The sequence below is a fragment of the Staurois parvus genome, unplaced genomic scaffold, assembly GCF_062004578.1.
Source record: "Staurois parvus isolate SC_StPar_1 unplaced genomic scaffold, SC_StPar_1.0 ptg000832l, whole genome shotgun sequence".
NCBI classification, from domain to species: domain Eukaryota; kingdom Metazoa; phylum Chordata; class Amphibia; order Anura; family Ranidae; genus Staurois; species Staurois parvus.
Genome location: NW_028318628.1, coordinates 280,598 through 403,673, shown reverse-complemented (window position 1 = coordinate 403,673; position 123,076 = coordinate 280,598). Strand labels below are relative to the sequence as shown.

Sequence of the window (123,076 nt, the reverse complement as noted above, 5' to 3'; positions counted from 1 at the left end):
ATAACTCTGTTACATTGGTGGTAAGGCCTCTTGTTGCATAACCTTTTACTTAGTTGGTCTATGTAATTACCTCTTGTTACAGGGAATTCTATGCGGAACACTAGGGTGCTGGGAAGCCATTACTATAGCCTCGTATACATGGGCTAAATATCAATCGAAATCAGCCGGTACAGTAGATACCTGCCAACATTCAGCCTGTGTGTGTAGGTCCTTGTTTGACAGAAGCCGATCTCATGGCCAGCTTCTGTCGAACGAGCTTGCTGAAAAACCAGCAACCAACTGGCATCCAATCAGCATTCTCAGCCAATGGCTGTGAGCTCTTACCGGAGTGTTCTGGCGGGGGGGGCGATCCCTTTGTCAGAACACAATAGCTCAGCAGGGAGATGGCTGTACCAGGGGTGGACTGACAACTCATTGGGCCCCCCAGGCAATAGGGGATCATGGGGCCCCTGTGACCTTGCCCGAACTCAAAAAAGCCTATGAAAAAGGTACCAGTAGCATCTCACGGGGCCCCCTACTGACCCTGGCCCTTGGGCAGTGCCCGAGTTTCCAAATGGTCAGTCCGCCCATGGGCTGTACTAACATTGTTTCCTTAGTACAGAGACCTCCCCGCAAGCTCCTCAGTTTTTTTGTTCAGCCCAGTGGGCTGAATGAATAAAAATCTACCATGTGTACCAGGCTTAAGGAAGGGGAGTGATGGTGGCTACACATGAATGGGCTTCACATTACAGGGGCTGGTGGTGGCTAAATATGATGGAGGCTCACATTAGAAAGGAAGGTGGTGGCTGAATATTTTTGTTGGTTAAAATATATCTAAACTCAAGAAGATGCATGTAATACTCTATATTGCAACTGGACAGTCCCTACATGAGGTAGCTGAATTGGCTTTCTTTTCTCACTCTTTTTTTCCCATGATGTGTTCCTTCTGATCCTGCCAGTAACATACTTCCTGTCGTAGGGTGACATTGCTCATTCACTGTACTGTAGTTATGGAGGTGCAGTGTTGTTATCCTAGTACAGGAAGTGTGTTAGGACTACAGGACACCTCCTCCTCTCTATTTAACATAGTTGGAGGTGTACTGTAGTTCACAGAAATGAACTGGGAAGTCTGTTAACATTGTTTCAGACTTCACTTCAGTACACTAAAAATTACAAAGATAGTGAATTTCTGACAGGATCAATGGGTACTTTCATACTTGAAGAAAATGTACTAAGTCCAAAAAAATATGTTACCTTCACAGCTAAGGACTGGAAAGCTGCAATGTATTACATTTTTGTTCTTGTGTTTAGATATATTTTAATATAAATTGTTTTTGCAGTACAATATGGTTTGCTGGGTTTTTGTAATCTATGTGCTTGCAGGTTGATACAATGTGCTGCTGTAGTCTATATTCCTGCTGGATGATATATTGTATAGTTGCTGACCGATGTAATTTACTAATACAATGCAATATGTTCTTAGCACAATTTTCTTGCATGAAGGCAAGGTGAAATCGGCTGCTTACAAGGAGAATGTAGCATGTTAGTGAGCCAGCTAGTCTGCCCAGGTTAGGGAAGGGTCAATGCTATCTGGCTCCCGGGCTTTTTGAAGGGCTCTGCCCTCCTCCCTGTATCATATAAAAAGGGGGAAGGCTCTGTCCAGACAAATCCTGCCACATGGGAAGCAGGAAAAGGCTTGCAGAAGAAGATGTAACCCTTTACAGCCTGCAATTACTTGTCTGGAGGGAGAGAGGCGCCTGCATGAGATGCTGCTGCAGGACTGCTGCATCTTGTCCCACATGAGTCCCACATGAGACTGGAGCACTGCCAAGGATGGACTTCCGCTAGTTAATGGACTTTTATGGAATTTTCTCTTCTCAAAGGTATGCCTGTGCAACCACAAAACAGACAGTCAGGGTTATGATGTTCTGGACTTTGTAAAGCTTATTAACTGTGTTGAGCCTGGTCTGAGGTTACTAAAGGGATGCATAGGTATCATATGGCAGATATGCCAAACCACTTTTGGCCTGTAATGGCACTAGAAGGGTATGAAGTACACTACACTACTGTGTCAAGTTAATGTACCAAGCAAGCACAAGGTTGTTACTAAGGGTAACTAAGTCCTCAATGAAGACACAAGGCAACCAATCGAGGCATTGTACCTTGGTGAGGTGGGGTATCCTCTGGTAGTGAGGGGGTCACTATTTTGGTTCCCTTCCTAGCAACTGACCCTCAGCCTAATTGTAAGCTATGGAAGAGGAAGAGTTAACATAGGACATGCATGGAATCTGTGTCCAGTGGGATCTCATTCTGTTCCTGGAAGTGAGGTAAGAGAGGTACAATGGCTGGTGGAGGTAGTGCAGTTCGGCCGCCTACTTCCAATGCAGCATAAACAAGTAACTGTGTGTAGAGCTATGGGACAACACCTAATAGAGAATCTCTGCTACATGCAGTGTCAGCTCATCTCTACGTTTGGAGACTGCCTTATAGACTGTTCACATGACTACAGTTCCTGCTTGCTCTCGAGCATTGGCAAGTTTGCCCTCGGGGAAAGGCCTCACCCACAATGCCTGGCCTAGCCCAAGAACCTTGTGGGCTTACAGTCAGAGGAACATTTACCGCATGCAGTGTAATGTAGTATGGTTATGTGGCAGTGACATATTAGGCTCAATTCACTAAGATAGGTATGTATTTATCTTTATTTTTAATTGAATTTTATATTTTATTTTATATCAAGATAAAATCTCCTAAAAAAGTTAATTTCACAAACCTACATATAATATTGGTGGTGATATTTTTTTTTTGAATGAAATGAGCATTTTCTCAAAGATCTTTTATTTATCTCACCATTCATTGATATAATGCATGTGTTACTTGCCATTGTGATTGTTATGTTAGGCACATTGTTAAACCTTATGCACACTGATGTTTATTAGCTCCAAAGTCCTCAAGCGTAAATCCCCAGAACTTTCCCAAACCCAAAGAGACAAAGGCACCGAGTAAAGCTGCCACTACAAATTACTTGATGTATGTGGCCGTGCGTTTATGACATTTATCACCAAACACGAATGTTGCACATTTTGGGAACTATGCACAAGCGCGGGTAATTGCCGATGCAGAAATTATGTTTATACAAGTAAACATTGTTTACTCCTGTAGCAGTATTTACACAAGTGTGGCTATTTATAGCCATTCACTTATACTGGCAACTGTGGCTCCCTGGGTGTGGGATAGTCATTGGCCCTCATTACTAAAAATAATGAGAATTATCCTTTAGTTAGGAAAGGTAAACATAAGTTCTGCACAAGGGTTTTTTTGTAGACTATGTCCACCATTGGTTTCCAAATATGATGGTAAATTAGTAATGCAGCTGCAGGAAGCCCACAATCAATACTGGTCACCCATTGTGTGCCCTTTGCTTGGCTTTTTTTGGCACAGCTTCCATGGTTCAAGTGAAAGGCTGCAAACCGATGGAAGTCATAAACAGAAGTAATTTATACTCAGGACTACCGCACTGTAAGAGCATTACATTCTTCTGTAGGGCAGGCTGTGTGTAGAAAAACATATGTAATGGAATTGTTTCATTTTATGAAAATGAGTGTGCTGAAGTTTACTCGTCTGTTACACACTCACATGTGGAACAGTCATAAAAGCGTATTTTGTGGGCAAAAAGAATGTGGTATATGTATGCTGAGTATAAGGGGAGTAGGCTTTGGTGTTATTCAACTATGCCCCTTCAAGCCCCCCACAATTTGATGACACCCACTATTTGCCACGGCGTGCTATGCATGCTGCTTTATTTCTTTCAGCCATTTCTTGTTTTATAGGGTGTAAACAAGATATCGTTGTCAGATGCGCTACGTATGCCATTGCCCCTAATACATCCAAAAAGTCAAAAATGTATACATTTACATAGAACATAAATACACAGAGGAGGAATGTTGTTTTATACATAAGTAGATGAAGTACTGTTTGCAGTGCATGCTTTTTGAGGGACTAGTCAGACTTAAACTTCACGGGCTTTCACAGATATCAGTCATCAAAGCTGGTAATTCCCAACGATAAACTGTGACGTGTGTTTGTCCATCAATAAAAAAGTCCACAATTCCGTGTAAAAAGCTACATCTGTTTATAAACCATCGCACACAATATTGTTGTAAATTCTGCAACATTGTCTCACTGCGAAATCAGCAATGTCTGAATTTGTCCATTCATCTGTAAATGTTAGTGTTCCATTTTCAATGTTAGAACTGTATTAAGAAAAGAACAAAAGAATGTAACATTAAAAAGTTCAACAAAAAAAGTAATGCTAATTGATATTGCTTGTCATACGTTATCAATATATTTTTTAAACAGTGCTCATAGGCAGATTATTAAAAATTGTTCCTCATCAGTGCATTTACTCTGATAAAGAATGTATTCATCACTATAAAATCCATTTTAGATAATAGGCACTATTCTAAAAGAAAAAGTGGCAACCATTCCAACCTATAATTGGCCTTTGCAGTAAGGTGCACATGGAAGTGCAATGCACATCACAAAGAAACAAATGATTTTCTAGCACACTTACCAGCCAACCTGCAAAAACAACCAAATTGGCCATGTCTAACAGTGTCTAACAGTGTACATTAAAAACAGTGGGTTTCGTTTGCACACATTTGCAAATATATGCATAAGCCACAGTGCCCACGCCAAGGGTCCAATGTATATACTGTGTTCCCAACTCTAAATATCCAGAGCCTCCATAGTGGGAGTACATATAAGAATGGATAGATTAAGGGCAGGTATGTCTGGAGGGAGCCTACCCCTCCTTAAAGGCAAAAGGATGCACATGATGCCCAGAAAAAGCACAATGGCAGCGAAGGCATCCAGTGCATCCCTGCACCCAATTCATCCAACTGTGCAAAAAAAGTGGCAAAACAACCAAATTGGCCCCGACAAACAGTTTGCATTAAAAACAGAGGGTTTTATTTGTACAAATTTGCAAATATATGCATAAACCACAGTGTCCACACCAAAGGACCAGTAGTAGGCACACTTACCCCGCATAAATATCTTTACAGCAAACATAGAGGTTATATGTTTTGTTTTGGAAAGACTCATTGGCGCCAAAGAAGTCCACACAGTTTACATTTCTTTCCGTATATAAAATTCCTGGAATTAAAAAATGGGTTTGTTATTTTTTCACTATTGGGCAAAAAGAAAAATAAGAGTGAAAGTAATTTTGTATGAGAACCTAACTCCAAGACTAACACCCATAGAGTGAATGCTTCAGGGTCAGGCGCTCAAAAGAAAAAAGGTCTAATTGTCTCAGGAATTATATCTGAGACTTATAAAGTAGCGGCACGCATAAATTACTAAATTCAATACCATCAATCATTTAAAAAATTATTTTAATAGGAGAACATTAGCCAGCCAATAACCATCTGACTCCTTTTCTAGTAAAATGGAGCCTTGGGAAAAAATGCACCCTACATGCTGGAATTCTGTTCTAGGTGGCAAGTATATCTCTTTAAATGCTTTTAAGCCTAGCTCTCCAAGGAATTTATTTAATTTTTAAAGTTTGGTAGGTTTTTTGCCTCTGTCAGGTATTCATTGCTACTGGTGTCCTTATTGAAATGTACCCCTATTTCCCGTCAGGGAAGGAATTGATAAAAATCTTTCCAACAGGGACACAGAAAAGAAAATACATACATTTTTAGTACTGTGGGTCAGGTTGGAATTTCTTACAATTTTTTTATTGTTGTCTGTGCCTTCCTGGTTCTGTGATGCCCAGTGTATGGGTATCAGTGACAGGAGGTGAGTGGGGTCACAGGAATAAAAAGCTAAACCTAAAAACAGAAAGTTTACATCTTTCCCACTCCATCCGAAACTAACCAAAAAAACCCCAAAACTGGACTAGAGTAAGGTGAGAAAATAAGCGATGGCAGCTCTCATATCATAGTCTCTCTTTCAAACTGTTCCTATATATCACAAAACCTTCCTCCATCATCAGAAGACCTACCTGCAATACAAGCATTGACAAATGAGACACAAGCTCCAGTCATCAGAGCCCTCACCACAACCTTGGATAGATCGCTTTTCCGTTGAGGTGCCATGGAAGCTGTGAGATGCCAAAAATATATAATACTTTTGATAGCATGCTAAGATACAACTCTTTTGAAAAATGTAGCAAATCAAAAAATAAATCTTTAGGATAATTGTTCAACACGACACAAATATAACCTTACATAATCCTCCTAGCATGATGCCAATGGAGCTAATATTAGCAAATCCACATAGGGCAAAGGTAGTGATGACCTCCGCTCTCTCCTGTAAAACAAAAATAGTTTTAGAACATGTTCCATTCAAAAAAACTCAAGATGATGATTATTAACCATTTCAGCTCCAGAAGATTTTACACCCTTCATGACCGGGGCATTTTTTTTTTTTGCTATTCAACACTGCACTACTTTAACTGGCAATTCATGCAACATTGCACCTGCATGAAATATATATCATTTTTTACACAAATAGAGCTTTCTTTTGGTGGTATTTGATCACTGCTGGGTTTTTTATTTTTTATTACATTAACAAAAAAAAGACGAACAATTTGGAAAAAAAAGGTGTTTTTTATTTTCTGTTATAAAACATATCCAATGAAAAAATTTCTTCATAAATTTAGGCCAAAATGTATTCAGCTGCATGTCTTTGGTAGAAAAAAAAAAGTGTTTATTGATTGGTTTGTGTGAAAGTTATAGTGTCTACACAATTATGGTATATACTGTATACTGAATTTTTGGGGTTTTTTTTATACTAATAATAGCGATGATCAATGATTATAGTGGGACTGTGATAGTGTGGTAGGAAATCTGACACTGACGCTGGTAGGGAATTGACTAAATGACACTGACATCTCCAGTGACACTAATACTGTGATCATTGCTGATACTGTCACTGTACTAATGACACTGTCTGGGAAGGGGTTAATATCTAGGGGAAATCAAAGGATTAACTGTGTGCCTAACAATGCTTAATGTGTGCTGCTTTTACTACTTGATGTGACTGTTTTAGCTCTCTACTTTGCAGGGAGAAAAAACAGCCTCACCTCTGTTCTCCATTCAGAGCCCTGTGTTGTTAGTAAACACAGGGCTCTGAGCTGTCATTCACTAAGCCAATCAGCAGGTCCTGGCCATAAATCATTGGTCGGGTCCTGCTGATCAGCTTGTGCTGTAGCTAATGAGAGCAAAAAAGGGGTGGCAGGTGCACGTGCGTGGGCACCCCCTACCCGGAAATGCTAGATTACATACATGTACATGATCTGGCGCAGCAGGGCCACTGTGCCAAGTAGGCAGTCTGCAAACGGTTAATAAATACAATTTCAATAAACAACTGTTTTTAATATATTTAAAAAAAACCTGCAGTGACATAAATATGGAGGTTGTCACTGATGACTGCTTCTAGTTGCTTAGCTGTTTTTAGAATTACTACTTTTGTAGTCACTCACTCAGGATAAACATGTAGATTGGAAAGTCATAGGGATGCATCAACTATGTGTGACGGGACTCAAATCATGCAAAGCAGAAATATCAAACTGGGTTTTAGGGCTTCATGAGACTCTGACTTTGTCTTTGTCTCCCCAGTTGTTTTCCAGCTGATAAAAATGTACTTCTTTACATTGTACATAGCTTTTCTTCTCAATACGGAAAAAATTTTGGGCCCCTTTATCTGGGATAAATGTTACTATAATGTTAACCAAAATGCTAAAAGCTACCAGGATTTAAAGGCTAAGTTCACCTTTTCACTAAATATACCATGCTGTACAGGGGCCCCAGAGTGTTAAAGTGTTACTAAACCCACAACAGTAAAATCAGTCTGTATATGCAGTAAAGAATGCTTGTTATACTCACTGTGGAACCTAAGGGGTTAATCCTCTGCATTGTATAAAAAGGCTGTTTGATCCTATCTTCTCTGCCCCTCCTCTTGTTGAAATGTCCAGCTGATACAGATTGAATCCATAGTCACATGCACATGCTCATTTTGGTGTGTATTGCTAGAGAGGTTTGTTGTTTTTTTTTTTGGGAGAGTGCATGTGATCAGCACAGTGCCAATCAGCACTGTCCAGACAGAGGTCAGGGGATTTCCATCCTCCTAGAGAAAACTCCTCCTACAAGCTTTAACCACTGCTTAGCTGAAGTCACATGACTGCTCTAACTGCTGATGAGAAAAGGTATTTTGCAGTTTATATTTACTAAGATAATAGCTAGAGATGAGCGAAGAAATGAAAAATTCGATTCGACTGATTCGGCGAATTCGTGGACAATATTCGATTCGAGTCGAATAAATTCGCTGTGAATTTAACTTAAAAAAGGGTGTTTCTAGGCTTCAGAGAGACTTAATATTAGTGCAGAACACTGTACCTTTAATTTAAATGCCCTTGGAGTCTGCTGGGGAAGAGAAATAATACTGTCTGTCAGTATGACATGCAGATGAGTGCCGTCGATCTTAGAATCACTGCACACTTCACTCCTTTGGCCAGTCACGGGGCCAAAACCAGTGTTTGGAGCCACAGTGTGGCGGTGGAGGCAGCAGCAATGGGAGGCCATACAGCAACCTATGACAAAATGGAAACCAGCAGGAGCGTGAGGAGACCTGAAAGTGGCACATGGCAGAGTGGGAGCAATGGGAGGCGGTACAGGGACCCAGGTCACACTATGGGCCCAGCAGCAGCGTGACCAGGCGGTACGGGGGCCCATGGCCGATATGGGGCTTGGTGGCACCTATGGAAGGCCTGTAATCTGCCAGCAACCTATGACAAAATGGACAACCGCAGGAGTGTGAGGAGATTTCAAAGTGGCACATGGCAGAGTGGAAGCAATGGAAGGCCGTACAGGGACCCAGGTCACACTGTGGGACCAGCATCAGCGTGAACAGGCGGTACGGGGGCCCATGGCCGATTTGACCTCATTCATCCCATAGTCCTGCCGACTCACGAATAGCGTGGCCTCCTCAAAGGGCCTGAGCAAGCGCAGGTGTCACACATGAGCTGCCAATGGCTGACATCTAAGTTACACAGGGAGTACCTTTATCCGCTTTTAACATCAGGAAATCTGTGATGGCCTTTAGCTGTTCGTAAAGGCGGTCTAACATATGTAGGGTTGAATTCCACCTTGTTGCAACGTCACAGCATGAGGAGTCGGTACGGGGGCCCATGGCAGATTACATGTCTGGCAGCAGCTATGTGAGGCCCGTAATCTGCCTGCACCCTATGTCAAAAAATTTAACACACCAGCAGTGTGAAGAGACCTGAAAGTGGCACATGGCAGCAGAGTGTGGCGATGGAGACAGCAGCAATGGGAGGCCGTACAGGGACCCATGAGAGACTCTGGACTTGGCAGCAGCATGAGGAGGCGGTATATAGGGGCCCATGGCAGATTAGGGGCCTGGCAGCAGCTATGTGAGGCCCGTAATCTGCCTGCACCCTATGTCAAAAAATTTAACACACCAGCAGTGTGAAGAGACCTGAAAGTGGCACATGGCAGCAGAGTGTGGCGATGGAGACAGCAGCAATGGGAGGCCATACAGGGACCCATGACAGACTCTGGACTTGGCAGCAGCATGAGGAGGCGGTATATAGGGGCCCATGGCAGATTAGGGGCCTGGCAGCAGCTATGTGAGGCCCGTAATCTGCCTGCACCCTATGTCAAAAAATGTAACACACCAGCAGTGTGTGAGGAGACCTGAAAGTGGCACATGGCAGAGTGGGAGCAATGGGAGGCGGTACAGGGACCCAGGTCACACTATGGGCCCAGCAGCAGCGTGACCAGGCGGTACGGGGGCCCATGGCCGATATGGGGCTTGGTGGCACCTATGGAAGGCCTGTAATCTGCCAGCAACCTATGACAAAATGGACAACCGCAGGAGTGTGAGGAGATTTCAAAGTGGCACATGGCAGAGTGGAAGCAATGGAAGGCCGTACAGGGACCCAGGTCACACTGTGGGACCAGCATCAGCGTGAACAGGCGGTACGGGGGCCCATGGCCGATTTGACCTCATTCATCCCATAGTCCTGCCGACTCACGAATAGCGTGGCCTCCTCAAAGGGCCTGAGCAAGCGCAGGTGTCACACATGAGCTGCCAATGGCTGACATCTAAGTTACACAGGGAGTACCTTTATCCGCTTTTAACATCAGGAAATCTGTGATGGCCTTTAGCTGTTCGTAAAGGCGGTCTAACATATGTAGGGTTGAATTCCACCTTGTTGCAACGTCACAGCATGAGGAGTCGGTACGGGGGCCCATGGCAGATTACATGTCTGGCAGCAGCTATGTGAGGCCCGTAATCTGCCTGCACCCTATGTCAAAAAATTTAACACACCAGCAGTGTGAAGAGACCTGAAAGTGGCACATGGCAGCAGAGTGTGGCGATGGAGACAGCAGCAATGGGAGGCCGTACAGGGACCCATGAGAGACTCTGGACTTGGCAGCAGCATGAGGAGGCGGTATATAGGGGCCCATGGCAGATTAGGGGCCTGGCAGCAGCTATGTGAGGCCCGTAATCTGCCTGCACCCTATGTCAAAAAATTTAACACACCAGCAGTGTGAAGAGACCTGAAAGTGGCACATGGCAGCAGAGTGTGGCGATGGAGACAGCAGCAATGGGAGGCCATACAGGGACCCATGACAGACTCTGGACTTGGCAGCAGCATGAGGAGGCGGTATATAGGGGCCCATGGCAGATTAGGGGCCTGGCAGCAGCTATGTGAGGCCCGTAATCTGCCTGCACCCTATGTCAAAAAATGTAACACACCAGCAGTGTGTGAGGAGACCTGAAAGTGGCACATGGCAGAGTGTGGCGATGGAGACAGCAGCAATGGGAGGCCGTACAGGGACCCATGAGAGACTCTGGACCTGGCAGCAGCATGAGGAAGCGGTATATAGGGGCCTATGGCAGATTAGGGGCCTGGCAGCAGCTATAGGAGGCCCATAATCTGCCAGCACCCTATGTCAAAAAATTCTACACACCAGCAGTGTGTGAGGAGACCTGAAAGTGGCACATGGCAGAGTGTGGCGATGGAGACAGCAGCAATGGGAGGCCGTACAGGGACCCATGAGAGACTCTGGACCTGGCAGCAGCATGAGGAGGCGGTATATAGGGGCCTATGGCAGATTAGGGGCCTGGCAGCAGCTATAGGAGGCCCATAATCTGCCAGCACCCTATGTCAAAAAATTCTACACACCAGCAGTGTGAGGAGACCTGAAAGTGGCACATGGCAGCAGAGTGTGGCGATGGAGACAGCAGCAATGGGAGGCCGTACAGGGACCCATGACAGACTCTAGACTTGGCAGCAGCATGAGGAGGCGGTATATAGGGGCCCATGGCAGATTAGGGGCCTGGCAGCAGCTATGTGAGGCCCGTAATCTGCCTGCACCCTATGTCAAAAAATTTAACACACCAGCAGTGTGAAGAGACCTGAAAGTGGCACATGGCAGCAGAGTGTGGCGATGGAGACAGCAGCAATGGGAGGCCATACAGGGACCCATGACAGACTCTGGACTTGGCAGCAGCATGAGGAGGCGGTATATAGGGGCCCATGGCAGATTAGGGGCCTGGCAGCAGCTATGTGAGGCCCGTAATCTGCCTGCACCCTATGTCAAAAAATTTAACACACCAGCAGTGTGAAGAGACCTGAAAGTGGCACATGGCAGCAGAGTGTGGCGATGGAGACAGCAGCAATGGGAGGCCGTACAGGGACCCATGAGAGACTCTGGACTTGGCAGCAGCATGAGGAGGCGGTATATAGGGGCCCATGGCAGATTAGGGGCCTGGCAGCAGCTATGTGAGGCCCGTAATCTGCCTGCACCCTATGTCAAAAAATTTAACACACCAGCAGTGTGAAGAGACCTGAAAGTGGCACATGGCAGCAGAGTGTGGCGATGGAGACAGCAGCAATGGGAGGCCATACAGGGACCCATGACAGACTCTGGACTTGGCAGCAGCATGAGGAGGCGGTATATAGGGGCCCATGGCAGATTAGGGGCCTGGCAGCAGCTATGTGAGGCCCGTAATCTGCCTGCACCCTATGTCAAAAAATGTAACACACCAGCAGTGTGTGAGGAGACCTGAAAGTGGCACATGGCAGAGTGTGGCGATGGAGACAGCAGCAATGGGAGGCCGTACAGGGACCCATGAGAGACTCTGGACCTGGCAGCAGCATGAGGAAGCGGTATATAGGGGCCTATGGCAGATTAGGGGCCTGGCAGCAGCTATAGGAGGCCCATAATCTGCCAGCACCCTATGTCAAAAAATTCTACACACCAGCAGTGTGTGAGGAGACCTGAAAGTGGCACATGGCAGAGTGTGGCGATGGAGACAGCAGCAATGGGAGGCCGTACAGGGACCCATGAGAGACTCTGGACCTGGCAGCAGCATGAGGAGGCGGTATATAGGGGCCTATGGCAGATTAGGGGCCTGGCAGCAGCTATAGGAGGCCCATAATCTGCCAGCACCCTATGTCAAAAAATTCTACACACCAGCAGTGTGAGGAGACCTGAAAGTGGCACATGGCAGCAGAGTGTGGCGATGGAGACAGCAGCAATGGGAGGCCGTACAGGGACCCATGACAGACTCTAGACTTGGCAGCAGCATGAGGAGGCGGTATATAGGGGCCCATGGCAGATTAGGGGCCTGGCAGCAGCTATGTGAGGCCCGTAATCTGCCTGCACCCTATGTCAAAAAATTTAACACACCAGCAGTGTGAAGAGACCTGAAAGTGGCACATGGCAGCAGAGTGTGGCGATGGAGACAGCAGCAATGGGAGGCCATACAGGGACCCATGACAGACTCTGGACTTGGCAGCAGCATGAGGAGGCGGTATATAGGGGCCCATGGCAGATTAGGGGCCTGGCAGCAGCTATGTGAGGCCCGTAATCTGCCTGCACCCTATGTCAAAAAATTTAACACACCAGCAGTGTGAAGAGACCTGAAAGTGGCACATGGCAGCAGAGTGTGGCGATGGAGACAGCAGCAATGGGAGGCCATACAGGGACCCATGACAGACTCTGGACTTGGCAGCAGCATGAGGAGGCGGTATATAGGGGCCCATGGCAGATTAGGGGCCTGGCAGCAGCTATGTGAGGCCCGTAATCTGCCTGCACCTTATGTCAAAAAATTTAACACACCAGCAGTGTGAAGAGACCTGAAAGTGGCACATGGCAGCAGAGTGTGGCGATGGAGACAGCAGCAATGGGAGGCCGTACAGGGACCCATGAGAGACTCTGGACTTGGCAGCAGCATGAGGAGGCGGTATATAGGGGCCCATGGCAGATTAGGGGCCTGGCAGCAGCTATGTGAGGCCCGTAATCTGCCTGCACCCTATGTCAAAAAATTTAACACACCAGCAGTGTGAAGAGACCTGAAAGTGGCACATGGCAGCAGAGTGTGGCGATGGAGACAGCAGCAATGGGAGGCCATACAGGGACCCATGACAGACTCTGGACTTGGCAGCAGCATGAGGAGGCGGTATATAGGGGCCCATGGCAGATTAGGGGCCTGGCAGCAGCTATGTGAGGCCCATAATCTGCCAGCACCCTATGTCAAAAAATTCTACACACCAGCAGTGTGTGAGGAGACCTGAAAGTGGCACATGGCAGAGTGTGGCGATGGAGACAGCAGCAATGGGAGGCCGTACAGGGACCCATGAGAGACTCTGGACCTGGCAGCAGCATGAGGAGGCGGTATATAGGGGCCTATGGCAGATTAGGGGCCTGGCAGCAGCTATAGGAGGCCCATAATCTGCCAGCACCCTATGTCAAAAAATTCTACACACCAGCAGTGTGAGGAGACCTGAAAGTGGCACATGGCAGCAGAGTGTGGCGATGGAGACAGCAGCAATGGGAGGCCGTACAGGGACCCATGACAGACTCTAGACTTGGCAGCAGCATGAGGAGGCGGTATATAGGGGCCCATGGCAGATTAGGGGCCTGGCAGCAGCTATGTGAGGCCCGTAATCTGCCTGCACCCTATGTCAAAAAATTTAACACACCAGCAGTGTGAAGAGACCTGAAAGTGGCACATGGCAGCAGAGTGTGGCGATGGAGACAGCAGCAATGGGAGGCCATACAGGGACCCATGACAGACTCTGGACTTGGCAGCAGCATGAGGAGGCGGTATATAGGGGCCTATGGCAGATTAGGGGCCTGGCAGCAGCTATAGGAGGCCCGTAATCTGCCAGCACCCTATGTCAAAAAATTAAACACACCAGCAGTGTGAGGAGACCTGAAAGTGGCACATGTTTGAGGCATGATTCATGGCGGATTTAGTCAGTTGTGTCAGGAACTGGTGGTTTGAAATCCAGACTAATCCACGCCTGATTCATTTTCACAAACGTGAGTCTCTCCACACTTTGGGTGGACAGTCGTGTCCTCCGCGGAGTTACAATACCTCCTGCCGCACTAAACACGCGCTCCGATGCCACGCTACTGGCCGGGCATGACAGCCTTTCAAGGGCAAATTCAGCTAGTTGGGGCCAAAGGTCAAGTTTCGTTGCCCAGTAGTCAAGGGGATTGTCTACCTCGGTTGGCAGGGTGCTGTCCAAGTAGGCCCAAGCCTGTTGTTTGAGCTCCTGCTCCAGGTCCACCTGATGCTGCTGCTGCTGCTGCGGCTGGTTAGTAGTTTCCTCACTGCGCTGGTGAAGAAAGCTACTCATCATCGACTGCAGACTGAGGCAGCCGCTGCTGGTGGAGCTGCCACTGCTCCTACCACCCCACCCCTCCCCTGCTGCCATGCCAGCGGAACGCGAGCGCACAGGGCCCACAGTGTCTGAGGATGGACGTTGGCGCACAAAGGCAGAGACCAACTGACTACATAGGTGGTTTTTATAGTACGTAATTTTGGCCTCCCTCTCAGCAGGTGTGAAAAAGGCCACCATTTTGGACCGGTAGCGAGGGTCCAACAAGGTGGACAGCCAAAAGTCATCCCTCTGTCTGATGGTTATTATTCGGCTGTCGCTACGCAAGCAACCGAGCATGCTATGGGCCATTTGTGCCAAGGAATGCGAGGGACTCCCTGCCTCCATCTCCACAGCATACTGCCACGGTGCGTCTGGGTCCTCTGTCTCCTCCTCCTCCTCCTCTACCAGATGCTCCTGCTCCTCCACTCCTGTCCGCTGAGTGGAAAAACCACCCATTTCACTCAATAATTCCTGAGCACAAATGTCCTCCTCTACCTCCTCCTCTTCTTCCTGTCCTGCCCCCACAGGGGTCATGTGGCGTTGAGATCTGTGCGCCACGTCTACCGCACCCTGACCAGCCATTGTTAACAGCATTTGTTCCAGGACGTGCAACAGAGGAATGACGTCGTTCATCCCATAGTCCTGCCGACTCACGAATAGCGTGGCCTCCTCAAAGGGCCTGAGCAAGCGGCAGGTGTCACGCATGAGCTGCCAATGGCTGACATCTAAGTTACACAGGGGAGTACCTTTATCCGCTTGTAACATCAGGAAATCGGTGATGGCCTTTCGCTGCTCGTAAAGGCGGTCTAACATGTGTAGGGTTGAATTCCACCTTGTTGCAACGTCGCAGATCAGGCGATGCTGTGGAATTCCGTTCTGACGCTGCAGCTCAATGAGGGTGTTCTTTGCGGTGTAGGAATGGCTGAAATGCATGCACAGTTTACGTGACATTTTAAGGATGTCTTGCAGTGGGATGGTGGATTTTAGGAACCGCTTGACAACCAGATTGAACACGTGAGCCATGCATGGCGCATGGCACAACCTTCCTTGACGCAGAGCAGACACCATGTTCTTTCCGTTGTCAGTCAACATGGTTCCGATTTTTAGTTTGCGCGGAGACAGCCATCTGTCGATTTCTCTGTTCATTACACTCAGCAGTTCCTCCCCTGTGTGACTACGTTCGCCAAGGCATACCAGGTGCAGCACAGCGTGACACCGTTGCGCCCTGCACATGTGATATGCCGGTCGGGTAATGGGACTTGGCACGGGGGTGGCGGCTGAGGACACGGCGGAAAAAGAGGTGGTAGAGGCGGACATGCTTGCTGGACCAAGGACGTGCAAACGTGGAGGCAAAAGCGTCGTGACCTGTCCAAGTTGCTGGTGCGGCTGTGCCGGCACCACGTTCACCCAGTGGGCCGTAAATGACATGTACTGTCCCTGACCGTAGTTACAGCTCCACACGTCGGCGCTGCCGTGCACTTTGGCAGAGACCGACATGCTCAAAGACTGGCCCACCATCTCTTCTACATGTGAATGCAGGGCTGGCACTGCCTTTTGGGCAAAGAAATGACGGCTTGGCACTCTCCACCGCGGCGCGGCACAAGCCATCATTTCTCGGAAAGGTGCTGAGTCCACCAGTTGGAAAGGGAGGGACTGCAGCACCAGCAACTTGGACAGGAGGACGTTCAGCTTTTGCACCGTCGGGTGCGTGCTCGCAAACTGTTGTCTCTTGGATACGGATTCCAAGAAAGACTGTTGACGGAATCCGAGAAGAGGAGTAGCAGGAGAAGGAGCATCTGAACGAGCGGAAGATGCCAATGAGCGACAACTCCCCTCAGCAGAGGTGTTGGAGCCTTGACTGGCTGATAGAGGGCGATTGACGACGTCGGGTGACGGAGCAAGTAACGGAGCGGGTGATGGAGCGGGGGCTGGGGCAGGCAGAACCGCCGTATGTTTATCACGGTTTTCCCAGGCCACCGAATGGTGACGCTGCATATGCTGACGCAACGCTGTAGTCCCAACATGGGCCCCCTGGCCACGCTTGCATTTCTGGCCACATAGTCGACATACGGCTACGTTTACTTCCTCGGGCGGCTTGAGGAAAAATTGCCACACCACCGAGTAGGAAACTTTGCCCCCGCTACTCTTCACTGGCTGACTGCTACTTCCTCCGTGCGCAACGGCACCACTACTGGCCGTGGTGGTAGGCTGCAGTGGAGCTGGTGCTCTACTCCGTGGACGTTTGGCTCCACTGACACTGATGCGACCCTGCTGCTGTCTCCTGGGCAACCCACCGACTGTTTTGCTCGCTGCCAAGCTGCCACCCTCTTCTCCTGATGATGCGGAAGAAATTGCCTGATGACGACGAGGCTGCCAAGTGCGATCAACCTCCTCATCATCAAGTAGGGTCTCCGCCTCACTACTAGCCCCCTCGGCTGCGTCTGGGTCAGGAGACAGACCTGTCTCTAGACCGGCTACCGAGCCACTCTCCTCGCCAGTACTTGTTCGCTTGGCTGCTGAAAAGGCCGATGTCTCCCCCCGTTCCTGACCGCCCTCTGTTAGCTCTTCCTCACTGTACAGTGGGGCTGAGCCCACAGCATGCGATACTTCGCTTGGTGAGGGAACAGCAAAGGACAGGGGCAGGTAGAGGACACGTGATTTCAGTGGGCTTGGTCCCGGGCCATGCCAACTAACGGTTGTGTCTGACGTACCCACCGACCGTTGGCTGTAGGTGTCAGAGGTGACCTGGGAAGAGGAAGACGACCGAGCCAACCAATCAATGACGGCAGGGTTGTCGGTGGAGACACGACCGCTGGATGACACCGGGAGCACTGGCCTCTGGCTGCGAATACTGCTGCCTCGACCCCTTCCTCTGCTGCCACGTCTGCTCGCTCCTAAAACATTGCCTCCTCTGCCACTCCTCTGCATGTTGTCTGACATACTATTTAATTCAACGATTAGGTGTCCCTGAGTAACAATTCTCTGGCACTCAGTAACAATTCTGTCTGTCCCTGAGTATGAATTCTGTGGCCCTGAGTAACAATTCTGTGTCTGTGCGAGTAACAATTCTGTGTCTGTGCAAGTAACAATTTTGTGTCTGTGCGAGTAACAAATCTCTGGCACTCAGTAACAATTCTGTCTGTCCCTGACTAACAATTCTCTGGCACTCAGTAACAATTCTGTCTGTCCCTGAGTAACAATTCTCTGGCACTCAGTAACAATTCTGTCTGTCCCTGAGTATGAATTCTGTGGCCCTGAGTAACAATTCTGTGTCTGTGCGAGTAACAATTCTGTGTCTGTGCAAGTAACAATTTTGTGTCTGTGCGAGTAACAATTCTCTGGCACTCAGTAACAATTCTGTCTGTCCCTGAGTAACAATTCTCTGGCACTCAGTAACAATTCTGTCTGTCCCTGAGTATGAATTCTGTGGCCCTGAGTAACAATTCTGTGTCTGTGCGAGTAACAATTCTGTGTCTGTGCAAGTAACAATTTTGTGTCTGTGCGAGTAACAAATCTCTGGCACTCAGTAACAATTCTGTCTGTCCCTGAGTAACAATTCTCTGGCACTCAGTAACAATTCTGTCTGTCCCTGAGTAACAATTCTCTGGCACTCAGTAACAATTCTGTCTGTCCCTGAGTATGAATTCTGTGGCCCTGAGTAACAATTCTGTGTCTGTGCGAGTAACAATTCTGTGTCTGTGCAAGTAACAATTTTGTGTCTGTGCGAGTAACAAATCTCTGGCACTCAGTAACAATTCTGTCTGTCCCTGAGTAACAATTCTCTGGCACTCAGTAACAATTCTGTCTGTCCCTGAGTAACAATTCTCTGGCACTCAGTAACAATTCTGTCTGTCCCTGAGTATGAATTCTGTGGCCCTGAGTAACAATTCTGTGTCTGTGCGAGTAACAATTCTGTGTCTGTGCAAGTAACAATTTTGTGTCTGTGCGAGTAACAATTCTCTGGCACTCAGTAACAATTCTGTCTGTCCCTGAGTAACAATTCTCTGGCACTCAGTAACAATTCTGTCTGTCCCTGAGTATGAATTCTGTGGCCCTGAGTAACAATTCTGTGTCTGTGCGAGTAACAATTCTGTGTCTGTGCAAGTAACAATTTTGTGTCTGTGCGAGTAACAATTCTCTGGCACTCAGTAACAATTCTGTCTGTCCCTGAGTAACAATTCTCTGGCACTCAGTAACAATTCTGTCTGTCCCTGAGTAACAATTCTCTGGCACTCAGTAACAATTCTGTCTATCCCTGAGTATGAATTCTGTGGCCCTGAGTAACAATTCTGTGTCTGTGCGAGTAACAATTCTGTGTCTGTGCAAGTAACAATTTTGTGTCTGTGCGAGTAACAATTCTCTGGCACTCAGTAACAATTCTGTCTGTCCCTGAGTAACAATTCTCTGGCACTCAGTAACAATTCTGTCTGTCCCTGAGTAACAATTCTCTGGCACTCAGTAACAATTCTGTCTGTCCCTGAGTATGAATTCTGTGGCCCTGAGTAACAATTCTGTGTCTGTGCGAGTAACAATTCTGTGTCTGTGCAAGTAACAATTTTGTGTCTGTGCGAGTAACAATTCTCTGGCACTCAGTAACAATTCTGTCTGTCCCTGAGTAACAATTCTCTGGCACTCAGTAACAATTCTGTCTGTCCCTGAGTAACAATTCTCTGGCACTCAGTAACAATTCTGTCTGTCCCTGAGTAACAATTCTCTGGCACTCAGTAACAATTCTGTCTGTCCCTGAGTAACAATTCTCTGGCACTCAGTAACAATTCTGTCTGTCCCTGAGTATGAATTCTGTGGCCCTGAGTAACAATTCTGTGTCTGTGCGAGTAACAATTCTGTGTCTGTGCAAGTAACAATTTTGTGTCTGTGCGAGTAACAAATCTCTGGCACTCAGTAACAATTCTGTCTGTCCCTGAGTAACAATTCTCTGGCACTCAGTAACAATTCTGTCTGTCCCTGAGTAACAATTCTCTGGCACTCAGTAACAATTCTGTCTGTCCCTGAGTATGAATTCTGTGGCCCTGAGTAACAATTCTGTGTCTGTGCGAGTAACAATTCTGTGTCTGTGCAAGTAACAATTTTGTGTCTGTGCGAGTAACAATTCTCTGGCACTCAGTAACAATTCTGTCTGTCCCTGAGTAACAATTCTCTGGCACTCAGTAACAATTCTGTCTGTCCCTGAGTAACAATTCTCTGGCACTCAGTAACAATTCTGTCTGTCCCTGAGTAACAATTCTCTGGCACTCAGTAACAATTCTGTCTGTCCCTGAGTAACAATTCTCTGGCACTCAGTAACAATTCTGTCTGTCCCTGAGTATGAATTCTGTGGCCCTGAGTAACAATTCTGTGTCTGTGCGAGTAACAATTCTGTGTCTGTGCAAGTAACAATTTTGTGTCTGTGCGAGTAACAATTCTCTGGCACTCAGTAACAATTCTGTCTGTCCCTGAGTAACAATTCTCTGGCACTCAGTAACAATTCTGTCTGTCCCTGAGTAACAATTCTCTGGCACTCAGTAACAATTCTGTCTGTCCCTGAGTATGAATTCTGTGGCCCTGAGTAACAATTCTGTGTCTGTGCGAGTAACAATTCTGTGTCTGTGCAAGTAACAATTTTGTGTCTGTGCGAGTAACAATTCTCTGGCACTCAGTAACAATTCTGTCTGTCCCTGAGTAACAATTCTCTGGCACTCAGTAACAATTCTGTCTGTCCCTGAGTAACAATTCTCTGGCACTCAGTAACAATTCTGTCTATCCCTGAGTATGAATTCTGTGGCCCTGAGTAACAATTCTGTGTCTGTGCGAGTAACAATTCTGTGTCTGTGCAAGTAACAATTTTGTGTCTGTGCGAGTAACAATTCTCTGGCACTCAGTAACAATTCTGTCTGTCCCTGAGTAACAATTCTCTGGCACTCAGTAACAATTCTGTCTGTCCCTGAGTAACAATTCTCTGGCACTCAGTAACAATTCTGTCTGTCCCTGAGTAACAATTCTCTGGCACTCAGTAACAATTCTGTCTGTCCCTGAGTAACAATTCTCTGGCACTCAGTAACAATTCTGTCTGTCCCTGAGTAACAATTCTGTCTGTCCCTGAGAATGAATTCTGTGGCCCTAAGAATTCTCTGGCACTCAGTAACAATTCTGTCTGTCCCTGAGTAACAATTCTCTGGCACTCAGTAACAATTCTGTCTGTCCCTGAGTAAAAATTCTGTGGCCCTAATAACGTTTCTGTGGCCCTAAGTAACAATTCTCTGGCACTGAGTAACAATTCTGTCTGTCCCTGAGTATGAATTCTGTGGCCCTAACTAGCGTTTCTTTGTCCCTAAATAACGATTCTGTGGCCCTCATTAACAAGTCTGTGTCCCTGAGTAATGGTTCTCTGTCCCTAAGTAACTTCTCTCTGTCCCCAATTCTCGTTTCTGTGGCCCTAACTCTGTCCCTGTCCCTAGTACAGAGCGGTCTGCCTCTGTTCAATGACTGCAGGCAAATGAAGATTTCCAAAATGGCCGCTATATATACCTCGACCATTACACAGTGCTGGCTGGCTGGCTGCTGATTGGCTGATGCGATCACATGTCGTTGAGGAATGCATTATGGGGCAGCGCGCCTTGTCTGCGCGCCTTCCCCGACATCCCCGCTCCGTCGCCGCACATGTCAGCCGCCATTTTCGGAAAAATTTCGATTCGCGCGTCCGAATTAGGCTGTTTTTCGGATTCGGCACGAATCGAAATTTTTCCGATATTCGACTCGAATTCCACTTCGGATGCTTCGATTCGCTCATCTCTAATAATAGCATTTCCATGTTCTGTGTACTGTGGGAGACCAGATATAATGAATACAAAGTCCTGGGTTTAGTAACGCTTTAACCATTTGTTGCTGGTCATAAGTATATGTGTAGCGGCAAAGCATATTGGTCTTAACACTGGACTGCTGCACATATGCATCCATAGGGCGTTTCCTCTGTGCTGACAGCATGGTCACTGTGCTTTCCCAGCACAATAACCAAGCTGTCATGGACCACTTCCAGTCATTGTTTATGAACAGGAGCTTCTGATCGTGTGACCACTGTGACAGCCAGTTACAGCATTTTCATGATTGGAAAGCCCGCCTCCATTCCTGGTATTAACCGCTTAAGGACCACCCTATAGCGGATATACTGCTACAGGTCGGCACCTGTGTACAGAATCATGTATATATACGTGATTTTGCATTTCTGGGTAGGGCTGCCACGGATGTCAATCTCCGGGTCCCAGCCGGTAATTACCCGCCGGCGCCCCGGTGATTACTGATCATCTCCGACGGGGAGGAAGATTGTTTTGTTTACAAACAATCTTCCTTCCTGTCAGCTCGGGCACACTGCTCAGGATGGCTGTGCACAGTACAGCGATCCTGATTAGTGTGCTTACAGTGAAGAACACACCCCCCGCCCCGTAGTAAAACACTCCCAGCACACAGTTAACCCTTTGATCGCCCCTCACATTAACCCCTTCCTGCACAGTGCCATTAGTACAGTGTCAGTGCTTTTTATAGCACTGATCACTGTATTGGTGTCACTGGGGTGTCAATGACACCAAGTTAGTGACAGAATGTCCACCGCAGTCCCGCTAAAAGTAACTGATCACCACCATTACTAGTAGAAAAAAAAATCCCATTACCTATACTGCCATTTGTAAACACAATAACTTTCACATAAACCAATTCATTTACACGTATTGGAATTTTTTTTAGCAAAGACATGTAGCAGAATACATTTTGGCCTAAATTTATGACGAAATTTGATTTTTTAAATTTATTTACTGGACAGGTTTAATAACAAACAGTCCAAAATATAGTTTTTTTTCTCAAAATTGTCGGTGTTTTTTTGCTTATAGCGTATAAAATAAAAAATGCACAGGCGATCAAATACCACCGAAAGAAAGCTCAATTCGTGGGCAAAATAGGATTTTTTGGGGTGCAGCGTTTCATGACCGCGCAATTGTCAGTTAAAGTAACGCACCGCCATAACGCATAAAATGGCCTGGTAATGAAGGGGGGTAAATCCTCAGGAGGGCAAGTGGTTAAGGACCACTAGAAGGTGATGGCAAAGGGTTACGCTGTGTTGTTTTCACAGTATCCTTAGTTTTACTGCCTTGCCAGTAGGGAATGACTGACATTCCCAAAGCCTACCACAAAATTTCCCGCTGCTACAAAAACATGAACACTCAGGTTCCAGGATGCTCCAAGAATTGGACACATGCTCCTGACATTAGCTTTCTTTTGGCTGTCCATGCCTGTTCAGCTGTGTTAATGAGGACTCACTGCAGTGTATAACGGAGAGCAGATAATGATATCTGATATCTATTATAAATCGGTTCCTAACAAATCTGTTTATAAAAGCATGGAGACCACATTTTTAACAACCTTTGCACACATATTCACTTTCTTTTACATCTCTATTTATGAAGATGATATTTTGTCTGTTTTTAATTATTTTGTATCAGCAGATTTACATATATATTTAAAGTATGGTTTCACCACAGCTGCTATACTTACTGTTATCCACTGTCTGGATCCATCTAACCATTCATCTGCACCTTCAAGCCGTTTAGCTTTGTAATCAGCCAGTTGTCTATATGCCACAAACTCATTCAGAATGATCTTTGTTCCCAGCATCTCACCAACTGGTCCAGCCTCATCCCACCGTACTCCCATCATGAAGGCCACAGGCATGAATATGTAGGACAGAATCAGCTGAGAAAGATACAAGTACATTTTAGAAGTAAAGTAATGTTTCATCTGCAGCAACAAAAACATTTAGGGGTGCAATCATATACTGTATATTAGTTAGTGCTTATTGTGAGTTATTATTCTATGGGTTAAATTCGTAAAAAGAACACCATTGTAGACTCTTAGACTCATAGTTACTGCCAGCAATGCTTATAATGCATCTAATTATGAGATCAGACACCCGGGTACATAATACATTTATGTCAAGTCTGATGCAACATTTATCACTACTATGGCAAAATTGGGTTCTAAATATGGCTTGAGTTGTGAATCATGTTGTATTGCAGTATGCAGATTAGGTTTGGGCACCAGTTCACAAAAAAGATATCGGAAAATTTGGAGAAAGTGAAGACCAGGGCAACCAAACTGATAATGGCATGGAGGAGTTCAGCTATGAGCAAAGATTAGAGGAACTAAATGTATTCTTTCTTGAGAGGAGGCGATAAGGCCCCGTACACACAATGAGAATATCGGACAAATGATCATCCTTTTTTTTTTTTAATGCTAGTCTCATATGCATAGTGAAGAAGTAACTAAAGTTATTAAAATTCTTGTATGACAAAATAAAAATCCAAAAGTGTTGTAATATATTTGTATTGTATTTTCGGATGAAAACAAATGAAAATCTTACAATCTGGTATCGTACGAGACAAATTTCCGTGCTTGTCTCTTCTAATTATTTTGGACGAAAGCTGTGTACTAAAGATCAGATTATCGTACGATCGCTTCGAAAGCACTATCTTTTGCACAATTTTCTGATCGTGTGTACTAGGCTTAAGGGGGATATGATCAACAGGTATAAATACATGAGTGGTCCATATAATGAACATGGTGTAGAGTTATTTACTTTCAGGCCATTCGAGGGGACAAAGGGCACTCTTTACGTGTGGAGGAAAAGAGATTTAATCTTCACATATGGAAAGGCTTCTTCACAGTAAGGAATGTAAAAATATGGAATAGACTCCCCCACGAACTAGTTCCACTGGAGTGAATTGGATTATGCTTTATTTGGGTTTTTTTTGCCTTACTCTGGATCAACAGTGTTTATGGAGGTTTTATTATTTGTGTTTGTGTTTTTTTTTAATTGGTTAAATTAGATAGACTAGTGTCTTTTTTCAATCTTACTAACCATGTAACTATGCATTAGACTTGTATATTATGTGTATTTTGTGCAGCATTCAGTTGCCCATTCTCTTCCTTGTATAGATTGTCTAAAGTAAAGCTGTTTGGTATGTACACAAGCTGGGACTCCATTGCCATTACTGCACCGCTCTGCAACTTTTTGAATACATCTGGGCAGCAGATTATAGACTGGGCTGGGTGGTTGTAAAAATAATTTAAAAAATCGAAATAACTTAAAAAAAAAGCACCCTCACCCCCCGCTGACCGTTCAGCATTGACCATGTGCCAGTACGTGAACAGCGATTACACCATGCATGTGAGGTATCGCCATGAACATCAGATCAAGGGCAGTAAATCTAGCACTAATCCTCCTCTGTAAATCTAAAATGGTAGCTTGTAAAGGGTTTTAAAGCATTGCCTATGGATATTAAAAATGCATGCAGTTGTTGTCATGGCACAAGGCATGCGCAGTTTAAAGCATGTCATGTTTGGTATCTATTTACTCGACATACCATCATCTTTTATATCTTACCAAATATTTGGCCAATATATTGTGTTTTTGTGCATTAAGAGTAAAAAAAGTGTATTTTTTTCAAAAAATTTGCGTTTGAAAAATCACTGCGTGAGTACTATGTGACATAAAAACTTTCAGCACCCACCATTTTATTCACTAGGGTGTCTGCTTTAAAAAGTAAATAATGTTTGGGGGTTCAAATTAATTTCCTAGCAAAAAATACAGATTTTTTTCATGTGAACAAAAAGGCTTGGTCTTCAGGTGGTTAGAAGAGTGAATGATGTGTGGCATAAAATTCTAATACTGAGCATAAAATGCCCCCACCCCACAAAACGACCCCTTTTTGGAAAGTAGACACTCCAAACTATTTGCTGAAAGGCATGTTGAGTCAATAGAAGAATGACAAAAAAAAATTTTTTTTTCTTTTTTTACACAAAATTGTCACTTAAATGATTTATTGCTCACACATGCCATGAGTATATGAGGAATTACTCCCCAAAATACATTCTGCTACTTCTCCCGAGTATGGGGAAACCACATGTGAGAGACTTTTTGGCAGTCTAGCCAAGTACAGGACCCCAAAATCCAATAAGCACCTTCAGGCTTTTAAAGGGCTTTAGTTCCTCATTACACTTCCTGACTACCTATCGCAGTTTCGGAGGCCCTGAAATGCCAGGATAGCACCTCCCCCCTAAATGGCCCCTTTTTGGAAAGTAAACACCCCAAGGAATTTGATAAGAAGCATGGTGAGTATTTTGCAGATCTCGTTTGTTGACACAAGTTTTTGGAAAATGAAGAAAGAAAACAAAAACATATTTTTTCTTTTCTTTTTTTCTATTTTAAAACCTTGTGAGAAAAAAATAGATCTGCAAATACCCACCATGCCTTTTTTAATTAATTGGGGTGTCTACTTTCCAAAAAGGGATCATTTGGGGGGTTTGGTGCTATCCTGGCATTTTAGGGCCTCCGAAACTGTGATAGGTAGTGAGGAAGTGAAATGAGGAAGTTACGCACCTTCAGGCTTTCAAAGTGGTCATTGGATTTCAGGCTCCTGTATGTGGCTAGGCTCTCAAAAAGTCTTATACATGTGGTATCCCCATACTCGGTAGAAGTAGCAGAATGTATTTTGGGGTGTAAATCCACATATACCCATGGCTTGTGTGAGCAATATATCATTTAAATGACAACTTTGTATAAAAAAAAAATGTCATTTTCCAGAAACTCATGGAAAAAAAAATAAATCTTCCATGGACTCAATATGCCTCTCAGCAGATAGCTTAGGGTGTCTACTTTCTGAAAAGGGGTCATTTGGGGGTGTTTGCACTGTGCTGGTATTTCAGCACCTCAAGGAATGTGAGTCAGAAAGTAAAAGCTGTGTAAATTCCATTATCTATACCATAGTTTGTAGACGCTATAACTTTCACACAAAACAATCAATATACACTTATTGGGATTTTTGTTACCAAGAACATGTAGCAGAATACATTTTGGCCTAAATTTATGACTAATTTTGAGTTTACTATGTATTTTTTATAGCCAAAAGTAAAAAATATTGTTTTTTTTATTTTTGGTCTTTTTTTATTTATAGCACAAAAAATAAAAAGCACACAGGTACTCAAATACCACCAAAAGAAAGCTCTATTTGTGTGAAAAAATGGCGTAAATTTTGTTTGGGTACAGTATTGGATGACTGTGTAATTACCAGTTGAATAGTGCATTGCCAAATAGCAAAAAAAGGCCTGGTCAGGAAGGGGGTAAATCCTCAGGAGGGCAAGTAGTTAAAATACATTCAGCTACCTTCAACGTGTAGCACTACTCCTGTAGGAGCCATGGCAATACAGGACAGGTCCTCCTCAAAAACTTTGCCTCGCAGCACAAGCACATAAGCTCACTCACATGTTTCTTCATTGACAAGTCTAGGGTGTTGGTTTTTTATTTTTATTGTTTTTGAGAACTTGGATAGGGATGAAGGAGATGAGTGGGATACTCCAAAATTAGGAACTATGTACACTTGAGAACTTTATCTAATCTTCAGGGTAAGCTATGTCAGAGTCCATGCTTAAATCAGTAAAATTCAGCTTTAAGGCAGTAGTAAAAAAGTAGTAGTAGTAACTGTAGTAGTAGTAGTAGTAGCAACTTCTTTAGAGCCCAAGAGCAGTGTCACTATAAAAGTAGGTCAGATGGACAAAGCTCTTCAGAACTCTGAACTCCAGCCAGTGTTCCCTTTGTTAGACCCTCAGCTGACTTCCTAGCACCATGCCTTCCTCCCTGGTACCAAACCAGATCTTCAGTAGATGGCTCCTCAGTCAGCATGGCAGAACCTGGGTCTCAGTCTTCAGACCCTCAGGTTGCCCACCTGAGGGGCAGTAGATGCCTGGGAGTGCAATGTGCCCTCTCCCATGCTGGACCAATCCTGGACGAAACATCACGAGTCCAGTGCACTCACTGAATATGTACAATTACCCAGCATGCCATCAGCCAGCCAGTCATTCTGGGATAGGCTGGGATTGTATCAATATTCATGTTGTAATCTGCATAGCTCCACACCTATGATCTAGAAACATCCCGTTTCCTAGATGCAGAGGGAGCTATCAGCCTACCAGCAGATGATCGTACATGATTGTATCTGCATTTTACACACAGTTTTCGGTGCATTTTCGTGAATTGACGTCTATTAGGCCTTGCATTTTCTGAAGATCTAGCATGTACGACTTTGATGTGAATTCATGAAAACTCATGGTCTGATAGAAGTCAATGGGAGTGCCCCTAAAACTGTGTGTAAAATGTGTATAAATCGCACTGTACCCAAACTGCAGTGCACTGGTGTGAACCCAGTCTAATTTAGTTTTTTTAATGCTTTTTAAAAACAATATAGAGCCATACTTCAAAAAGACTATAAATGTTTATTTGGTTGTTTTTTAACTGGTTCCAGATGGATGGCGGCCTGCAAAACCCCTCATCCCTCCAGGTGGACGCCATATGGCATCCTTTCAGGCATGCGCAGTTTCCATGCCCACAGAGCCGCGATCTGTCACCGCCGTGTACCTCGGACAAGGCCGATGACAGATCTGAGTACCAGCCCCGTTGCCAGTATCATATGACACAGGACAGTTGTAAACAATGGATGGCTTCCTTTCATGCCATCCATTGTATATTAGTGTGTCTAGCTGTGAATGGTCACAGCTATCACATGCACAAGCTGGAACAATCACAGCCCAGCTGTGTCATGTGATTAGTCGTGGCCAAATCACAGCTAAGCACAAAAAGTAACCCCTGAATGAATTGATGTCATTCAGGTAAATGCTTGCTTATAGCAAAGTAATTCTTTGCTATAAGCAAATTGTGTAAAAAAAAAAAAATACTGATCACTTCCCCAAAGTAGTACAATGTTACTATGGTAACATTGTACTACTTTGGTCATAGTGAAATATGAAAAAAAAATCTTTAAAAAAAATGTAATAAAATATTAAAATATTAAAACTAATAAAAAAATAAAAAATATTTTTTTAAAAAAATTATAATTTTTTTTTTCATACTGTCACCAGTCAGTGTCCCTGATCACCGCCATGACAGTTATATGATGACTCTGTACTACACTGGTGACAGTATGTAAAAACAAAATAGTGAAAGTAATTTTTTTAATTTTTTCATTTTCCGATAAATTATGACAAAAAAATTACAACTTCATAAAACTCACCATGCCTCTTATCAAATACGTCGGACTGTCTAATTTGCAAAAAGTGGTCATTTGGGGGATATCTGTACAATTCTGACATTCTTGGACCTCAAGAAATTAGATTGGCTGTCAGTACTTCAGGATTGATCAATATTCAGATATGCACCATAGTTTGTGAACTCTATAACCTTCCTACAAACTAAATAATACATCCTAATTTGGGTTATTTTCACCAAAGACATGTAGCAGAATACATCTTGGCCTAAATTTATGAAGAACAATTATTTATTTGCAAACGTTTATAACAGAAACAAAGAAAAACTTCAAAATTTTCGGTCTTTTTTTGTTAATTTATCAAAATAAAAAATCCCCAGTGTTGATTAAATGCCACCAAAAGAAAGCTCTAGTTGTGTGAAGAAAATGATAAAATTTTAGTTTGAGTACAATGTTGTATGACCGCGCAATTGTCATTCAAAGTGTGAGAGCGCTGAAACCTGAAAAATGGCCTGGGCAGGAAGGGAATAAAAGTGCCCGGTATGGAAGCGGTTAAGGACAAACAATTTACTGATATATGTGAAAATCTATCATCATGTTTTATTTAGCATGGATGGAGGAATTTCCAGCGTTGGCTATTGCATGCAGTTACTGTTTGGGTATTTATGCAGCGAGTGCTGCAGCTGCCTGAATACCTCAGCAGTAACTGTATCTGATAGGATACTTTTTATTTGGACTTTTATCAATTTTTACATTGACTTTTGACAAGCTGGCTGGTGCAAACAGGGCCTTCCATGGCTAAACTTTCTGCTGATTCGCCAGGAATCAGCAGAAATATGAGCCCATATGACTAGCTTTAAGCCGGCCATAGACAAAAAATCGCTTGCTTCCTCCATCAGCACAGTCAGTGTTGATGGGGGAATCCCTCCCACAGAGCTATTGTGTTGTTGCTATTGGGGGGTTGTTGGAGGGAGCCATTCCTGCCAGAAGAACACAGTGATTATTGGTAGCAGCCATAGCCACTGGCAATAATCACATGAAAAATCCTACAGACTGACTGTACCCAAGTCATACAACAATCAAATTTGGTACAATCAGCCTGCCCATGGATTAATTTGAATCTTGGCCTGTCCTTGCTAAACTCAGAGATATTTGAACCATCTATGGCTTAAGTTAAATTGGCCCTTTTACTGGTACTATCAACTGTATCTAAAATATACACTAAAAACAGCTGGATACCTTACTGCAAGTCAATTGTGTTAGACAATTCAGTGCTAGCTTACCTGTAGAGTAAGTTTAGGATAGTCCACCATTCCTCCAATCCAGGAGAAAGCAGCGTTGATAAATGAAAGCAAGGCCATAAATGCAATCAGATTAGCAGCAATATTGGCAACCAGTCCCACAGAGGCAGATGCCCCATTACTGGCAGCTTCTAGTATAGTTCTTTCTTCCCTATAGGAAGAGAGCAACATACAAAAAATGATGATGAATTCTGCTTAAGACACAAAAATGTGACAATGTGGGAAAAAAAGTACATTTGACCCCTGAAATCAGAATTTGAAAATGTGATTAATATTTAATAAGCACATCTTGAACTTTCTGCCTTTGCTATGTTTTTTGTTAGTAGTATTTGTGTTAACTTTATTTCCTTCAGAATATATAGGCATTATATACACAAATTATGACTTCTCATTAGATTGTACGACCTGAGAGGTACATCCTTTAGGGCTCATTGACGCTAGATATAACTGAAAAGGCAAGCAATATTGTGTGTGTTTTCATGTGAGTTGCTATACATTTTGAAATTAATTGAGGTGTGATTTTGGAGGTCTTCAGTCATTATTTTACTGAATTATTCTGTTTTGTTGTACCCTTTGAGGACCAAGGGACGCATTTGTCCCATGTTTTTAATTGCCTGTATCATCTGATTAAGAACTTAAAATACTTTTTTTTTTTGGTTTGAGTCAAAATATTAGTTCTTATCAACAAATGGATCTAGCTTTTTGCCAATTATTTCATGAAATGGCTTAGTTACAGCAACTGAAGTGTACGAACTTTAAAAACAAAAAATTGATTCTTTTGGCATTCCGTAATCTTATGGTCCTCAAAGGGTTAACAGGGTTTGAAAAATGACTGCCACTTTTTTTTAGGCAAAGGGGTTGATTTACTAAAGGAGTAGCAGTTGTTTACCTAGTTAACTGTACATTCAATGATTGAGGTGAAGCTGTGTTCATTTTGAACACCCAACTATTTGCTAACAAATATCTGTTGATTTCCTGAAAACATGCTTGGGTATTCAGAACGAATGTGAACATTTACTTTGGTAGGTGAACACCCTCTATTGTTTTAGTAAATCATCCCAAATGTCTGTGCTCAGTTCAAGTCTAGACCATGGATGGTTACAGTCTCTTCCATGTTCTCCTTACGTCTTTCTCAGCTCCCCTGCTTTGGTTCTCTCACATGTTGCCTTCCGAGTTGAACCAGACATCCTATTCATAAACGCAAATCACAGGAAGCACAGTGCTATAGCGTCCTGTCCATGTGGATGCTTAAGGAGCCATTTTGACTGTGAAAAAGTGGGAGTAGGCCCATGACCAGGCACATTCTCTGTAGTAAAATCTGGGATGGCTGGAATATCTGCCACCAAGGAAACTGTCTGCTTTTAATATGCATAAAAATGTATTTGTAAAATTCCCGGTTTGTCCTGAGGAAGTAGTTACTGACCCGAGAAACACATTGAGAATTTATATCCCGATACCTATTTAAACAAAATAATGTAAATGTGGTTTGCATCTGAATACCTACACTAAATTCCTCTGTATTTGGGAAAAATCTTGTACATTTTGCATATGTATGCATTGAGCAGCTTGCTCCTCTGGACCTTCATTAATGAGGTATGCATTATTGTAAATCATTTTGTGTAAGAATCTATACATGTGCCCATGTAACGTCCTAGGTATATACACTATATTGCCAAAAGCATTGGGACGCCTGCCTTTACGCGCACATGAACTTGGTCTGTAGGGTTCAATATTGAGTTGGCCCACCCTTTCCAGCTATAACTCTTCTGGGAAGGCTGTCCACAAGGTTTAGGAGTCTTTCTATGGGAATGTTTGACCATTCTTCCAGAAGCGCATTAGTGAGGTCAGGCACTGATATCGGACGAGAAGGGCTGGCTCGCAGTTTCCGCTCTGATTCATCCCCAAGGTGTTCTAATCAGGTTGAGGGTAGAACTCTGTGCAAGCCAGTCAATTTCTCTACCCCAAACTCACTCCTCCATGTCTTTATGGACCTTGCTTTGTGCACTGTTGTGCAGTCATATTGGAACAGGAAGGAGCCATCCCCAAACTGTTCCCACAAAGTTGGGAGCATGAAATTGTCCAAAATGTCTTGACATGCTGACACCTTAAGAGTTATCTTCACTGGAACTAAGGGGCCAAGCCCAACCCCTGAAAAAAAACCCACACCATTATCCCCATCCACCAAACTTTACACTTGGCACAATGCAGTCAGGCAAGTACTGTTCTCCTGGCAACCGCCAAACCCAGACATGTGCATTGGATTGCCAGACAGAGAAGCGTGATTTGCCACTCCAGAGAACACATCTCCATTGCTCTAGAGTCCAGTGGTGGCGTGCTTTACACCACTTCATCCTATGCTTTGCATTGCTCATGGTGATGTAAGGCTTGGATGCAGCTGCTCGGCCATGGAAACCCATTCCATAAAGTTCTCTATGCAATGTTGTTGTGCTAATCTGAAGATCACATGAAGTTTGGAGTTCTTTAGCTATTGACTCTGCAGACAGTTGGCAACGGCTGGGCACTGTAAACTTCAGCATGTGCTTACCCAGCTCTGTCATTTTACGTTGGCCTACACTTCGTGGCTGAGTTGCTGTTGTTCCCAGTTGCTTCCACTTTGTTATAATACCACTAACAGTTGATCATGGAATATTTAGTAGCAAGGAAATTTCACAGATCGATTTATTGCACAGGTGGCAACCTATCACGGTACCATGCTTGAATTCACTGAGCTCCTCAGAGGGACCCATTCTTTTCAAGTGTTTGTAGAAGCAGTCTGCATGCCTAGGTGTTTGATTTTATATACCTTTGGCCATGGAGGTCATTGGAACACCTGAATCCAATGATTTGGAGGGGTGTCCCAATACTTTTGGCAATATAGTGTATTTTATGGAATGTATTACTTTTTAATGTTATGAATATATATGGTTTTATTTATAAAGTGATGGTGCCTCAAAAGTCCTGTAGCTTCTGTAGGTAAGGTTGATATATGTCTCGACTATTTGGGGCTGTGGAACCTTCTAAAATATATAAAAAAATATAGCCTTACTTCCCAATAAACTTTATACCTGAAAGAAGCACACCTAAATTGCAGCAAGCAGGATATTTTCCAAATGCCCTACAACACCTCACTGGTGAGAATGAACTATATTGGCATGAATGGAATTTTTTAAGTGCCATGAAGTTTCCATGCGTTCCAAAAAACCATCAAACTGCATGAAATTGCATCTAATGAGATTACTCAATTTGTCTTCCACTATGCTTCTAAGTATGGGTTCTTACTGCATTTCCTGTTGTAAAGCACTAAGAAATTAAAGCACTCTACATTTTGTAGGCACTACAATGAAAATAGCAGTAGCAATACCAGTAATTTTCTAATGGAAGCATGTAATGTAATGAAGATTCATGATCCACATCTTTTGTATTATTTTTTCTTCCTTCATGGATTTGACTGTCTTTATTCTCACATAATATTTGTTACTTTACTAGCAAAATTATGCAACAAAATGTAACAATTATCGTGCTGTTGAAGAAGCTTGAAGAGACATGTTGATATCTGGGAATCATGCAGAAGTTTTTAGGAATATGAATAAAACAAGTAAAATGTACCCTTTTTCTATCTTGACACCTTCTTCATCTTTAAACTTGGATTCTTCAATTTCAGGATATACCAATTTGGCGAGAGCCAGAGCACAAGGTGCAGCCATGACAGAGGCAGCAATTAGTGAGGATGGGTCAATCTGAAACGGTAGTAATCGATTTGTTCAGGATTCATCACCATATTCCATCATCAGTGTTTGTTGTTTTTTGTGTCCCAGCTAGTCAATACATTTTTGTATGCTTATTAACAAGCGTTGTTCTGGACAGTATTATACGTTGTACAATGTGATATGAAAAGAATAAATATAAATGATAAATGACATTACACAAAATTAGGCCAGTGTTGAAAAACTGAGGAATGTCTGGGTGAATGATAACAAAGGGAAAAGAAGATGGCTGACTCTTCATGGTGGGGTACCAGCACATGTAAACTATAGTATGTGAACTATGTTCCTAACCAATACTGTTAAAGAGGGACACACAAGTCAAAATCCTCAAGATATTTAGATATATAGGCAACTAAAGTACAGTATATAAAAATTTTGAAATCCACAGTAAAAATCAAGCTTGGCTCTACCTCTTTCCACCCATAACATCTGAGCTTTGCATATGACTTCTGTTGTCTATACCTCTGAATCTACAGATCCCATTACAAATTGTTTTTACGAAATAACATCTTGTTATGCTTTTTTTTATCATATGTTTGAATGGTCTAGTTTTATGACATGTTTATCCACTTCATGACTGTCCACAGTATATATACTGCGGCAGCGTGGCCCCCTCAGCGCTGAATCACGTACATGGATGTGATCCAGCATTTCCAGATACTGTAGAGGGTACATGCAAGACCTCCGTCCAATCTGTGCTGTCATTCAGTACAGCACAAGCCAGTCAGCTGGTCCCGGCCAATGATTTATGGTTGGACCTACTGATCGGCTTAGCAAGTCAAAGTACAGAACCCTGTGTTTACTACCAACACAGGGCTCAGTACAGAGAATAACGATGTGTCTGTTTTTTCTCCCTGCAAAACAGGAAGAAAAAATGTACATCGATTAGTAAAAGCAACACATATTAGACACATTGTGAGGCGCACAGTTAACCCTTTGATTGTCCCTAGATGTTAACGCCTTTCAAGCCAGTGTCATTAGTACAGTAAGAGTGTACAGTATGAGCACTGATCACTGTATTAGTGTTACTATTGATGTCAGCATCAGTCAGTTAGTGTCCCTCCCAGCCAGTGTCAGCTAGTGCCAAATTGCCCGCCACACTTTCACAGTCACACTATAAGTCGCTGATCATCGTCATTACCAGTATAGCGCTGTAGCTGAGTAGAAACCAGTATATACTGTATACCATAGTTTGTAGACGCTATAACTTTTGCAAAAACCAACTATTCTACACCTATTGGGAATTTTTTTTTTTTTTTTACGAAAGACATGTAGTGGAATATGGTTTGGCCTAAATTTTTGAAGAAAGTGGAGTTTTTGATAATTTTTTGGAATATATTTTATAACAGAAAATATGGGGTGGTTTTTCAAAATGTTCAGTCTTTTTTTAATTTATGTAGTAAAAGATTAAAAACCCAGTGGTGAACAAATACCACCAAAAGAAAGCTCTATTCCTGTGAAAAAAAAATTATATAAATTTAATTTGGGTACAGTATTACTTGACCAAGCAATAGCCAGTTAAAGTAGCACAGTGTTGAAAAATGCCCTGGTCACAAAGAGGAAAAATGACTTCTGGAGCTTAAAGTGATACTAAAACTTTGTTTTAAATAAATAAATACCATGTCGTGCAATAGTTTTGCACACAGCTGCCCCGATCCTCTTCTGTTCAGGTCCCACACCAATGCTCTGGCTCCTCCATCTCGAGCAGTGCCCCCAGGGAAAGCTGCTTGCCATGGGGGCACCGCTATGTGCTCACTCCCGAGCTGCTGCTCTATGTGTCCATAAGACACATAAAGCTGCGGCTTGGCCTTGCCACGCTCTCTCCTTATTAGCTCACTGGCTGTGATTGACAGCAGCGGGAGCCAATGTGCTCCCACTGCTGTCCTAGCCAATGAAGAGGGAGAGTTCCTATACAGCCGAGGCTATTGTGAATGTTTCTGGATCTGAATGGGCTCAGGTAGGGATTAGGGAGGGGCTGGGGGGGGCACTGCACACCGAAGGTTTTTTACCTTCATGCATTTTTGATGCATTTCACAGAATAAATCTGCTCCTTCAGAAAATACAGGGGATCCCTGTAAATAGGTACAATACAAAATATTAATTTATAGTAATATATACATCTTACAGAATGATCGTTCCTCCTGAAAGTATCCAACAACTGATGGATGTTGTTTGACGATGGACCCCTGTACTTACTGAGAGCTACATGACGTATACTGGACATGGGGACTAAGGAAGTTAGCTGGACCCTAAGGAAGCTAGCTGGAGGGTAGTAAATGGCTATTTCTTACCCCTCTATATTATACTTTACAGAACTGGGATCTGTTGAATGTAAGTGGAGACACGTTTACACTGATGGGATTGGTTATGTGAACGATGGAGGATTGACCAAGGACACACTGATATGAAATGCGCTCAAGTCAAACCGGGATTTTTTAGTTTATATAATAAAAGAACAAATTTCAAGGAGTGTTAACTGCATTTATTTTTTAACATACCCCCCTGCTACATGTATACAATTATCCCAGCGTTTACTAATTCCTGGAAAGCTTCAGCATAGAAAGATTTGTCAGTATGCCTGAACCATCCTAGGACAGCCTGCTTCACTTTGTCAAGATTGAGTTCACCTTTCCCACAGAAAGATTAGTCTCTTCTGCTGTTGTGCAGTTTCATGATAGGTTGTGCGTTGATTATCCAGGGTCAAGAGTTCCACATTTCCACACACTGAATGTTCACAGTAATGATTGCTGTGGGCTGGGAACCACTACAGCCGGGATGGACATACGGCCATCTTTGAAACGTTTACACTTTTATATGTCTTTCTGTGGCTGAATGTCTACTCACTGTACTGTGCTTGAAGTCTTCTGTAAATATCCTCAGGTTTTATGCCTTCGATCACAAGAAACTTTATCATCACATTTTGTTTCATGCCTGCACTAACACTTTTGTCTGCCATCTTGATTGGGACACTCTTGTCACTTAGTACTGCCACGCTAGCATCCCTTTTTATACCTGTAAAATTAAAAGTCCCACTTTGACTTGAATACCCCTTGTATTATTATATCATTAATGAATGGATTGATTTGGGATATATTAAGTCAGAGAACACAGTGATATGAGAATTGGCTGGGTATCAAGTCAGAATAGGGCTTGCTGCTCTGGACCTTTGTTAATGAGGTATGCATTATAGTAAATCATTTTGTGTAAGAGTCTATACTTGTGCCCATGTAACATCCTAGATATATAAACTATATTGCCAAAAGTATTGGGACGCCTGCCTTTACACGCACGTGAACTTTAATGGCATCCCAGGCTTAGTCCGTAGGGTTCAATATTGAGTTAGCTCACCCTTTGCAGCTATAACAGCTTCAACTCTTCTGAGAAGGCTGTCCACAAGCTTTAGGAGTGTGTCTATGGGAATGTTTGCCCATTCTTCCAGAAGCGCATTTGTGAGGTCAGGCACTGATGTCAGACGAGAAGGCCTAATCTGAAGGCCACATAAAATTTGGAGGTCTTTAGCTATGGACTCTGCAGGCAGTTGACGACTTCTGCGCACTGTGCGCTTCAGCATGTGCTGACACCGCTCTATCATTTTATGTAGCCTACCACTCCATGGCTGAGTTGCTGTTGTTCCCAGTTGGTTCTACTTTGTTATAATATCACTAACAGTTGACTGTGGAATATTTAGTAGCAAGGAAGTTCACAGATGCAATTATTGCATGAGTGGCAAGCTATCACAGTACTACGCTTGAATTCACTGAGCTCCTGAGAGCAATCCATTCTTTCATAAATGTTTATAGAAGCAGTCTGCATGCCTAGGTGCTTGATGTTATACACCTTTGGCCATGGAGGTGATTGGAACACCTGAATCCAATGATTTGGAGAGGTGTCCCAATAGTTTTGGCAATATAGTGTATTTGTATACAGTGCCAGTGCAAGGATTTTTGTCTACCCAGGCGAAGCTGCATGTTACTGTTTTGACTTTAGTTATTATGCTTTAATTATTTATATATGAAAATAAAAAAGTAGGAAAGCATCTTACCCCAAAGGAAATATATGCACCCATTACACTTCCAGCAATGGTCCCAAAGCCCCCAGTCATTACAGCATGGATTTCAGACTTGGTCATATCTGGCAAATAGGGACGGATCAGCAATGGTGCCTCAGTCTAAAATTGCAAAACAATAATAATATACATGAAAGGTACAACCCTTACTAAATGTATAAGCTGAATAAATGCCTCCCAGAGAGACACAAGAAAATTAAAGAAAGAATATAAACTTTAGTTAGTGTGAGATCCTTCAATCATTTACATATCAGAACAGAACAGACTGATTGTACCTTACCTGCCCAACAAAGATATTGCCAGCTACACTCAGCGTTTCTGTGGCTGTTGTTCCCATTGTAACTTGCATGAGCCAAGAAATCTGCAAACATAGATGATTGTTAGTTTAAACAGAAAAAAGTCTCAATTACTTGATTAGACACTAGATATTAAACAAATGCTATTTATACAATTTTTCAGATATAAAATTAAAATCAGTTCTAATGCTAACAAATACTATTGAAATCTGGGAAGAAGATTTTGGTAGAGTAGTAAGTACTTGGAGAACCATATACTCAAAATGATCCCAATTATGCTTACAATTAACCCATTAACATGCTCCAAAGCATTTAGTTATTTTCAAACTACATACCTTAAGAATGACATACTGCATTATACCAGTATAGTATAGGATAGACATGACACAGCTAAAAAAGACCACAATAGGGAGGGCCTGTAAATGAAAAAACAACAGTGTTATTCAGTATAAAAAAATCATAACTAACAATAAGCTGTTATGACTAATTAAATATATGACCTCCTTATACCCTCAAAAAGTCAATACTTTCCACCCTAGAAAGTGTTAGATATATACAAAAAAACCTTTTTGGTGATGCAATAAATCCCACATTGAATTCAAAATCCTACATATACCAAATGATCTAATATAATATAAATACACCAACTCAAAATAGTCCAATGTGAACTCCAAAATTATGCCCAAAAATTGTCCAAAAATTGTCCAAAATAAATCCAATATAGTGTCCTAATTCCAATCTTTTCCTTCCAATCTGTGAAAATTACTCCTCCAAACACGTACCTCGAGAAATAAAAATAAACAATCTAGTGCAATACAATTAATTAGAAAAAATCACCCCGTGAAACTCCACACTTCACTGCAAAAATATATCTATTTGTGAGAAAAAAAAAAAAAAAAAAAATTCAATTAAACCAATCTTATTTTATAATAGTGCAAAAACCACATCAATCAAAAGTGTGCGCACTCTGTGATCACTGCTACACAGTGAATTCCTTCAACCACCACACAATAGTACAAAATACTATTACCCTCTATGTGTGTAATTAAGGCTCTACCAACATTATGGATCAGTAATCTTCCAAAAATCTTCTTTTGGGATATTTCCAGGTCCTTCTATCCCAATGAATCAGCTCCTGTCTTCTATCTCTGTATGTCCCAGTGAATCAGCTCCTGTCTTCTATCCCAATGTCCAGCCCACGTGGGCTGGACATTGGGATAGAAGACAGGAGCTGATTCACTGGGACATACAGAGATAGAAGACAGGAGCTGATTCATTGGGATAGAAGGACCTGGAAATATCCCAAAAGAAGATTTTTGGAAGATTACTGATCCATAATGTTGGTAGAGCCTTAATTACACACATAGAGGGTAATAGTATTTTGTACTATTGTGTGGTGGTTGAAGGAATTCACTGTGTAGCAGTGATCACAGAGTGCGCACACTTTTGATTGATGTGGTTTTTGCACTATTATAAAATAAGATTGGTTTAATTGAATTTTTTTTTTTTTTTTTTTTTCTCACAAATAGATATATTTTTGCAGTGAAGTGTGGAGTTTCACGGGGTGATTTTTTCTAATTAATTGTATTGCACTAGATTGTTTATTTTTATTTCTCGAGGTACGTGTTTGGAGGAATAATTTTCACAGATTGGAAGGAAAAGATTGGAATTAGGACACTATATTGGATTTATTTTGGACAATTTTTGGACAATTTTTGGGCATAATTTTGGAGTTCACATTGGACTATTTTGAGTTGGTGTATTTATATTATATTAGATCATTTGGTATATGTAGGATTTTGAATTCAATGTGGGATTTATTGCATCACCAAAAAGGTTTTTTTGTAAATAAGCTGTTATGGCCTTGAAAGGACACCATTAAAGTATTTTAACACATGCTGTCTGTGCCTTTCTTCGATGACATGGCAATGTTTCACGAAGTGCAGAATGTGAATCACTAGTGGTGCACAATCCACTCAGTGTATATTGTATCCTGTGTGTAGCCCGACATGCAGACAAATCCTCCTATTTTACAGTAAGCAAAACTGTGTATAATAGTCTGAAGGATTTATTTAATTAATAGTTTAAATGAAGCTGCATACGTCTAAAAACACAGGTTTTTTCGCTTCCAAATGCAGTTTGTGGCTCCTCTATGAATGAAGGAAATAATTTAATATTAAAGACAAGAAAGATACATTTTCTTTCTTAAAAGCTAACTCCACCTTTTGAACCATGTCTCATGTTACACCCACATCTAAGGTGCAACATGAATTGTCATTACCAGAGTTCACAGCTCCCACACACTCAAATGGTCAATCTGGCCAACAGCCACATCAACAATTTACAGAGAGTTGCCCCAGAGGGACTCATAGATCTCATTGGAACACAAGAGTGGTGGTGTCACCACTGCTGTAGTCTATTGATACTTCCTCTAGCCCCATAACTGAAGGTTCATCCTGTGGTAAGGACCTGAGCTGGAGGGAGTCTGCAGGAGCCAGAGCATTACACTCATGATCTTACGATTTTGATTGCAATACTTAAAGGCTCAACTGCAAATTAAAAAAGAAATGCACACTGGTGCATTTTTATTTTGCAAATGGTGGAGTTTTCCTTTGAATCAAAATGCCCTCTGCAAGACATGTTATGTTATGTCAATGTGTTCAGATGTATGGATCTAAAGGTGGCCTTAGCCATGGTATGGTTATATGGGCAAATCCAACCTATTTTTCATCCTCATCTAATCTTGAAAGAAATTGTAAGTGACTATTTAGGGTCATTTCAACCAACAACCATTGTTTTTCTCAGAGAGAAGTGGCTGTGTTGATGTCTGATTGTTCTTACCTTCCTGATTTCATATGCATACCCATGTATGCACAAATAATCCAAACATTTTTATGTGATGGCTTGTAAAGATAAATGTATTGTGTATTTGGATCATGCCTGCATGCTCCAAAAATTCAAGAACACCTAACACCTAGAATGGGGCTCTTATTTTGTCACTACGAACCTGAAAAGCGAAAACTTCTTTTATCAGTGTTTCTCCAAAAACGAATCCTGACCCAGCTGTTGTGTAATTCAGAAAAATCTGCAAAAGACAAATTGTACGTTACAGCCACTACTTATCATCTTATTCAGGAATGTACATAGTTAAAGAAAATATGCATTAAAAAAAATAGAAATGAAATATGATGACCATGGACTATACTGTAATAAAAATAATGTTACCTGAATTTGTTCACCAAGAAACTTGAAGGCCTGGTACCCTGGATCAGTGCGAATGATAAAGATACCCAAAACAAATTCAAGTCCCAGCCCCCAAGACACCGCTCGCCAACGCACCTAGGAAACACAGAACACTTAGGAATACGGTGCAGCAGACAGAATGCAAATTTTGGATACAGTTTTCCTTTGACAGTAAACCTTTCCTATATACTAGTAAATTATCTAGTTTATAGCAGTTTTATTGTAAACATGCCAAACAATATTAATCTGCTAAGATCCAGCAACAGGATAAACTAATACATGAAAGAAAATGGGGTCAGGGTAAAATTTTTGTTTGAAATGCGTCAGAGTTAATGTCACAATGCCAATTCCAATTTTGGAACTGCTGGCCATCTTATCAAGTGCACTGTAAATTGTTTTTACTATTTTGGCATCTGGATTAGAGATGAGCGAATTATTCAAAAATTCAATTCGGCTGATTCGCCGAATTTGCGGAATAAATTCGATTCGATGACGGCAGATGAGTGCCGTCGATCTTAGAATCACCGCACACTTCACTCATTTGGGCAGTCACAGGGCCAAAACCAGAGTGTGGAGCCACAGTGTGGCGGTGGAGGCAGCAGCAATGGGAGGCCATACAGCACCCTATGACAAAATGGAACCCACCAGCAGTGTGAGGAGACCTGAAAGTGGCACATGGCAGAGTGTGGCGATGGAGACAGCAGCAATGGGAGGCCGTACAGGGACCCATGAGAGACTCTGGACCTGGCAGCAGCATGAGGAGGCGGTACAGGGGCCCATGGCAGAGTGGCGAAGCGTAAGCAGCTTAAATTGAAGGCCAAACAGAGGCCTATGTTAAAAAGTCCCCCCAGCAGCAGTGTGGGGAGACGACTATCAAGAGTCCAATGGCAGAGTGGCGGAGCAGAAGCAGCTTCAATTGAAGAAGAAGAGGATGAGGATGAAGAAGAAGAAGAGGATGAGGATGAAGAAGAAGAAAAAGAAGAAGATGAGGATGAAGAAGAAGAAGAGGAAGAAGAGGATGAGGATGAGGATGAAGAAGAAGAAGAAGAAGAAGAGGATGAGGATGAGGAAGAAGAAGAGGATGAGGATGAAGAAGAAGAGGATGAGGATGATGAAGAAGAAGAAGATGAGGATGAAGAAGAAGAAGAGGATGAGGATGAAGAGGAAGAAGAAGAAGAGGAGGATGAGGATGAGGATGAAGAAGAAGAAGAAGAAGATGAGGATGAGGATGAGGATGAAGAAGAAGAAGAAGAGGATGAGGAAGAAGAAGAGGATGAGGATGAAGAAGAAGAAGAGGATGAGGATGAAGAAGAAGAGGATGAGGATGAAGACGAAGAAGAAGAAGAAGATGAGGATGAAGAAGAGGATGAGGATGAAGAAGAAGAAGAAGAGGATGAGGATGAGGAAGAAGAAGAGGATGAGGATGAAGAAGAAGAGGATGAGGATGAAGAAGAAGAAGAGGATGAAGAAGAAGAAGAAGAAGATGAGGATGAAGAAGAAGAAGAAGAAGAAGAAGAGGATGAGGATGATGAAGAAGAAGAAGAAGAAGAAGAAGAAGAAGAGGATGAGGAAGAAGAAGAAGAAGAGGATGAGGAAGAAGAAGAAGAAGAAGAAGAAGAAGAAGAAGAAGAGGATGAGGATGAAGAAAAAGAAGAAGAAGAAGATGAGGAAGAAGAAGAAGAAGAAGAAGAAGAGGATGAGGATGAAGAAGAAGAAGAAGAAGAAGAAGAGGATGACGATGAGGAAGAAGAAGAAGAGGATGAGGATGAAGAAGAAGAAGAGGATGAGGATGAAGAAGAAGATGAGGATGAAGAAGAAGAAGAAGAAGAGGATGAGGATGAAGAAGAAGAAGAAAAAGAAGAAGAAGAAGAGGATGAGGATGAAGAAGAAGAAGAGGATGAGGAAGAAGAAGAAGAGGATGAGGATGAAGAAGAAGAAGAAGAAGAAGAGGATGAGGATGAAGAAGAAGAAGAAGAAGAAGAAGAAGAAGATGAGGATGAAGAAGAAGAAGAAGAAGAAGAAGAGGATGAGGATGAGGATGAAGAAGAAGAAGAAGAAGAAGAAGAGGATGAGGAAGAAGAAGAAGAAGAAGAAGAAGAAGAAGAGGATGAGGATGAAGAAGAAGAAGAAGAAGATGAGGATGAAGAAGAAGATGAGGATGAAGAAGAAGAAGAAGAGGATGAGGATGAGGATGAAGAAGAATAAGAAGAAGAGGATGAGGAAGAAGAATAGGATGAGGATGAAGAAGAAGAAGAGGATGAGGATGAAGAAGAAGAGGATGAAGAAGAAGAGAATGAGGATGAAGAAGAGGATGAGGATGAAGAAGAAGAAGAAGAGGATGAGGATGAAGAAGAAGAAGAAGAAGAAGATGAGGATGAGGATGAAGAAGAAGAAGAAGTAGGATGAAAATAAGAAGAATTCCATTCCAGCAAAAAGTGTATCTGCAGAGAGCTCCGCTATTTCTGACAGTTCTCTGACAGTTCCTTCACATTTACAGCGGTTGAAACATTGTATCTATTTGTTTCCGAATAAAAACATCTGTATCCTAAATGGAAACAAATAGATACAATGTTTCAACCGCTGTAAATGTGAAGGAACTGTCAGAGAACTGTCAGAAATAGCGGAGCTCTCTGCAGGGACACTTTTTGCCGGTTGTAGAAGGGATGAAAATCGGCCGATCGGGGAAAATTCGATTCGTGCATCCGAAGTTTGCTAATTTTCGGATTCGGCGCGAATCAAATTTTTCCTAATATTCGAAACGAATTCCACTTCGCCAAGTTCGATTCGCTCATCTCTAATCTGGATGCATCTTCATTGTAATTTAAGTGATTTTTAAGCAATTTTAAAATAAAATTACTATACTATATACAACCCCTTTGGTGTCCGGCTCCTTGAAGTGAGCGCTCTTTTATACAGTGGCGGTGTAGATGGTTCAAAATCCTTTAGTGATGTTTGTTGCTACTACAAGGAGACTCAACAAGTGTGAATGGAGCTGGAGGACTGTACAGGTAGAGTTGTCATTGTGTGATACAAATGTGTTGTTGGCTGCATTAGCATCTGGGAATCTGTTGGGTGTGGAAGTGTTTCCATTCACAAGCAGTGATGGATAATTCAGACGGTGGAAGTCACAGATTTGTTTACTAGACTCTGAATGGACTTTTTAAATTTATTTTCTTTTTTTATATATTTTACTTTTGCTGCTTACTTTATTTCTTTACTATTTGGCTATCACATGTTGATATTTATTTATGTGATATAGTACCACTTTGAGATTATATTCACACTTAGGTACCGCACATCGGCTTTTACAGATTACAATTTTGTATAGATCAACCAATATCAACCTGGATCAACTGTGGGTATAGAATCATAACTTTTTTTTTCTATGTTTGAACTGGATGGACTTTTGTCTTTTTTCAGCCAGACTAACAATGTAATATTCAACAGAAATCATAAACATTTTATATAAACCCTGCTTCTTCAGGGGTTCAAAATTGTAATAAAAATAGCATATTTCTATAATTCATTCTCTAGTTAAAAACATTGTTTTATATCTGTGTGTGTGTATATATATATATATATTTGTTACTACAGGACCCTAACTATAATACGGCAAAATCAGACATTTCTCTCAGGTGGCACCATAACTTCTCTTCTCTCTTTTTTATGTGTCATTAATGCAGCAGGGCAGGAGAGAAATTGAATTGTAGAAAACAGAGTCAAATGTGTGGATGATGACGGGTATTCAGAAGCACAGTCACCAGGCCTTGTTGGCAAATTATGAACCCAGCTGGTGCTCCAATAAAAAGCCCAGTCAATGTCAGTATACCAGAAATGGACAGAAATTTCATGTACTTTTGGAAAAAAAAAATCCTTGCACAGATTTAACTATATTCACATTTCATGTATTGTTCTATAACATAGGAGCTTAATAAAGGGATTTAGTTTTTATAGCATTTAAACATTTAAAAATGAATCCACTTACGGCACGGTGGTGCTTGGACACAAGAAACAGAAAAACAACAAACATGCAGACACCACCGAATGATATAAGATGTGCTGGCTTTTTAGCTGTGTCCAGTGCTAACCAAAGAATGAGACCGATAAGAACCAATGCAGCAAATGCCCTAAAAAAATAAACTTCACATTAAAAGTGACACCAAAGTAATGAGAATTTATCTGGACATGTATATTTTTTTTAAATACTCTTTATTTAAAATACACAAAGGATGCATTTATTATGACTAATTAAAAATGCTATATATTTAATTTTCCTAAGAAGATATATCATTGAAATGATCTTTTGTACTGTACATGTTGGCACTTGGGATCCTATTGCCATAACAGCTAATTTTTCAGATTTTTTCACAAAAATTAGTTCATCTTCCTGATGCATATAGCTGTTATTTCATGAAGAAGCTGTCCATTGATCATGGGCCAAACAATAACTTCTATTTCCACCTTTGACTTTCCCTTCCCTTACTCAGTAAGCCCCATGTAATATGTAGGGTTAGATAATAGCACTATATTCACTATAAACATTAATGTCATAAACATAAAGTGTTACTAAACCACAATAGTAAAATCAGTCTGTATATGCAGTAAAGCATGCTTGTTATACTCACTGTGGAAGATAAGGGGTAATCCTCTGCATTGTGTAAAAAGGCTGTTTGATCCTGTCTTCTCTGATCTTCCTGTTCTTCCACAGTCCCCAATCCCTCTGCTGATAGTGCAGAGCCTTAGGAGGCACTCTACACATGCTCAGTTTGGTGTGTATTGCTAGAGAGTTTTGTTGTTGTTTTTTTAGGGGGGGGGGTGCATGTGATCATCACAGGGCCAATCAGCACTGTCCAGACAGAGGGTCAAGGATCATGTAGCCTCAATGGACAGTCAGAGGACAATGAAAACTCCTTGTACGAACTTTAACCAGCGCTTGGCCGGACATTGATAGTCACAAGACTGCTTATACTTCTGATGAGAAAAGGTATTTAGCAGTTTATATTTACTAAAATAATTGCATTTCCATCTTCTGTGTACTGTGGGTGAGCAGATATAGTGAATGCAGAGTCATGGATTTACAGTTGTGTCCAAAATTATTCAACCCCCAATGCTGTAAAGGGGTTTAGGGACTATAGTGTACATTTGGAATTGTATTCAGAATCAAATCCTACAAGGACGTTGTAACTACCCAAATGCAACTAAAATGACATCAATTGTTTATGTAATACAGTAGTAAATGGTTCTTATGTGGTTTCTTCATTGCCACAATTATTCAACCCCTTAAAGACTACCACTCTGAAGAACAGAGGTTCATACAGGTGCTTTCCATCAGGTATTGAAAACACCTGTGGATGTCACCGAGCAGCAATCAAGCATAATAAGCACCAATTAGGCAGCTTTAAAATGACTGTGATACTCAGCTCCTTCTAGACATTTACTGGTGTGGTTACAAACATGGTGAAGGCAAGAGAATGGTCCAGGAAGACAAGAGAAGAGGTGATTTCTCTTCACAGGAAGGGCAATGGCTATAAGAAGATTGCAAAGATGTTAAACATACCAAGAGACACCTTAGGAAGCATCATTCGCAAATTCAAGGCAAAGGGCACTGTTGAAACGCTACCTGGTCGTGGCAGAAAGAAGATGCTGACTTCGACTGCTGTGCGCTACCTGAAGCGTAGAGTGGAGAGAAGTCCCCGTGTGACTGCTGAGGAACTGAGAAAAGATTTGTCAGATGTGGGTACAGAAGTTTCAGCCCAGACAATAAGACGCACACTGCGTAATGAAGGCCTCCGTGCCAGAACTCCCAGGCGTACCCCCTTGCTGTCTCCAAAGAATAAGAAGAGTCGACTGCAGTATGCCAAAAGCCATGTGGACAAACCACAAAAGTTGTGGGATAGTGTTCTGTGGACTGATGAAACAAAATTAGAACTGTTTGGGCCCATGGATCAACGCTATGTTTGGAGGAGGAAGAACAAGGCCTATGATGAAAAGAACACCTTGCCTACTGTGAAGCATGGTGGAGGGTCAATCATGCTTTGGGGCTGTTTTGCTTCTGCAGGTACAGGGAAGCTTCAGCGTGTGCAAGGTACCATGAATTCTCTTCAGTACCAGGAGATATTGGATGGAAACGTGATGCAGTCCGTCACACACCTGAGGCTTGGGAGACGTTGGACCTTTCAACAGGACAATGATCCCAAGCATACCTCCAAGTCCACTAGAGCATGGTTGCAGAGGAAAGGCTGGAACATTTTGGAGTGGCCATCGCAGTCACCAGACTTAAATCCGATTGAGAACCTCTGGTGGGACTTAAAGAAAGCAGTTGCAGTGCGCAAGCCTAAGAATGTGACTGAACTGGAGGCCTTTGCCCATGAAGAATGGGCGAAGATACCCGTAGATCGCTGCAAGACACTTGTGTCAAGCTATGCTTCACGTTTAAAAGCTGTTATAACTGTAAAAGGATGCTGTACTAAGTACTAAGATTGAATGTCACTTGGGGGTTGAATAAAACTGATAATGCTGTGAGCACAGAAAAGACATTTGTGGTTATTTCATTATAACTGTTATGTTATATTTGTCTGACCTACAAGTGCCTCTTTAATGTAAATGTAAGCAAGATGACTGAATGATCAAAAGCAATGTCAAACTGGCCAAAACACTCAATTTCAGTGGGGGTTGAATAATTTTGGACACAACTGTAGTAACACCTAAGTTTTTTTTTGTGCCAAGAACTATTGCTAACATCACACTGAGTACAGTGCCTAATAGTGAAGTAATTTATTGCTTGGTCATGCATAGGTATCCTGAGCATGATGTACAGGTAAGTAAAACATCTAATTCTACTTTACATGGCAATATCCAAGTTCCACTTGCTACACAGTGGGGAGGATTCCTCTATCCACCAAGCTGGAAGAATCTGTTCAATTTTTTTCTTTCAGCACACTGGCTGATCAAAAAAAGAATCATCAATGCTCAGCTTGACTCTGGTTTATTTAAAGCAAAGTAAAAACTATGACAAACACTAGCTGTAGCATGCCTGACATATTCCGTCCATGGACTTCATCAGCTTATAAAGAACTACTTCCTTAAAACAGCTTAAAAATAATCCTTATCAGGGACGGACTGACCATTTGGAAACTCAGGCACTGCCCAAGGGCCCGGGGTCAGTAGGGGGCCCCATGAGATGCCCCTGGTACCTTTTTCATAGGCTTTTTTGAGTTTGGGCAAGGACACAGGGGTCCCATGATCCCCTATTGCCCGGGGACCCCATGAGTTGTCAGTCCACCCCTGATCCTTACTTTGCCCAATTCATATTAACCCTTTCAATGCCTAGTCCATGTTTACATTAGACCTCCACCATACCTAATATTTAAATCTAACACATATAACATCTCTAAAAAACATAAATTAAAATATACAATAGTCTCCTATTGCATGTCACTTCACTGTACACTATTATTCGTATTCAACATGGAATATGCTTTATTACATTGTTCTGGCATACAACTGTAGCATCCTCCTAGATAGGCGCCAGGATAAGTAGATAATATTTGGTTCCTCTACTTAGGAGAACTGTTAGGAAAATCTACTTTGGCTTTCTGCTTAACAGATAGCTGAAATTGTTAAATAGTGCTTTCTCAGTGTGTTCAAGTTCTGCAAGTTCTGCCTCTGACTTCCTATGTATCCAAGTAATCTAGGAAGGTTCTGAATGTATAGTTGGAACTCGTGCAAAACACAGTATGACTATTAATGCCATTCCAGCCAATCCCAGGGAGTGGAGCCCTGAAGAATGCTGGGAGAGGCTATTTATTCTTTAGGCACATAGAGGCCTGGGTGTTTCCTGGAGAGGAGTGCACCAGCTTGGGGGAAGGCATGCTGCCTCCCTAGGTACCTGCTGCCATGCGACCTCAGGTGGGCTACCTGAGGGCCTAAAGTAAGAGAGCGACAGTGACTCTGGTTCTTCAGTAAACTGACAAAGGGGAGCTGTCTACCAAAGATCTGTCTGGTATCACTGGAGGGTATGACTTGGAAGATTGGAAAGAGGCTTTCAAGGCTACCATTCTGTCTTTGGGCCTTGTGAGTACAGACACTGTTGGATCTTGTGTGACTCTGTGTGCTTTGCTCCCCCTCTGGTGCCATGAAGAGCACTGTCATTTTAACTTCTTCCTAACATTGGAACTTTGCTGAAGGCTGCTGCTTAAGGAAGTCCTGTCCTCAACTGTAATTAGTTATATTCCTGGAGTATCCTTCTAAATTCCCCATCCCTATCTAAGTTCTCCAGTAATAAAACTACAAAAACAAAATTCCTAGACTGATTGTTGGAGACAATGAGCAAAAGTTTGTGTGCACCTGGCTGTGAAACTACCATGTGCCTGGCTGCGGGTTGAAATTACTACAGTGACTCCCATGGGGGTAAGCGCTGCACAGCATAAACAAATAAAGGTTTTTCAGAAACACTGGACTGTATTAGGGAGATACCCTATTTAGGTACATGTATACTTGATTTCCCCAGTGTTAACCTATATAAAGGCCTCTAATTTGAGAGATCCTATTTCTCTTGGGGATATTGAACAACCTATTAACCTAAGGGTACTATTAAGGATATACAAGGTTTTGTTAAGATATGGCCAATGTTAGTGGGCAAAAAATAGAAGAAAGACCTCAATAGCAGATTTCAAAACTAGAAAAGAAATAAACGTTCACCAATTTATTACTTGTGTTGCCCCTCTACACTCCCCCATCCTATACCATCCTGGGGTATGCAGAGAGCTGATATTCAATTCTCAAGGGGAATCCTGGCCTGAAATTGTGGGTTTGTAAATAATTGGGCCAGAAGTGCCGGTGACACCTAATGGCAGAAGGGAGAATTGACAGTCAGACTGCACTTAAGGGTAATTGAGCGAAAGAAAACTACACGTAGCACTGGCTGGTTATAGCTATGCAGAATAAATTTAGGCGTCACTCCTGCATATGAAAGAGTGGCTACACTTGTGACGGCAGATATGTGATATATGTTTTAGAGTGCCCTTGCGGACACTTTTACATTGGCTGCACTACCCGTAGATTGAGAGATCGAACTGAGCTCATCTACTATATTGAAACAAAGAAAAAAACCCATAGTGTTCTGTATTGCAAAAAATTTAAGAATGCTGACCCTAAGGGGAGAAAAATCTCTAAATGGAAAAAACAGAAATGTAAATAGAGAGGAAAGTCCAAGAAGAGAAACGTTCTGGAATCATAACTGAAATATACTGAAACCAGTGGGATGAATATAGATAAAGAATTGAATTGTTTATTGAGAAAACAGATAGGTTTGGGAAATAAATGTGGGTACCATCTGATGTTGGAGGCTAAGCACAGTTGGGCCTTGTTAATTCTTGAATGTATGTAAGAGGATGTATTTGTTTTTTAATCATATTTTTAATACATGTGATTTTATGTATAATGCATATTGAATGATTTTAATAAAATTATGTTTATTATTGATGTTATACATATACTGTATGTGTTATGCTAAGACATTATGTAATAAGGATTTTTGATGCTGTAATCCTGTTTATCTGATATGAAGCTCGAAGGTGGCCAAAGAGCTAGGAGGAGGAACAGCAGCATGGGGCAATTACAATTGCTACTAGTGATTACCTGGAGAACCAGTGAATAAGAGGCGGCAGGTTTAAATACCTACATCAATACAGGTCTAACGTTTCTGGTGAGTGCTGAATCAGATGGGTATTTGTAATACAAAGCATGGCTATTTGAGTACTATATTTGTTATCTGAATACCCAGGAGTGGGAGAATGAGCTGCGACTGGACATCAATATATACAAGTTCTGTGTTGATATTTATGAACTGTATGAGAAGAAGTTCAGTCCGCAAGTGTGATAAATGGAAGTTTGCACTCTTTAGGTTTCATCAAGCAGGATTCTTCCCCCTCTTTGCAACTTACCACTTAATCCATTTTTTGTATTTTCCGAAGAATCTTCCAAGTGGTTTTAGAAAATTTTTGATTATGTTGCCATATAACTTCACCACAAGATCATAAGCGAGAAAGAAAAGAACAACGCATGTTATAACCACCAGTGCCACAGCACGATTAAAGTTCAGCACACAAGCTGCAATGAAATAGGCCGCATAACCTGGTAAACAAAGAAGAGTGAATGAGAAAACAAGCAAGCAATAAGAAAATACATTAATTTAATAATAAGAAAATACTGCACAATGCATTTTATAAGGTTCTTTCAAGAAAGATTTATATATGAACTGCGCTACTTTTTCAAACAACTTGCTGGAAAAGAGACCTGCACTCCCATGGTGTATTTAGACCTCTTGAAAACATATAACACATATGAATGGCAGCAAGGAGGGTAGACCTTAACATCCATAGTGTCCATGCTGGCTGAGGTTTCTGTGCTGTGAGCTACTGGTCTCTGTTTGTGACTAGTAACCACCAGAATGGGCTCCCGATCATGTGACCAATGTGACAGCCAATCAAAATAATCACATGAGTGGGAATTCTGCCCCACCTACTGCCATTAAGACCCAGTTAAAGGGCCGCCGGGGGGGGGGGTGCAGGAAAGGATAAGCAAGAAATTCATGTATTAGGGATGTTAAAAAGAGACAGTTTACAACTGTTAGAGTTCCTGCTCTCTCAGTGCTGCTTCCTTACACTTCCAGTCTTTACAGGAAACAGTTAACAATGGACAGTGCAATCTTGAGCCAGTCTGTTGGCTTGGAGAAGGGGGGGGAGAGATTGGGCTGTGTGTTTCTATTGATGAAACAATGTACGGAAAACACAACTCTAGTCCCTGCATACAAGGGCAACTCCAGAGGATTCTGGAATAGAAAGGAGGCAGGAAACCTGTTTAGTCCTGTTAGGTCACCATCGGCTTACATTGGCCTAGGATTTAAAGTGGTATTAAACCCAAAAGCAAACATTTATTATAATGCAGCTTACAATTTCTTAGATGTGATCAGGGTCGGGAGGGGCTGAGCAGGATCCTGTCCTGGGCAGAGTGTTAAGGGGGGTGTACTGGCGACTTAGCTGCTTGTGCCGCTCCTCACTGACAGAGTAATTCCCTCATCTTGCCACTACACTGGCATCTGCTCGGGAGATGATTCTGGTGTTTTCCTCTATCCAGCCTGTAGGTGGATATGAAGAGCCTGTACTGAGACTAGAAACTCAGGACAACACTGCTCTGCTGAGTAGTGAGGGCACACTGCTCTTCTCATTGGCTCTCCCCTTGTCATGTGACATGTCACATGACTAGAGATGAGAAGAAGACACTTCCAGCATGTTAACTGTGAGTACAACGGGAAGGGGAGGGCAAGTAAGCCTTAGACCTCCCCTCTCCTCCTCAGACCCCCCCCAACACACCCTCTCCTCCTCAGACCACCCCACACTCCCCTCTTTTCCTCAGACCACCCCACACTCCCCTCTCCTCCTCGGATCTCTCCACACCTCCCTTCTCCTCCTCAGATGCCCCCACACCCCCCTCTTTTCCTCAGAGCCCCCCTATATCTCCCCTCTCCTCAGACCACCCCACACCCCCTCTTTTCCTCTGACCAGGAAGGGCTGGGTAGTTCACTTTATACAGCAAGGTGATATTGATGCCTAAGTAAGATAAGGATGGGGACTAGAGATGTAAAATTTCCAGAAATTTTTAAGCCGTGGAAAAAAAAAGTTTTTTCCCTGTTTTTTTCCAGAAAAAAATGAAATTTTTAAAACATTGAAAAAGTGAGGAGTAGTTATACAAATTGAAAGTCATTTTGTTACACTGGGAAGGTGAAATGCAGTGTATATAAAAGTATTATGCTTTAAATAAAAGAACAGCTTATTCAGTAAATGAATCAAACTTGCTTTTTAAAATTGTATTTTTTATACAAATGGAATAACAAGGACTGTGTATGTTAAAACATTTTAACTATTCATGAGAACAGGTAACCACCCCCTTTTCCTCATAATAATGTATAACCTTCCTGCCAATATGCATTTTTAGTTATTGACAATGATGATCCACAAGCATATATTGCTCTTGCAAGAGCTTGATCAATGTTTTCCTGATTTTCAGGGATTGTGTATTTTTGGGAGGCCGTGGTTTGCAACACTTCTTTACTTGAAGATGCTGCTGGTGAAGGACCACTTTGTGATGATCCAGGAGCAGCAGAAAGTGTTTCTGTGTTTCTGGAGTGAGAACTCTGGAGGGAAAAGCTACTTGCACTTACTTAAATTACTTTTTTAGTGTTGTTGGGGCACTTTTGGCATGACAGGATGTGTTTTGTCATCCTTGTAGCATTTGGAAAAGACTATTTCTTCTCAAATATTTGCAAATTGCAGCTTTGCTCTCAGAAGAAATTGCACTGTGGAAATGTTTTGAAACTCTAGATTTCGGTCTCACCATTTTACTGGGAGGAGGAAAAGAAAAAACTATTTACTGACCAGACTATAGATAAACATTATGCTGTGATGGTGGAGAACATTAATAGGAATAATTTAAAGGTTATAAAGATAAACTAATTTGTCAGACAAATTTACCCTCGTACATGTCAATTAAGACCTGAGAGGACAAAAACTATTATCTACTGTATCCCAACAATCACCCAACTGTAGGAGGTGCAATATGGAGTCTGCATGCAAACTAAACTGGAGCCTTTCCTCTGCAGTGCCTCTAGTGGCAGAACTGCATATTTCTCTTGTCTGAGAACTGCATTGAGAAGTACAGTGTTACTTGAACTGTACTCCTGGTTTGATTGTCTTTGGCTGAGAGAACTTGCAATAATATAACACTTTACATAAAGTCTCAGAAAGGTTTCATTAAGGTCTTCATGTTATATAGTTTGATTACCATGTCATGGATATTATTTATCATTGTAAAAGAACATATTCCACACTTCTGGTTTTTTTTTCATTTTTTCTGAAAAAAAAAACAAAAAATGACTTTGAAAAATAATGGAAAAAAACTCTTTTTCCCAATTTGTAATTTTTTTTTCTTCTCGAGCCTTCCCATCTCTAATGGGGACCAAGTGATTTGGAGGCATAATCAGGAATTTAGAGTGATATTTAAAGCTGTGGATTCTGCTTTGTTGACTTTAAATCCTGAAATTATAGCAACGTCTAATAGAGTATTACAAAGATCTGGCAAAGTAATGTGTGGAGTGAGAATATTCAATAAGGTATCATCAGCAAATAACATGATTTTTTTGCTGGGTATCTGCAAACTCAAGATCAAGAATCAAGAAGAGGATCTTAGGCAAAGAGGATTGAGGATAAGGGACAACCCTGTTGAAACTAATGAAAGGGTTAGAGCTTAAACCCCCATATTTTAGAGATGCTGAGGGATTTGCATATAGAGCCACAGAATATTTACAAGGAGTAGCCAGCAATGGCATCTTACATATTTCTTTCACTACCAGTTACCACTAACACATCCATCAAGTCCCATTTTTTTTGTTTGTTTTTGGGTTTTTTTAATGACTGTTTTCTTTCATAGCAATGTGATGGAGGTGATTAAACTCCAAATAAAACCTTGGCAAATGTCTGGGCAAATCATGTATTCAGACTGTATGCCCCCCAGTTAGCATCTAGGCCTATAGCAATGGTGGGGCCCTGTAGCCAATGCATATAAAACCTACCCTTATATTAGCAATCGAAAGCAACAGATAAATATGATTTATCCTTCATGCAGCAACTAAAATTTCTAGTTCTCGAATCTCTTATCTCTTTTCTAAAACAAGACAATTAGTGCAGAGCTGCAGTTAGAAACCATGGGGTACCATACAGCCAACCTGACAGGGCCCCCTTAAAAAAAAACACAGTTTACTATGTTGCAGTTATGAATGAACACAGTGAGTGATCAGTACTGATAATTGTGTTTATTCAAGAAAAGAAGGGGCCGGTTAATAGAATATAATTAATGAATCCTTCCCCTACTCTCCATTGTGAAGGATCGTATTGTGTGCTTGCAGCTGCCGGTGGGAAGGAGAGAAGGGAAGCCGGCACAGTGGGGGCCCAGGCAACAGGGTGAATCAGATGTGCACAGGGAGGGTGATCGGCATTAGGGGTGGTGGAGAGGGGCAATTCCTGGAACTGATTCCTTGTATGGCTCTCTATGCTGCAGCTGAAAACCAGTGGGAGGGAGAGGAGAAGAATCCAGCTTTCAGATGCTGCAGCGAGAGCCATTCAGGGGACCAGTTCCAGTAATTGTTTCCCCACCATGCCAATCACCTCCCCTGCCCACATCCAATTCACCCAGCTGCCTGGGCCCCTCTGATGGCCTGGGCCCCCTACAGGTGGACTGGTGGTACCTCCTTATCCACGACCCTGAATTAATGCATGTGTCGCTGAACTTTGGGCTTGTGTGAATGTATAAATAAAGCTTGCTCTTGACATCGGTTTGAAACACATCCGAAATAATTTAAAATTCACCGACAATTGCATTTTTGCATTTCATATTTAAAATGCTTCAAGCTCCTTTTGAATTCCCATAGACTTGTAAGAGGTGAGAAGTAGTTCTGATCAAAACAAAAGTCATACCACTGGCAGGTTATGGTGAAGAGAACAAAAAAATGCCACAAAATAAAAATACTGTATTGATGTATTTTTAACTAAACATATTTAAATCTCATCTGTTCCACTCCAGTTTTTCATAAAATTTACTTTTTATGGACAACTACATAACTGATGTTATTAAACGCTTTGGCATTCACCCCAGAACTGTATCTTTATAGCACAATACAGCTTATGAAAGTATTAAACCTGCATACAGCTGTTTCCAACATGTTAGCACTTGTCATTGCAATATACTATGGGATTGATCTACTAAAGGCTAATAGACTGTGCACTTTGCAAGTGCAGTTGTACTCTGCAAGGACATTTACTCCAGAGCTTAGTGAATGATGTGAAGCTTCACATTGCAAAGAATATCCAATCATGTGCAAGGAGAATACAAAAAACTTTAGTTTTGTTTACATATGATTGGATGATAGAAGTCAGCAGAGCTTCCCTTTGTTTACTAAGCTCTAGAGAAAATGCCCTTGCAGAGTGCAACTGCACCTGATAACTGTACAGTTCTTGTCTTTAGTAAATCAACCACTATGACAATGGAAAGGGGTATGGGAAACAACTAAATTAAAGGAAGGAGGTCAAAAAGCAAACAATAAGTGCTACACTAAAATGCTCAGAAGAATATGTACTGGAAAGCCTAGGGCACGGGTGTCAAACTGGCAGCCCTCCAGCTGTTGCTAAACTACAAGCCCCATGAGGCATTGCAAGATTGACAGTTACAAAAATGACTCCCAAAGGCAGAGGCATGATGGGACTTGTAGTTTCACAATAGCTGGAGGGCCGCCAGTTTGACACCACTGGCCTAAGGTTTGCAAAGATTTGAAAATGTGTTTGTTTTCAGATGCTGAAGAGGAATGGATACACCGTAAATAGGCCAGTAACTATGGCTTGATTATCCAAGAAGGAAGACTTTCAAGAGATGTTTGTAGGCAATGGTTACCTGCACAGAGGATGGCAATTATAATGTATTTTATAATACGGGAATGATTCTTGGCATATTCTGCAGCTCTGTCATATGGCTCAGCTATTTTGCTACAAAAGGATCAAAATAACAATGTTAGACTTTCAAACAGTAACTATAATTTAAGGGAAAAAAATTAATATAAAAATAAGCTTAGACTGAAAAAACATATTGAATTTACTGTGTTTAACTACTCCACCGGGAAATTTTCATACAGATTTAGCCCCAGTACACCTCAATGCGGATTTAAAGTCACGCAACTTTGACAGCTGACTAATCTGTGTGACTTTATTGCTTGCTGACACTCAGTGTGACTTCATTAACCACTTGCCCTCTAAATATACTCCCCTTCCTGACCAGGCATTGCATTATTTTAACTGACAATTGCACGGTCATGCAACACTGCACCCAAATAAAATTTATGTCCTTTTTTTTCCTACAAATGGAGCTTTCTTTTGGTTGTATTTGATTGTCTCTGCATTTTTATTTTTTGTGCTATAAACAAAAAAAGACCGACAATTTTGAGAAAAAAAAACAATATTTTTGACTTTTTTCTATTAAACATGTCCAGTAAAAAAATTTAAAAAATCTAATTTTGTCATAAATTTAGGTCAAAATGTATTCTGCGACATGTTTTTGCTAAAAACAAATCTCAATACATGTAAATTAATTGGTTAACATGAAAGTTATAGCATCTACAAATGGCGGTATATATACTGGAATTTTTTTGGTTTTATACTAGTAATGACGGCGATCAGCGACTTATAACAGGACTGCAATGGGCATTCTGACACTGGGGGGAACTGACTAACTGTCACTGACATCCCCAGTGACACTAATACTGTGATCAATGCTGATAAAAAGCACTGACACTGTACTAATGACACTGGGCAGGAAGGGGTTAACATCTAGGGCTATCAAAGGGTTAACTGTGTGTGTTTTGCTGTGTGTGGGTTTTACAGTGTAAGTACATTGCTTTTTATTGCTCTGCTATGCAGAGCAATACAAAGCTGTGTGCTGGAGCTGACAGGGGAGAGATTTGTATTGTTACATACAGACCTCTCCCCCGTCAGTGATACTCAGCGATCTCCAGGTGCCAGCGGGGAATCACTGATCGACAGCTTAAGCCGCCAACGGCAGCTCGGGTAGGGCTCGCGTTCGCCCCCTACCTGGAAATACAAAGTCATGTATATATACGTGAATTTACGCAGCCCTGCCACCCTGTAGCAGAATGTCTACTATAGGGCAGTGGGCAAACGGCTCACAGATGCCAATGCAAGTCACAATGAAGTCGCACAAAAACAGTGCAGGAACCTTTTTTAAAGTTGCTGTGACTTGAGTCACACTGATTAGAATGGGCCATTGCCAGTAATGGGATGCAAATTTCGAGTCACATGACAAGTCACACTGATGTGAACCAGGGCTTAGTCCACACAGAGCCTTATGCACACAGACCACCTACCTTTAGTAGGAGAAATCGATCTGCAAGGAATAAACAAACTTAATACTTGCCAGATTTATTTCTTCTGCTTGTTTTTACATGCATCTAGGTGTAAAAAAACTGGCTAAAAGGTCCCAGAATGCAGACACTTCTTGTGAAATTGTATTTTGTAAACACAGATTGAATGCAAATAGATGCATCTGAATGTCAAGATATGAATTCCATCATTGCAAAACATAATATGCTTCCAGATGCATTTAGAAATTGGCTCTAAAGACATCTAAATGCACATATATTGATGCCTGTGCACATAGGGCCTAAGGATCAATATGATACTCTAAAGGACTCAAACCCCAAAAGGCCTTTATTTTTACTTTTTGATCATCTAGCCCACAGGTGTCAAACTGGCGGCCCTCCAGCTGTTGCCAAACTACAAGTCCCATGAGGCATTGCAAGATTGACAATTACAAGCATGAATTGCAAAAGGTAGAGGTATGATGGGACTTGTAGTTTTGAAGCAGCTGGAGGGCTGCCAGTTTGACAGCCCTGATAAAGAGTAGGAATGAGTGAACCAGGCATTGTTGGGTTCACAGGAGCTTCTGAAGACCCAGGAAAAAACTGCTAAACCCAAACATAGCACCAAACGCCACAGAAGTCTATAGCAGCTGAATCTGTTATTTTACAGCCTTTTTCATAGTCAATTTGCAAGCCTTAGTTACTGAAATGACATCTATAGCTGGGCTCTGACGTGGGGACATGTACGAATGCAAAAAAAAAAAGTTGATTTTATATTTTACCATTCAGCAGAAGGCCTTTAATTGCAGCTTAGAGGGCAACATTGAAAATATACAAATCCTTTAAATACTATGTGTGGGGAATGACTTAAAGCTGCATGTGAAGTTGTGGATACAGTGCAATGTCCTCCTTTTAACCATTTGCCGATTTGCCTGCAGTAAATTTACTGTGGGCAGGCAAATGTGTATAGGCACTGTCATGTACCTATACGTCGGCACCTTCTTTCAGGTTCAGGGCACACGCGCCATCCACCCCCCTCAGCCGACTCCCTCTGTGACTGGACAAAGCAGGATTTTGTCAGCCGGTTTTAGCCAATGATTCATGGCTGAGACCTGCTGATCGGTTGTGTGCAATCACAGCCCAGAGCCCTGTGTTGGCAAACACACAGGGCTCTGCGCTGAGGGAATGATCTTTATGCTTCTTCTTGCTGCAAAGTAGCTACAAGGATCAAACATATTTTTAGTAAAAAGCAACACACATTAACAGTTGTTAGGCACACACTTATCCCCTTGATTACCCTGAGATGTTAACCCCTTCCCAGCCAGTGTTAGTAGTACGTTGATAGTGTATAGTATTATCACTGATCACTGTATTAGTATCACTGGTGATATCAGTGTCAGTCAGTTAGTCTACCTACCACCGAGTGTCAGTTAGTGTCAGATTGCCACAGGAAGAAGGGTCAGCCACACACTGGAGGATTGATGAATATAGTGTATATTTATTGATCCATAGGACACACAAAACACCAGGACATGAATAAAGGAGCTGTTAACGCGTTTCACATGATCTCGTGCTTAATCATAATCAGAGTGTCAGATTGCCCACCGCACAATTACAGTCCCACTATAAGTTGCTGATCACAACCGTTATTAGTATAAAAAAAAAAAATTCAGGTATACTGTATATACTATAGTTTGTAGACACTATAACTGTTAAACAAATCAATATGTACTTATTGGGATTCTTTTTTTTACCAAAGACATGTTGCAGAATACATATTGTCATGTTGAAACAGGAAGGGGCCATTCCAAAATGTTTCCACAAAGTTGGGAGCATGAAATTGTCCAAAATGTCTTGGTATGCAGACGCCTTAAGAGTTTCCTTCACTGGAATTAAGAGGCCAAGCGCAACCCCTGGAAAAACAACCCCACACCATAATCCCCCCTCCACCAAACTTTACACTTCGCACAATGCAGTCAGGCAAGTACCATTCTCATGGCAACCGCCAGACCCAGACACTTCCATTGGATTGCCGGACAGAGAAGCGGGATTCATCACTCCAGAGAGCATGTCTCCACTGCTCTAGAGTCCAGTTGTGGCGTGCTTTACACCACTGCATCCGATGCTTTGCATTGCACTTGGTGATGTAAAGCTTGGATGCAGCTGCTCGGCCATGGAAACCCATTCCAAAAAGCTCTCTATGCATGGTTGTTGTGCTAATCTGCAGACCACATGAAGTTTGGAGGTCTTTAGCTATTGACTCTGCAGACAGTTGGCAACTTCTGCGCACTCTGTGCTTCAACATGCGCTGACCCCACTCTGTCATTTTACATGGCCTACCACTTTGTGACTGAGTTGTTGTTGTTCCCAGTTGCTTCCACTTTGTTAGAATACCACTAACAGTTGATTGTGAAATATTTAGTATCAGGGAAATTTCATGGATGCACATACTGCACAGGTGGCAACCCATCACGGTACCATGTTTGAAAGAACTGAGCTCCTGAGAGCAACCCATTCTTACACAAATGTTTGTAGAAGCAGTCTGCATGTCTAGATGCTTGATGTTATACACCTGTGGCCATGGAGGCGATTGGATCACCTGAATCCAATGATTTGGAGGGGTGTCCCAATACTTTTGGCAATATAGTGTATTTAGTGTCACTTTAGGCGTGGACAATGCAAACTCCAGATATTTTTGTTAGCTTGGAGAAAAAGGATGAGGTGGGAATAGGAGAGTGCCTTGCCATTGTAGGCTGTAGGTTTGTTTGTTTCTGTTATTGTACATGAAACAGGAAACCTGGGGCAGCGGTTGTAACTGCAGTTTAAAGCGCTAAACAAAAAGAAGCTGCATACTTTGTAATTGATTAATCAGCTGCTTTGGGTGCTTAACTGAAGGATTAATATCACATGTGATATAATGTGCCGCTACAGTGCAATGTAGTATTGCTAAGTGACAGTAACATATTTGGCCTCTTTCACGTGGGGTGGACTCCGTCAAGCTGAACCGCCTGCACAGCGGGGGATCTGTCCACTGATCCCCGCTGAGCAAGCCGATGACAGATCCATGCCCACTCTGCAGAGTGGACACAGCCTGCTGTTCTCCATGGGGTGGCCAGATGTAAATAGACAAGACTGTCATCCGATCCAATCCACTAGACAGAGGGGGAACATATCCCCATCTGTATGTTTTTGGCGGACTGGATTGGATCTGATGCAAGTGGGTGTAAAAAGACACATGGCCGTTTACATCCACTTCCCCAAAGAGAACAATAGGTGGTCCGAACAGGTCCAACTGAAAAATGGACAGGCAGACCCCATTGGGGCGTTAGGGTCAAGATGATTATTTTTACTTTGCTATTTTATCATCTAATGATAGTTTTTCCCTAAAAAACTAACAGATTACAAACATAAATATAATTTTGGTGTGGATTGGTGTACTAAATTATATTATTTTATCTCACAATTCAATGGTTATAATATATATGTTGGTTGCCATTATGACAGCAATAATTGGGCAATTCAAATCTAATTTCTGCCTAGGTGACCCTTGCTGACTTTGTCAGCCAGTGCCTAGAAGTACCATATCTTTGCTCTTGGCTGCTGAACAGATTGGCAGACAAATAAAGGAAAGAAGGTAAGTATGTGCTGTTTGAGCAAGGGCATTACAGTGTTTCGGACAACGTGCAAGTTTAGTTTAATGATAGACCCAGAAAAAGCATGCAGGCCAGGAGTTTTTACTTCACTGGTTGCATATTTGTTCTGTGTCGATGATATCCAAAGCAATGAAGAAATGGGGGGGGGGGGGGACTTGCCCCTTCAGAACTTATTAACAGTGCTTATAATTTTTTTCCTGGAAAAGTCCTAAACAATAGTCAATTTACCTGTGAGATCCTACATTTGAGATCAACTGTCTATAGTTCTATGCCACAATTCTAATCAGCATGCTTGGTCATAGTCTGAATGAGACAGCCAAATTTCACCTCTAAGTTTCTCAAAGGGTTGATGAGGATTTGGGATGCTTATAATGCCTGTGTTGCTTTGTCATGCACAAACGTTGTATATTTATATATAAAGCTCAACTTTGCCAATTTCACTCACCTTAAAAAATTTCTCTGGTTTACATTGCTTGATTTGCTGATACCTATGTCATCATAAAAATTATTTGGTGTTTGACTCTCTTGCTCCTTAAAAAATACATTTAGAAAGGCATGATTCATTGACACCACAGCTGACACAGAACATATCTTGACAATTATATTATAGCATATACTGTATACTGTATAAAAGAAAAAATCAGACGCACGCTGCACATTTAAGTTTATGAAGTAGACATTTCCTAACTGGTTCACCTATAGCTATCAATTAATATAAATGTTTTTGTTTTGATAATCTTGCCTTTAAATATACAGTCAACATACATTGGTTAGGGAAAATCTGGTTTTATTACAGAAAAGATCACAGAAAATATTGACCAATTATTTAACACCTGTAGATATAACCAAATGATTTAGTCTTTAGTCTTATTAGCAACTCATAGAAAATCATAAATCATAATTCTTACATCATCATAAATATGAGATGAACATTTGAGCTTGTTTCATAAAAATACAATTAGCATGTATTATATTAAGGAAGGAAGAATTTAACTCCATGCGAACAAAACTCTCAAAAAACCATTTATGCTTGATAAAGAATACAAATACATACCCAAATGAACTGGTCAGAAAACCAGTTGATTACATTGTAAATACAAACTGAACAAATGCAGAGTAATTACACACCTATTTGTGCAATTTAAGTTTACAAAGTCCATAACCCCATATCTAATCATAAAAAGACATAGATGGTATTTATTCTTTTTTCAATAATTACTTTTGTATTTCATTAATTACCTAAAAATATTTATAAAGAAAAGCTTTCATTGCTTCTTTTTTTCTAGCATATCATGGGAGGGACAGTTTTGACTAATGTTAATTATTTGCCACTCTTCTTTAGTACCTCTTCCTATGGTGATCATTAATGTGCCTCTTACTTCCTTGCTTCCTTTATATATGTTAATAGATGAGGATTTATTTATGTTACTCAGTTAAAGAGTGCTGACACGTTTGTTCTTTGAACAGTTTCTTCCAGAGAGCACTGAACCAATGACATCAGTCCCAGTCCCATGAAGGGGCTCAAATATTAATGTTCCTATGGCTGTCATGCACACACACACAGGGGGACATTTACCATTTACACTATGTTGCACAGTAAGGCAATTCATAGGATAACACAAAAGCAATGAAACCAATTTACTGTAGCGCTACCCCCTTGAGGGCTACTGTGTTTCTAGGCCCTCCTAAGCTCTGCACAGCCAGGCAACACGCATTTTCCACACTTGCACCCACAGTCAACGAACAGTCCTTGCACTTGGTTTTTGTTATTTTATTAAGGGAAATAACTTGGATAGGGTAAATGGGACTATGAGATGCCCAACTTAATTGAATCAAAGCATAGGAACAGCTTCCTTCCTGCAGTATTTATAGAAACAGATACTGGACTGTTCTTTTGCTTGAAAGATGTTAGTCTTTGCAGATCAATAGCAACATTCCCTTACGGGTGAAGAACTTGCAGCCACTTTGAAAAAAATCAGCTCAACTTGTCAACTACATGCAGAGATGTTTCCTCCACCCTGTTGAACTGCTCTCAACTCCACAGCCTGCAGACACTACCAGCCCTCTTGGCTGCTCTGAAGATCTTCCAGGACAAGGATAAAGAAAGCTTGCTACATGTGGCAGTATCTCCCCTTGTGAATCCCTGGAAATGCTGATGCACGCACTCTGTCCTCCTTGCTCCCACTGCTCCCAGGTCTGGATCCTGTTCATGCCATAGTGCTGAATGGATGCTTCTGAGCCAGCCTGAGCCCAGCCTGGAGGCCAGCCCCCCTAGACATACAGGACCCCTCCCCGACCACCAACAGTCTCCTCAGCACTCCCATCTTCCACCCGACTCCCCCAGCCGGCCTGACTATCCCATATTTAAAAGCTGGTCACCAAATGAAAACCCAGCCCTAAAACAAAAAACTTTTTTTTCAAAGGAAAGTCTTGCAGAAAATAAAGCAGTTTAATCTAAAAAAGACCCTATCAATATACAATAAACCCTAATATACCAACAGAATAAATGGAAACCAAAAATATCACCCCCTGAAATAAAAGCCCATCTTTTTTAAGGGAAGCCTAGGTGCAAAAAAAAAAACGGTTTTACCTAAAATAAAGCCCCCATCATCATAAAAGAATGAACAATATACCCCCCAAAATACAGTAAAATTCCAAAGTACTCCCTCATCTTAAAACAAAAGCCCCATTTATTTTTAAAGGGAAGCCTTGCAGTAATAAAAATTGCAATTGAAGGAACAGTAGCTAAAAGTAACCTCAAATTAACCTCAAATAAATTGAAGACAAATAAGCCCCCAATAATATGAAAAAAGCAGCAAAGGGGTTGATTGCCCAAAGAGCCAGCAATCAGAATTAAAGCAACCTTTTTTAACTGATCCTATTCTTTCCCTGTGTAGTTCATCAGCTTTCCTTTTCCTTTCCCTACAGCATATTCTAAACATTGACACTATGGCTGCTCTGTGCCCCCCACCCCCACCCTTTTGTAGTAAGCAGGCTAGTTTATGCCTCCTTATTGGCCTTTCTAAGCTTCTAAGTGGGATCTGGGAGGCACCAAACAACAGGTTAAATCTATGAATTGGAGGAAGTTACTTAAGGATAAAGTAAAAATAGAGGGGAACTTTGGTTTGGCAGAAAGAATAATTAGGAAACATTGGCCTATCCTTTGAAATCAGGTCAGTACAAGATGGATGCTTATAGGTTCCTATGGGCTACTGCACTTAGCACTAAAGAATACGAGTTACTGTTAAATAATTAACATTTAATTACATACAATGATAAAATGTATTTTACACCAGCCATGTGGATACATGGACTTGTGTAACATGTTGAATATTACAGAAAAAGTGGCCTAAATCCCTTAGAAATTTTGACCTGACTAAAAGAAAAGAAAGTTGTAAAGGTGCATGTTTATTAAATTACATGTTCCTTCTAGGAAACTTTTTTTTTTTTTTTTACCATACTATATACTCTTTGAAGAGAATTAGTTCCAAGACTATACACATGACTTTCAATGTTTTGCAAAACATGAATATACAGTAAGCCTACAAGTACAATGCACATTACCTTACCTCATCATTAAAAGCCTCATTTTGAATCCCTGGATTTTGTGACATTTCCATCTCTGTTCAGGATAAAAAAGCATGATTTAACAACATTCATATTGGTTACTTTAAAATTCTCTGTGTGGATTTTACAAAATGAACAATAACAGTGTAACAATGAAAAATAATTAAAAAAGATGAGTAATGTGCTACCTACAAGAGTTTACTATTAGGCCCAGTTCACCCAGGGGGTATTAGCTTTGTGCCCCATGCAGGGCCATTTTTTCCCAGCACAGGGATGCACAGGTGTTGCATACATCCCTATGCTAGTGTCCCCTTGTTTTCTATTGGGACAGGCGGCTACATGGACACAGCTGCTAAGTCCCAATATGACATGTAGGTAAATGCCGGGGCGGGTCCCTGAACTCTACTCTGTGTGCAAAAATGCAATAATGTAGAGCAAATAAACAGTGCATATGTATAGCTAAAATGAAAGCTATAATAGAGAGTTTGACAAATACTCTTCTCTTTAAAAACAGAGGAGTCTATTCAAAACAAATGACTTTATTGCTTTTAGCAAACAAAGTCACTTTACTTCCTGGTGGCCAAATCATAGACAGATGAAAAGATATCACAATTGCATAAAACTGCACTCTGCTGTTCTGCTTCCCCCAAACTATCTAAGAGATCTTCCAGATCACTAAAGTCCCATCTACAGTGATCGTTGCTATCATCCTGATTACAGGGATCCTCACTGATAAGGACCGGTGCTGAAACAGAAGAAGCTAAAGTGGAAGTTTACTGCTTCAAGAGGAAAGAAGACCTCAAAGCACCAACTGCACAGGCTTGTGCATAGGCAAAAGCAGCTTAGGTGTGTAGCATTTGCAGGAGCCCCCTGCAGAAGCTAATGGTAATGATGGGTTCTCTATTTTGCCATGACTCAGTTCCCACTGAAATATTTGTCATTAGTATGCTACAACTCTATGACAGTACACAGAAAGTAGGCCAAGCAACTGGTTGTAGGTCAAATTAATGCAGTTAATGCATAAACCAATGAACACATAAACAGACAGGTTTATAGATGCTGTAACCAAATTATAACTGGTGAAAACACGATTAAAGTATTGGCATGAACTGAACCAAGAATGTCCTTATGTTCACACCATGCATACAGCCCCAATAATGTGTGGTTCTATGCATTCCTGACAAAAGGGGTACCACTGGAGGTGCCTATAAAGTACTGGTGCCTAATTATCAGTGTTGGCCAACTTTTGTTGGGGCCCTTCTGGAAGTGGTGCACATGTATCTGTACCTTCAAGAGTGTGCAGTGGACTGCTAAACAAAGAGCAGTCTCTGTTGCCATGTTGTCAGGAATGGGTTCACCTCTGGGTGGCTCCCAGAAATATAGGCTGCACCAGTAGGTCCACCAGTAGGTGTCTCTCAGCAATCAGAAGCTCATCATCCCCTGATGCTCATTGCATAAAGAGTATTTAAGCAGGAGGAGCCATTAGCAAGTGTGACTTCCTGACCACTGAGACCACAAGGAGGTCCAGTGCTCTGATCTTTACCACTGCCGGGTTAGTACAAGTTTTTTTGTTCTCATACTTACCTGTCCGCTTACTGGCTAATAGTGTATGTATGCACATGTGACCCTGGCTGTATGAGTGTTGCTCCAATAAAGTTTTTTGTACCTACCACACTATTGGCGTTCCCCTTTTTTTCCTTGACTCTCCTGTTGGAGGGTTGCAGATCTACACCTTCCATTTTTGGGGTACCTGGAACCAGAAGGGGGATCCCGGTCTACCTATCATTGGGGGCGAGAGGGTCTCTGGATCTGGAGGCATTGCTACACCCAAGGTTGATGTCAGCGCTTAAGAGGGGGATCCATGTGTTTTCTGGAGCTGCATGACTGGCTGGTCTTCTGGATAATATTACACACAGGCGCATTTAAAATGTGCGGTCGGTGAGTGCGCATTTTTACTATCTGATTCCAGTCACCTAATGAGGAGAAGGCCTGCACATATTTGTTATTATTGTGACAAAGACTTTATGAACTATTTTATTAATTTTAAAAATATATCACAGTGCTGCACTATATATATATATATAGTATTTAAGCTTTACCTGTGCTACTCCTCTTTGCCTTGGTGTTTGTCAATATGCCTCTGATCTGTGTCCCTGCATTCTGATTCTGCATCTCAATCCTGGTCCTGACCCTGCAGCCTGATCCCTTAAATTCCTGCTTGGTCCTTCTCCCGTTTACCCTATCCCTGTCCTGGCCTCCTCCCTGCTCCTTCTGCTTTATCTCCCATGTATAACCCTGGCTCTAACACTGACTATGCTTCTCATATCCTGCTATCTTTATATATTGGTTTGGGGCAGTTGTTCATTGTTTGTTCACTCACTTATAAAATTATTTTGTTTGATTTATGCAGTTCTGATATATTGGAGTTGTGTTTATATTTTCATTATTCTCTTACTCTAAAGGATACTAGCACTCAGTATCTTTGACATGTTAACTGTGTCAATGCTGGGATAAAACTCGGATGGTCAGCTCACACCTCCTGGTACACAGAAATCCGGTCCAGATAACTTATTGATCTGCAAGCCTCTGAAGTCAAGTTCCGGCGGATTAGTCTCTCAGCTCTGGTGTAGACACTCACATGGCAGCAGGTCTTTCCAGTCTTGGATTCCAACACGGCAGGAGAACTCTCAGTGTCTCAGTCCTTTGGTCCCTGGTGTGGGCACAGACACCTCAGCAATGGGTTTGCACTTCTCCAGCTCAAACAAAAGACTTATGGTGGCTCAGTCCCTTAGCACTCTGGTGTGAAAAGGTATAAACACCCCACACAACAAGGTCCTTACTCTCTCAATCCTGCCTCTGGACTGCCCATGATCTCTCTCAATTTTCCCAGGAAAATGCTGAAAATATCCTCTGAATGCAGGAAATCTTGGGTATTAAGGTCCTGTAGCCAATAGCCTCCATTCACTTGTACTGAGCAGTGACCCTTTAAGTGCTACATCTCCCAGAATCCATGGTGGCTGCATCATAAATCCTCCTTGCCATGGATTGGTTGTAAGCTGCTGTTGCAAGGACGGATGGGGGCAGGAGCAAGTGGAGGACACACAGAGCCAGCTCTGATCACAGTGAGGCTTCTATGAGAGTATAAGAGTCAGCAGCTGTGCCAATCTTTCAATGTTGATAGTGGCAGGGAGGGATGAGCAAGGACTTCACAAACCAGCGGGCACAGAAGTACAAGCCCACTCCTGTCACAGCTAACAATTCCAGTAGTGGAGGGGGCAGAGGATCTCACAGCCTCTCCAACCGCCGCCACTACAGGTGGAAGAAGAAGCAGCTTTAGCCACGTACAGAGCCTAGAAACAAGCTGCTAAAGAAGTAGATGGTTATTGCCCATTTTGAGAGCCTCTGATGACCCTGCAAGACAGACCTTGCAATTCATCCTAAGCCAGAATGATGTCAACACAATTGCACAGAACACTTCAAATCCTGTACACCGGCCAGTACATTCAACAGCAGGGTAAGCTGCAGCAGTAAACTATACAGGACACCTTAGCACAGCCTTTCACAATTGTTTCAATGCAGAGGAACCCTTGAAATAACTTTTGAGTCTCAGGGAACCCCTGGTAAAAATTGCTATATCTTCAACTCATGGTACATCAGTGTGATGGTCAATGGGAATAAAGCTCCTTACACTTGTGGTCATTGAGAAGAATTACCCACTTTCATATAGCTTAAAAAAATCAATGGTGTTAGTGAGAACTTATCTGAGAGGCAGAAACTGCTCATTGCTCAAGGAAACCTTAGCAGCCTCTGGAGGAAGCCAAGGATTCCATAGAACTTTGGTTGAGAAACCCTGCCCTACCACTTCAGGCACTTCTGTACCTCCCAAGTTACTAATGTCATATGTGATATCTCAAGTCATCAGAGACCATCCTGAATCTAGCTCATCAAATCACCTTAAAACCTCCTAAGACTGGTCACAACACAATTTCCAGATCCCAAATCTTCACCTAGACTGAACCTTTCTGCTACTTTATTCTACCGCCATCTCGAACAATGGTGAAGGAGTACCGGTTGTGACAAGGCCTGAAAGAACTGATATGCCAGACCTTGCTAAGTACAGGAGTCACAGAGAACCAATTAATGCAGGACTTATAAGGTTTGATGATCACCCAGAGAACTGCAAAAGCTGAGGCTTCACACTTAAGTCAATAGTCCAGGACCTTAGCCTCCCACATTTGCATGAATGTGATCTACTCAGATGGCTAGGTCTTCATTTCTAATATTGTATTAGGAAACTTAAACTAAGACTGTCCATATCCATGAACCAGACAAGGGCCCCAATCTAACATGGGAGAGATTTGAACAAACCTACAACAGCCCTGAAGCAATTGCCTTAAAGTGTAATTCCACTTTTATGGAAAGAAATAGCAAATAAAAAAAAAAATAACATAGCATATACAATTGCAACACAAATCATATTGTAATTGAATGTTATTAAAAAATACCTATCCTTTTCAATCTGCAGGGCTGTCATTTTCTGTAAAATGCAATGCAATTTGGCTACATGGAGGTGTTTTATACACAGAAGGTGTTCAGAACACCTCCCAGAAACATAAATTCCTTCTTGTGTGATTGGCTTACTGATTTTACCAGACATCTGCACTAAAATACAAGTCAGATTTCAGGCAGCCCCTGCAACAAAATTACATTTTTCGTGAGATAGTCTTAAAGGGAAATCACGTCTAAAGCCGACCACTCACGGATCGAATTCCGAAAGAATTTTCTTCTGAAAATCTTTTCTAAGAATATTCGTACTGTAAGTGGGTCACAGAAATGGCCAATTTTTGTGTGACTATTGAACTTGAGTGATCGGGCATGTTGGAAATTTTTTGAAAAACAAACAAATTTCGAATCAATGATGGGAAAATCATGCGAGAAATATAAAGCTGTGACCTGGAAAGAAACGAAAATTCTTGGCCACGAAAATTCTTTTCTGTAGCAACATGAGGAGAAATGAAAGGTTTGGTTGGTTGAATTTTGAAATCTATGGTGGCACCATCAAATTACAAAACGCATGAAATTTCTGTTTTTCTAAAGAAAATGAGTTCAGAATTCGACCCATGTATGGCCTGCATTAAGAAATGCAGACCTTGCAATTTTCCTCATTAGAGCCCTGCAAGTTCAGCAGCTGATTTATAATTATAAAACCAACCCATACAGATTCATTTTGATTAGACACAGACAGACAAACAGCTCTTTCTTCAGAATAGCAAATGGTAGGTATCTGTAGCAAAATTCTTGCAATGTACATAAAGCACCCACAGGGGAATGTTTTTTTCTCAACGGAAGTGGAGTTACTCTTAAACTTATCAGTTTTTTTTTCTTTTTTCTGTTTAACCAGGGAGTTGAATGAAAAAAAAAAACATATACTGTAGATTGTTGCATCAACACAAGCTATACTGATGCAGCATCTCTCTGTGTCTTTGTATTCTGACAGGGGGACTTTCCCCTCCAGAATATATTGATCTGTCCTTGCAGCTATTGGCTTTATTCAAAATATTATAAGACTTTATAAAACTATCCAGCAGAGATGATCAGAAATTTTCAGGAAAAAAAAGTGATCTTCTTCTTGAGCTTGAAATCACCAAGGAAAGAACATATACAGGTGAAACTCGAAAAATTTGAATATTGTGCAAAAGTTCATTTATTTCAGTAATGCAACTTAAAAAGTGAAACTAATATATGAGATAGACTCATTACATGCAAAGCAAGATAGTTCAAGCCGTGATTTGTCATAATTGTGATGATTATGGCTTACAGCTCATGAAAACCCCAAATCCACAATCTCAGAAAATGAGAATATTGTGAAAAGGTGCAATATTCTCGGCTCAAAGTGTCCCACTCTAATCAGCTAATTAAGCCATAACACCTGCAAAGGGTTCCTGAGCCTTTAAATGATCTCTCAGTTTGGTTCAGTAGGAATCACAATCATGGGAAAGACTGCTGACCTGACAGTTGTGCAGAAAACCATCATTGACACCCTCCATAAGGAGGGAAAGCCTCAAAAGGTAATTGCAAAAGAAGTTGGATGTTCCCAAAGTGCTGTATCAAAGCACATTAATAGAAAATTATGTGGAAGGGAAAAGTATGGAAGAAAAAGGTGCACAAGCAGCAGGGATGACCGCAGCCTGGAGAGGATTGTCAGGAAAAGGCCATTCAAAAGTGTTGGGGACTTTCACAAGGAGTGGACTGAGGCTGGAGTCAGTGCATCAAGAGCCACCACAAACAGACGGATCCTGGACATGAGCTTCAAATGTCATATTCCTCTTGTCAAGCCGCTCCTGAACAACAAACAATTGTCAGAATTGTCTTACCTGGGCTAAAGAAAAACAGACCTGGTCTGTTGCTCAGTGGTCCAAAGTCCTCTTTTCTGATGAGAGCAACTTTTGCATCTCATTTGGAAACCAAGGACCCAGAGTATGGAGGAAGAATGGAGAGGCACACACTGCAAGATGCTTGAAGTCCAGTGTGAAGTTTCCACAGTCTGTGTTGATTTGGGGAGCCATGTCATCTGCTGGTGTTGGTCCACTGTGCTTCATTAAGTCCAGGGTCAACGCAGCCGTCTACCAGGAGATTTTGAGCACTTCATGCTTCCTTCCGCAGACGAGCTTTATAGGGATGCTGACTTCATTTTCCAGCAGGACTTGGCACCTGCCCACACTGCCAAAAGCACCAAAACCTGATCCAATGACCGTGGGATTACTGTGCTTGATTGGCCAGCAAACTTGCCTGACCTGAACCCCCATAGAGAATCTATGGGGCATTGCCAAGAGAAAGATGAGAGACATGAAACCGAACAATGTAGAAGAGCTGAAGGCCGCTATTGAAGCATCCTGGTCTTCCATAACACCTCAGCAGTGCCACAGGCTGATAGCTTCCATGCCACGCCGCACTGAGGCAGTAATTGCTGCAAAAGGGGCCAAAACCAACTACTGAGTGCTTGTACTTTTCAGAGGTCCGATATTGTTCTGTGTGCAATCCTTGTTTTATTGATTGCATGTCATATTCTAATTTTCTGAGATTGTGGATTTGGGGTTTTCATGAGCTGTAAGCCATAATCATCACAATTATGACAAATCACGGCTTGAACTATCTTCCTTTGCATGTATTGAGTCTATCTCATATATTAGTTTCACCTTTTAAGTTGCATTACTGAAATAAATGAACTTTTGCACAATATTCTAATTTTTCGAGTTTCACCTGTATATCAGATCTTAGCTACCTGGACATTGCGGGGTTGTAAAGCTGGAGAGTGCAAAATCTGGAGCAGCTGTGCTTGGTAGCCAATCAGCTTCTAACTTCAACTTGTTTGATTAAGCTTTGACAGAAAAACCTGGAAGCTGATTGGTTTCTATACACAGCTGTACCAGATATTGCACTCTCCAGCTTTAGTAAATCAACCCTTATGTATAATGTTAACCTAGTTGTAGCTAAGAGAAATGGGCAAGAGAGGATTACAAGGTCAAGGACCAGCAATGTCAAGTGTCCTTTTTATCCTTTTGTCAGGGCTCCAAGGTATGACCAGAGGTATGTGACTGACGCAGGGAAATGCAGGCTTCAGATAAGTTATAAACAATATAATTTATTCAAGACTAACAATACAAACATAAACGCAGTGCAATACTAAAACATAACACAGTGCAAACGAACCAAACCACCCACAGATAACAATTAGAGATGAGCGAATTATTCAAAAATTCGATACGGCCGATTCGCTGAATTTGCGGAATAAATTCGATTCGAGGCGAATATATTCGCTGCGAATTTAACTTATAAAAAGGGTGTTTCTAGGCTTCAGAGAGCCTTTATATTAGTGCAGAACACTGTACCTTTAATTTAAATGCCCTTGGAGTCTGCTGGGGAAGAGAACTAATACTGTCAGTCAGTATGACATGCAGATGAGTGCCGTCGATCTTAGAATCACCGCACACTTCACTCATTTGGGCAGTCACGGGGCCAAAACCAGAGTGTGGAGCCACAGTGTGGCGGTGGAGGCAGCAGCAATGGGAGGCCATACAGCACCCTATGACAAAATGGAACCCACCAGCAGTGTGAGGAGACCTGAAAGTGGCACATGGCAGAGTGTGGCGATGGAGACAGCAGCAATGGGAGGCCGTACAGGGACCCATGACACACTCTGGACCTGGCAGCAGCATGAGGAGGCGGTACAGGGGCCCATGACAGATTACGGGCCTGGCAGCAGCAGTGGGCGGGCGGTGGATGCAGCAGTATTCGGAAGCCAAACACCGGCCTCGGTTAAAAAGCAGAAGCCGTCAGCACGTGAGCAGACGACAGAGGCACATGGCGCAGGGTGGCGGTGGAGGCAGCAGTATTCGGAAGCCATACACAGGCCTAGGTTAAAAAGCGGAAGCCGTCAGCAGCGTGAGCAGACGACAGAGACACATGGCGCAGGGTGGCGGTGGATGCAGCAGTATTCGGAAGCCAAACACAGGCCTCTGTTAAAAAGCGGAAGCCGTCAGCAGCGTGAGCAGACGACAGAGGCACATGGCGCAGGGTGGCGGTGGAGGCAGCAGCAATGGAAGGCCATACAGCACCCTATCACAAAATGGAACCCACCAACAGTGTAAGGAGACCTGAAAGTGGCACATGGCGCAGGGTGGCGGTGGAGGCAGCAGTATTCGGAAGACATACACAGGACTAGTTTAAAAAGCGGAAGCCGTCAGCAGCGTGAGCAGACGACAGAGGCACATGGCGCAGGGTGGCGGTGGAGGCAGCAGTATTCGGAAGCCATACACAGGCCTAGGTTAAAAAGCGGAAGCCGTCAGCAGCGTGAGCAGACGACAGAGACACATGGCGCAGGGTGGCGGTGGATGCAGCAGTATTCGGAAGCCAAACACAGGCCTCGGTAAAAAAGCGGAAGCCGTCAGCAGCGTGAGCAGACGACAGAGGCACATGGCGCAGGGTGGCGGTGGAGGCAGCAGCAATGGAAGGCCATACAGCACCCTATCACAAAATGGAACCCACCAACAGTGTAAGGAGACCTGAAAGTGGCACATGGCGCAGGGTGGCGGTGGAGGCAGCAGTATTCGGAAGCCATACACAGGCCTAGGTTAAAAAGCGGAAGCCGTCAGCAGCGTGAGCAGATGACAGAGACACATGGCGCAGGGTGGCGGTGGAGGCAGCAGTATTCGGAAGCCATACACAGGCCTAGGTTAAAAAGCGGAAGCCGTCAGCAGCGTGAGCAGACGACAGAGACACATGGCGCAGGGTGGCGGTGGATGCAGCAGTATTCGGAAGCCAAACACAGGCCTCGGTTAAAAAGCGGAAGCCGTCAGCAGCGTGAGCAGACGACAGAGGCACATGGCGCAGGGTGGCGGTGGAGGCAGCAGCAATGGAAGGCCATACAGCACCCTATCACAAAATGGAACCCACCAACAGTGTAAGGAGACCTGAAAGTGGCACATGGCGCAGGGTGGCGGTGGAGGCAGCAGTATTCGGAAGACATACACAGGACTAGTTTAAAAAGCGGAAGCCGTCAGCAGCGTGAGCAGACGACAGAGACACATGGCGCAGGGTAGCGGTGGATGCAGCAGTATTCGGAAGCCAAACACAGGCCTCGGTTAAAAAGCGGAAGCCGTCAGCAGCGTGAGCAGACGACAGAGGCACATGGCGCAGGGTGGCGGTGGAGGCAGCAGTATTCGGAAGCCATACACAGGCCTAGGTTAAAAAGCGGAAGCCGTCAGCAGCGTGAGCAGACGACAGAGACACATGGCGCAAGGTGGCGGTGGATGCAGCAGTATTCGGAAGCCAAACACTGGCCTCGGTTAAAAAGCGGAAGCCATCAGCAGCGTGAGCAGACGACAGAGGCACATGGCGCAGGGTGGCGGTGGAGGCAGCAGTATTCGGAAGCCATACACAGGCCTAGGTTAAAAAGCGGAAGCCGTCAGCAGCATGAGCAGACGACAGAGACACATGGCGCAGGGTGGCGGTGGATGCAGCAGTATTCGGAAGCCAAACACAGGCCTCGGTTAAAAAGCGGAAGCCGTCAGCAGCGTTAGCAGACGACAGAGGCACATGGCGCAGGGTGGCGGTGGAGGCAGCAGCAATGGAAGGCCATACAGCACCCTATCACAAAATGGAACCCACCAACAGTGTAAGGAGACCTGAAAGTGGCACATGGCGCAGGGTGGCGGTGGAGGCAGCAGTATTCGGAAGACATACACAGGACTAGGTTAAAAAGCGGAAGCCGTGAGCAGACGACAGAGGCACATGGCGCAGGGTGGCGGTGGATGCAGCAGTATTCGGAAGCCAAACACAGGCCTCGGTTAAAAAGCGGAAGCCGTCAGCAGCGTGAGCAGACGACAGAGGCACATGGCGCAGGGTGGCGGTGGAGGCAGCAGTATTCGGAAGCCATACACAGGCCTAGGTTAAAAAGCGGAAGCCGTCAGCAGCGTGAGCAGACGACAGAGACACATGGCGCAGGGTGGCGGTGGATGCAGCAGTATTCGGAAGCCAAACACAGGCCTCGGTTAAAAAGCGGAAGCCGTCAGCAGCGTGAGCAGGCGACAGAGGCACATGGCGCAGGGTGGCGGTGGAGGCAGCAGCAATGGAAGGCCATACAGCACCCTATCACAAAATGGAACCCACCAACAGTGTAAGGAGACCTGAAAGTGGCACATGGCGCAGGGTGGCGGTGGAGGCAGCAGTATTCGGAAGACATACACAGGACTAGTTTAAAAAGCGGAAGCCGTCAGCAGCGTGAGCAGACGACAGAGGCACATGGCGCAGGGTGGCGGTGGATGCAGCAGTATTCGGAAGCCAAACACAGGCCTCGGTTAAAAAGCGGAAGCCGTCAGCAGCGTGAGCAGACGACAGGCACATGGCGCAGGGTGGCGGTGGAGGCAGCAGCAATGGGAGGCCATACAGCACCCTATGACAAAATGGAACCCACCAGCAGTGTGAGGAGACCTGAAAGTGGCACATGGCAGAGTGTGGCGGTGGAGACAGCAGCAATGGGAGGCCGTACAGGGACCCATGACACACTCTGGACCGGGCAGCAGCATGAGGAGGCGGTACAGGGGCCCATGACAGATTACGGGCCTGGCAGCAGCATGAGGAGTCGGTACGGGGGCCCATGGCAGATTACGGGCCTGGCAGCAGCATGAGGAGGCGGTACAGGGGCCCATGGCAGAGTGGCGGAGCGTAAGCAGCTAAAATTGAAGGCCATACAGAGGCCTATGTTAAAAAGTCCCCCCAGCAGCAGCGTGGGGAGACGACTAATAGTCGTCTCCCCACGCTGCTGCTGGGGGGACTTTTTAACATAGGCCTCTGTATGGCCTTCAATTTAAGCTGCTTTCGCTTCGCCACTCTGCCATGGGCCCCTGTACCGCCTCCTCTTGCTGCTGCCAGGTCCAGAGTGTGTCATGGGTCCCTGTACGGCCTCCCATTGCTGCTGACTTCATCGCCAGACTCTGCCATGTGCCACTTTCAGGTCTCCTTACACTGTTGGTGGGTTCCATTTTGTGATAGGGTGCTGTATGGCCTTCCATTGCTGCTGCCTCCACCGCCACCCTGCGCCATGTGCCTCTGTCATCTGCTCATGCTGCTGACGGCTTCCGCTTTTTAACCGAGGCCTGTGTTTGGCTTCCGAATACTTTCCTACTCGGCGGTGTGGCAATTTTTCGTCAAGCCGCCCGAGGAAGTAAACGTAGCCGTATGTTGACTATGTGGCCAGAAAGTCAAGCGTGGCCAGGGGGCCCATGTTGGGACTACAGCGTTGCGTCAGCATATACAGCGTCGCCATTTGGTGGCCTGGGAAAACCGTGATAAAGATACGGCGGTTCTGCCTGCCCCAGCCCCCGCTCCATCACCCGCTCCATTACTTGCTCCGTCACCCGATGTCAATCGCCCTCTATCAGCCAGTCAAGGCTCCAACACCTCTGCTGAGGGGAGTTGTCGCTCGTTGGCATCTTCCGCTCGTTCAGATACTCCTCTTCACGGATTCCGTCAGCAGTCTTTCTTGGAATCCGTTTCCAAGAGACAACAGTTTGCGAGCACGCACCCGGCGGTGCAAAAGCTGAACGTCCTCCTGTCCAAGTTGCTGGTGCTGCAGTCCCTCCCTTTCCAAGTGGTGGACTCAGCACCTTTCCGAGAAATGATGGCTTGTGCCGCGCCGCGGTGGAGAGTGCCAAGCCGGCATTTCTTCGCCAAAAAGGCAGTGCCAGTGGCTGCGACTAGTGCTGCCTCGACCCCTTCCTCTGCTGCCACGTCTGCTCGCTCCTGAAACATTGCCTCCTCTGCCACTCCTCTGCGTGTTGTCTGACATACTCTTTAATTCAATAAGCACCCCAAACATAAAACAGGATTTAACTCTTTGAACGTACAATAGTGGTTGTGAAGCAGAAAGTAACGATTCTGTGTCCCTGAGTAACAATTCTGTGTCCCTGAGTAACGATTCTGTGTCCCTGAGTAACGATTCTGTGTCCCTGAGTAACAATTCTGTGTCCCTGAATAACGATTCTGTGTCCCTCAGTAACGATTCTGTGTCCCTGAGTAACAATTCTGTGTCCCTGAGTAACAATTCTGTGTCCCTGAGTAACGATTCTGTGTCCCTGAGTAACGATTCTGTGTCCCTGAGTAACAATTCTGTGTCCCTGAGTAACAATTCTGTGTCTGTCTCTGAGTAACGATTCTGTGTCCCTGAGTAACAATTCTGTGTCCCTGAGTAACAATTCTGTGTCCCTGAGTAACGATTCTGTGTCCCTCAGTAACAATTCTGTGTCCCTGAGTAACAATTCTGTGTCCCTGAGTAACAATTCTGTGTCCCTGAGTAACGATTCTGTGTCCCTGAGTAACAATTCTGTGTCCCTGAGTAACGATTCTGTGTCCCTGAGTAACAATTCTGTGTCTGTCCCTGAGTAACAATTCTGTGTCCCTGAGTAACAATTCTGTGTCCCTGAGTAACGATTCTGTGTCCCTGAGTAACAATTCTGTGTCCCTGAGTAACGATTCTGTGTCCCTGAGTAACAATTCTGTGTCCCTGAGTAACAATTCTGTGTCCCTGAGTAACAATGTGTCCCTCAGTAACGATTCTGTGTCCCTGAGTAACAATTCTGTGTCCCTGAGTAACAATTCTGTGTCCCTGAGTAACAATTCTGTGTCCCTCAGTAACGATTCTGTGTCCCTGAGTAACAATTCTGTGTCTGTCCCTGAGTAACGATTCTGTGTCCCTGAGTAACAATTCTGTGTCCCTGAGTAACGATTCTGTGTCCCTGAGTAACGATTCTGTGTCCCTGAGTAACAATTCTGTGTCCCTGAGTAACGATTCTGTGTCCCTGAGTAACAATTCTGTGTCTGTCCCTGAGTAACGATTCTGTGTCCCTGAGTAACAATTCTGTGTCCCTGAGTAACAATTCTGTGTCCCTGAGTAACGATTCTGTGTCCCTGAGTAACGATTCTGTGTCCCTGAGTAACGATTCTGTGGCCCTAAAGTCTCTGTGGCCCTAACTCTGTCCCTAATACAGACAGGTCTGTCTCTCTTGAATGACCGGAGGCTAATGGAGAATTCTAAGATGGCCGCGATTTATAGCTCCACCTTTACACAGTGCTGGCTGGCTGGCTGCTGATTGGCTAATGCGATCACATGTCATGAATGAATGCATTATGGGTCAGCGCGCCTTGTCTGCGCGCCTTCCCAGAGATCCCCGCTCCGTCGCCACACATGTCGCCGCCATTTTTGGGAAAATTCGATTCGTGCATCCGAAGTTTGCTAATTTTCGGATTCGGCGCGAATCGAATTTTTCCTAATCTTCGAAACGAATTCCACTTCGTCATGTTCGATTCGCTCATCTCTAATAACAATACATACAATGCAAGCGTCGTCAGGCAGGCCGGGTCAATAACAAACGGGCAGGTAGGAACAGGAGGAGAAGGCAGAGAGTAGTCAGGTCACGAGCCGGGTACAGCAACTAACAGGCAGGTAGGTACAGGGGGGTCAGGCAGAGAATGGTCGGGGTCACAAGCCAGGGATCAGAACAGGAGAAGTCAGCAGAGGTCCAGATCAAGCAGAGTCAGCAACAAGACAGGAACAGGAACAGGATGCAGGATGCAGGAACAAGATACAGGGCCCAGGAAAAACACACACACCAAGGCAGAGTCTGCAGGTCTGGCCATCCCTTAGGCTACGTTCACACTAGCCTTGTGTGCAGGCGGCAGAGAGGCGTTTGAGAAGCGTTTTTACCGCTTCCCAAACGCCTCTGCCAATTCTGCACATTACAGCACATGGTGCTGTTCTAACGGGAGCGTTTGCGTCGCGTCGCGGCAAAACGGACGCCTCTGGTCGAGTCAGGAGGCTTTGAAGCCTCCTATTCTCGTCTATGGTGCCGCTCCACAAACGCCCGGCCGGCGTTTGCGGTGCGATTGCGACGCGGTCGCGGGGCGTTTGCGGAGCGGTAACACCACTCAAACTGCATTAAAGGCGTTTGTGGGGCGTTATTAACGCTCGGCAAACGCTCCGCAAACGCCGGACCAACGCTTGCCAAATGCTATAGGGGAGTTTGGCAAGCGTTGGCAAAACAGCCTAGTGTGAACGAGCCCTTAAATACACCTGCATAAGCAGTTTCAGGTGTTTGGCTGGCTGCAGGGTTGAGTCTCTGATTGCTGGGAGCACCCGCTGGCCAGATCTGGTACTGCAGCCCATAAGGCAGGTGAGTCCCACCATTGCTGGCCAGTCCATTCCTGACAGTACCCCCCCCTCAAGGAGCGGCCTCAGGACGCTCCAAACAGTCCTAGCTGGGCAAAATGTTCCACCGCCCGGGTCTGGTAACTGTCGGGATATCAAAGACTGGCACACCGGGCAGGACTCCGGGCAGCGGCACATCGGGCAGGACTCCGGGCAGCGGCACATCGGGCAGGACTCCGGGCAGAGGCACATCGGGCAGGACTCCGGGCAGAGGCACATCGGGCTGGACTCCGGGCAGAGGCACATCGGGCAGAGGCACATCGGGCAGCGGCACATCGGGCAGAGGCACATCGAGCAGCGGCACATCGGGCAGCAGCACATCGGGCTGGACTCCGGACAGAGGCACATCGGGCTGGACTCGGGGCAGAGGCACATCGGGCCGGACTCCGGGCAGAGGCACATCGGGCTGGACTCCGAATCACCAGGTGGAGCAGCGGGCCCTGGGCCACCAGGCAGAGCGGCGGGCGCCGGGCCCCCAGGCGGAGCGGCGGGCGCCGGGCCCCCAGGCGGGGCGGCGGGCGCCGGGCCCCCAGGCGGGGCAACGGGCGCCGGGCCCCCAGGAGGGGCGACAGGCATCGGGCCCCCAGGCGGGGCGACAGGCATCGGGCCCCCAGGTGGGGCGGCGGGCGCCGGACTCCCAGGCGGAGCACCAGGTCTCGGGCCCCCAGGCGGAGTGACAGGTCTCGGGCCCCCAGGCGGAGCGGCGGGCGCCGGACCCCCAGGCGGAGCGACAGGTCTCGGGCGCCCAGGCGGAGCGGCGGGTGCCGGACCCCCAGGCGGAGCGACAGGTCTCGGGCCCCCAGTCGGAGCGGCGGGCGCCGGACCCCCAGGCAGAGCGACAGGTCTTGGGCCCCCAGGCGAAGCGGCGGGCGCCGGACCTCCAGACGGAGCGACATGTCTCGGGCCCCCAGGCGGAGCGACAGGCACCGAGTCACCAGGCACGATAGTGGGCTCCGAGTCAACTGGCATGACCGCGGGCACTGGGTCAGACATTGGATCGTCTGGCAGGACAGCGGGCATTGGGTCACCAGGCATCAGGTCATTTGGCTCGACAGCGGGCACCGAGTCATCTGGCAAGGCAGTGGGCACCGAGTCACCAGGCACGACAGTGGGCTCTGAGTCAATTGGCATGACCGCGGGAACTGGGTCAGACATTGGATCGTCTGGCCCGACAGCGGGCATCGGGTCACCAGGCATGACAGCGGGCACTGGGTCATCAGGCATGGGGTTGTCTGGCTCGACAGCGGGCATCGGGTCACCAGGTATGACAGTGGGCACTGGGTCACCAGGCATCAGGTCATTTGGCTCACCAGCGGGCACCGCGTCATCTGGCATCGAGTCACCAGGCACGACAGTGGGCTCCGAGTCGTCTGGCAAGACTGCGGGTCAACTGGCGGAACAGCGGGCATCGAGTCACCTGGTAAGACTGCGGGTACCGAGTCGTCTGGCAAGATCGCGGGCTCCGAGTCGTCTGGCAAGACTGCGGGCTCCGAGTCGTCTGGCAAGACTGCGGGCACTGAGTGGTCTGGCAAGACTGCGGGCACCGAGTCGCCTGGCAAGACTGCGGGCACTGAGTCAACTGGCGGAATAGCGGGCATCGAGTCACCTGGCAAGACTGCGGGCTCCGAGTCGTCTGGCAAGACTGCGGGCTCCGAGTCAACTGGTGGAACAGCGGGCTTCGAGTCGTCTGGCAAGACTGCGGGCACCGAGTCGCCTGGCAAGACTGCGGGCACCGAGTCAACTGGCGGAATAGCGGGCATCAAGTCACCTGGTAAGACTGCGGGCACCGAGTCGTCTGGCAAGATCGCGGGCTCCGAGTCGTCTGGCAAGACTGCGGGCTCCGAGTCGTCTGGCAAGACTGCGGGCACCGAGTCGTCTGGCAAGACTGCGGGCACCAAGTCAACTGGCAGAACAGCGGGCATCGAGTCACCTGGCATGATAGGATCATCAGGCTGCATCAGTTCATCAGGCCGGATCAGTTCATCAGGCTGGGTACAGACATCAGGCTGGATCAGTTCATCAGGCCGGATCAGTTCATCAGGCTGGGTACAGACATCAGGCTGGATCAGTTCATCGGGCTGGGTACAGACATCAGGCTGGATCAGTTCATCAGGCTGGGTACAGACATCAGGCTGGGTACAGACATCAGGCTGAATTGTGGGCGCCGAGGCACCAGGCTGAACCACGGAAGGCAGGTTCTCAGACGGCAGGCTCACCGGTTTGGATACTGGCAGGATGGTACTGGTTGGAAAGAATTTTCGCTTTTTTCTGGTTTTAACTACTGGAGCACTGCAAGTAAACGCAGGTCTGCAAACTAATGGAGCAGCTGGAGACAGAGAAGAGCTGGAGGATGGAACAGGGGAGGGAGCAGTTGCTACAGAGGACTTCTTTACAGGGCTAAAGGCAGGATAGGTGCAGCGAGTGGGAACAGGGTACTGACATGCGGTAGATAGCCAAGTATACTGGGCTGTAACTGGAGGTGCTGTTGGGAATGCAGGAATAGAGCTTTGAGGAAATAGATTAGAAGCAGGACTGGGTTTTTGTAAGCTGACTGAGGCTGGGTGCAACAAGTCTGACCATGTCTGCAGTATGGGTTGAACAAAGCTGAGCTTACACAAAGCCTGTCTGACCAAAGACTGCACTGCGTTTATACAATCCCTTAATACCTGTGGTGAACATGCAGAATAACGCTCCAGAAAGTAATCCACATCATCCTCTAATAACCATACCAGGGACTCTACCTGGTCTGCACTAAATGGTGGCAAAATTTCATCCCTGCATTCGGGGGTACCAGATGAAACCAACTCAGCACAAACCTGAATCAATGGCTGCACCTCAGAGAATTCTGTGCCCTGATCTACTAGAACATGAGCGATCCGTATACATTCTAGCAGTTCATCCCGGGGATACTCCTTCAGAGTTTGATAAGCATACTCTCTGTCATCAAACACTAGCAGAGATAAATACACAACCTCATCAAGATCCATCCTTCCCAGCAACAAGCCAAGATGGCTTCCCTGTGCAGCCACTTCTGGTCAGGATTGGCCTTGGTGTAATGTCAGGGCTCCAGGGTATGACCAGAGGTATGTGACTGACGCAGGGAAATGCAGGCTTCAGATAAGTTATAAACAATATAATTTATTCAAGACTAACAATACAAACATAAACGCAGTGCAATACTAAAACATAACACAGTGCAAACGAACCAAACCACCCACAGACAACAATGCATACAATGCAAGCGTCGTCAGGCAGGCCGGGTCAATAACAAACGGGCAGGTAGGAACAGGAGGAGCAGGCAGAGAGTAGTTAGGTCACGAGCCGGGTACAGCAACTAACAGGCAGGTAGGTACAGGTGGGTCAGGCAGAGAATGGTCGGGGTCACAAGCCAGGGATCAGAACAGGAGAAGTCAGCAGAGGTCCAGATCAAGCAGGGTCAGCAACAAGACAGGAACAGGAACAGGATGCAGGAACAAGATACAGGGCCCAGGAAAAACCCACACACCAAGGCAGAGTCTGCAGGTCTGGCCATCCCTTAAATACACCTGCATAAGCAGTTTCAGGGGTTTGGCTGGCTGCAGGGTTGAGTCTCTGATTGCTGGGAGCACCCGCTGGCCAGCCCTGGTACTGCAGCCCATAAGGCAGGTGAGTCCCACCATTGCTGGCCAGTCCATTCCTGACAACTTTTCTTTTTTTCTCAAAGTTCGTCAAAGACATGAAAGTCTAAGAAAGATTCGAGCTTCTAAATAAATGAACATTCCTAGCCCTCAACAGCAAGAAAAGAAAACCTGATCACTAATTGCAGAGACTCTTCAGTAGAAACTTTGTCTCCATTAGAAAGACAGGACTTATATGCAATATCAGCAGCAACAGTGAAAAAAGGAAAAAAGATCCAAACTCCTACTGTCTCATTTTCCACGTCCACTGAAAAAGTCTTGTACTTTCAAGGGAAGAAGTTTCTAAAGACCCAGCCATGCCATTTCTATTCAGATGTTGTGCATCTATAGAGAACTTTTCCAGAGGTTGCAAAGCTACAGTTAATTGAATGTGATAGTGACAGGCTTGTATCGAGAACCATTTAAATAGGACTCCACATCCACTGATTTTACAAACATGTAACCTCCACAAATTAAATCTAAAAATAGCAATCTACATCACAAAAGACATGCAGAGAAAACCAGTGCTAAAATATGTCTGGTTAAAGTTTTTCCTGAAAAAATATAAAATGAAACAAAAAGAACTTATAAAAAAGTGTTTTCTCTAGGTCTAATGAACTGCACTCCTGTGATCCACAGGAGAAATACAGACAAAAGAGCTTTGGCTGTACTTCTCCTTTAATGACTGTATTGACTGTGCCTACTCCCAGGACCGATCTAGTTTGGGTGATTGTTGGTGCTCCTTGTTCCAGTAATAAGCAAAGTCAGCAGCAAGACTGAACCTTCAATAGGTGACCAAGAATCTAGTAACACTAAGATCCTGCACAACTTTCAAATTCATTAGTTCATGCACTGTGCATCTATTGAATTTAAATCTCCATCTATTCCAGGAGATGCTACAGAGATGTTCACAGAGGACCAGCTACAATCTCAGGTTCATTCTGTCATCAGTGAAACTATACCTGACAGCTGCAGAACAGTAATGACCCTTCACGTAAAAAATCTTGATAAGAAATTCAGACTTTGATTCTACATTCCTGCAACAGTCTTGACCTAAGATAGACATTTGTCCATCAAGACTCAAGATGACACAGATGACAGCTCAAGCAACACACCAAGAATTCTGCTATCAGCAAAAGGCCTAAGATGCTCATCAGAGACATCTGCACCTGCCATCATGTAGGTATATTCCCTTATTTGTGGGTGAGAAACAGTGTCTCCTATACTTGTGAAGAAGTTTCTTCAATCATTCAGTGAGACTATTCAACTAACACAAGTGCAGTAGTAAATAGAAGTAAGCAAATAGAAAATATAGACAACACCGTTGCCTAATAAAGGCGCAGTGTTGTTTTAACTGCATCACTGGTGTACCTCGGATAGCTGGTACCCAGGGTAGATACATTTTTATCAAACCCCCACCCACACTTCTTTATAGTGCATATCACAATTGTCTTCAGCAGTAATCTTTAAATTAGGTGAATACTAACGATGGGCAAAGTAAAATTAATAACAACATAGACTGTCTTTATTAGGGGTGCATATAGAATGCAGCAACAACAAAAATAAAATAGAAATTGTCTACACACTGATTAAAATACAATCCAAAGGTTCAAATAGCAGAGCATGTAGAACACCACTGACAAACCTGAGGATAATAATGGCATGCTAAATAAACTTTTAAAACATTGAAGGTTCTAATAGAGGTGTGTGTGTGTGGTGAAACACAAGGATAATTGCATTGTGTTTTGCAAGCAACAGGCCTACAGGGGACTGAATTATATTTCCATGGTCTTCTAAACAGCTTTGACTTTAAAAAAATGGCTATTCTGACAATATACAGGCCACAAATGGGCAATTGTATACAATACATATTCAATGAAATCATTAACATCCACAATGGAATCATTAACATGGGTGTCAAAATAATAAATGGGAAACAGATTTCATATATGACATATATTTCAAGCAGCTTGACTAGATAGGAAGGTATCATAAGGCACACATTCAGGTACCAAGCAAGTATTATGATGAGAAGAACCTAAATCAGAAGCCCTTACAATCTCCTTCATAGTGCTTACTCAGCTTAGCTACAGCATTTGCGCCCATGTCTTAATTTTTTATTTGTGCCACTGCCTCATTCTGTATAGAATTTACTTGTGTATGAGCTGCTTCCCTCTTTGTAAACTACAGGTCACAGCTAGTGATATGCCTACACATTGGTCAGAATTGTATCCTTTCCAATGCTGCATAATCAAAGCAGAGACCATGGTAGCAAAACTATACAAACACACTGTTGGAAATAGACACAAATTATTTCGCCTGATGAGCAGCACAGTACATGTTTGGCAGTGGCCACCGCAGCACCCACTAAGTTTTGGCAGACTGGGCTGACACCCCACCCTTTCCTTTTGAGGTTTGCTACGTAACTGCTTCAGATTTAAACCTAGCAGCATCTGGCATAGTTAGTGAAACCCAAATCACAATTTGCTTTATGTAAAGCGATATAATAACATGAATGTGTCACTTGTTTAGATGGGATATATGCAGGAGGAAGACAGGCCATGTGGTCTCTTCTAACCAGTAGGAAGTTAGGTGTGAGACCATATATGGAATATGTGCTCACGATACGAAGTTTGGGGCTACCCCAAAGTGGAACCTTGGTGTGGGACTATGGACTGATACTCTATTAACCAATCTTTGGGAGGATGACTAACTTAAGGTATGGCACACTACAGCACAGTCCAAGCACTGCAGTTAACAATTAGGAAATTGGAAAATGTTATGTTTGCCAGAACCTGCACCATTCTTGGAATTGTACTGATAATGTTGAAGCTGTGCTAAGTGAACTAGGTCTTTGGTAAAAGAAGTTACTGGTTAAAGAAGTAAAGCCAAAACTTCTGTGGATCACAGGAGTGCAGTTTGTGACCTGTTGCCAGCTGACAGCGGGCCGAAGTCCATTGTCGGCTGATGTTACTCAGCCGGTCAAGGCTGAGGAAAGATCCCGCTTTATCCACCCCAGAGTCTGGAGCAGCACCTAGCCAGCCTCTCAGCGATCCGCTGAGAGACTGATACAGCTACTCCCTCCCCCTCCACAGCCTAGTGCTCCAGTGAGCGTGGGGGGCAGAGCAGACAGCAGTGACAGTCACTGCTGTCTGCTCAGAACAGCGGTCATGTGATCTCTGAGTTCTTACCCTTAGAGCCAAAGGGGGACAGATGCATCATCAGACCAATGCTGCATACACCTAGGTAGGTATGAATGGAGAAAACAAATTCCTACTTCTCTTTTAAGTGAATCGTCTCATCTGTTTTACTTGCAAAGAGAGTAAGAATGTACACTTACAGTGAATGGGAATGGGGAACAAAGTGGAAATCATCATTTTAACATTCTAGGTAATGAAGAATAAGGAATAAAAGAAAGGAGGATCAGCCAGAATTGAAAAGCAGTGGGTGGTGGCCAGGAGGCAGAGGTTCTGTAGAAAGGGTGGACTGGTGACTTTATGGATTGCCCTTCTGAGCTGCAGGATCCCTATATTAGGGCTTGCAGTAGAACCGAACCATCCTAAGCACTTGGCCTGGACCATGGTGTGTGAGACCTCATGAGGTATACAACAGCCTCCATCCATGCCTTTGGCATCCCGTAACGTGTGTAAAAGAGCTGGTGGAGAGAATCTGCATTCAACACAGTATCTCCCAAAATGTTTCTTTAGTCAGTGCTGGAACAGGTGTCACTGGCATATGATAAGACATTGTCCTTCAGGTTTGAAGCCCGGAGAAGTAATTTCCTCTAGCCATCACACATGAAATCACACATGAAAGCAATATCATCACGTTAATACTTGAAAAAAGAAAATTATAAATTAATTCATAGCATGCAGTTCCCCCATGCTAACATGTTGCTTTTAGGGACAATGCAGGATCTGAATTACTTAAGACCCATTGGCTTCAGCTCTGCAAGTGTTACAGCCCAAAAGTCATAGGCTTTTCATGCCTCCTTCTTAGTTTGTCATTATGCTCTTATATTTGCATAAGGGAAGAGACTAGATCAGTGTGGCTCCTCCCATTCCTGCCCTGGTTTCTCCATTCTCATTTGTTGTCTGCAAGGCTTTTTAATCCTATTACACATCTGGTTCCTGGCAAAGGAACCACCCACCTCCCTCACAGATTAGCAAAGATGGCATATGGCTAATATGAATAATGGATAATGCAAAAGGTAAACATGGTAAAAGTAAAAAATGGAGGTTTTATTTCTGTTTTAAAGGGCTATATGAGATCGCTTTAACAGAATGGCACACATAGTGCAAGTTGTGTAAAGAGGGTTTACAACTTGACTTCATGAAAGTAAGCCTTTGGATGATATTGTTTGTTGCCTATTTGAGCCAATGACACATTATTTAGCCACAGATAAATTGCAAAATCTCTTTTCATGTTTTACATGGGTTTACTTTGGATGCACTGTAACAGTACATATATATACATTATTTGGCTTTGTTCTACATTAACCCTAGACCTACACAGTATGCATGTGTGTTGTGCAGTAAGCAAGTACTGATGTAATTCAGGGATACAGGAAAAGGGGTCACAATAGTTGTATCAGCAATTGGTCCATCACTCCAGGTGATCATTAGGGCCCTGCATTTTCCCACACCACTGTTAGTTTGTAATGCAACAAAGCAGAGATATCTAGCCAAGCCAACCTGTCACTTCAAGCAGCAGGCAATGCACTTTTATACAGTTGCAAGAAAAAGTATGTGAACCCCTTGGGATTACGTGGAGTTTTGCATGAATTGGGCATAAAATGTGCTCTGAACGTCATCTAAGTCACAACAAAAGAAGAGCACAGTCTGCTGAACATAATACTACACAAACATTAGATGTTGCCATGGTTTAATTGCACATAACATGTAAACATTCACAGTGCAGGGAGGAAAAAGTATGTGAACCTTTGGACTTAATAACTGGTTGACCCTCCTTTGGCAGCAATAACCTCAACCAAACGTTTCCTGTAGTTGCAGATCAGACCTGCACAACGATCTGGAGTCATTTTGGACCACTCCTCTTCACAAAACTGTTTCAGTGTAGCAATATTCTTGGGATATCTGGTGTGAATTGCTCTCTTAAGGTCATGCCACAGCATTTCAATCGGGTTGAGGTCAGGACTCTGACTGGGCCACTCCAAAAGGCGTATTCTGTGCTGTTGCAGCCATTGTTTTGTTGAATTACTTGTATGCTTTGTGTCATTGTCCTGTTGCATCACCCATCCTCTGCGGAGCTTCAGTTGGCGGACAGATGGTCGTACGTTTTCCTGCAAAATGTCTTGATAAACTCTGGAATTCATTTTCCCATCAATGACAACAATCCGTTCAGGCCCTGAGGCAGCAAAGCAGCCCCAAACCATGATGCTCCCTCCGCCATGTTTCACAGTGGGGATGAGGTTTTGATGTTGGTGTGCTGTGCCTTTTTTTCTCCACACATAGTGTTGTGTGTTCTTCCCAAACAACTCAATCTTGGTTTCATCTGTCCACAGTATATTTTGCCAGTAGTGCTGTGGAACATCCAGGTGCTCTTTTGCAAACTTCAAATGTGCTGCAATCTTCTTTTTGGACAGCAATGGCTTCCTCCGTGGTGTCCTCCCATGTACTCCATTCTTGTTTAATGTTTTCCTTATTGTAGATGTGTCAACAAAAATGTTAGCATGTGCCAGAGATTTCTGTAGGTCTTTAGCTGACACTCTGGGATTCTTCTTTACCTCATGCAGCATTCTGCGCTGTGCTCTTGCAGTCATTTTTACAGGACGACCACGCCTAGGGAGAGTAGCAACAGTGCTAAACTTTCTCCATTTGTAGACAGTCTGTCTTACCGTGGACACATGAACATCAAGGCTTTTGGAGATACTTTTGTAACCCTTTCCAGCTTCATGCAAGTCAACAATTCTTGATCGTAGGTCTTCTGAGAGCTCTTTTCTGCGAGGCATGGTTCACATCAGACAGTGCTTCTTGAAACCAGTAAACCCAAAACAGGTGTGTGTTTTTTAAGGGCAGGACAGCTGTCAGCAACACGTCCAATATCATCACACTGATTGGAGTCAAGGTTGGCTCACTCCTGGCTCCAATGAGCTCTGGGAGAAGTCATTAAGCTAGGGCCTCACATACTTTTTCCTCCCTGCACTGTGAATGTTTACATGTTATGTGCAATAAACCATGGCAACATCTAATGTTTGTGTAGTATTATGTTCAGCAGACTGTGTTCTTCTATTGTTGTGACTTAGATGACGTTCAGAGCACATTTTATGCCCAATTCATGCAAAACTCCACGTAATCCCAAGGGGTTCACATACTTTTTCTTGCAACTGTAACATAGGGACTAGCATCCTCTTCAGTAGCAAAAGGGCAATTATGCGCACATCATGCCACCTTCCTCAGTCCCTCAGCCTATGTGAGCTAGCAGAAAGGGATGAGAGAGAGCAGCATGTGTTTTACCTGATGAAGAGTTACAGCATTTACTTTTTAGGGTGCAGAGAATGAAGTATATGCATTCCAACATTCTAAGAATGACTGCAGCTGTTCTGAAAGCAGATGGTTGCTTTATTATTATTATTATTATTATTCAGGATTTATATAGTGCCAACAGTTTGCTCAGCGCTTTACAATAAAACGGGAAACAATACAGCTGCAATACAGTTCAATACAACAGGGTTAGGAGGGCCCTGCTCCTTGAAGCTTACAATCTAGGAAGGAGGAGCTAGTGGTACAAAAGGTAGTAACTGTAGGGGATGGACTGGTAGGAGGAGTAGAAGATTCCATTATTAGCTAAGGGCAGGATAGGCTTCCCTGAAAGGATAGGTTTTCAGAGATCGCCTAAAAGTGAACAGAGTAGACGATAGTCTGATAAATTGGGGTAGAGAGTAACAGAGAGTAACCAGTGAGCTAGAGAGCAGGAGGTCATGTGAGGAGCGGAGAGTACGGTTTGGGTGATATTTGGAGACAAAATTGGAGATGTAATTTGGGGCAGAGTTATACATGGCTTTTTATGTTATTGTTAATGTTTTGAATTTTATCCATTGGGCAATGGGAAGCCAGTGGAGGGATTGGCAGAGCGGGGTGGCAGATATGGAACGGTTAGTAAGGTGGATGAGTCTGGCAGCAGCATTCATGATAGACTGAAGAGGGGATAGCCTGCAATGAGGTAGGCCTATGAGGAGGGAGTTACATTAGTCAAGGCGAGATATAACAAGGGAGTGAATAAGTTCCTTAGTATTTTCCAGGGTTAAAAACGACCATATCTTGGAGATGTTGTGGAGGTAAAATCTACATGATTTGGACAGTGATTGGATTTGGGGCTGAAAGGACAGATGGGAGTCTAGGATTACACTTAGTACCCTGACACAAGGTGAGGGACTGTTGGTTGTATTATTGGTCTTGATGGAGAAGTCAGGGGAAGGGGCACGGGCTGGAGGGAATACTAAAAGTTAATTTTTTGAAACATTGAGTTTGAGGAAGTGGAGTGACATCCATGCTGATATGTTGCTTAGTAGGTTAGTAATGCAAGTGGAGACTGAAGGGGTGAGGTGAGGAGCAGAAAGATAGATTTGTGTGTCATCAGCATAGAGATGGTACTTGAAGCCATGGGAGTTTATCAAATGACCAAGGGAGGAGGTGTAGATGGAGAAGAGAAGGGGTCCAAGGACAGAACCTTGAAGGACCCATACAGAAAGAGGAAATGGAGAGGAGGAGACAGAGTTATAGGTAACGCTGAAGGAGTGCTGAGATAGGTAGGAGCAGAACCAGGAGAGAGCAGAGTCTTGCAGGCCAAGAGAGTGGAGTTTTTTGAGGAGTAGGGGATGGTCAACAGTATCAAATGCTGCAGAGAAGTGAAGTAGTATGAGTACGGAGCAGTGCCCATTGGTTTTAGCAGTTAGTAGATCATTCGTGAGTTTTAGTAGGGCAGTTTCAGTGGAGTGTTGTGAGCGAAAGCCAGACTGTAAAGGGTCAAGAAGGTTGTTGTTAGTGAGGTAGGAGCGTAGTAGTTGTGAGGGGACAGGATCTAGGGGGCAGGTAGTGAAACGGGCTTCTGAGAAAACTTTAGTGACCTCTTCAGTAGTAGCAAGGTCAAAAGAGGAAAGTGTTGAGGGAGGTTTAGTATAAGGTATGCTAAGTGGGATGGATGTCTGTGCAGTAGAGATACCCTTATGAATTACATCAATCTTGTTTTTGAAATGATTTGCAATCTCGTAAGCAGTGAGTGAGGTGCTGGGTGAAGGTGAAGGTGGAGAAAGTAGAGAGTTAAAAGCTATTGATGAGAGTGACAAAGTAGGCTTGTTTGGCAGCATGGAGGGAGGAATTGTATGTTAATAAAGCAGATTTATATAGGGTGAAAGCTTGGTGTGATTTGGTTTTACGCCACATCCGCTCCAGCGCACGACTATGTCTTTACTCCCTATTAGGCGCTTGATATGGATATATAAATGTATAAAATATTCCACTGGATATTATACTGTATATTTAAAGTTAGTAATAATTTAAAGTGCGTGCCCATTTGTAGACAAGCCACGTTTTTAAAACAGAAGTGATCAAACCAAATGTCTAACTTAGCAAGCCAGGAACTTAAGAGTTTAGAGTTTCATTAATGAAAATGAAAGTAAGTTCTATTCATTTCAAGAAATAAATATTTAAACCACAGAGCTAATGAGAAAAAAAAGAGTTGTTTCAATGGCATAGTTTTTACTTTAAAAGGCCACCCAGATAATAATTTTCCTATAGCATTCATGCATACATTTTAAGCCATTTAAGGAAAATAATATTTTAAAAAAAATATGTAACATCAAAGTGGCAGCAATATTTAACAAACAGATGATTAACTGTCCAGCAGTTGGAATACGACCAACAATTTTCATTTTGTTCCTCTCTTAACCTTTCAATGGTAGTTAATGTTTGTGCTACAAAACTGTAAATTGCCCAAACTCCTTTTTAGAACAGTCTCTAACACATAATCTACTGTATGTATTGAAATATATTTGTCATAGTGGTATAGTGGAAGCTAAGAGAGTGAGAATGAACCTTAAAAAAATCTCCTGCACTCAAGCCACAAGCTCAAAAATCTTGCAATGTTGTTGTATACCTTTGCTGTAATGTGAAGGCACCATGCAAAAAAGGCACCTTTGTATAGTTTGGTCCCTACTCCTATCTATCTGAGCACCCAAAAAGATACATATACAGTATATTGCAGTAAATAACTTGAGAGCAATCTTATGTTAAAGGTACCCTTATGCCTCCCTCCTTCCCCCGCTCCTTAGATTGATTTGATTGGCTGCAACATTTTACATTTACATGTGAGATCTTTGCTACAGTCCCAGATTTGTTTATGTAACCTACACATGTCTTGCCGATTTTATCCATATCAAAGAACAATGCAGTTTAAGTATCCCATACATCTACAGTGGGGATCGAAAGTTTCGGCACCCCAGCTAAAAATGTGTATTAATGTGCATAAAGAAGCCAAGGAAAGATGGAAAAATCTCCAAAAGGCATCAAATTACAGATTAGACATTCTTATAATATGTCAACAAAAGTTAGATTTTTTTTCCATCATTTACACTCGTGAGATGTTCCCTGTGCCACTGGCTGCAACACAACCCCAAAGCATGATTGATCCAACCCCATGCTTAACAGTTGGACAGAGGTTCTTTTCATTAAATTCTGTGCCCCTTCTTCTCCAAACGTACCTTTGCTCATTCCGGCCAAAAAGTTCAATTTTAACCTCATCGGTCCACAGAACTTGTTTCCAAAATGCATCAGGCTTGTCTATATGTTAATTTGCAAAGTTCAAACGATGATTTTTGTGGTTAGGACGTAGAAGAGGTTTTCTTCTGATGACTCTTCCATGAAGACCATATTTGTACAAGTATCTCTTTATAGTGGAATAGTGTACCACAACTCGAGTGTCTGCCAGATCTTTCTGGAGGGATCGTGCAGTCAAACGTGGGTTTTGAATTGTTTTTCTCACAATCCTGCGAGCTGTTCTGTCTGATATTTTTCTTGGTCTTCCAGATCTTGCTTTAACTTCCACTGTTCCTGATGACTGCCATTTCTTAATTACATTCCGAACAGAGGATATTGACATCTGAAAACGCTTTGCTATCTTCTTATAGCCTTCTCCAGCTTTGTGAGCGTCAACTATTTTCAGTTTCAGTTTTCTAGACAACTGCTTAGAAGAACCCATGGTGCTGATTGTTGGGGCAAGGTCAGATGAGTCTGGGCATTTAAAACCTTTGAGATTGACATCACCTGGTCTTCCCAGACGATGACTGAGAACAATCCATGACACTGGCAGGTCTCAGCTTGGCAAAGGGGGCAGTGCATGCTATAAATTCTGCAGGGTGACCAAACTTTTGCAGACGCCATTTTTTTGTTTTCTGTTATTTTGAAAGTGTAAATGATGGAAAAAAAAACTTTCTTTTGTTGACATATTATAAGAATGTCTAATCTGTAATTTGATGCCTTTTGGAGATTTTTCCATCTTTCCTTGGCTTCTTTATGCACATTAATACAAATTTTTAGCTGGGGTGCCCAAACTTTCGATCCCCACTGTATAGGTAAAATAGCTTTTAGTTTGTTATGCAACTGTCTTCGAACATAATAATACACTCAGATTTCAAACTTTATAAAAAAGGTAAAATTTGTGATGCACTGTAATTTGTGGGCGAGTCTAAAACAACATAACAAATACATATAATTATAGAAGAAGCAGCATTACTTTTGACCTTTGCATAATCATTTGATGTGTACTTTCAAATGTCAAAATTATATAAAGTAAACCTGTAAAGAGAGAATCATGGTGCCTGCCATTGCTAATCTTGTTAGTTACCTAGCTGTCATGCTGACCCATTTGCTTCAATATTTTAAATTACTGACCTAGAAAAAACACGCAAACAAAATAGTTATAGTATATCTAACTTTCCTGATCTGCATACTTGTCTCATGTGAGTGACATATAAACTGTAAAAGCTAGTGGGTTAGGATAACAGCCAGTCAATTATCATTTGCAGAAAGAAGTGAACAATGGCAGCCTCCCCTTCCTAAAATTCCTACAAAGCATAAGAGCACAGTGTCACTAGAGAGTACACTAGTATGTAATCTACTCATGTTAAAATAAGGACCTTACTTGTATTGCTGTTTGTTCCTCTGTTAGTTCTCCAAGTTTTGAGAAGATATGAAGAGTTTTCAGTTGCTCATAGACTTATTCTTGGAGAATTATATCAGCCGTATAGAATGATCATACAACAGCAAAGTCCAAAGCTACGTCAGCTGATTAGTGATTCCCACTACCATGTAATGGTTTACTGCTTAAAAGTAGCATAACTCATTCTTAAGTAAGTGATGAGCACACCCACACTTGTGCTGTTACCTGCTGATGAAATTTATTATATCTCGAGAAGCTTTCAATCTTTTAAATGTCTATAAATTGTTGACTACAATGGTTTATCAATGATTCCATTGGAGTTTAACACATAATACATACATTGGACATTATTACATTGGTACTATTTATGATAAAACTTTCTTGACTATCTTAATCTATCCATTCCTTGGTATTGTAAAAATGCACACCCCTTTTGAACATTGAACTTATTTTTTAGTCAAAGTAATTGCTACCAATAAAATTAAAGATAAAGTCATGTTTAATAACATATGCAAATCATAACTGTGTAGTTACTTTCTGCTGCTAGGTATTGTCATCATTTTCTTAAGATCTGGTGTATCTACTGATTTCCAATTAGTGCTACAAACAACAGTAGTTGTGGCATAAAACTAAAGCAAGCTTACAGTATACTGTTTCCATTGCTTGGATTTGCTTGTTTGTAAGCAGCCTGTGTTTGCTGCCAAATCTCGTCAAGATGGCCAGGGACCCTGTCCCCACATTTTCATATATAGGGTACGCACATACCTGTCTTTAGAAGAAACTATGTCATATTGTGTTCCATTTATTCCAGGTCTGAGGCTCACCTCTCACACAGTATTCACATTGTCCTGACCTGATGCCCACCTTCGTGAATAAAGAAAGTCCACACAAGATGCTTTTCAAAGGTATACTGAATAACGACATGGTCAAGAACTTGTCACAAACAGCTACTTAACTTTTCCCATTCATAGTGTAGAATACGTCAGTGCCACCAACCCAAACCCTTAAAGTCCAGCCAACTGAAAGAGATGGAAAGAGATGGATTTTGAAAATGTTGTGGAGGTTGAGGCAACAGGATTTAGCCAGTGATTGGATGTGGGGCCCAAAGGAGAGGTCAATGTCTAGGATTATACCTAGCACCCTGGCATGAGGGGAAGGACCAATAGTTGCGCTGTTGATCCGAATGGTAAAATCATGAGTGGGGGGATTGTGGAGGAGGAAATATTACAAGCTCAGTTTTGGAAAGATTGAGTTTAAGGGAGTGGTGTGACATTCATACTGATATGCCGCTTAGTAGATTTGTGATATGTGAGGAGATTGAGGGTTTGAGCTGGGAGTGGAGAGATAGATCTGGGCGTTGTCAGCATGGAGGTGGTATTGGAAGCCATGGGAGGATTTCAATTGGGCCAGGGAGAGGTGTAGAGAGAGAACAGGAGGGGCCCAGGGACGGAGCCTTGAGGTACCCCAACTGAAAGAGGGAGTGGAGGAGTTGTTGTTGTATGTGATGCTGAAAGTGCACTGAGAAAGGTAAGAGGAGAACCAGGAGAGAACAGAGTCACGGAGGCCAATGGAGTGGAGTTTACTGAGGAGGAGCAGGTGGTCGACTGTGTCAAAGGCAGCGGAAAGGTCTAGGAGTATGAGTATGGAGTAGTGGCCATTGGTTTTAGCAGTTAGTAGGTCATTAGTGAGTTTTAGTAGGGCAGTTTCAGTGGAATGTTGTGGGCGGAAGCCAGACTGTAGGGGATCAAGAAGATTGTTGTTGTTGGTGAGGTAGCAATTCATACGGTTCTGAACAAGTTGCTCGAGAAGCTTGGAGGCAAACGAGAGAAGGGAGATTGGTCTTAGGTTATTAAAACAGATGAGGTCTAGCAAGGGTTTTTAAGTATGGGGGTAACCAGTGCATGTTTGAGCGTGGAGGGAAAGGTGCCCATGGAGAGTGAGAGGTTGAAGATGTGGGTTAGAGAGTTTAGGATAGAGAAGGAAGGAGGCTGCAATAATCGTGAGGGGACAGGTAGTGAAGTGAGCCTTGGAAAGGAGTTCGGTAACTTCCTCGGTGGTAACAGGGTTGAAGGATGAGAATATTGAGTGTGGTGTTGAGCCTTGAATGTGGGTTGGAGGAGGAAGCTTGACACTGGAGATCTTATCATGTATTGTGTCGATCTTGTTCTTGAAATGACTGGCAATCTCCTGTGCAGTAAGTTGGTGGGTAGAGGCAGTGGGGGGTGGAGTAAAGAATTAAGGGTAGAAAAGAGTTGATGAGGAATGGCTGAGAGGGTTTTGATAAGAGTGTTGAAGTAGGTTTGTTTAGCAGCATGGAGGCCAGAGTTGTATTTGAGAAGGGCGAATTTGTGGAGGGTAAAGTCTTTCAGGGATTTAGTTTTACGTTATGCTCACTCAAGAGCATGGCTGCGTCTCTTGAGACTTCTGGTGCCATCTGTTTGCCAGGGTTGTGACAAGCGAACCCTGGTTCTGTGTGCAGAGAGGGGAGCAAAAGCATCCAGGGTGGGTGATAGTAAGTTGTTGTAGGCAGATGTGGCCAGGTCTGGGCAGAACTGGGGCACAATTTTATCATAAAGGCACTTAGTAGCGGAGTGAAGTAGGGAAGGGATGAGGTGGTGGAGGTTTCTACAGGTAACTGTTTGCTGGTTGGAGGCATGGGAGGCAGGAGACATGGAGAGTGTGAAGCTGATAAAGTTGTGATCAGAGAGAGGAAAATGGGTGTTAGAGAGGTTACAAGGAGAGTGCATAGGTGGGAGAATACAAGGTTGAGGGTCTTTCTCTCTCTCCTTCTTTCTTTCTTTCTTTCTTTCTTTCTTTCTTTCTTTCTTTCTTTCTTTCCTTTCCTTTCCTTTCCCTTTCCTTCTTTCTTTCTTTCTTTCTTTCTTTCTTTCTTTCCTTCCTTTTTTCCTTCTTTCCTTTCTTCTTTCCTTCTATCCTTTCTTCTTTCCTTCTTTCCTTCCTTTCTTCTTTCCTTCTTTCCTTCCTTTCTCTCTTTCTGTCTCCTCTTTCCCTCTTTCCTTGCTTCTTTCCCTCCTTCCTTTTTTCCTTCTTTTCCTCCTTCCTCTTTTCCCTCCTTCCACCTTTCCCTCTTTCTTTCTTTCCCTCCCTCTTTCCCTCCTTCCTTCTTTCTCCCCTTCTTTCTTTCCTTCCCTCTTTTTTTCCCTCCTTCTTTCCCTCCTTTCTTCTTTCCCTCCTTCCTTGTTTTCCTCCTTCTTTCCCTCCTTCCTTCTTCCCTCCTTCCTTTGTTCCCTGCTTCCTTCTTTGCCTCCGTCTGACTTTCCCTCCTTCTTTCTTTCCGTTTTTTCTTTCCCTCCTTCCTTATTTCCCTCCTTCCTTCTTTCCCTCCTTTCCCTCCTTCCTTCCTTCCTTCCTTCCTTCCTTCCTTCCTTCCTTCCTTCCTTCCTTCCTTCTTTCCCTCCTTCCTTCCTTCTTTTCCTCCCTTCCTTCCTTGCTTCCTTCCTTTCTTTCTTATATAAAATTGTAAAAAATTAAGTAAAAATAATAACCCACAGACACTAGTGGTGGAACTACCAGGGTAGCAAAGGTCGTTCTTGCAATAGGGCCCTGGCGTTATGCCACCAGGCTCAGAGGAAAGGGTCACTGGGCTTGGGGCTGCTCAGTCCAAAATGCCCTGGCCTATTTTTAGTCCTTATTCGGGTCTGGCGCTATGTCTACTTGCCCATTGCTTGCCATGGCATGCTAAGCAGTTTTTCTCTTTGTGTGTGCTATTGATTGCCCACGATCTTTCACAATCCTAGCAATACCTTTGCACCATAGTGAGAGTCTGTATTCAACTTTTCTTAGCAAATAAGCAACGACCGAGGGGTGTCAGGGACCTATCTGTGGTTTTGTAGGCTGCTGTGGCTGTCAGGACTGCCACTGTTGGCAGATTGATATGAGAAGAGGGCTGGCTTGTGGTGTAAAGGGGATGTGGTCTGGAAGAGTTTGTGTGGTTGGCATGAGACAGAGTGCTTGACTGGGACACATTATTAAGAGCAGCTGGGGGAATATAAAATATAATATAATATAAAGTATTATAGATTGGGCTAAACACAGATCAGTGGCTGCCTACAAAAAAATTCTGAATCGATGTATTGGTCCTGCAATGATGGAAAGCAAGGGGTCACATAGTTCTAAATAATGTTATAGCCACTTTCTGTCCGCCAGTTTTACTGCTACGGGGCGGCCGCTCTGTGCAAAGTCAAGATCTGGGAGTGTCAGCGGGGACATGCTGTTTTTTCTCTCTCTGCAAAGCAAGGAGATAAAAACTGTCAAGTCCCCTAGTAAAACACTACACAGTACACAGTTTAATCACCCCCTAACACACAGTTAACCCTTTTATTGCCCCAGATATTAACCCCTTTCTGCCCAGTGTCATTAGTACAGTGTCAGTGCTTTTTATTGGCATTGAGTACTGTATTTATTAGTGTCACTGGAGATGTCAGAGGCAGTTAGTCATTTCCCATCCAATGTCAGAATGCCCACCGTACTATCGCAGTCCTGCTATAAGTCGCAGATTGTTGACATTACTAGGTTTAAAAAATAAATACAAATTCCAGTATATATACCGCCATTTGTAGGTGCTATAACTTTCACACAACCCAAAGAATATACACTTATTGGGATTTTTTTTTACTAAAGACATGTAGAAGAATACTTTCTGGCCTAAATTTATGAAGAAATTGTATTTTTAAAATTTTTTTTATTGGATATGTTTTATAGCAAAAAGTAAAAAATATTGGGGTCTTTTTTGTTTGCTTTCTTTTAATGTAAAAAACCCAGTGATGATCAAATACCACCAAAAGAAAGCTCTTTTTGTGTGAAAAACATGACTGCATGACTGCGCAATTCTCAGTTAAAAATAGCAAAGCGTTGAATATCAAAAAATGGCCTGGTCAGGAAGGGGGGTAAATCTTCCGGAGGGCAAGTGGATATCCAAGACTCTCAGCGGACAAAATTTTGGCAAAGTCTTTGCTCAATATCAGAAGACACCATCACTGGGAGTAGCTGAAAAGAAAAAGTGGGGAATATAATCCACTGTTATATACAATTAGACAACACTTGTACCCTATATTACCAGGTACTATGTGTGTATGTACAATATTCTGCCTAAAACTGAGGGAGTAAGCAAGTATGATATGTATAGGTGGCTTAGGTTGATGTCCATAAAAAAATCATAGAGTTATTATATAAAAAATAAATGCCTAACCACTTAAAGTAAATTACCCAACAAACATTTCAATGCACAGTTAAAATATATTCATGTGTACTGTTTTACTTGTCTTATAGCTTACACGCATTTTCCAAATTTCATAGCCAATGAATGACACACGTAGTTTCAAAGTAATTCACTTCTCTCAACCTTCAGTTTCCTCATTGTTCAATGAATAATCATCACAACCTTTGTCCATTGAGCGGTACACTGACCTAGGAAGCTGTGATGCTTAGGGATAGGCTGAGTTAGATTAATGAGGTTCATCGAATCCATCGAAACCTATCATAGTCCTCTGTTATTTATATTGAGATATATATATATATATATATATTAATATAAAGAGAGAGAGATATTACTTAAGAATTATTTATGATTGATTTAGTTTTTATTTCCAGCAAACTGAGTTGATGGTCTACTGCAAACTATTTCTGGTGGAAATAAATTTATGTTGTCATTGTATATAATAGTTGGTGTTGCTTTTGAGTTTTCTTTTATTCCTGATGAGAAGTTACTGCTCAGAAACGCATTGAAATAAAGTATATTACCAGCCCTTTAGGACTTTTCTATTTGACCTCAGAGTGTCCTTTTTATCTGGAACTAGCATGTACATCCAAGAGAATTTTGAACCAGCAATTAGCCATTTTGAGCTTGGCAGCAGTCACAGACACAACTCCTCTGGTGGGCTATACATTGAGGAGAGCTGCACTGGATGTTTTGATTCACAACCCTGTGCTGACACTAATGCTTACACTGCCTTTGCTTTGAATGCTGTGCACTGAGGAGAGCCACACTGGATATCTGGGTTCACAACCCACCCGGACACTGATGCTTACACTGTTCTTGCCCTAAATGCTTTTCCACAGATTGTGTTGCAACAGCCATGCAGATAGGTGAAAAGATTTCTCTCTGTCCTCATTTCATTTATTTTAACAGCTACTCTGAAAGACGCTCCTCTCTTTTTATTTTAAAGGCTAAAAGAGGAGTAAAGAGAGAGAAAATAAAACAAAAACCCTCAATGTCATACAAATTGGCTAGTAGCAAAACAATGTAATAATATAGTTTATGAACTTCGTTTTCACAGTACCACACTGCATTCTTTTACAGTGGAATAAAATGAAAAACAAAGTGCACAAAAACACTTGAAAACCACAACTCCACATTCCCTGAACTCTCTTCCATCCATGGATTCCAGAAATATTCAAATTATAGACTTCAGGTTTGTTGTTTGTATAAATTATCTAGCATCAGCACATGAATAGTCAGCAAATAGAAAGAGACAAGGCAGGTGTTATGTTGCAATAAAAATTATGATCTGGGAGACAATAGCCAAAAAGATTGTTCAGTGGCTAGACAACATGTAAGCAGCTTGCTAAGATTACAATATATAAACAAAAATTAGACAGGTTTTATCTTGAAAAATACACTAGAGTATATTATTTAAGACGCAATAGCTACAGATATTGTTCAGTGGCTGAACAGTATGTAAGCAACTTGATAAGGCTGCAATATAAGAGGGAGAGAAGAGGCTGGTTTTATCTTGCAATAAAAATTAGAGTGTACTAGAGGTTATTTACTAAAACTAGAGAGTGCAAAATCTGGTGACAGAAACCAATCAGCTTCTAGGTTTAATTGTCAAAGCCTAATTGAGCAAGCTGAAATTAGAAGATGGTTAGCTACTATGCACAGCTACACAAGATTCTGAGTGTGCACCAGTTTTAATAAATACCCCACTGTCTGTAAACTGAAAAACTGAGTTTCATAATATTTCATAACTGTAACTACCAATAATGAAAAAGTTTAGTTGCCTCAGAAGGGGCAAATGTCACATGCATACTAGTCTTACAATTTTTTTTATGTTAAAGTGGACCTCAAAGTGGCATTCTAACTAGCTAAGCTTAAAATGCCTCCCCCCCAACTCCTATACCAGATACCCTGTAGAAGGAAGATGTGTATGCTTACCTATTCTCAGGCCACTTCAGTTTGGTCACATGAACGGCTCCTAGTGTTGGCTTCAGCGGACAGGAGGAACAGCCAGCAGATGCCCCATAGTAAGCCTCTGGGTGAGGCCTCCACTTCTATCCGTTGTCAGTATTTTCTAATCTTCCCTAAAGCCTGCTGCTGGGGAGATCACATGACCAGACTGAAATGCCCTGAGAATAGGTAAATATAAGCACCTTCTTTCAACAGTGTAGTTAGTATAGCAGTTAGAAGGGGGTGGGAGCAGTTTTAGGCTTAGTTAGTTAGAGACTGGAATTCTACTTTACATCGTAAAATGCCACACTGTTATTTTATATCAGTCTAGAATGCTGTCTAATGTTCTCTTCAGGATGACATAAACAGAAGGCGTTGAGAGGATTAATTGTTTGATGAACTCAAAAGGGGACAACAGATATGGATTACCAGTGAAATTTCAGGCTTTATATCATTCCCAGTTTTCACAGGAGTTTTCAGATTTGTTGGTCAAATCATAAGGAGTAGTTTGATGGTAGCAGGGAGAATCAGATGTGTCTATTCTGTCATTCTAGAAGGTTGGAATTCATTACATTATACCTTTCAAATAGCCTGAATTTAGGAACTTACCTTGTCTAGAACTCTTCCATTGTCTCTTACCCAAAACTCCCCAAAAAAATGGAATATATTTTAGCTTATAAGTCCTTAGATGTAGTAGCTGCATTTATTTTCTTATTGAAGTTTTTGTCCTGTATTTTCACATGATGATCTTGTGACTAACACACTTCTCGTCCCTTCATGCCTATTCTTTTCCCCCCACTGTATCTATGGAGGCAGCCACGGTCACATAGACTGGACATCAAACATGTCTGCCTTTGTTCATCTCCATTAAATGGTGGTTATATGGAACTAGCAGTTCAAACAATAAAGCTAGGATTATTGTGCATTCTCTTAAGCTCACAGCAAGTGACAAGGACCCTGAATTCTGGAATGATCATTAGGTATTTTCTGTACCTTTTCACGATGTTATTAGGTTAAGACTAATGCTGATTCCACATCTGTATACTGGTAATCTACAATATATTACATTTTGTGATTGGGTTTAAATATGCTTTAACATGCTGATAAACATATATGAGTACACTTTAGAACTGTTAAAAGCACTCCAAAAAGAATTAAAAACCTAAGACATTAGGCTCAATTCACAAAGCTAATGCATTAGGATAAGGATTTATGTTTTCAAAATAATAGCGGTTAGTTTCATCTGAGATCCAATGATATTCTAAAATTACAAATAGGTCATTTGTCAGTGGGCTTTGTTTACTTCTAGTGGGTTCATTTGTGTGAATGCAAAATCTGCCTAAACCAGGCAATAGACAGGTCAGAAGGAGAGCCACTATAGGTCAAATGCATCTGCAATGAATTTTAAATGATCTCAGAAGAGTTTCAAACTGATGACATACTGATGCAAACAACACAAGTTCATAATCTGTTGACACTGGCCCTTACTTGTCTGAAAATAATGATCCTAATCCTCGCGTTGGAGCTTTGTGGATTTTGCCTATTGCATGATTGTTGTCTATGTCACCAGTCGTAGGTACAGGCTGCCCTGGGGTTAATTTTTTTTTTTTTTTTTACCAGGACCTCCTCTAGGAGGTAAGTTTTTTTTCTGCTTGAGTTTCCCTAGTCACACATCTTAGGTTTACCCTAAAAAAGATAGTTGACATGCACACAGGAGACTGATTAACAAAATTCAACAAGCAGAAGCAAAGTCTACAGAACAAGCAGTATTGAGAGTAGACAGCATTCAAGCAGAGTTATAGCAGCAGAGGTGTTGGTAATAAACAATTAGCAACAAGTAAATGGCAATCATCAAGACTGCAATTAGATCAGTGGTGTCCAACACCCTTGGCTGGGCTGCCACCTGTTGTTTTGCAGAGCAGCAGCAGGGTGTCAGGTGCTAAAACTTTCTCTGTTTCAGTACCCGGCACTAAAATGGGCACTATTATAATACAAGATTTATTGTAGTAACAATAGTTTATCCATCAAAAAGGAGAAACAGTACAGTTACAATACAATTCAAGACAAGAGAGTTATATTGACCTTGCTTGTGAGAGCTTGCAATGTAAAGGGAAGGGGAAGTGATATAAGAGATACTAACTGTAGGGGGATAAATTGTTTGTGGTGCCCTACTAGTTTAGGTGCTAGAAATGAGGCAAATGTAGTTTTTTGGCTCTGCTGTTAGAAGTAGAGACATAATTGTGTTTTGCCTACTCTGAGTTCTGCAGTTGCAGGCTGGCCAGTCTCCCCGTCTTCCCAGAATCTTCTAGAAACATAGTGAGTAGGAGAGAGAAGAGTCTGAGTTGTCTCTGTATACAGACTCAGCCAATCCCTGTTCGAGAAAAGTGGCCACTAGAGAGCTGAGAGGTATATATAAGGGTGAGAGCAGAGAGAAACAGGGTCCTTCACCAGCAGGAGACTGACGCAGCCTGGAAATGCTGTCAAACATTCCTAGGCTTAGGAGAGGCCTAAAGAAACCCCAGATGTCTATAGTTCGCCAAGGAGCAGAAGAGTCATCTTTTGAAGTTGCAAGAACATCACAGCAACATCCCAAGAGGATCTTTCTGGTATACCTTGTAACGCGGATCACAGTGAGTAGGCCACAGAGAATCCTGGGAGAGTGACTGTTGCTTGTGCCCTCCTTCTGGATAGAGGGACTGTTCCAGAGATAGTATTTTAAATGATGGAGATAAATGAACAGTGGTGATCTTGCCAAAAATGTCATATATCTTGATGTTAAAATGGCTGGTAATGTTCTTGGCAGTGAATGAGCTAGTGGGCTGTAACAGTGGGGGATGAAATAGAGAGTTAAAGGTAGAAAACAGTTGACCTATTTTTACACCTCAGAGAGCCCAGTTATGTTTTTTGCAATTTTGGGTGTTATCTGTTTGCTGGGTTGTAGAATTCGGGGGCATAATTCTGAGCATAATTAGAGGAGCAAGTGTGTCCAGAGAGAAAGAAAGTGAGCAGTTGTAGACTGAAGTCGCCAGGTCATGACAGGAAATATAGCAAAATACAGAAGAGAAGGGTTGAATTGGTGAAAGTTCTTATGGGCAACTTTTTGTTGTTTGAAGGTAGGGTGAGATGGAAACTGATAAGGTTGTGATTAGGCAAAAGAAGAAGGCTCTATGCACACTTGAGCGTTTATTCTACTGGCAGCAGAAACGCATGGAAATGTGGTACCGCGTTTAGCGCTTGGATGTTTGTTCATTTATTGGCCAAAGTACTTGCCAGTCAAATGAATAAATGCCCAAGCGCTAAACATGATTAGCGCTTAGGTGCATGTACACACATTTTTGCCGTGTTTAGTGTATTCTTGGCCAAAACGTTTCTCTCCTGAATGCGATTCTTCTGTGTTCAAGAGAGGGACGTTTAACTGCCCCTGAATTCTGCTGCTGCTAAACTCTGATAAAAGCCTATTTGTACATTGACACAGCTGAGTTCATGGTCTTTAGCAATAAAATGCCAAAAACTCATGTTTAGGAGTAGCAGTGTGCATAAGAACGAAGGGTGTTGAAGATGTTCCAGGGAGTGCAGAAATGGGAGAATATATCAATGGCTGAACTGATGTGGTGAGGAGGGTGACAGGTGATATACAGGAGTAACAGCAGGTTCATCTCATAACTATCTTGGGATATTAGATACCCCCCAACTTATTGATATGGGAATGATGGGACACCTATAAACAAAAGTATGTAGGCATAGGACACAGCCCCTGCCACGTCCACTTAAAGGAGAATAAAAATAAAAGATTGGTTAAACCCACAAGTGCTTTTTAACATTATTATTCCTTTATATTGGCTTTTGAAATTTCCAAAAGCAGCAATTTAGAATTTGGATGAAATTATTTGTACTTTAAAACACTTTTATGATATATAAGTAGTGCATTTTATATACAACTATATAGATCAGACCAAAGTGAGGAACAAATGAGGAGGAAAGAGGGACAGAAGGACTTTGTTCCAAGTGAGGGACAGTCCCTTGAAATCAGGGATGGTTGGGAGCTATGATTATTTTGGTTTGCAGAGGGTGCTAACTTGGGTAAATGTTCCTAACAAGCACCTGTACACAAAAAATGACTACCTCTGGGGGCTAAATTAATTTGGAAGAGCTTCCTTCTACTTTTACACTTATTAAGATTCTTTATCCCTGACCAGAGAAACCCCTTTTGTCACCCCCACAGTGTTTAAAAGTTTGATTGCAGATCACTGCCTTCTCAGTTTTGTGCCCCTTCCTTCCTGTGCCCCACGCTGAGGGGAGCTTTTAGTTGTTCTGTGAAACATATTGAGAAATGACTCAGACTTTATTCTGCTACACATAGAACTGTTGCATTTTTCTATATAGATGATGGCAAATGTATATATGTGTATACAAGTCAAACTGATCGGGTCAAGAAAGATCAGCACCATGTGCTAGTAATAATAGGTTTCTGTATGTGCTATCCTGTAGTATGGGTCTAGAAACACTACAATGTGTAACATATTTTTTAATTAATTCTTTTAATTGATATTACTAAATAAAACGTGATCTTTATTATAAAATGGGTGTGTACTTTTGCTAGTTGAAGGTGGCACCCAAAAAGTCTCTATAAACTGTTAAACTCAAAGATGGTAGGATACAAAGTCAAGAGTGTTGCTGTCAGAGTGAGTAGGAGTGTGTGTCCATTGTGTTAGATCAGATTGAGATCAGAGTGAGAAGTTGGGAGGTAGCCTGGGTGTAAGCACTAAAAGGGAGAAAGCAGGGAAGCAGAGGGGAGAAAGTATGGTAGCCACGCAGAGAACGTCATCACGGAAGCATGATACTGGTTCAAGAGGCTGAAAATCACAGCAACCCTAAGAGAAACTGAAGAAAAAAGACAAATAGGAGGAAATGGAAGGTTGCACTGCAGATATAGAAGGATTTCAAAGCCACCGCCTTTTGTGCACTGGGTCTGGGTAACTGAGTCCAGTAGAGATCACCATTGGAGAGGGAAGATGGAGAGGTAGAGTCAGATTCCTGAAGCTAGGTTTCAGTAACAGAAAGTGGTTTAAAGCAGTATTAAACCCAAAAGCAAATATTTATCATATTGCAGCTTACAGATTCTTAGATGTGATAGCTCTATTAATTTTCTTTTTTAGGCTTTCTTCCTTTTATTTTCATCTGGTGATCTGACCAATACAATTGTTGTTTTTCAAAAGGACAGTTACAAGGATGAGACAAACCATTCAACACTGTCAGGGATGCATACAATGATCAATTTTATTTGTTTATGTAAAACCTTTATCCCAAAAGGAAAACCAACAGTTGCTGTAACTGCTTATAAAGTGTTAGCTGGAGTTTGGCTTACATTTGTTGGTGTACTTAAATTTGCTAGTACATCTAACACTCCCTTCCCCTAGACTGACAATGCTGCTATCCAAAGGTGCCCCCTGTGCTCCTTCATCCAGAGTGGGGGCACTCTACTATAGGAGTATTAGTAGCTTGATCACCAGGTAAGAATAGAGGGGAAAAAAAGCCTAAAAAAAGAAAACTAATGCAGACACCACATCTAATAATTGGTAAGCTGCAATATATTACATTTTTTATTTTGGGTTTAATAACCCTTTAAAAGAGTTGAAGATAAAAAGATCATGGTGATGTGAACTTGATAAAGACAGAGTGGGCATTCCAAAGGGCACATTAGAAGGCGGCCTGGTCCTTGAATCAAGGAAATTGAAATTATAGAAGTTTATTGTAGCTGCTGCCAGAGGAAGAAGGGTTCCTGTTGTGGGGGTGAAAGTTAGATTGCAGATGTGATGGGAGTCACTTTGGGTGGGGGGCCCATGGAACCCAGCTCACTTTGGAGAGGTGAGGAGACCCGTTGTCAGGCTCCGCCCAACGGGATCTCTAGTGGTCCACAGCACGGGGTTTCCCAGGACGCGGAGTCTAAGTCCCAGTCTGCCTTTTCACCAGGGCCCCTGATGGTGGGGATGGACTTGGTGCAAGACTGGAACCAGGTCGCGCCCCTGGGCACCCCCGGCGGTGGTAGAGGGGTCCCGCTGAGGGTATGTGCCCGGGATGAGCCTGCTGCGAAGGGGACGACAGGTCCGATCCGAGCGGATGGATGGGATGGCAGATTCCGATCCGAGCGGGATGGACGGATGACAGATCCCGATCCGAGCGGGATGGATGAGTGACAGCTAGGAGTGAGCGAGGTCAGACTAGCCGGGTCGGTATCGTGCGGGCAGCGTGGTACAGGGGGAGTAAGCGGAGAATGGTCGGGGTCACAAGCCAGGATCAGCAGGTAGCGGGCAGCGCGGTACAGAGGGTCAGGCAGGAGGATGGTCAGGGACGAGCCGGGGTCAGAGCAGGAGAGGGTCAGCATAAGTCAGAACAGGCAGAGTTTGGCAACTAGGAAGCGTACTTACAGGACAGGAACAAGACCTTGCGGCAACCTGGAGATGCACAGGGCAGCTTTAAATAGAGCGCCCTGTTCTCCCATTGGTGCGGCCGCGATCGCTACTGCGCATGCGCGGCCGCCGCCGCGATCGCCGGCCGGGACGGATCGGCCGTCTGCGCATGCGCGCACCGCCGAGGACCCGGGATCCCTGACACCCGTCTCAGCTCCCCATATCCTTCTTATGTGTAACTCACCCTGTGCCTGTTAGGGGTACAGGGTGATCTGTCCTAATATTGTGTGGGCTTTGTCTCAGACTGTGTAGACATGTTTAGGAGGTAGGTGGAGTGTCGGTTGATGATTGTTTAATGTTATGTGGCTGCATCCCATTGTTCTATTGTTTGTCTGGCTTGGGAGCAAATTATTATGGGATTTATGTGTATTAGCTTAGTGGGGAAGGGGTCTCCAGCAGCCCTCCCTCAGATGGGACTGTCTGCTGGTGTGAAGTTTGAATACCTGTGTGTCTCTTGTTACTAAATGTAGATTGCCCAGCCCTGTGTCATTATGCAGGGAGGGGGGATTGTCCCCTGAGTGAATATATCTTGTATCTGTGTTCAAATAAAGAGTTCCATGTTCAGACAGACTGGTGTCATCTAGTCTTGTATGGTCGGCTGTGATGTCTGTTGTCGGTGTTCAGACGGGGAAGCAGTTTTCTAATGGTACTACTCAAGCACAGTCTGGGTCGGTTCCGTTACAGCAGAGGTCCAGCATTGTGTGAGATATCCTTAGAAATAAGGAGAAGCAGGAGGATGAAGGAGGTAATGCTCATCATACACTGTCTGAATTTGCTCAATGGGTGGCCCAGTTGTCCGACTCCTGCCAGATGTCCCTAACATTTTTATAGGTAAAAAAGCCAGGGGTAGATGTTCCAGCAGATATTCAATTGCCTGCTAGGGGATCAGGAAGGAATTTTTTTCCCCCACTGGAGCAAAGTGGATCATGCTTTACTGGGGTTTTTTTGCCTTTTTTTCTGGATCAATTATGGGTATAGGATAGTGAATATGGAGGTTTTCCATTTGTGTGTTTTTTTTTCCGGGTTGAACTATATGGACAAGTATCTTTTTTTAACCTGACTAACTATGTAACTATGTAAAATAAAAATTCTAAGAAGTCGGGGGGGAAATTGTTGAAAAAAAAGCATATGGATCCAATCAGATGGAGCTACTGTTCAGGTATTGTGACAGCCCACAGGGCTCAGCCCACAGCTGATTGGACTAGAAAATAGAGTGAAGTGGAAGTTCAGATAGACATGAGTGTGAAGAAAGCTCAAGCTCATCTCTACTCAGTAGTGTGGTCACCATTGCTGTGGATTATTATTGCCGTCACTGACGCCAACTTCTCTTCTTAACCAGCATTTTCAGGTGTTGTGGTGCTTTACAGCCTATGGACTGCATAACTTGATGCAAAGCACTTCATGAAAAAGCGCTGCTATTATGTGGCCCTCTGGAAGTGTTAGGGTTTGCAGCTGAGACCTTCTATCATTTTCAAGGTGACCATGACTGAACTATATAAACAGAATCTAGAAGACCAACTAGGACCTTAACCAGAATGATAATGGTAACTGCAGGGCAATAAGTACAGCAGCAAAATTACAGCCACTGTTCATCTGTTCAGTCTTTGCTGAATTTCCCAAACATTCTCCTAGGCACTTGCCTATAAGCTGTGCCCTGCTAAAGGAAAAGGACTGCAGTGTTTCAGTTGGCCATGCTGTTGCAGGTAAATCTTGGTGGTTTTTAAATGTATCTAGGACCAAATATGCTTTCACTTATCGCTATTTTCAAAATGAGATTAAGTCTAGCTACATTGGTGTCAGTGCTTGTCAGTATTGATGAGCTCAGGCATGTTCCAGACCCATGTGGCTGAGCCCGCAAGGAAGCTGTCATCTGTAATGGGCCAGTCATTTGTGACCAAGGCACTACCTGCCCCTTGGCCGCCCATTTACAAAGGGCATTTATACTCGTTGAATGCCTTGGCTTCAAATGCTTGTCCCATTATAGGGTACAGCTTCCTAGTAGGCTGACCCCTCCTTGGAAGGTTTACCACTGTTCCAAGTTTTCTCCATTTGTGGATAATGGCTCTCTGTGGTTCTCAGGAGTCCCAAAGCCTTAGAAATGGCTTTGTAACCCTTTCCAGACTGATAAATGTCAATTACTTTCTTGCTCATTTGTTCTTTAATTTCTTTAGAAATCTTTTAGTGTTCTTCACTTTGTCAGCTTCTATGTACGTGATTTCTTGATTCAACAGGTCTCTCAGTAATTAAGCCTGGGTGTGGCAAATACAATTTAACTCAGGTTTCCAAAAAAATGTGGTTAATCACAGTTAATTTGTGATTTAGCAAGGAAGGGGGGGGGCAATTACTTTTTCACATAGGGCCATTAATAAATGACGTCATGATTTAAAAACTGCATTTTGTTATTTAACTGGGTTATCGTAATATTACATTTTGCTTGATGATCTGAATCATTTAAGTGTGACAAATAAGCATAAAAATACAAAATCAGGAAGGGGGCAAATATGTTTTCACAGCACTGTATTATATGTGCTGTGTGAAGAACAGACACAATTTAAGCAGAATAACATTTTATTGTCAAGTGAAAGATGGTATCTGCCATGGTGATATGTAGGCCCTCTGTAATATAGTATTTGCATTCTGGTAATGGAACATAAACTTTAAATGTAGCATAACTAGTTATCATTCCAAGGCTATATGAAGTCAGCATAACTATAATCTTATTTTGCTTCTTATTAACCTGAAAATGCTATCAACAGGTCAAATTCCCCTTTGTCCCTCCCTGCTGCAATACTTGCAGGACTAGTGATAAAGAAAACCTTTAATTCTCAGCAAAGAGAAACATGCTGTGCCAATTATTCTATTAGGCAGTAGGGATGAGCGTAAATGAAAATTTGCATTTCCAGAAGGGTGCTTTTCCATGGCCAGCAGTATCTATCACCCTCTCAAAAGAGATCTGCAATGGATCACTTTTTAGGCCTCTTTCACGTGGGTGTACTTAAGCCTATGCCTGTGCGAGGACTATGTTTACTGACATGAGGATGCTTCGGTGTTTCATGCAGGTAGTCTCATTCATGTCAATTGACACACAGCAGCTGCACGGACATCTGCTTCAAACTTGACATATGTGTAGATGCCAGTCCTTGAACACAGAGAGTATATGTTTGGGGACCAAATTGTTTGCAGCACTCCAATCCAAATGCCATGAAAGGGACTGGTTGCACGGATGTGCACGGAGCACCTGTGCAATCCAATGTGGGCAAACATGGCCCTCACATGGGTGCATGCTTAAATACACTTGTGTAAACAAAACCTTAGAGCAGTGGTGGTCAACTTGAATACTATAGATGGTCTCAAGTGCAGCCCTCAACACCTCAGAAGGTACGCATAATTTCAGCAAATTTTCACTCCTCAACACTGCATTTTTGCAGCATATCACAATGCACACTGAAGAGGTTGGAGTACAATAACCCCCAGCACTTGCATCAGGGGGTGCAATAATAACCCTCATCATTGGTGCCAGTGACTTCAATAATAACCCCCAGCAGTGGTGTCAGTGGAAATAATAATAACCTCCAGCATCAGTGTCAGTGGATGTAATAACAACTCCCAACATTAGTGTCAGTGGAAACAATAATAATCCCAAGCACTGGTGTCAATAGATATGATAACCCCGAGTATTAGTGTCAGTGGATGCAATAATAACCCCCATCATTGGTGTCAGTAGACAAAATAATAACTCCCCAACATTGGTGTCAGAAGACACAATAACAACCCCCATCTTTAGTGTCAGCGGATGTAATATTATTCCCCAACATAGGTGTCAGTCGACACAATAATAACCCCAAGCTTCAGTGTCAGTGGACATATTAATAATCTCCAACATCGGCACCCCCACTGCCATTCTGCTATGTACGTGGTGCCCAACAGCTAGCGGGCCAAACAGAGAGGGCATGTGGGCTGCATGCAGCCCTTTGTTCACCTATTAGGCACACGGGCATTATAGGGCAGTAGAGCAGAACCTGAAAGGTGTTCAGGAGGTGATCCTGCCTAAAAAAAATTTTTTTCAAATCCCAAGGGGGGTTTTGTATTGAAACACTGCACTGCAACAACCACAAAATAAGTGTTGTGGCATGGTCCTATTAATCTTAATGGGCACATTTGACAGGCAGTCTCATCTGTCAAACTCTGCATGTGGAGTTAAAATTGCTGTGGTCGCAATGCATTGGCATGTGTACAGCCCCGTCCAGCTGCAGTTGTAGAATTTAGCTGGGCGGTTGGGGTAAAAACCCAGCTCAACTGTCTGTTTTTACAGCTCTCTGGCCATCCATGTGAATACTTTGTCTCGCTGCAACATTTGACTCATAAAAAAGGGGGAAAAAAAATAAAGGGATTTCAAACAAACAAAGGATTTCCCAGCAACACTTACCAGTCAGCCTGCAAAACAACCAATTTGACCCTATCTAATAGTTTTGTGTTACAAACAAAGGGTTTTATTTGCACACATTTGGAAATACATGCATAAGCCACAGTTCCGCATCAAGGGTCCTCTGTATACTGTGGAACTAACTTTAAAATTTCCAAAGCCTCCATAGAAGGAGCACATGTATCAATGGATAGGTTAAGGACAGGTGTGTCTGGAGGAGCCCATCCCTCCTTAAAGGTACAGGGACGCACGTGATGCCCAGCTATAACAAAATGACAGCAAAGGCATCCAGCACGTCCCTGCATCCAAATTAGCCAACTACACAAAAGTTTACAACTGTCCCAACCTATAACCAGCCTTAGCAGTAAGGTGCATATGGAAGGGCAATGCACATCGCAAACAAACAATGGATTTTCCAGCAACACTTACCAGCCAGCCTGCAAAACAACCAATTTGACCCTGACTAAATGGCTGGTTACAGGTTGGGGCGGTTACCATTTTTTGTGTCAAAATAAAGGGATGTAGCATTTTTCCAACACTGCATACTACAGCACACAGCAGTTTGTTAATATGTGTTGTGGCACATTATTGAAGCTGCATTGCTTATTTTGTTGGGGTGCTATTCAAAATTAAGGGAACCGAAATGCATGTAACACACTTTATCTGGCATTGCGCTAATGTGCGGCAACATGGCAATAAAACAATCCAGGCAATAAAGATTGTTTGCAGATTGTCAGAATGAAAATATTAAGATAACACTTTCCCTATGCTAAACTTTGATGTGAAGTTACTGTGAGATATGGTGTGCTGCAATACACAGGGCTGGGGCAGGAGGTGCAGCCACCTCAGGCACATATCACCTTCATGCTGTGGTGGGGGTTGCTCCAGATTGGTGATGGGCAACTAGCAAACTTTAGCCTCTCCTCTATGTGGCTGCGGCTTTCTGTCTGCTACTGCTGTCACATCACTGTCCAACAACCAATACAAATAATACACCACACATGCGCCCACCCATCTCCAGCTGATAGAAAACAAACAAATGGACACATATGTGTAGTGCACCCTCCATGCCACCTATGGGTAGCCAGAGCATGCATGGCAGTACTCCCAGTTCATCTGAACCTATTTGTTCATACACTAACATGTATGGGTGCTTTACTGAAATGTAAGGATGAGCTCAGAGGTACACTATATTTCCAAAAGTATTGGGAAAACCATTCAAATCATTGGATTCAGGTGTTCCAATCACCTCTATGGCCACAGGTGTATAAAATCAAGCACCTAGACATGCAGACTGCTTTTACAAACATTTGTGAAAGAATGGGTCGATCTCAGGAGCTCAGTGAATTCAAGCGTGGTACCGTGATAGTTTGTCACCTGTGCAATTAGTCCATCCGTGAAATTTCCTTGCTACTAAATATTCCACGGTCAACTGTTACTGGTATTCAGGGGCGGACTGACCATTTGTGCACTTGGGCACTGCCCGAGAGCCAAAGTTCAGTGGGGGACGCCAAGAGATGCCCCTAGTACCTTTCATAGGCATTTTTGGGTGTGGTTTGAGTGTGGGTGAGGACACAGGGGCCCCATGATCCCCTATTGCCCGGGGGCCCCATGAGTTGTCAATCCGTCCCTGCTGGTATTATAATTATAGGTGGAAGCAACTGGGAACAACAGAAACTTAGCCGCAAAGTGGTAGGCCTCGTGAAATGACAGAGCGGGGTCAGCGCATACTGAAGCACACAGTGCGCAGAAATATCCAACTGTCTGCAGAGTCAATAGCTAAAGACCTCCAAACTTCATGTGACCTTCAGATTAACACAACAGTGTATAGAGAGCTTACTGGAATGTGTTACCATGGCCGAGCTTCTGCATCCAAGCCTTACATCACCAAGTGCAATGCAAACCATCAGATGCAGTGGTGTAAAGCATGTCCCCATGGGACTCTAGAGCAGTGGAGATGTGTTCTCTGGAATGACAAATCACGCTTCTTTGTCTGGCAATCTGGAGGACGTGTCTGGGTTTGGTAGTTGCCAAGAAAACAGTACTTGCCTGACTGCATTGTGCCAAGTGTAAAGTTTGCCAAAGGGTGGATTATGGGGTTGGGCTGTTTTTCAGGGGTTGGGCTTGGCCCCTTAGAACCAGTGAAGGGAACTCTTAAGGTGTCAGCATACCAAGACATTTTGGCCAATTTCATGCTCCCAACTTTGTGGGAACAGTTTGGGGATGGCCTCTTCCTGTTCCAACATGACTGCACACCAGTGCACAAAGCAAGGTCCATAAAGACATGGATGAGCGAGTTTGGGGTGGAGGAACGTGACTGGCCTGCACAGAGTCCTGACCTCAACCCAACAGAACACCTTTGGGATGAATTAGAGTGGAGACTGCAAGCCATACCTTTATCAGTGCTAGACCTCACAAATGCGCTCCTGGTAGAATGGTCAAACATTACCATAGACACTCCTAAACGTTGTGGACAGCCTCCTCAGATGAGTTGAAGCTTATATAGCTGCAGAGGGTGGGCCAACTCAATATTGGACCCTACGGGCTAAGACTGGGATGCCATTAAAGTTCATGTGCGTGTAAAGGCAGGCGTCTCAATACTTTTGGCAATATATATAGTATATCCTCTGGTCATGCAAAAACCTTACTAGTTTTTGGAAACAGGTTTTCCAACTCATATCCTCTGTCATTGGCATCTTGACTACACCCTCACCTGCAGCAGCCATTCTAAACTTAGGGATAGTGACCTCAACTGCCGCTCAGTAGTAGCACTAGAGATGAGCGAAGTATTCAAAAATTCGATTCGACTGATTCGGCGAATTCGTGGAAAAATTTAGAGTCGAATATATTCGCTGCGAATTTAACTTATAAAAGGGTGTTTCTAGGCTTCAGAGAGCCTTTATATTAGTGCAGAACACTGTACCTTTAATTTAAATGCCCTTGGAGTCTGCTGGGGAAGAGAAATAATACTGACAGTCAGTATGACATGCAGATGAGTGCCGTCGATCTTAGAATCACCACACACTTCACTCATTTGGGCAGTCACGGGGCCAAAACCAGAGTGTGGAGCCACAGTGTGGCGGTGGAGGCAGCAGCAATGGGAGGCCATACAGCACCCTATGACAAAAATGGAAACCACCAGCAGTGTGAGGAGACCTGAAAGTGGCACATGGCAGAGTGTGGCGATGGAGACAGCAGCAATGGGAGGCCGTACAGGGACCCATGAGAGACTCTGGACCTGGCAGCAGCATGAGGAGGCGGTACAGGGGCCCATGGCAGATTAGGGGCCTGGCAGCAGCTATGGGAGGCCCGTAATCTGCCAGCACCCTATGTCAAAAAATGGAACACACCAGCAGTGTGAGGAGACCTGAAAGTGGCACATGGCAGAGTGTGGCGATGGAGACAGCAGCAATGGGAGGCCGTACAGGGACCCATGAGAGACTCTGGACCTGGCAGCAGCATGAGGAGGCGGTACAGGGGCCCATGGCAGATTAGGGGCCTGGCAGCAGCTATGGGAGGCCCGTAATCTGCCAGCACCCTATGACAAAAAATGGAACACACCAGCAGTGTGAGGAGACCTGAAAGTGGCACATGGCAGAGTGTGGCGATGGAGACAGCAGCAATGGGAGGCCGTACAGGGACCCATGAGAGACTCTGGACCTGGCAGCAGCATGAGGAGGCGGTACAGGGGCCCATGGCAGATTAGGGGCCTGGCAGCAGCTATGGGAGGCCCGTAATCTGCCAGCACCCTATGACAAAAAATGGAACACACCAGCAGTGTGAGGAGACCTGAAAGTGGCACATGGCATGAGACACTGTGGACCTGGCAGCAGCATGAGGAGGCGGTACAGGGGCCCATGGCAGATTAGGGGCCTGGCAGCAGCTATGGGAGGCCCGTAATCTGCCAGCACCCTATGACAAAAAATGGAACACACCAGCAGTGTGAGGAGACCTGAAAGTGGCACATGGCAGAGTGTGGTGATGGAGACAGCAACAATGGGAGGCCGTACAGGGACCCATGAGAGACTCTGGACCTGGCAGCAGCATGAGGAGGCGGTAGAGGGGCCCATGGCAGATTAGGGGCCTGGCAGCAGCTATAGGAGGCCCGTAATCTGCCAGCACCCTATGACAAAAAATGGAACACACCAGCAGTGTGAGGAGACCTGAAAGTGGCACATGGCATGAGACACTGTGGACCTGGCAGCAGCATGAGGAGGCGGTACAGGGGCCCATGGCAGATTAGGGGCCTGGCAGAAGCTATGGGAGGCCCGTAATCTGCCAGCACCCTATGACAAAAAATGGAACACACCAGCAGTGTGAGGAGACCTGAAAGTGGCACATGGCAGAGTGTGGCGATGGAGACAGCAGCAATGGGAGGCCGTACAGGGACCCATGAGAGACTCTGGACCTGGCAGCAGCATGAGGAGGCGGTACAGGGGCCCATGGCAGATTAGGGGCCTGGCAGCAGCTATGGGAGGCCCGTAATCTGCCAGCACCCTATGACAAAAAATGGAACACACCAGCAGTGTGAGGAGACCTGAAAGTGGCACATGGCATGAGACACTGTGGACCTGGCAGCAGCATGAGGAGGCGGTACAGGGGCCCATGGCAGATTAGGGGCCTGGCAGCAGCTATGGGAGGCCCGTAATCTGCCAGCACCCTATGACAAAAAATGGAACACACCAGCAGTGTGAGGAGACCTGAAAGTGGCACATGGCAGAGTGTGGTGATGGAGACAGCAACAATGGGAGGCCGTACAGGGACCCATGAGAGACTCTGGACCTGGCAGCAGCATGAGGAGGCGGTATAGGGGCCCATGGCAGATTAGGGGCCTGGCAGCAGCTATAGGAGGCCCGTAATCTGCCAGCACCCTATGACAAAAAATGGAACACACCAGCAGTGTGAGGAGACCTGAAAGTGGCACATGGCAGAGTGTGGCGATGGAGACAGCAGCAATGGGAGGCCGTACAGGGACCCATGAGACACTCTGGACCTGGCAGCAGCATGAGGAGGCGGTATAGGGGCCCATGGCAGATTAGGGGCCTGGCAGCAGCTATAGGAGGCCCATAATCTGCCAGCACCCTATGACAAAAAATGGAACACACCAGCAGTGTGAGGAGACCTGAAAGTGGCACATGGCAGAGTGTGGCGATGGAGACAGCAACAATGGGAGGCCGTACAGGGACCCATGAGAGACTCTGGACCTGGCAGCAGCATGAGGAGGCGGTATAGGGGCCCATGGCAGATTAGGGGCCTGGCAGCAGCTATAGGAGGCCCGTAATCTGCCAGCACCCTATGACAAAAAATGGAACACACCAGCAGTGTGAGGAGACCTGAAAGTGGCACATGGCAGAGTGTGGCGATGGAGACAGCAGCAATGGGAGGCCATACAGGGACCCATGAGACACTCTGGACCTGGCAGCAGCATGAGGAGGCGCTATAGGGGCCCATGGCAGATTAGGGGCCTGGCAGCAGCTATAGGAGGCCCGTAATCTGCCAGCACCCTATGACAAAAAATGGAACACACCAGCAGTGTGAGGAGACCTGAAAGTGGCACATGGCATGAGACACTGTGGACCTGGCAGCAGCATGAGGAGGCGGTACAGGGGCCCATGGCAGATTAGGGGCCTGGCAGCAGCTATGGGAGGCCCGTAATCTGCCAGCACCCTATGACAAAAAATGGAACACACCAACAGTGTGAGGAGACCTGAAAGTGGCACGTGGCAGAGTGTGGCGATGGAGACAGCAGCAATGGGAGGCCGTACAGGGACCCATGAGAGACTCTGGACCTGGCAGCAGCATAAGAAGGCGGTACAGGGGCCCATGGCAGATTAGGGGCCTGGCAGCAGCTATGGGAGGCCCGTAATCTGCCAGCACCCTATGACAAAAAATGGAACACACCAGCAGTGTGAGGAGACCTGAAAGTGGCACATGTTTGGGGCATGATTCATGGCGGATTTAGTCAGTTGTGTCAGGAACTGGTGGTTTGAAATCCAGACTAATCCACGCCTGATTCATTTTCACAAACGTGAGTCTCTCCACACTTTGGGTGGACAATCGTGTCCTCCGCGGAGTTACAATACCTCCTGCCGCACTAAACACGTGCTCCGATGCCACGCTACTTGCCGGGCATGACAGCCTTTCAAGGGCAAATTCAGCTAGTTGGGGCCAAAGGTCAAGTTTCGTTGCCCAGTAGTCAAGGGGATTGTCTACCTCGGTTGGCAGGGTGCTGTCCAAGTAGGCCCAAGCCTGTTGTTTGAGGTCCTGCTCCAGGTCCACCTGATGCTGCTGCTGCTGCTGCGGCTGGTTAGTAGTTTCCTCACTGCGCTGGTGAAGAAAGCTACTCATCATCGACTGCAGACTGAGGCAGCCGCTGCTGGTGGAGCTGCCACTGCTCCTACCACCCCACCCCTCCTTTGCTGCCATTGCAGCGGAACGCGAGCGCACAGGGCCCACAGTGTCTGAGGATGGACGTTGGCGCACAAAGGCAGAGACCAACTGACTACATAGGTGGTTTTTATAGTACGTTATTTTGGCCTCCCTCTCAGCAGGTGTGAAAAAGGCCACCATTTTTGAACGGTAGCGAGGGTCCAACAAGGTGGACAGTCAAAAGTCATCCCTCTGTCTGATGGTTATTATTCGGCTGTTGCTACGCAAGCAAGCGAGCATGCTATGGGCCATTTGTGCCAAGGAATGCGAGGGACTCCCTGCCTCCATCTCCACAGCATACTGCCACGGTGCATCTGGGTCCTCTGTCTCCTCCTCCTCCTCCTCTACCAGATGCTCCTGCTCCTCCACTCCTGTCCGCTGAGTGGAAAAACCACCCATTTCACTCAATAATTCCTGAGCACAAATGTCCTCCTCTACCTCTTCTTCCTGTCCTGCCCCCACAGGGGTCATGTGGCGTTGAGATCTGTGCGCCACGTCTACCGCACCCTGACCAGCCATTGTTAACAGCATTTGTTCCAGGACGTGCAACAGAGGAATGACGTCGTTCATCCCATAGTCCTGCCGACTCATGAATAGCGTGGCCTCCTCAAAGGGCCTGAGCAAGCGGCAGGTGTCACGCATGAGCTGCCAATGGCTGACATCGAAGTTACACGGCTGAGTACCTTTATCCGCTTGTAACATCATGAAATCGGTGATGGCCTTTCGCTGTTCGTAAAGGCGGTCTACCATGTGTAGGGTTGAATTCCACCTTGTTGCAACGTCGCAGATCAGGCGATGCTGTGGAATTCCGTTCTGCCGCTGCAGCTCAAGGAGGGTGTGCTTTGCGGTGTAGGAATGGCTGAAATGCATGCAAGGTTTACGTGACATTTTAAGGATGTCTTGCAGTGGGATGGTGGATTTTAGGAACCGCTTGACAACCAGATTGAACACGTGAGCCATGCATGGCGCATGGCACAACCTTCCTTGACGCAGAGCAGACACCATGTTCTTTCCGTTGTCGGTCAACATGGTTCCGATTTTCAGTTTGCGCGGAGACAGCCATCTGTCGATTTCTCTGTTCATTACACTGAGAAGTTCCTCCCCTGTGTGACTACGTTCGCCTGGACCTGGCAGCAGCATGAGGAGGCGGTACAGGGGCCCATGGCAGATTAGGGGCCTGGCAGCAGCTATGGGAGGCCCGTAATCTGCCAGCACCCTATGTCAAAAAATTGAACACACCAGCAGTGTGTGAGGAGACCTGAAAGTGGCACATGGCAGAGTGTGGTGATGGAGACAGCAGCAATGGGAGGCCGTACAGGGACCCATGAGACACTCTGGACCTGGCAGCAGCATGAGGAGGCGCTATAGGGGCCCATGGCAGATTAGGGGCCTGGCAGCAGCTATGGGAGGCCCGTAATCTGCCAGCACCCTATGACAAAAAATGGAACACACCAGCAGTGTGTGAGGAGACCTGAAAGTGGCACATGGCAGAGTGTGGCGATGGAGACAACCCACCGACTGTTTTGCTCGCTGCCAAGCTGCCACCCTCTTCTCCTGATGATGCGGAAGCAATAGCCTGATGACGACGAGGCTGCCAAGTGCGATCAGCCTCATCATCATCAATTAGGGTCTCCGCCTCACTACTAGCCCCCTCGGCTGCGTGTGGGTCAGGAGACAGACCTGTCTCTAGACCGGCTACCGAGCCACTCTCCTCGCCACTACTTCTTCGCCTGGCTGCTGAAGAGGCGGATGTCTCCCCACGTTCCTGACCGCCCTCTGTTAGCTCTTCCTCACTGTACTGGATGACACCGGGAGCACTGGCCTCTGGCTGCGAATAGTGCTGCCTCGACCCCTTCCTCTGCTGCCACGTCTGCTCGCTCCTAAAACATTGCCTCCTCTGCCACTCCTCTGCATGTTGTCTGACATACTCTTTAATTCAACGATTCTGTGTCCCTGAGTAACAATTCTGTGTCTGTCCCTGAGTAACAATTCTGTGTCCCTGAGTAACGTTTCTGTGGCCCTAAGTAACAGTTCTGTGGCCCTCAGTAACAATTCTGTGTCCCTCAGTAACAATTCTGTGTCCCTCAGTAACAATTCTGTGTCTGTCCCTGAGTAACAATTCTGTGTCCCTGAGTAACAATTCTGTGTCCCTCAGTAACAATTCTGTGTCCCTCAGTAACAATTCTGTGTCCCTGAGTAACAATTCTGTGTCTGTCCCTGAGTAAGAATTCTGTGTCTGTCCCTGATTAACAATTCTGTGTCCCTGAGTAACGTTTCTGTGGCCCTAAGTAACAGTTCTGTGGCCCTCAGTAACAATTCTGTGTCCCTCAGTAACAATTCTGTGTCCCTCAGTAACAATTCTGTGTCTGTCCCTGAGTAACAATTCTGTGTCTGTCCCTGAGTAACAATTCTGTGTTCCTGAGTAACGTTTCTGTGGCCCTAAGTAACAGTTCTGTGGCCCTCAGTAACAATTCTGTGTCCCTCAGTAACAATTCTGTGTCTGTCCCTGAGTAACAATTCTGTGTCTGTCCCTGAGTAACAATTCTGTGTCCCTCAGTAACAATTCTGTGTCCCTCAGTAACAATTCTGTGTCCCTGAGTAACAATTCTGTGTCCCTCAGTAACAATTATGTGTCCCTCAGTAACAATTCTGTGTCTGTCCCTGAGTAAGAATTCTGTGTCTGTCCCTGAGTAACAATTCTGTGTCCCTAAGTAACGTTTCTGTGGCCCTAAGTAACGTTTCTGTGGCCCTAAGTAACGATTCTGTGGCCCTAAGTAACGTTTCTGTGGCCCTAAGTAATGTTTCTGTGGCCCTAAGTAACGGTTCTGTGTCCCTCAGTAACAATTCTGTATCCCTCAGTAACAATTCTGTGTCTGTCCCTGAGTAACAATTCTGTGGCCCTAAGTAACGTTTCTGTGGCCCTAAATAACGGTTCTGTGGCCCTCAGTAACAATTCTGTGTCCCTCAGTAACAATTCTGTGTCTGTCCCTAAGTAACAATTCTGTGGCCCTAAGTAAAGTTTCTGTGGCCCTAAGTAACGTTTCTGTGTCCCTAAGTAACGATTCTGTGGCCCTAAGTAACGATTCTGTGGCCCTAAGTAACGTTTCTGTAGCCCTAAGTAATGTTTCTGTAGCCCTAAGTAACGTTTCTGTGGCCCTAAGTAACGTTTCTGTGGCCCTAAGTAACGTTTCTGTGGCCCTAAGTAACGGTTCTGTGGCCCTCAGTAACAATTCTGTGGCCCTCAGTAACAATTCTGTGTCTGTCCCTAAGTAACAATTCTGTGGCCCTAAGTAACGTTTCTGTGGCCCTAAGTAACGTTTCTGTGGCCCTAAGTAACGATTCTGTGG

At 43.8% G+C, this 123,076-nt stretch overlaps 1 protein-coding gene across 1 annotated transcript; it reads right to left on the bottom strand.

The window, feature by feature from the left end:
* Window positions 1-2,797: 2,797 nt before the first annotated feature.
* LOC149443752 (sodium/nucleoside cotransporter 2-like) lies at window positions 2,798-95,339 on the bottom strand. Its single transcript, XM_089655273.1, has 18 exons — window positions 95,207-95,339; window positions 65,635-65,687; window positions 62,511-62,596; window positions 56,936-57,027; window positions 51,382-51,571; window positions 45,423-45,564; window positions 41,420-41,533; window positions 41,202-41,279; window positions 38,530-38,610; window positions 38,179-38,259; window positions 37,875-38,000; window positions 33,675-33,805; window positions 30,051-30,219; window positions 23,228-23,425; window positions 6,210-6,291; window positions 5,984-6,082; window positions 5,022-5,133; window positions 2,798-4,229 (listed from the first exon to the last, which is right to left on the bottom strand). The coding sequence occupies exons 2-18, from the start codon at window positions 65,683-65,685 to the stop codon at window positions 4,109-4,111; spliced, it is 1,953 nt and encodes a 650-aa protein (XP_089511399.1). The 5' UTR covers window positions 65,686-65,687; window positions 95,207-95,339; the 3' UTR covers window positions 2,798-4,108.
* Between the last annotated feature and the right edge of the window lie 27,737 nt (window positions 95,340-123,076).

What these genes read in the sequence shown, in the direction of transcription:
- LOC149443752 (XM_089655273.1), bottom strand. Translation starts at nt 65,685, where the DNA reads ATGGAAATGTCACAAAATCCAGGGATTCAAAATGAGGCTTTTAATGAT. An exon ending in AATTGCCATCCTCTGTGCAG is followed by an intron (nt 51,572 to 56,935) that starts GTAACCATTGCC and finishes TTTGTTTACCAG; the next exon opens with GTTATGCGGCCTATTTCATT. An exon ending in TACAAAAAATGGATTAAGTG is followed by an intron (nt 45,565 to 51,381) that starts GTAAGTTGCAAA and finishes TTATTTTTTTAG; the next exon opens with GGCATTTGCTGCATTGGTTC.